The sequence below is a fragment of the Lycium barbarum genome, chromosome 7 (assembly GCF_019175385.1).
Source record: "Lycium barbarum isolate Lr01 chromosome 7, ASM1917538v2, whole genome shotgun sequence".
NCBI classification, from domain to species: domain Eukaryota; kingdom Viridiplantae; phylum Streptophyta; class Magnoliopsida; order Solanales; family Solanaceae; genus Lycium; species Lycium barbarum.
In genome coordinates this window covers 86755425-86899603 of record NC_083343.1, presented here as the reverse complement: position 1 = coordinate 86899603, position 144179 = coordinate 86755425, and the positions used below count along the sequence as shown (strand labels likewise).

General features: G+C 38.8%; 2 protein-coding genes and 1 pseudogene across 2 annotated transcripts; all 3 read right to left on the bottom strand.

Moving 5' to 3' along the window:
* Positions 1 to 35692: 35692 nt before the first annotated feature.
* LOC132602314 (protein BOLA4, chloroplastic/mitochondrial-like) lies at positions 35693 to 36554 on the bottom strand (annotated as a pseudogene).
* A 1814-nt stretch (positions 36555 to 38368) lies between these two features.
* On the bottom strand, positions 38369 to 39145 carry LOC132601573 (uncharacterized). Its single transcript, XM_060314655.1, has one exon. It carries the CDS (start codon positions 39143 to 39145, stop codon positions 38369 to 38371), a length of 777 nt encoding a protein of 258 aa, XP_060170638.1.
* Positions 39146 to 43922: 4777 nt separating this feature from the next.
* LOC132603523 (MADS-box protein J2-like) lies at positions 43923 to 74378 on the bottom strand. Its single transcript, XM_060316627.1, has 8 exons — positions 74007 to 74378; positions 68163 to 68241; positions 56178 to 56239; positions 55880 to 55979; positions 45638 to 45679; positions 45517 to 45558; positions 45285 to 45424; positions 43923 to 44280 (listed from the first exon to the last, which is right to left on the bottom strand). The coding sequence occupies exons 1-8, from the start codon at positions 74189 to 74191 to the stop codon at positions 44190 to 44192; spliced, it is 741 nt and encodes a 246-aa protein (XP_060172610.1). The 5' UTR covers positions 74192 to 74378; the 3' UTR covers positions 43923 to 44189.
* Between the last annotated feature and the right edge of the window lie 69801 nt (positions 74379 to 144179).

Sequence of the window (144179 nt, the reverse complement as noted above, 5' to 3'; positions counted from 1 at the left end):
ATAGCCCATTATTATTTGAACATTCGAGGACGAATGTTCCTAAGGGGGGAAGAATGTTACGCCTCTCATTCTCGTCATATTAGAACCTATGGTTTCATAGTCGGGTATACCTTTTGAATTGAGACCTGTGCCCGAGTTTTGGAGATAGAAAGTGTCTTACCCCATGTACAAAGGTACCAGCTGGTATCCCTGATAATTTGTAGGATTAGGATTTTAATCGAATCGACGCGATCTGAGCTGAATCTGAGAAATCTGTAGACACCAGTCATTATCAACGGGTAGTCGACATGGTCGACGGACCGTCATTGTGTGGTGTCGAAAGGGTTCCGCAGCCTTGAAATCTGCAGGCGTAGGTCGACGGGCAAGTCGACGGGTCGTCGAACTGTACCACTGGGACTTTTTAATTCCAAGTACAAATATGTTGTCAACGACCCTATTTCTTATTTTTATCTCTTCCAAATTAGAGAAAACCCTAGTATATTTGCTCCTAATATGTTTCCATCATATTAGTGGAGATTTGGCAAGTTCTGAACCCCGTAAACCCGAGCTTGTGAAGAAGAAGGTTGTTCCTAGGGTTTCTTCAAAGTTGTGAAGCTTAGGGAGTAGGAGTTGAAGTGATCTTTGGAATCTTAGACCTCTCAAGGTATGTAAATGATTTCTACCCTTGTATTTGATTCAATTATCAAGAGTTTTAGTGATTTTAAGTAAAGAGAGGATACTTATGGAAGTGGTAAGTTGAGGAAGGGTAAGATAGTGATTTGAGGTTATTTTAAGAGATGATTGGAAATGGATTTAAGTATATTTATATATATATATATATATATATGTCAAAATATGTGTGTGTGTGTGTGTTGTCATTGTTGTTGTAGGTATTGTGGTTGATGTTAGATTGAATGGGAAGTCAAAAGGTTGTTGAGCTTACAAGGGAAATGTTGTCCATAACTCTTTAAGCCCTATATGTATTTAAAGATGGTTAGTAAGCGAGGTAAATAGTCTAATTAAGGCCTATGTTATCTTAGTTTTATATTTACAAGCTCAAGAGGTAGAAGTTGGATGATTGGATATACTTCAAGGTATGTTAAGGCTATCCTTTCTTTCTTTAGGCATGATCCTATGATATGAGCCAACAAGCGAGTAAGAGAGCTTCCATATTACTCTACTCTTAGAAGTATTAGGAGTACTTCAGTCTTTGATGTTCACGTACAACGTTTATGAGTGTTCCTTCTGTTCATGGGTCCAGTTCTATGTATACAGTTTATTCATGCATTACATTCATTATATATCTATGTACATTGACCCGTGATCAGAAGGCGTTATATATGTGAATATTAGATATATCTGGGGTATAAGAAGAGAGATAGGCGTTATACACATATTACCACCTAATCAGCTGGTGCACCATGACGATAATATAAGGATCGGGCTGCACGTACCGCAGCAATGTATATGATGATATCCGCAGAGAAGCCGATATGATATGATGGGATGCCATAGAGGCTTCACAGACGTTATACACGCATATACGTATATATATGTATGACCTACATTGATAGGCATAAGCATGCATATTATGCACCCACAGAGGCATTGTCAGTTACACAGATTTATGCAGATACATACAGATACTAGTTCATACAAGTACATGCAGATAGTCATTTCAGCTTATGAGTTTAGATCTTATTCGTGATTCTTGTATATACATGTGCTTCTTATGCTTTTCATAGTCAGTACATTATCCGTACTGACTCCCCGTTGCTCAGGGGGTTGTGTTCATGCCTGCAGGTTCAGGTAGACCGACAGGTGGTCCAGCTTAGTAGGACTTCTATCCAGTAGTAGCTAGTGCGCTCCATTGATCCGGAGCTGCAGTATATTTTGGTATGCTAGTCTTTTGAGATGTATATGCATATGGGTATGACGGGGCCCTGTCCCGTCCTTTCTATAGTTTTTATTCCAGTAGAGGTCTGTAGACAGTTGTAAGTATTAGTCAGATGATGTAGCCTTGTCGGCTTCTATTCTCTTGAATATTGTATATGTAGCAGCCTAGCTGGCTTGCACTGTTCTTTCAGCATGTTTATGCATATACAGGTTGTACTGAGTTCATTATGTCACCTATTTACGAGATCAGTTTAAGTCGCTTGTGGGCCGTTGATGTTCAGTAAGATTCAGATACGAGTATAGGGGTGTTTGGTCGCTAGAGGTCAGACACTCGTCACGCCTCATCGGTTTGGATCGTGACATAATTATCCAAAAGGGGTTTTTTACCCTTTGATTAATTTCAATAAAAATATTCCTTGACTATCATCAATTTCCACAAAAAATTAAAGTTACCGTAGAGATTTCTTTATCAATTTAAAAGGGCGAAATATTATCCCAAATAAGTTCATAAAAATTACCTAGACCCTTTAGGGTGCGCAACTGATTTTATCTATTGTCCAAAGACTCCGAGCACTTAAAATAAATACGGGAGGTCTAGGTGTCAACAATACGTATGTTATATGTTTTACAGAATAAGTATATTTTTATTTTTTAGGCTATGGAGCCACAATTATGTGGATGATAGCTCAGATTTAAAACCGTACGGGATAACATGTTATGAAGTTAGCCACAGCGGGCATAAACTTCTCGTGATAGTTTTGAACGGAAAAGAGCCTAAGGGCAAAAGACCTAGGAGTCCGAAACGTTTTTACAAAAGATGTGTTTTTATACGACTCATGTACATGACTAAGTAGATATTGTGTACGGAATGAGAACTAAGAGGAGACGATATTGAATAAGTTTAATTTGTTCAAGTTTATTCAAATTAGAACTAGAAAGTACTACCTTAGTAAGCTACTACATGAAGCAAATATTACTATGAGATAAAAGATACGACAGTTCCCTCTTAAGTTATGTGATTAAGTGTTTGCCCTGGATATGTATAGTCTGATATGATTTTGAAGTGTATAGAAAGTTTGGGCTGAGTTGTTCCAATTTTTCGATTCAGACAGATGAAATTTCCCTAAGTGTGATCCATAACTATAGTCCAGAAAAGATAGTACACGACCGTAGAATAGCGTCGGATGATGAGGGAGTTAGAAACAATCTTATGCTTCACTTTAGCATTCAAAGTAGAATAAGGGAACATGCTGCTAGCAGGTGATTAACAAAAGAATAGTAAGTAAGGTTTTAGTAGATGCAATGCGTTAGCAATTTCAACAGAGTTAGTGAAGGTAAGATTTAATTTCCTTAGTCAGATGAACACTACTAAGTGGATGAAAGTTTGAATACATCCGAATGTGTGTTAGAACCCAAGGGTCTAAGTTAAATTCGAGGTAGTAATAAGTGGTATAAGAAACCAGCTAAGGTGTAAGAGAGCAATCTACAGAAGAATAGCCTTAAAGAGTTATCATAAAGGGGTTTTCCTAAGACTGACAAGGTGAACAAAATTAAGTCGTTAAGACAGAATATGCTCGTTATGAACACATTAACGACCTGTTCATGTAAGCAATCTAGGTTTTCCAAATAAGGAAGACTTGCTTGAAGAAAGCCAAAGAAATGAGTAGTAAGCATTTTAGAGTACAAACAAAATCATAAAAGATAAGGAAAGTTAATTGGATCCCCAAGAATTCGCAAGTATATGATGTTGGCCTTTGGTCTAAAGGGGAGATGCGTAAATAGTTAATAAGTCCACTGAGATATTTGAAAACTCGAAGGGTTAGTATGAGATATGAAGAACCTCAGTTCAGTTAGGATGGCATCACGAGATAGTCTCCATAAGCAACATGCTTCGTATGTAGGATAAACCTGAAGTGAGTAGAAGTATCGTCGATCGTTTTTCATTCAGATCAGTTACTGACTATAAGATCATGCCTAGTTATGTGTCATAAGGATAGTACCATTTCACGAGACTCTAATCTTCTGGGTGTGGGTGAAAGACTTAGCACAAAACAATACTATAAGTGTTTTTAGGAAGTACCTCAAAAAGAAATCAAGTATGGGCAGTTAGCTTATGTTAAGGCAGACAAGAGATTCATGATAAGAGTAAGTTCACCGCTTTACCAAGCTAGGATTTCAACTTTCACTCCGAAGATTGTAGAGTTGTTGTCCAGAGCAGGGCTTATTCCTCCTTAGTAGCCTAAGTGAAGGAGAAACAGTTTCATGAGTCCTACTTATGAAGCTGAAAGATCGAATTCACGAGTATAAGATGATGGCTTTTTAAGAAGGGGGAGATAATGGTACTTTAAGGTACCAAGAAAAATTATGTGTTCCAGACGTAGATGGACATAGAGAGTGAGGATCGTGTTAGAATCCCATTATTCAAGATATTCTATCCTCCCAGGTTCCACAAAGATGTATGATGATCTTAAGGAGATTTATTGGTAGAACGACATGAAAAAGAACGTCGCAGACTTTGTGGCCGTGTGTCTGAATTGTCAGCAAGTGAAAGCCAAGCAACAAAGTCCTGGTGGATCAGCTCAGATCATAGACATTACCGAGATACAAGGCCTTAGAAAAAAAGACACCCTTTGTAATTATATGTGATGAAGTACTCAGGTATCGAGGTAGATTATATGTTCTTAACATTACAAGACTCCGTCGGCAGGTTATGGGGGAGGTATATTACTCTCGCTATTCTATTCATCCAGGCTCAACAAAGATGTACCATGATCTCAAGGAAGTTTATTGGTGGGATGGTATAAAAAGAGATATAGCAGAATTTGTTGCTCAGTGTCCAAATTATCAGCAGGTCAAAATAGAACACCAGAAGCCCGAAGGTCTATTGCAGGCTATGGAGATTTTGACATGGAAATGGGAGGTAATTGACATGGATTTTGTTGCAGGTTTACCCCGTACTCAGCGGAAGTATGATTCGATATGAGTCATAGTTGATAGGCTTACAAAGTCAGCCCATTTCCTGCCTGTCAGAACTACTTATACAGCCGAAGATTATGCAAAGCTTTATCTTAAAGAGATTGTACGACTTCACGATGTTCCTACAACCATTATCTCAGATAGGGAACACAGTTCACAGCTAATTTCTGGAAGGCTTTTCAAAATGGATTGGGGACTCAGGTGAGTCTTAGTACCGCATTTCATCCATAGACAAATGGACAAGCGGAGCGTACTATACAGACACTTGAAGATATGTTTAGAGCTTGTGTACTTGATTTTCACGGCAGTTGAGATGATTATTTTCCTCTTATCGAGTTTGCATATAACAACAGTTACCATTCAAGTATTCAGATGGCTCCGTATGAGGCCTTATATGGGCGGAGATGTAGATTGCCCATAGGATGGTTTGATGTTCGGGAAAAATCAGTTGTTAAGCCCATACTTAATTTAGCAAGCAGTTGATAAGGTGAAAATGATTCAAGAAAGATTGCTAACAGCTCAGAGTCGATAAAAATCCTATGCAGATAATCGGCGATGCAAGTTAGAGTTTGTGATAGGCGATTGGGTTTTTCTTAAAGTTATGCCTATGAAGGGGGTGATGAGGTTTGGCAAGAAGGGTAAGTTGAGCCCTCGATATATTGGGCCATAAAAGATCATTCGTACTGTGGGCAAGGCGGCATCTGAACTAGAATTTCCTTCTGAGTTAGAGTCGGTACATCCGGTATTTCATTTGTCTATGCTTCGTAAATGCATCAGAGATCCTTCAAGAGTTGTACCAGTAGATGATATCCAGGTGACCGAGCAGTTATCATACGAAAAGATCCAAGTGGCTATATTGGACGGATAGGTGCATCGGCTGCGAACCAAGGAAATAGCTTCCGTTAAAGTTTTGTAGAGGAAAAAGAATGTTGAGGAAGTGACCTGGGAAGCAGAAGAAGCAATCAAGATTAAGCACCCGCATTTTTTTCTAGCAGTATAAGAGGTTCAGCCTGAAGCATCATCTCCCTCAAGTATTATTTCATTTTCAGTTATCGTGAATTGTCGTGTGAGGCAATGGTATTGTACGTTGTATGTGGCCTTGTGTGGCATCGTTTGGATTGATGTGAGCAGGTTGGATGGGTATATGTACAGGGGAAACTCTGCCGAAAATTTTATAGCCCATTATTATTTGAACATTCGAGGACGAATGTTCCTAAGGGGGGAAGAATGTTACGCCTCTCATTCTCGTCATATTAGAACCTATGGTTTCATAGTCGGGTATAGCTTTCGAATTGAGACCCGTGCCCGAGTTTTGGAGATAGAAAGTGTCTTACCCCATGTACAAAGGTACCAGCTGGTATCCCTGATAATTTGTAGGATTAGGAGTTTAATCGAATCGACGCGATCTGAGCTGAATCTTAGAAATCTGTAGACACCAGTCATTATCAACGGGTCGTCGACATGGTCGACGGACCGTCATTGTGTGGTGTCGAAAGGGTTCCGCAGCCTTGAAATCTGCAGGCGTAGGTCGACGGGTCGTCGAACCGTACCACTGGGACTTTTTAATTCCAAGTACAAATATGTTGTCAACGACCCTATTTCTTATTTTTCTCTCTTCCAAATCAGAGAAAACCCTAGTATATTTGCTCCTAATATGTTTCCATCAAATTAGTGGAGATTTGGCAAGTTCTGAACCCCGTAAACCCGAGCTTGTGAAGAAGAAGGTTGTTCCTAGGGTTTCTTCACAGTTGTGAAGCTTAGGGAGTAGGAGTTAAAGTGATCTTTGGAATCTTAGACCTCTCAAGGTATGTAAATGATTTCTACCCTTGTATTTGATTCAATTATCAAGAGTTTTAGTGATTTTAAGTAAAGAGAGGATACTTATGGAAGTGATAAGTTGAGGAAGGGTAAGATAGTGATTTGGTGTTATTTTAAGAGATGATTGGAAATGGATTTAAGTATATTTTGATATATACATACATACATATATATATATATATATATGTATATATATATATATCTGTGTGTGTGTGTGTGTGTGTGTGTGTGTGTGTGTGTGTGTTGTCATTGTTGTAGTGGGTATTGTGGTTGATGTTAGATTGAATGGGAAGTCAAAAGGTTGTTGAGCTTACAAGGGAAATTTTGTCCATAACTCGTTAAGCCCTATATGTATTTAAAGATAGTTAGTAAGCGAGGTAAATAGTCTAATTAAGGCCTATGTTATCTTAATTGTATATTTACAAGCTCAAGAGGTAGAAGTTGGACGATTGGATATACTTCAAGGTATGTTAAGGCTATCCTTTCTTTCTTTAGGTATGATCCTATGATATGAGCCAACAAGCGAGTAAGAGAGCTTCCATATTACTCTACTCTTAGAAGTATTAGGAGTACCTCAGTCTTTGATGTTCACGTACAACGTTTATGAGTGTTCCTTCTGTTCATGGGTCCAGTTCTATGTATACAGTTTATTCATGCATTACATTCATTATATATCTATGTACATTGACCCGTGATCAAAAGGCTTTATATATGTGAATATTAGATATATCTGGGGTATAAGAAGAGAGATAGGTGTTATACACATATTACCACCTAATCAGCTGGTGCACCATGATGAGTTTAGATCTTATTCGTGATTCTTGTATATACATGTGCTTCTTATGCTTTTCATACTTAGTACATTATCCGTACTGACTCCCCGTTGCTCAGGGGGTTGTGTTCATGCCTGCAGGTTCAGGTAGACCGACAGGTGGTCCAGCTTAGTAGGACTTCTATCCAGTAGTAGCTAGTGCGCTCCATTGATCCGGGGTTGCAGTATATTTTGGTATGCTAGTCTTTTGAGATGTACATGCATATGGGTATGACGGGGCCCTGTCCCGTCCTTTCTATAGTTTTTATTCCAGTAGAGATCTGTAGACAGTTGGAAGTAATAGTCAGATGATGTAGCCTTGTCGGCTTCTATTCTCTTGAATATTGTATATGTAGCAGCCTAGCTGGCTTGCACTGTTCTTTCAGCATGTTTATGCATATACAGGTTGTACTGTGTTCATGATGTCACCTATTTACGAGATCAGTTTAAGTCGCTTATGGGCCGTTGATGTTCAGTAAGATTCAGATACGAGTATAGGGGTGTTTGGTCGCTAGAGGTCAGACACTCGTCACGACTCATCGGTTTGGATCGTGATATAATTATCCAAAAGGGGTTTTTTACCCTTTGATTAATTTCAATAAAAATATTCCTTGACTATCATCAATTTCCACAAAAAATTAAAGTTACCGTAGAGATTTCTTTATCAATTTAAAAGGGCGAAATATTATCCCAAATAAGTTCATAAAAATTACCTAGACCCTTTAGGGTGCGCAACTGATTTTATCTATTGTCCAAAGACTCCGAGCACTTAAAATAAATACGGGAGGTCTAGGTGTCAACAATACGTATGTTATATGTTTTTTACAGAATAAGTATATTTTTATTTTTTAGGCTATGGAGCCACAATTATGTGGATGATAGCTCAGATTTAAAACCGTACGGGATAACATGTTATGAAGTTAGCCACAGCGGGCATAAACTTCTCGTGATAGTTTTGAACGGAAAAGAGCCTAAGGGCAAAAGACCTAGGAGTCCGAAACGTTTTTACAAAAGATGTGTTTTTATACGACTCATGTACATGAATAAGTAGATATTGTGTACGGAATGAGAACCAAGAGGAGACGATATTGAATAAGTTTAATTTGTTCAAGTTTATTCAAATTAGAACTAGAAAGTACTACCTTAGTAAGCTACTACATGAAGCAAATATTACTATGAGATAAAAGATACGACAGTTCCCTCTTAAGTTATGTGATTAAGTGTTTGCCCTGGATATGTATAGTCTGATATGATTTTGAAGTGTATAGAAAGTTTGGGCTGAGTTGTTCCAATTTTTCGATTCAGACAGATGAAATTTCCCTAAGTGTGATCCATAACTATAGTCCAGAAAAGATAGTACACGACCGTAGAATAGCGTCGGATGATGAGGGAGTTAGAAACAATCTTATGCTTCACTTTAGTATTCAAAGTAGAATAAGGGAACATGCTGCTAGCAGGTGATTAACAAAAGAATAGTAAGTAAGGTTTTAGTAGATGCAATGCGTTAGCAATTTCAACAGAGTTAGTGAAGGTAAGATTTAATTTCCTTAGTCAGATGAACACTACTAAGTGGATGAAAGTTTGAATACATCCGAATGTGTGTTAGAACCCAAGGGTCTAAGTTAAATTTGAGGTAGTAATAAGTGGTATAAGAAACCAGCTAAGGTGTAAGAGAGCAATCTACAGAAGAATAGCTTTAAAGAGTTATCAGAAAGGGGGTTTCCTAAGACTGACAGGGTGAACCAAATTAAGTCGTTAAGACAGAATATGCTCGTTATGAACACATTAACGACCTGTTCATGTAAGCAATCTAGGTTTTCCCAATAAGGAATACTTGCTTGAAGAAAGCCAGAGAAATGAGTAGTAAGCATTTTAGAGTACAAACAAAATCATAAAAGACAAGGAAAGTTAATTGGATCCCCAAGAATTCGCAAGTATATGATGTTAGCCTTTGGTCTAAAGGGGAGATGCGTAAATAGTTAATAAGTCCACTGAGATATTTGAAAACTCGAAGGGTTAGTATGAGATATGAAGAACCTCAGTTCAGTTAGGATGGCATCACGAGATAGTCTCCATAAGCAACATGCTTCGTATGTAGGATAAACCTGAAGTGAGTAGAAGTATCGTCGATCGTTTTTCATTCAAATCAGTTACTGACTATAAGATCATGCCCAGTTATGTGTCATAAGGATAGTACCATTTCACGAGACTCTAATCTTCTGGGTGTTGGTGAAAGACTTAGCACACAACAATACTATAAGTGTTTTTAGGAAGTACCTCAAAAAGAAATCAAGTATGGGCAGTTAGCTTATGTTAAGGCAGACAAGAGATTCATGATAAGATTAAGTTCACCGCTTTACCAAGCTAGGAGTTCAACTTTCACTCCGAAGATTGTAGAGTTGTTGTCCAGAGCAGGGCTTATTCCTCCTTAGTAGCCTAAGTGAATGAGAAACAGTTTCATGAGTCCTACTTATGCAGCTGAAAGATCGAATTCACGATTATAAGATGATGGCTTTTTAAGAAGGGGGAGATAATGGTACTTTAAGGTACCAAGAAAAATTATGTGTTCCAGACGTAGATGGACATAGAGACGGAGGATCGTGTTAGAATCCCATAATTCAAGATATTCTATCCTCCCAGGTTCCACAAAGATGTATGTTGATCTTAAGGAGATTTATTGGTAGAACGACATGAAAAAGAACGTCGCAGACTTTGTGGCCGTGTGTCTGAATTGTCAGCAAGTGAAAGCCAAGCAACAAAGGCCTGGTGGATCAGCTCAGATCATAGACCTTACCGAGATACAAGGCCTTAGAAAAAAAGACACCCTTTGTAATTATATGTGATGAAGTACTCAGGTATCGAGGTAGATTATATGTTCTTAACATTACAAGACTCCGTCGGCAGGTTATGGGGGAGGTATATTACTCTCGCTATTCTATTCATCCAGGCTCAACAAAGATGTACCATGATCTCAAGGAAGTTTATTGGTGGGATGGTATGAAAAGAGATATAGCAGAATTTGTTGCTCAGTGTCCAAATTATCTGCAGGTCAAAATAAAACACCAGAAGCCCGAAGGTCTATTGCAGGATATGGAGATTCTGACATGGAAATGGGAGGTAATTAACATGGATTTTGTTGCAGGTTTACCCCGTACTCAGCGGAAGTATGATTCGATATGAGTCATAGTTGATAGGCTTACAAAGTCAGCCCATTTCCTGCCTGTCAGAACTACTTATACAGCCGAAGATTATGCAAAGCTTTATCTTAAAGAGATTGTACGACTTCACGATGTTCCTACAACCATTATCTCAGATAGGGAACACAGTTCACAGCTAATTTCTGGAAGGCTTTTCAAAATGGATTGGGGACTCAGGTGAGTCTTAGTACCGCATTTCATCCATAGACAAATGGACAAGCGGAGCGTACTATACAGACACTTGAAGATATGTTGAGAGCTTGTGTACTTGATTTTCACGGCAGTTGAGATGATTATTTTCCTCTTATCGAGTTTGCATATAACAGCAGTTACCATTCAAGTATTCAGATGGCTCCGTATGAGGCCTTATATGGGCGGAGATGTAGATTGCCCATAGGATGGTTTGATGTTCGGGAAAAATCAGTTGTTAGGCCCATACTTAATTTAGCAAGCAGTTGATAAGGTGAAAATGATTCAAGAAAGATTGCTAACAGCTCAGAGTCGATAAAAGTCCTATGCAGATAATCGGCGATGCAAGTTAGAGTTTGTGATAGGCGATTGGGTTTTTCTTAAAGTTACGCCTATGAAGGGGGTGATGAGGTTTGGCAAGAAGGGTAAGTTGAGCCCTCGATATATTGGGCCATATAAGATCATTCGTACTGTGGGCAAGGCGGCATCTGAACTATAATTTCCTTCTGAGTTAGATTCGGTACATCCGGTATTTCATTTGTCTATGCTTCGTAAATGCATCAGAGATCCTTCAAGAGTTGTACCAGTAGATGATATCCAGGTGACCGAGCAGTTATCATACGAAAAGATCCAAGTGGCTATATTGGACAGATAGGTTCATCGGCTGCGAACCAAGGACAAAGCTTCCGTTAAAGTTTTGTAGAGGAAAAAGAATGTTGAGGAAGTGACCTGGGAAGCGGAAGAAGCAATCAAGAAGAATAGCCTTAAAGAGTTATCAGAAAGGGGTTTTCCTAAGACTGACAGGGTGAACCAAATTAAGTCGTTAAGACAGAATATGCTCGTTATGAACACATTAACGACCTGTTCATGTAAGCAATCTAGGTTTTCCCAATAAGGAATACTTGCTTGAAGAAAGCCAAAGAAATGAGTAGTAAGCATTTTAGAGTACAAACAAAATCATAAAAGACAAGGAAAGTTAATTGGATCCCCAAGAATTCGCAAGTATATGATGTTAGCCTTTGGTCTAAAGGGGAGATGCGTAAATAGTTAATAAGTCCATTGAGATATTTGAAAACTCGAAGGGTTAGTATGAGATATGAAGAACCTCAGTTCAGTTAGGATGGCATCACGAGATAGTCTCCATAAGCAACATGCTTCGTATGTAGGATAAACCTGAAGTGAGTAGAAGTATCGTCGATCGTTTTTCATTCAGATCAGTTACTGACTATAAGATCATGCCCAGTTATGTGTCATAAGGATAGTACCATTTCACGAGACTCTAATCTTCTAGGTGTTGGTGAAAGACTTAGCACACAACAATACTATAAGTGTTTTTAGGAAGTACCTCAAAAAGAAATCAAGTATGGGCAGTTAGCTTATGTTAAGGCAGACAAGAGATTCATGATAAGAGTAAGTTCACCGCTTTACCAAGCTAGGAGTTCAACTTTCACTCCGAAGATTGTAGAGTTGTTGTCCAGAGCAGGGCTTATTCCTCCTTAGTAGCCTAAGTGAAGGAGAAACAGTTTCATGAGTCCTACTTATGCAGCTGAAAGATCGAATTCACGAGTATAAGATGATGGCTTTTTAAGAAGGGGGAGATAATGGTACTTTAAGGTACCAAGAAAAATTATGTGTTCCAGACGTAGATGGACATAGAGAGGGAGGATCGTGTTAGAATCCCATTATTCAAGATATTCTATCCTCCCAGGTTCCACAAAGATGTATGATGATCTTAAGGAGATTTATTGGTAGAACGACACGAAAAAGAACGTCGCAGACTTTGTGGCCGTGTGTCTGAATTGTCAGCAAGTGAAAGCCAAGCAACAAAGGCCTGGTGGATCGGCTCAGATCATAGACATACCCGTTTGGAAATGGGAGATGATAAATTTGAATTTCATAACAGTGAAAACTACAGATTCAAATGAAGATTAAGCCAAGTTACATATCCAGAACATTGTCAAATTACATGGGACTCCAGTGCCCATCATCTCAGACCATGGTGCCCAGTTCACAACGAATCTCTAGAAACCTTTTCGAACAGGACTGGCACAAGGCTAAACCTCAGAACAGTTCTTCATCCTTAGACAGAAGGTCAGGTCAGATAGAACACATTATTCAGATCTCATATCACGATATTTATGTCTCCAGTATTCAGACCTCATGTTATAATATTCATGTCCGTTTAGTACTCATATATTCATACCAGTCCAGTATTTAGTCAGTCCAGTATTCAGTCAGCTCAGTATTCAGTCAGTTAAGTAGACATTCAGTTTAGTATCTCAGCAGTTCAGTAATCATGTACTTATTCAATTCATTTAGCATGTGTTCTTGTTAGTTCAGCGATCACGTGTCTCAGCTAATCAGTTTCAGGTGTCTAAGTGATAGAGTAAACTCTGCTGAAGTTTTCGTAGTCTCAGAATTAGTCGCGATTATAGCCAAGACAATCATTTGAGGATGAATGACCCTAAGGGGGAGATAATGTCACACCTTATATCTTAGAACTAAGGTTAGACTCGCATCGTTAGAGTTTTAGAGGAAAATTTGAAGGTTTGAACGTTGTACGAAAGTGGCTGAGGGGCCTACTTCGGCCAATCGTAATCCCTTGATTAGTTGGGAAATTGGAAAAGGCACCTTAATAAATGTTGTATTCTGTGGAAATACCTTTTCATCCATATAAATATTAGGCAAAATGGAGATCGGAGTAAGAAGTTATGAGCGTCACAAAAATGCTCAGAGCAGCAGGCCATACGCATTGGCCATGCGTTAATGTAATACTCCATAAATTCAGAATAGGTGTGGATGTGTTAGATAAGTATTAATGTGACATTTTAGACATGTGAAGTACTACCTGAATTAGTTTGGGCGGAAATTGTTGTTTCGGAATAAAGACAAATAGTGAGGTGCTTAAGATTCGATAGAATCGGCTAAGTTTACGACGGGTCTGGCTTCTATCCCGATTTCGTGAATATCTGTTGCGAATTTTAGAAAACTTTCAACATGAAAGTTGTACTCCTTTGAAATGCCTTTCCAATGGTCCCAATTTCATGAATATCCGTTGAGAATTTGAGAAAACTTTCAACATGAAAGTTGTACTCCTTTGAAAAACTTTTCTAACGGTATATTGCAGATCCTTAACAGAGCTCTGTGCTAGGAGTTATGCATATTTTACTAAATTCTATCGGCGAGCAGAAAAACGTGAAATTTTGACTAACTGTAAAATGGTTAGGGGGCGAGCTCAGTAAGGCAAGGGCTTGCCTTAGGTCGCACTCAACGAAGTAGGGTTCTCAAAAGTGAAAAAAATGAGAAAAATCATCTAAGTCCAAAATGCTAGGGGAACTCGCTAAGCTCGCCCCAAAGCGAGGCAAGGGCTCACCTTAGACCGCGCTTGGAGAGCCTGGGGTCCAAAATGCCTGTGCTATAAATTTGACACTTAACTCAAAATTCCATTTATCATACATTCCAACTTTGTTCTAAAGCCCTAAGCAGCCATTTTTCTCCTCTCCTCTCCTCATCCTCCCACGTCAAGGTAAGACCGCTCTAATGATTCCTAAGTAATTCAAACATTAATTCATGATAAGTGACATGATTCTTCAGCCAAAACATAAGCTTTCCAAGGTAAATCATTATCCAGCGATTCAAAGCTAGGGTTTTGGTATTCTTCGTCAGAGAAGCAGTTTAGTTTGTTAGATTGAAGCGATTACAGGTATGAGAGGATACTCTCTACGTTGGGAATAGTAATGATTCTCCCTACACTACATTTCTTTTACAATGTTAAGAATTGCCTCAGAAATATAGCTCAGCTTAGTCTCCTTGAATAGTTGAAGAACTTTTATTCTCTAGATTCGTAGTTCTTTCATGACTTTCATTCTGAACGTTGTGAACCCAGAATGTAATTTAATTAGACTCGCGTTTTATATCCATGAGTCTCAGTCTAGAAACTCAGCATGTTTATAAACTTGTTAAAGTTTCAGTTCTCATAATCTGTTAGTAAATTAATGTCTCAGTTAGTATAGTAATAGGCAGTATTGCATATCAGCACCTCGGTATGCTTTCATGTCTCAATATGAATACATGTTCAGTATCTCATATTAGTATTTCAGTATGACTCTCAAAGCCATGTTAGTATCATTTCATGCCTCAGGATAGTAATGCTAAGATTGCTTACAATCATTTAATGGTTTAAACTCCATAATCAGTTCATGAATACATGTCTGAGTCTAGTTCTATTCAGTATTCTAGTATTATGTAGTCCAGCATGATTCAGTATTTTAGTAATATGCATTACAGTATGACTTTCAGCACCTTGATATTCCATGAGTCTTAGTCATGAAAACTCAGTATGTTACACTTCATAATCAGTTCAGAAATACATGTCTCAGTTCAGTGCTGACCAGTAGTTTAGCATCATGTATTACAGTATGATTCTCAGTTTTTTATTTTAAATTCCTGAATGTTGAACACCTGTATTTGGGCCTGAGGCCGCAGTTTATGTTTTATGCATCTTTGGGCTTGTGGTCGCAGTTATGTATACGTATACTTGGGCCAGAGGCCGTACCTTGTGCACATATATATTGGACCTGAGGCAGTAGATTATTTACTCAGATAAATAGGTGGTTTCTCATTCAGAAGAGCGAGTACATATGTTCAGTTTCAGTTTCAGCACTTATTACAGGTTTATTGATTTAGGCTGCCCTTCCCCCGAGCACCCCACTTACAATTCTTTCTTTCAGTTGCTTTACATACCAGTGCAATTCAAATGTACTGGCGTCCTTTTTCCCGGGGCTTGCATCTCGCGATGAAGGTAACGGTTCATAGGACGACGCATCTACTCGTTAGGATCTCCAGTATCAGCTGATTGGTGAGCCCCAGTTCTTTCGGGGCCTTACATTACTTTAACGTTTTTCAGTATTTACCGACAATCCGTGTTTTTAGTACTTCATTAGAGGCTTCATAGACTAGAGTAACAACTAGACAGACTTGCAGGCTTTTCTTGTTAAGTTATTCTGGCTATAGTTATATTCACGTTTTTGCACTTTGATTATGTATCATTCAAAATTTCAGTATATCAACATGTGTTAGTTTATTTTCTGCATTCAGTATGTTATGTTACTACATGTTGATTCAGTCAGTCAGTTGGTTTTCTCGGTCACATTTTGTCAGGCAGCGGGTGTCGTGTTACATCCAGGCCCAGGTTCGGGGTGTGAAAAAACGTCGTATCAGAGCCCTAGGTTCAAGTGTGCTAGGGAGTCTATGAAGCCGTGTCTAGTAAAGTCCTACTTATGGGTATGAAGTGCGCCACACTTATAATTTGGGGGCTACGGGATATGTAGAAAAAGTTACCATTCTTTCTACTCTAGATCGTGCCATGAAGCTTAGAGCAATAAGTAATCTTCTATTCTTATCGAATTCCGAACAAATTGAACGCGCAAAATATAAGTAGGAAATTCAAGGTCGAAGTGAGGATAATTACCTATCAGGGTATAAATATGAAGCGCATGTTGTTAACAGATGAGACTTAAGATGATGTCAAATGTGGGATCCAGTGAATAATTACTACAAACTTAGGAATAAACCTTATATGAAAGTATAAGAGCAGGTATCATTCACGACTATCAGTTTACCTCAGTTACCAGTTATGCAGTCTTTCAGTTAGCAGGGCTATGTTTATTCAGTACGCCAGTATTCAGTTATTTAGTTATATGATTTCCAATTTTCAGTGTATCCGGGTTCTTGTGACTTGTGAGTATACAGTGATGCCTATGGGTGCTAAAAGAAAGTGTAAATAATGATGACTAAGGAAAAATCTTTGCATGTATTAAGTCCGGGTTAAAGACCCAAGACTCGCCAAATGGCACATGAAGTAATTTATCAGGTGATAGTACCCTTTGAAGGAGAAGTTTTGGTATAGTAGTATATACGTATGTTATATACATTACAAAATAAGTATATTTTGAATTTTTGGGCTATGGAGCCACAATTATGAGGATGATTCCTAAGACTGTACAGGATAACATGTTATGAAGTTAGCCACAGCAGGCATAAACTTCTCGTGACAGTTTTGAATGGAAAAGAGTCTAAGGGCAAAAGACCTAAGAGTCTGAAACATTTTTACAAAAGATATGTTTTTATACGACTCATTTACATGACTAAGGAGATATGGTGTACGGAATAAGAACCAAAAGGAGTCGATATTGAATAAGTTTAATTTGTTCAAGTTTATTCAAATTAGAACTAGAAAGTACTACTTTAGTAAGCTATACAAGAAGCAGATATTACTATAAGATAAAAGATATGACAGTTCCCTCTTAAGTTATGTGATTAAGTGTTTACCCACGATATGTATTGTCTGATATGATTTTGAAATGTATAAAAAGTTTGGGGTTAGTTGTTCTAATTTTTAAATTCAGACAGATGAAATTTCCCTAAGTGTGATCCATGTCTATAGTTCAGAAAAGATAGTATACGACCGTAGAATAGCGTTGGATGATGAGGGAGCTAGAAACAACCTCATGCTTCACTTTAGTATTCAGAGCAGAATAATGGAACATGATGCTAGCAGGTGATTAACCAAAGAATAGTAAGTAAGGCTTTAGTAGATACAATGCATTAGCAATTTCCGCTGAGTTAGTGGAGGTAAGATTTAATTTCCTTAGTCAGATGAACACTAGTAAGTGGATGAAATTTTGAATACATCCGAATTTGTGCTAGAACCCAAGGATCTAAGTTAAATTCGAGGCAGTGATAAGTGGTAGAAGAAATCAGCTAAGGTGTAAGAGAGCAATCTACAGAATAATAGCCTTAAAGAGTTATCAGAAAGGGGTTTCCCTAAGACTGACAGGGTGAACAAAGTTAAGTCGTTAAGACAGAATATGCTGGTTATGAACACATTAGCAACCTGTTCATGTAAGTAATCCAGTTTTTCCTAGTAAAGAAGACTTTCTTGAAGTAAGTCGAAGAAATGAGAAGTTAGTATTTTAGAGTACAAAAAAAATCATAAAAGATAAGAAAAGTTAATTAGATCTTGAATAATTTGCAAGTGTAAGACGTTACTCTGGTCTAAATGGGAGATACGTAAATAGTCATTAAGTCCAATGAGATGTTTAAAAACCTGAAGGGTTAGTATGAGATATGAAGAACCTCAGTTCAGTTAGGATGGCATAATGAGATAGTCTCCATAAGGAACATGCGTCGTATGTAGGAGAAACCTGAAGTGAGTAGAAGGATCATCGATCGTTTTTTTTTCACATCAGTTACTGACTATAAGATTATGCCCAGTTATGTGTCATAAGGATTGTACCATTACACAAGACTCTAATCTTCAGGGTGCTGGTCAAAGTGTAGCACACAACAATACTATAAGTGTTTTTAAGGTGTACCTCAAAAAGAAATCATGTATGGGTAGTTAGCTCATGTTGAGGCAGATAAGAGAATCATGATGAGAGTAACTTCACCGCTTAGCCAAGCTAGGAGCTCGACTTTCAGACTCCGAAGATGGTTTAGTTGTTGTCCAGAACAAGGCTTATTCGTCCTTAGTAGCCAAATTGAAGGGAAAATAGTTTGATGAGTCCTACTCGTTGCAGGTGAAAGAGGGAATTCACAAGCATATAGTGATGATGATGACTCCATAATGACACATCGTTGGTTACTTACCTTATGTCACTCCGATAAGAGTTATAGCTTTCTTTTGGGCTCTCATGCATGCTTTATATATATGTATGTATTTTATCACACCGTGTCATGCTATAGTCGGCCAGGCAGGCATGTAGATGTGCACACCACTGCAGTGGGTAGGTTCTGATGTTACCCCGGACGCGGGATGATATGATTTGTGGATCGGGTTGCACGTTCCGCAACACTAACACTTACATTATATATGTATGTATGAAAATGTTTTTGAAAAAGACAAGGCTAAGCATGCATGATATCCGCCTTAAGAGGCTGTCAGATGTACAGGTTATCTCTCTTATATCATGTTTCTTCATATCTTTATTTTGTTATTATTCATGCATTACATACTCAGTACTGACGTCCATTTATTTTTGGACACTGCGTTCATGCCTGCAGGTAGACAGGGAGATGGACCAGACCTCTAGGCTTCTTCATCGGCAATTGTACATGAGCGCTCCATTTATTCCGGAGCTATAGTTCAGCTAGTACTATTCTTTTGTGTATATATGGGCATGCCAGGGTCCTGTCCCGTCCTTATGATTCTATGTACCCCATGTAGAGGCTCGTAGACAAATGTATATAGTTAGATGTTCTGTAGCCTCATCGGTTCATATTTTTGTATATCATTTTTGGCAGCCTTGTCGGCTTCCACATATGGGCATAGTTGATGATGATTATATAGATGTACATTTGACTTGTGGACACATGCCCTTACAGATTATTATATTCATGAGTTATCTTTCGTGGTCCGCCTAGATATGATTATGAGAAGTCTGCTAAGAGGTGCTCGGTAGGTTAGCTCCGGGTACCCGTCATGGCCCTCCGATTAGGTCGTGACAAAAGTGGAATCAGAGCAGTTTGTCCTAAGGTGTGTCTACAAGCCGAGTCTACTAGAGTCCTGTTTATGAGTGTGAAGCACGCCACACTGATAAACAAGAGGCTGCGGGGCATTTAGGAAATTATTGACCCTTCTTTCTCATCTTATATCGTGCGATAGAGCCATGTTGTAAGGACTCTCCTTTTTCCTGACTGTGTGTTATGATTTCAGCGATGCCTATGAAAAGAAAAGCTACAGTGGATCAGCGGCAGGTAGGAGGACTGAGCGGGTACCTTCTACAGATGTGGAGGAGGGCAAGTCTCAAAATGAGATTCCATCTCGGTCCTCCCACACTTAGCCCGCTCCAGAGGAGCAAAGAAGAGCTCCAGCTCTAGCTCCAGCACCCACAGTTCCTCCACTGGATACCTCAGCCTAGGAGATGAGGGAGGCCATTCAGTGGCTGACCCCGTTAGTAGCAACTCAGGCCCAGCGGCAAGGTATGGGTCATGGTGATAGGGCTGTCAGCGCTAGAGTTCGTGATTTCATCAATTTAGACCATCCCGATCTTTTTAGGTCAAAGACAGATGAGGACCCACAAAACTTTATAGATGAGATATTGAGGACATTGCGGGTAATGCATGCTTTAGATGTTGAGTCGATAGAGTTGCCTCTTATAGATTGAGAGATGTGGATGTTCATTGGTATAGTACCCGGGTGTCTTCTAGAGGGGCGAATACACCTCCACCCGTGTGACAGGAGTTTGTAGATGCTTTTCTCCAACATTATTTGCCCCCAGAGGTTCTACAGGCCAACCTGATATGTTCCTGAACCTTATACAGGGGAATATGAGTGCTCAGGAGTATAGCCTTCATTTTAATTCTCTGGCTAGGTATGGTAGCTGATATAGGCGATCGTGTCCACCAGTTTGTGAGTGGTTTGGGGCCACATTGATTGATGATTGCTTGATGGCCTCACTTCAGGAAGGTATGGATATTTCTTGTATTCAGGCCCATGCCCAGAATCTGGAAGAACGACAGCAACAGCAGCGGAGTGAGCGTGAATATGATAAGGGCTATAGTAAAAGGGTCAGATCTTCAGGTGCTGTTAGTAAGTTCAGAGAGGGTCAGAGGCAGTAGTACTTTAGAAATTCTATCTATTCAGCAGCTAGTGCACCTCCACGATTTGCAGGCAAGAGATTTGATCGACATATTTATTCTGGATCGGATCAGGGTTCCAGAGCCTCGGGTTCTCAGTATAGGGGTGATTCAGGTCAGGTGAGGCTACCTTTACCATGATGTAATCAATGTGGTAAGCTACATTTGGGGCAGTGTCGCTTGGGTTCAGATGCTTGTTATGCCTGCGGCCAACAAGGCCGTATGATACGCGACTGTCCATCGAGAGATGGTAGAGGTATGGTTCATCCCACAAGATCAGTAGCTGGTTCTTCATCATTTGTACACCCTCTGGGTCAAGGCTCACAGACACCGGCAATTCAGGGGAGCTTCCAGTTCCAGCGGTCCTCAGAACCATATTTATGCACTGGCTGGACGATAGGATCTTGAGTCTTCCCCCGACGTTGTCACAAGTATATTATCAGCATCTTCTCAAGACGTATATGCATTGATTGATCCAGGTTCTACATTTTCATATATTACTCCTTATATTTCTGGTCGGATTGGGGTGACACCTGATTCGATTAAACCTTTTGAAATATCTACACCTGTTGGTGACCAAGTGATAGCTAGTCGGGTATATAGAAATTGTGTGGTTATATCCTGTGATCATCGTACCATGGGAGATTTGATTGAGTTGAATATGGTAGATTTTAATGTCATCATGGGTATTGATTGGTTGGCTTCCTGCTATGCCAATGTTGATTGTAGGATAAAAATGGTTAATTTCCAGTTTCCACGAGAGCCAGTTCTAGAGTGGAAGGGTAATACAGCGTCTCCGGGAGGTATGTTTATTTCCTATCTCAAGGCAAGGAAGATGATTTCTAAAGGTTGTCTTTATCATTTAGTATGTGTTCAGGATATAGAAGCAAAGCCGCCGACTCTTCAGCCTATTCCAGTAGTTAGCGAGTTTTCATATGTATTCCCAGACGAGCTTCCATGTCTTCCACCAGAACGAGAGATTGATATTTCCATTGATGTGCTAACGGATACTAAGCCAATATCTATTCCTCCTTATAGAATGGCTCTTGCAGAATTGAAGGAGTTAAAAGAGCAGTTGAATGATTTGCTTGAGAAAGGCTTTATTAGGCCTAGTTCGTTGCCGTGCGGAGCACCTGTGTTGTTTGTAAGAAAGAAGGATGGCTCGTTGCGGATGATTATTGACTATAGGCAGTTGAATAAAGTGACGATAAAGAACAAGTATCCACTTCCAAGGATTCATGATTTATTCGATCAGTTGCAGGGTGCCAAATGGTTCTCAAAGATAGATTTGAGATCAAGGTACCACCAGGTGTGAGTTTAAGCGAAGGACATTCTGAAGATAGCCTTCAGAACCAGATATGGTCATTTTGAGTTTCAAGTAATGTCGTTCGGGTTGACTAATGCACTAGCTGTATTCATGGACATGATGAATAGTGTATTCAGGTCTTTCCTAGATTCTTTTGTGATTGTATTTATCGATGATATCCTGGTATATTCTTGATCTGAGGCAGAGCATACAGATCATTTACGTGCTATCCTTAGAGTTTTTCAAGCTCGAAACTTATATGCGAAGTTCTCCAAATGTGAGTTATGGTTCAATTTTGTGACTTTTCTGGGGCACATTATTTCAACTGATGGTATTTGGGTGGATACCCAGAAGATTAAAGCTGTGAAGACTTGGCCGAGACCTATAACACCTACTGAAGTTCGTAGTTTTCTGGTTTGGCAGGTTATTACAGAAGATTTGTAGAAGGTTTTTCTTCTATCTCTGCACCCCTGACGAAACTAACTCAGAAATTAGCTAAATTTCAGTGGACGAATGCTTGTGAGCGTAGTTTCAGGAGCTGAAGAACATATTGACTTCGGCCCCAACCCTGACACCTCCAGAAGGATTGGAAGGCTATGTTATCTATTGTGATGCTTCAGGTGTTGGGCTAGGTAATGTATTGATGCAGTACAGTAAGGTTATTGCCTATGCTTCAAGGAAGTTATGGAAACACGAGCAGAACTACCCGACCCATGTTCTACAGTTGGCTTCGGTGATCCATGCATTGAAGTTGTGGAGACACTATTTGTATGGCGTTCATGTCGATATTTATACATACCATAAGAGTCTCCAATATATTTTCAAGCAGAAGGAGTAGAATTTAAGGCAAAGGCGATGGCTGGAACTATTGAAAGATTACGATATTAACATCTTGTATCATCCGGGGAAGGCGAACGTCGTAGCTGTTGCTCTTAGCCGTAGATCCATGGGTAGCTTATGTGATATTCAGCCAGAGAAAAGGGAGTTAGCTCGTGAGCTTCAACACTTAGCTAGTTTGGGAGTTCGATTATTGGACTCGGGCAATACAGGAGTTACCATTCAGAATTCAGCTGTTTTGTCTTTAGTAGTTAAGGTGAAGGAGCGCCAATATGAGGATCCCATGTTATTCCATTATAGAAATACATTCCCTCATAAGAAAAATTCATCATATGAGACTTATGCAAATGGAGTTTTCAGGTACCGAGGCAGACTATGTGTTCCCAATGTCGCAGGGTTACCTCACTAGATTTTGGAAGAAGCCCATTATTCCCGTTATTCTGTTCATTCGAGAGCGACAAAGATGTATCATGATGTTAAGTCAATTTATTAGTGGGACGGAATGAAGAAAGACAAAGCAAAGTTCGTAGCTCAATGTCCTAACTGTCAGCAGGAAAAGATTGAGCATCAGAAGCCCGGGGGATTATTGCAAGCTATTGAGATTTCGACTTGGAAATGGGAAGTAATTAATATGGATTTTATTACAGGTTTTCCTCATTCTCAGCATAAGGATGATTCCATATGGGAAATTGTGGATAGACTTACAAAATCAGCTCATTTTCTGTCTGTCGGGACTATGTACTCTGCTGGAGATAATGCAAAGCTCTATATGAAGGAGATAGTACGACTCCATGGTGTTCTAGTATCCATTATCTCTGATAGAAGAGCTCAGTTTACAGCTAATCGTTGGATGTCTTTCAAAAATAGTTTGGGAAATCAAGTGAGTCTTAGCACAGCATTTCATCCCCAGACTAATGGAGAAGTTGAACGTACCTTTCAGACTCTCGAGGATATGCTACGGGTATGTGTGTTAGACTTTAGAGGTAGCTGGGATGATCATTTTCCGCTCATTGAGTTTGCTTATAACAATAGTTATCATTCCAGTATCCAGATAGCCCCGTATGAGGCTTTATATGGGCGAAAGTGTAGATCGCCAATTGGATGGTTCGAAGTAGGAGAGACTAAATTAGTAGGGCCATATTTGATCCAATAAGTAGTGGAGAAGGTCAAGCTTATTCAGGATCGATTCTTGGCAGCTTAGAGTAGCCAAAAGTCTTATGCCGATAATCGCTGATGAGAGTTAGAATTCCAAGTTGGTGACTGGGTATTCTTGAAGGTGTCATAAGATTTGGTATAAAGGGGAAGTCTAGTCCCTGGTATATTGGGTCTTACAAGATTGTACGCAAAGCAGGCTAGGTGACCTATGAGTTAGATCTATCTTAAGACTTAAAATCAGTCCATCCGGTTTTCCATCTATCAATGCTTCGCAAGTGCAATGGAGATCCTTCCAGAGTTGTACCTGTAGATGATGTTTAGGTTACCGAGCAATCATCATATAAAGAGGTTCCCATTTCTATCCTAGATAGACAAGTTAAGAGATTAAGAACTAAAGATGTAGCTTTAGTTAAAGTTTTATGGAGAAACAATAATAAGGAAGAAATGACTTGGGAAGCTGAAGAAGACATGAGGTCCAGGTATCCGCACTTGTTTCCACTCCTAGAGGAGGTTCAGACAGAGACACCATTGTCTTCAGGTGTGTAATGCTTTTTTTATGATTTCTTGGTCGTGTGGGGCCATTATTGTTGTTATTGTTGTTGTATCCTTGTGAGGCATTGTATATTTTTGGTTGTTGTGATAGGTTGTTAGTGGTATAGTTATAGGGGAAACTCTGCCGAAATTCTTGTAGAATCCCTAAGAATCTAACATTCGAGGACGAATGTTCTGAAGGGGGGAAGGATGTTAACCTTGGAAATTTTGTGTTGTTTGCATCATAAGTAAACTGATGTAAGCTCAAGTGGACATAAAGCCCTTATGAGGTTAAGGATGATATCTAATAATTCTAAGTATGTACATTAAGGTTTGAGAGTTAAATGAATCGGCGAAAGTAAGTTCGTTGAAGATTAGGATTTATGTCATGTTTTTGGGAGGATTTCGTGCCATTTGAGCTATACATTGCTTATAATTACCTTTAGGGGGAGTTATAGGGCCCCTTGGATGGTTAATGAAGTTTTATATAAGTTCCAAGAAGTTCCCATAAGGGTTGGAGGTCAAACGAATCGAAAAGAACGCATTTCCGCGAAAATTGGAATTCTGGAGCAATATGCGGCCACATATCAAGTATGTTGTGCAGCATACTGGCAATAAACTCCTAAAATTTGGGTTCCCCACTGCCTAACATTTCCCCAAGGAAGAGGAGGGGGGATGCGGCCACATACTGAGTCGGTGGTGCCGCATCTCCAACGCAAGTTGAGGCGGGGGAGCGATTTTAAAACCTTTTTAAGTTCCAAAAGACCCCATTTTTCACACCCACTTTCTACACTCTTCTCCCCACATTATTAGAGAGTTATTGAAGGTTCTCCAACATTCCAAAACCCTCCACACAATTAAAAGAGAAGATCAAACATCAAAACCCCAAGATAATCCATGGAAGATGATTATCCTTGCTTCTACTCAATGTTGTGATGAAATTGATCTTGAGAGAAGTTAAGGGAGGTGAAGCTCTTCTATTATAAGGTATTTTCTTCATCTTATCTATATGATTAAATTTTTTTAAAGGTTTATCAACTCTTAGGAAGGAAAAGAATCATGGTGGAGAAGTCACAAAGTATGGAATTGAAGTTGATGGCTATGAGTTGAACTTGAAAGGGGAATTTTGATTAATTTAATATTAAATTGAATATAATTCCTTGATTATGGTATTGTGGATGTTGTTATTGTTGATTGGGAGTTGTTTTGGAATTTGGTGGAAGTAGACAAAATAGGGGAAGGGCTGCGCAAATTCCGCTAGCTTACTAATTACTCTAGTTTGAATTTGTGAGTGTTTACAAGACTTAACTCTAGTACGAATCCTCTTGAATGTAGGTTTGCGAGCTTGGGAGGAGACATTAAGTATTTAAGGAGACGTAAAGGTATGTTAAGGCTAACCCTTTCTTTCTTAAGGCATGATTCCTTTGTTATGAACCTATACATGATATCCATAATGCCCCTATTCCTATAAAAAAAATGCTAGAAGCTTATGACTCGCAAGGTTCTTATGATATTATTGATAAATGTCCTCCATCATGATGATTCCATTTCTAGAGATACCAAAGCTTATAGTTCTTGATGTTCTCATGATATTATTAAGCTTGTTGCATAATTATTGGTCTTGTCCATTGTTGTTGATCTCATCTTATGATAGTTATAGCGATGATGATGACTCCATAATGACACATCGTTGAATACTTACCTTACGTCACTCCGATAAGAGTTATAGCTTTCTTTTAGGCTCTCATGCATGCTTTATATATATGTATGTATTTTCTTACACCGTGTCGTGCTATAGTCAGCCAGGCAGGCACGTAGATGTGCACACCACTGCAGTGGGAAGGTTATGATGTTACCCCGGACGCGGGATGATATGATTTGTGGATCGGGTTGCACGTTCCGCAACACTAACACTTATATTATATATGTATGTATGAAAATGTTTTTTTCTAAAAAAGGCTAAGCATGCATGACATCCGCCTTAAGAGGCAGTCAGATATACAGGTTATCTCTCTTATCTCATGCTTCTTCATATCTTTATTATGTTATTATTCATGCCTTACATACTCATTACTGACGTCCTTTTGTTTGTGAACATTTCGTTCATGCCCGTATGTATACCGAGAGATGGATCAGACCCCTAGGCTGTTTTATCAGGGATTGTACATGAGCGCTCCATTTGTTCTGGAGCTACAGTTCAGCTGGTACTATTCTTCTGTGCATATATGGGCATAGCGGGGTCCTGTCCCTTCCTTATGATTCTATGTACTCCATGTAGATGCTCGTAGACAGATGTATATAGTTAGATGTTCTGTAACCTTATCGGTTCATATTTTTGTATATCATTTTTGGCAGCCTTGTCGGCTTGCACATTTAGGCATAGTTGATGATGATTATATGGATGTGCATTTGTCTTGTGGACTCATGCCCTTACAGATTATGATATTCATGAGTTATCTTTCGTGGTCCACCGAGATATGATTATGAGAAGTATGCTAAGCGTGCTCGGTAGGTTAGCTCCGAGTACCCGTCATGGCCCTCTGGTTGGGTCGTGACAGTAACCTCGGGCTCTGATACCAACTTATCATGACCCGATTAGTGAATCGTGAGGGCACCAACGCCATCCCCTCTGGTGAGCGAACCCTTCCCTTGCTTAATTTATCCAACAGAAAACATGCAGAAGTTAAAATGATTACTAAGCAGTCTCGATATAGATAAATGCTTAAATAAAGTGCGGAATACAACAAACACCCCAATGATTTGGTCTGAGCATAGTACAAGAGCCACTAATCATTAAAAGTAAGTCTAAAAATTACTCAATCTCAAAATACATAAATAAAATCTGTCTATGGAATCAAATAGATAGATAAGCAAGGGAGAGATTCCGGGCTACGAATCTAGCAAATCTCACCCTGGAATCTCCTAGCATTAGACCTCGGTGTCACCCACGAGGCTGAGATGCGGATCTTGTAACAAACTCTGCACTCAAGAAAGAGACAGCAAGAGTCGTATCAGTACAACACTAGTATTGGTAAGCATCATAGGCCGACTAAGATTAGTTCACGCATATGAAAACACAGAATCAACAAGTCAACGGATAGGCAAACAATAATCATCAAGAGTTAAAGCATATCACACAACCAAGTCATAGCCTAAGGTTAACCTCTTACACCACAAGTCTGTCAAGTCTTCAATAATTCTTCAAAGTAACCATAACACGAATACAACCATCAATCCAGTCAATCAACGTATGATGTGATAATGAGACATGAAATACGAATGAGAAGGATACCGTGCAATGCAATGGCCAATAACTCAAACCTGTACACATAGGCTAAGGACGAAAATATCGACGTCTCAATAATCATGACACATGAGGGACCCGCGAAGTTCATGTACCGTCACCGTACCGCCTGACTTTACCGTCAGACTGTGACCCTGCCACTATACGTTCGCACATACCTCGGATGGATAGCAAACAATATAAATTTCATCTTTCTCTTTCTTTTTTTTCTTTCTTTTCAAAACGTTTCCATAACATTTTTCCATCAACTGTCCCATAATTCTTTCATCAACTGTTTTTTACAACATTTCCATCATGTATCAATGTATGAATGCAAGAATGAGAAATCAATGCAATCAATACCAATGACTATGCTATGGAGATCACAAAGCACCATAAGCCAATCAATTCTTGCATGAATCATCTATCGTCATGGAAACGTATCAAATAGTGATTTCCAATTACTAAAAATGAGTCTATCACATCCCACAACTCCAAATAGGTGACATCGAATACACTACATGTCAATCAATGCATAAATAACGGCGACAATCCCAAATAATCAGAAATCATACCAACCTAATTGGATCACAACTCCACACCATGTCCGAAGACCTATCATGCTTTCCCCGTCAATACTACATAACACATGTGAATCGCTAATCAAAGTCAGGCTAAAATAAGCCATAATCTACCTCAATGCCGAGCGGATGCCACGAACCTTCACTCCAAAGCTTTACCATTCCGAAGTGATTTCAAACGGTCAAAGTTTATTCAACAATGTAATCTATATTAGAAACCAGAACTAAAGATACCCATACAACCATAGACTTATTCGAATCAAAAATCAAACTATAAAAGAGAAATCCGGGCCCACAAGGGCAAAATAGGAATTTCAAGTAAAAACCGGATACCCAACACTTAGGAAGTCATATACCATTCCCCCAATCTCTAATTAACCTCAAATCATCACCAATTGCCTCATTAATAGAAAATCCCCAATTTATTTAAATGCCACGTAGACACTTGATGTGGGATTTGACCCATTATGCACTTACATCACATTATTTGTAATTTGTAACAATAATAGTAATGTAATATATATTTTCAAATGTCACATTTGCTTGCATGCTAATGTGTTAGGTTCTTAAATCAAAATCAAGCAACATTAAGTCAGATTTAATAATTGAATTTCCAGTTCTTGCTCAAATATAAGCCATTATCCGCTAATTTAACTCCTCTCCAAATGAGACCTTGTACATATTATCAAGTACCAATTATGTCCTCTCCCTCATGTAATTCCATATCCATTTCAGTATCGAGTAATTATATTATCAAGGTCGTTGTTACCGAATTATAAGTCTAGAAACTTTCAGGGCTTTAAAAGTATTTCATTGAACAAGGATTTTAATGAAGAAAGAAGACTTGTTCTTTTGCACATATCATAAGGGTTGGGAAAATGAGATTTAACATATTCCTCTCCGCAGTTTCAAAAAGTGCCCTCAAGCTCGTTTTGTCACTGAACCTTTATTTAAACTCCTTAGAACTTGTGGTCCTAAAAAATTCAAGACATTTCTATAACTACAACAGCATGTCCAAATGTACAAAGATGTTCGGACGACGGAGTCGCTCGATTCTAAGGGTGGGTTGTTCCCGATTCACTCGCCGGGCCACACGGACACTACACTGATGTATTCAACGAGTTTTAGGAAAAAATTCCCAACACATGGAATAACCTTGAAATACATAATGGAGTAACATACTAACAAGAAAATTGCATATAAAACGAAGCTATAAAGATCTTTAATTTGTATCTACATTTCGAATGTCACACCTTTTTCTTGGATACGCCAACCTTGCATTCTCTTCTTCCTCTTCCTCTTCCTCCTCCTCCTCATATTTCTCTTCTTCATCCTCATCATCATCTTCCTCTTCCACGTGTATGTGTTTTGAACATATAGCCCTTTAAGTCTCATCTTCCTCTTCCTCCTTAGTTTCTTCCACGTTTTCTTGTTCATGTTCCCCCTTCTCGTCATCATCATCTTCTTTTTCTTCCACGCGTCTACCTTTTGAAAGTGGTTCGTCTTTCTTGCACGTTATTATTTCCATTTCATTTTCCTCTTCCTCCTCAATTCCTTCGTCTTCTTCTTTTAAACCTCCTGCTTCTTCAATTTCAAAACAAGTGTGTCCAAGTAATTTGAAGTCAAATACTTCATTTCCATCATATTCAAAAATCAAAACATCTCCAAACTTTGTTTTATTCTCCTCAAAGAATTTCTCCCATCCATACTAGAAATACAAATCTTTTCCTGTTTTCGCCACTCCTATAGGCCACATATTACCAAACCAATCCCTAAGAGAAACCTAGTACCACAGTCTCACTACTAAAAAACTGTCAAAAATCGACGGACAATAAACCGACGGACTGCATCGCTTTTAAAAATCGACGGAAAACAATAATTAAAACCGACATTTTTGGCAGAATTTTGAAATTATATTTCCGCCAAATATTCTTTTACAAAAACCGACGTCGGACGCCGGTATTATTTTAAAAAAATAATAATTAATAAAAAACCGACGGACAACGTCAGTTTTAGTTTTAAAAATATATTAAATAATTTACAGTTCATTTTTTAAAAAAAATATTAATAAACGAATTTTTTTTAACGAAACGTCGGTTTTTTAATTATTTTTTTTGGGTCAAACGCTGGTCAACAAATTAAAAAACCGACAGATAGGATCACCAAACGGGATTGGGAAAACATTTCCCATTTTCCCAAAAAAAAAAAACACCCCCCCCCCTCTAAAACCTAACCCGCCCCCACCGCCCGCCGCCCATCCTCGCCACCCACTCCCCTCCGCCCACCCGCCGCCATCTGCGCAGTCCGTCCCCACCTACCCCAGCCTTGTTTTTAACTTATTAAATTGAGGTTAGTTTCTTTTAAATTAGGGCTTTTAAAATTATTTCAATTTTTGTTTTATTTGTAGATTTTAGGCCTAATGTTAGTCTACTTAGCTTTGTTAAACATCATTTGTAATGTTATTAATGTTGAATTTGTGAAAAAATGTAAACTTTATTTGACTAGTTTACTTTTCTTTTCTTTTTTTTTCCCCTTTTTTTTGGCTTGAGATTGGGCTATATTTCATGTTCATTATCAATTTATTTGTGTTAGCTTAGTTATCATTGTTTATAATATTATTGATGTTGACTATGTGCAAAAATGTATACTTTATTTGACTATTTTTTTTGTTGGATTGTGTTTTTTGTTAGAATCCATAAGTTGTTAGAATTGTTATTGAGTATTCAAAATTAGAATTGGTTGAAATTGTGCTTTTCAAAGTTAAAATTGTTAAGTTATAGTATTTCTATAACCTCAAAACTAAAATGTAGACTTTATTTGACTAGATTTACTTTTCAATTGGTTGGGATTGTGTTTTTCAAAGTTATATTAAAGTTAGAATTCATAAGTTATTAAAGTTAGAATTGTTATTGAGAATTCAAATTTAGAACTGATTGGGATTGTGCTTTTCAAGGTTAGAATTGTTAAATTATAATATTTCTATAACCTCAAAACTAAAATGTAGACTTTATTTGACTACATTTACTTTTCAAATTTTAGAATTAAAGTTAGAATCCGTAAGTTATTAAAGTTAGAATTGTTATTGAGAATTCGAAGTTAGAAATGGTTGGGATTGTGCTTTTCAAGGTTAGAATTGTTAAGTTATAATATTTCGATAACCTCAAAACTAAAGTGTAGTTTTTACTTGACTAGATTTACTTTTCAATTTTTAGAATTAAAGTTAGAATCCATAAGTTATTAAAGTTAGAATTGCTATTGAGAATTCAAAGTTAGAATTGGTTGGGATTGTACTTTTCAAAGTTATATTAAATTTAGAATCCATAAGTTATTAAAGTTAGAATTGTTATTGAGAATTCAAAGTTAGAATTGGTTGGTATTGTGCTTTCTTAAATTATTGATGTTGAATTTGTGAAAAAATGTAAACTTTATTTGACTAGTTTACTTTATATATATATATATATATATATATATATATATATATATATATATATATATTTGCTTGCTATTGGGCTATTTTTTATGTTCATTGTCAATATATTTGTGTTAGCTTAGTTAGAATTGGTTGGGATTGTGTTTTTCCAAGTTATATTAAAGTTAGAATCCATAAGTTATTAAAGTTAGAATTTTATTGAAAATTCAAAGTTAGAATTGGTTGGGATTGTGCTTTTCAAAGTTAGAATTGTTAAGTTATAATATTTCTGTAACTTCTAAACTAAAATGTAGACTTTATTTGACTAGATTTACTTTTCAATTTTTAGAATTAAAGTTAAAATCCATAAGTTATTAAAGTTAGAATTGTTATTGAGAATTCAAAGTTAGAATTGATTGGGATTGTGCTTTAAAAAATTATATTAAAGTTAGAATCCATAAGTTATTAAAGTTAGAATTGTTATTGAGAATTCAAAGTTAGAATTGGTTGGGATTGTGTTTTTTTTAGTTATAATATATTTATATAACCTCAATAATTTATGGGTATATTTTTTGTAGATGGATCGTATGTGGATGTATAATATGAATAATAGTGATCGTATGGGTGTACATGATGAATTTATTGAAGGTGTTGACGGGTTTATCACACATGCAATGTCACTTCACTCTTTTCAAAATGAAAGGGTAATTAGGTGTCCTTGTTCTCGTTGCCGGTGTTTGAAGTATTTGAAACAGGAAGCGGTTAGGGTTCATTTATATAGTCGCGTGTTTGAAGAGAAATATTTTATTTGGACTGATCATGGAGAGACTGATGGGTTCAATGGTATATTTTATAATTTGGTTGTTGGTGAAAGTAGTGTGTCGCAGGAATATAATCATGTCCAATATAATAGAGTTAATGATATGGTTAATGATGTTTTTGGCGTACAGTCTGGGTTTGAACCTGAGCAAAATTTTGAGCAACCTCCTAATGAAGAAGCAGTGCGCTTCTATCAAGAATTAGAAGAGGCTAGTCGTCCACTTTGGGTAGGGAGTCGGCATTCTAAGTTGTCTGTTGCAGTTAGAATGGTTAATATCAAATCAGATTGGACTATTGCTGAAGTTGCTATGGACTCAATGATTAATCTTGTGGGGGAACTAGTTAGTCCGGAATTCGACATACCTCAGAGTTACTATCAAGCAAAGAGATTGGTTTCCAAATTGGATTGTTGTATGATAGAATTCATTGTTGTCCAAACGGTTGTATGTTGTTCTATAAGCAAGATGCTGATTTAAATGAATGTAAATTATGTGGACACGCATATTATAAGTGGACACCTAGTGGGAAGATGGTTCAAATTAAGGCGATGCATTATTTACCTATTATACCTATGTTAAAGAGGTTGTTTGCATTGCCAAATTTTGCTCCTCACATGAGATGGCACAGCGAAAATAGAAGGATACTTGGTGTTATATGCCATCCATTGTATAGAGAAGCGTGGAAACATTTTGATAGAACTTATCCTGATTTTGCTAGTGAACCAAGAAACATTCGTTTGGGTTTGTGTGGATGGTTTCACACCCTCTCCAGGTGGTACACCTCCCAGTGTATCTAATTTTCACCTTAGAGATAGCAGCTCTGAGCCTGAGTCACTATCATCCAGTACTACACCAGCTCTTATCCAGTCTTAGACCCATTCTCCTCCTCCTGCACCTGCACCTGCACAGGCATCGGGATATCATGGGCTACGGCTGAGAGATACAGATTTGATCGGTCAGGTTTTCATCGTGCCTGAGGGAGCTGGGTAAGATTGTCTTTTATTAAGTTTTCCTAAAGTTTTTTTCATCTTAATCTTATATGCATTAAAATTTTTAACTACAGGTACTATCCAGATCACGAAACTACAAAAGTCATACTGGATGTTGTTCGGAGGCTTTATGGCGATCGGTTTAATACTTCATGGGTGAAATCCCATCTGATACTCGACAAGCTATGTTTAGAGAGTTTAACGTATGCATCTTATTATACATTTCTTAACTTGAATATAATTTTATATAAATCATCTAACATTAGGCATTTGATTTGCAGATGTTTTGTATATGGGATCCAATGGACAAAGATAGGGTTACTGCGAACCTTGAGAGGAAGTGGAGTGCAAGGTTGTCTGATTGGTTTTTGAGGGCTAGAAAGTATATGAGGAAGCCCTAATGGCTAACCAACGAACAGTGGGAGAAACGTAAGGCATATTGGCGAAATCCTGAGTTTATCGCCAAGTCTGAGAAGGCAAAGGCTGCTCGTGCATCCCAGAAAGATGGCTCTTTGCACACTGCGGGTGCAAGAAGTCAGGGGCTTGTGGCTAGGACAATGGTAAGTAGTTTTATACTTTTAAAGTTACATACGATCAATATGTCATTATTGAGTTATTAATTCTATCTGTAACCCCTTTTATTTTTTGCAGAAAAAGGCAACGGGACAGATGCCGACTCAGGATCAGCTATTCCTAAAGACCCACACAAAAAAGAAGAAGCAGTAGTCGGAACCGATCGTATGGGTTGAGGACAGGGCTCGTGATTCCTATGTAAGTAATAATTTTATTATTTAAGTAATTATATATAAGTCTAATTATGATATATTCGTTATATACTAAGTTTCATTGTTTAATATACATACGCAATTTATGCAAGATGTGGACCAGTACAGCCAAACTCAGCCTGACCACCCGAGCCGTCCTCCACCGGAATTAGAGGTATATTTTTAGTGTAGAGCAGTTGGGGGAGTACAAAAGGGTAGAGCGTACGGTCTAGACCCAAGGAACAACTTAAGTCGCCTTCGGTCAGGATTGCGAGTTGAAGGGTCTTCTCGACAAGCCAAGGGAGTTGATGGTGTTCAGGTCGCAGCTATGGCGCAGGAAATCAGAGAACTTAATCGGAAATTAGCTGAGACTGAGGCAAAAAGAGTTGAGGAAAGTAATTTCATGAAAGCGAACCTTGAATCGCTCAAGGCACAAGATAAAAGCCACATTGCATGTGTACCATTTGGTGTGCCCCCTTCTCCCCTCTCCGACCCATAAGCATATGATGATGACAATGATTACCTAGCCCGGACACCGGATGATCAGTTGTAGTAGTTTGGATTTAATGGACTTATGTTAAAACTATGTAGAACTAGTTAATGGTACTTTTGGTTGGACATTTAAATATTTTTGAACTTTGAAGGTCTATTTAGATCGTATTTGATGTGTTAGATAGTGTTTGATGTGTTTTATTGTTACTTAGGGTGATTTTATGTGTTGTAGCTCTTTTAGAATTGATTTGGAGCATTTTAGTGCTGGTTTTGAGCAGCTTTTGGTGCTGGTATTTGTACAGGTGTGGCTGCAGAAAATGCAGCAATTGCGTGCAGGAAATTTTTCAGAAAATCGACAAAAAACCGACGCACTGCATCGGTTTTTAATAAAATTTATATTGTTTCTATTTAAATTAAAAAATTAGAACTGCGTCGGTTTTTTATTTTTATTTTTTTTATATTGGATAAAAAACCGATGGACCGCGTAAGCGACGCAGTCCGTCAGTTTTCAGAAAGCAACGCTATGAAAACCGACGGACCGTAATGGATCGGTTACCCGTTGGTTTCATTGGAAAAAACCGACGTGGGCCGTCGGTTTTAGTAGTGTCTGTAGATGTAAAAGAGATAAATCAAAACAATGTATATCTAAAGGAAATTTCTCACAGACTAAGAATCAAAATGTTCAGGTGGAAATTGGCTACTCCGTGGCACTCGCCCTGTTACATTAACCCCCCGCACCACCACAATTAAATTTACGATAGTAAAGCGTCTCCAAAGCAAACTCACTGTTCCATGGCATCTATCCCTCAGGGCGGACCAAAACCTCAAATTACAATTTACAAAAAAAGGTCCTCGAGTATTCCTTCCAAGACCTACCGAGGAAATTCTTGTACACATTAGGATAACTATGGTACAAATTCATGTACGCTTTAGCTCCATTGATTGAACAATTTTGGAAGACGAAGTAGAGACTTTCAGGACTTGGGAAGCATCTTGAAAGGAGCAGCTACAATTAGGTAGAATTGTACGGAAAGGTAGTACTAAGTTGTTTGTTCCTTGATTTATTGAGTTGTAACCTTACTACTGCTTGTGAAATTTGAGGCAAATCCTAATGAGATAGATCATGGTTTTTTTTTTTTTTTTCATCAACCAGTAGTAGGGAAGAACTAAATTCCAAAAATGAACCAACTGCTCTTAGAAAATGGCAGGAATTCAATGCCCCGTCTCTAACTAACAATGTAAAGCAATACTACTTTAAAGTTGACATCATTCGAAGTTTTCTTTTTTCATAGTAACTGTATATGATATCAATGAAAAGTTTCGTGACTTGAGCATAAAGTAGTTGACCAGGTGGTGTTTTGATACTCTTAGGTTGACGATCACTTCCCTGCAGCTGCTTCAGTTGGTGTTTTGGTAGTCATCTGGTCAACTGCATGCACAGTGTTCTGAAGTTCTTCCCATATGGCTTTGTAGACCATCCTCTGCCTATTCACAGCAGATTGTCCCTCAAAAGCTGAAGAGATTACATCAATGCTGACATGCCGACCATCACCATAAGCATCTTTCACTACGACTGTGTCCGCATTCAACTGTTCCTTGATCTTTTTTTTTTTCCATAGACTGCATAAGAGGAGAATCAAATGAGCTATTATTTCCAGTATCGCTACTTGCTCGAATACTGAAACTCCGATGACAAGCAAATGCATCAAGCTTCGACCCTATAAGGGGAAGGACCTTAATCGACCTGTTTGAACGTGAAGAAACAGAATAGCATTTCACAATGGCAGGTACACGTGGCGGAACGGAGGTGCTCAATCGACAGATACACAGCGCCGCCACGTTTGGCCTTACAACAAACAGAGCCTTCGTCATCTCTACTTTTTTTATGGTCACAAGCGAATTAGATCATGATTTTTACTCCCTTAACCACGGACTTTTCCATGGTAAAATTTCTTGAGATTTACATTCCTCACTTTACTTCATTTTTAGGCTGAAGAACCAGGTTCTTCAGTGCATTAGGGGCAGCATAATATAACAAAAATATAGTAACTTTTACATGATATCAATGGGCCATAGCGTCTTATGTCCATCTTCATATTCTCCAATGGCCTTGCCTTTCATTACTACTCTCTTTTCCACAATAACGGCTAACCTAATCCCAATTTGTTTGTTGTCAATGTATATCCGAGTTTAATTAAACTTGATTGAAATAACTACATTATTTGATCTCCTCTCTTTACTTCCCCTTCTCATATCCACTGCCCACATCTCCAAAAAGAAAAAAACCAAGAAAAAAGGTAGCAAGAAATCAAATACCAAGAGAACTTAAAAAAAGAAAGAATAATGAGGATGAGAGGGAAAGTACACTTAGGGATCGTTTGGCAGAATGTACAAGAATAATGCTGCATAAGGTATATTAGTAATATTGGTATTAGTAATGCTGGCATTAGTTATGATGGCATTATTTCTTATTCACTGTTTGGTTTGGTGTATTAAAAAAGAAATGCATTGCATAATTTTAAAAAAAAAAATTGATTGTTAACATAAATATCCTCCACAATCTTTAGCTTTGTAAGGGGGTTTGATTGAACCACATACAACGGATGCATACATGAGGAAACAGGACCTTCAAATTTCATTACTGCCACAGTTTTAAAGAAAGTTCAGATTTTAATTTGTTGTTCATCTTTCTTTTAAATTTCAATTTTCTGTTTCAACTTATTTGGGGAGCCAATGTAGATGCCTCATTGTGAAGACAACAGTATCATCCCATATTGTTGTCAACGTGGCATTGAGTGAAAAAAGTATATAGTAGGAGTATATGTTTTGTCAAGATTCTGAAAAAAAAAAATCTCATGTTTGGATAAATTAAAGTAGGTCCAATTTAATAATTTGGAAAAGGTTTTGAGGGACTTCAGGGGCAATTGAAAAAAAAAAAAAAAAAAACTCATGTTGTCTCATGTTTCTAATATATGCTTAAGCAACAACATACCCAGTTGAATCCCACAATGTGGGTTTAGGAAGACTAAAGTGTATGCAGACCTTACCCCCACCTTGGAAGGTAGGGAGGCTATTTTTGAAAGATCCCTGGCTCAAAAGAAAAGATGGGAAAAGAGTCGGATACGGATAAACAAATCAAAGCAATGCAAAAATGAGAAATAACAAGAGCAAAGAAGTTATGATAAAACAGCAAAGATAGACAAGACCCAACACATAGAAGCAGGATAAAAATACTCCTAATATGAGAAAGAAATCCTCGTGGCCCCCCACTAGCCCCCTACCCTGATACTCAACCTCCACCACCTCCTATCACCAGTCATGTCCTCGGTAAGCCAAAGCAGCGCCATATCCTGCTGAATCACCTCTCCCTAGGCCTTTTTTGGCCTACCCCTCCCTTTCTTCAGGCCCACCACTGCCATCCTTTTATACCTCCTTACTGGCACATCAACGCATCTCTGCTGCACATGGCCGAACCATCTCAACCTCCCTTCTCGCATCTTATCCACCAAAGGAGGCCACACCCACCTTGTTCCGAATCACTTCATTCTGAATCCTATCTCTCCTGGTATGCTCGCACATCCATCTCAGCATCCGCATCTCTGCTACCTTCATCTTTTAGACATGAGCTTTCTTAACTGGCCAACATTCCGTCCCATACAACACAGTCGGTCTAACTATCGCTTTGTAGAGCTTTCCCTTTAGTATAGGTGGCACCTTCTTATCGCACAACACCCTGATGTGAGCTTCCATTTCATCCATCTTGCTCCAATACGATGTGTGACATCGTCGTCAATCTCGCCAGTCCCTTGGATGATCGACCCAAGGTACTTGAAGCTTTCTTTCTTCGGGATGAACTGAGTATGCAGCTGCACATCCTCGTCCTTTACCTGACTCACATCACTGAAATTGCACTCTAAGTACTCTATCTTAGTCCTGCTCAACTTGAAACCCTTCGACTCCAGAGTCTGTCGCCAAACATCCAGTCTCGCTTTAACACCGCTCCACGACTCGTCAATACGAATAATGTCATCTGCAAACAACATGCCCCACGGCACCTCTCCTTGAATGTGTCTTGTCAGTGCGTCCATTGCCAAAGCAAACAAAAACGGACTAAGTGCAGAACCCCGATGCAGGCCCATCATGCTTGGGAAGTGCTCAGAGTCACCTCCAACCGTCCTCACCCGGATCTTGGCTCCATCATACATGTCCTTAATCGCTCTAATGTATACTACAGGAACACCTCTAGCTTCCACACATCTCCACAACACCTCTCTAGGGACTTTGTCGTAAGCCTTCTCAAGGTCAACAAACACCAAGTCCAAGTCAGTCTTCTTATCCCTATACTGCTCCACCAACCTCCTCACAAGGTGAATGTCTTCTGTAGTTGAATGCCCCGGCATGAGTCCGAACTGGTTCTCTGAAATAGATACTGTCTTCTTCATCCTCGCTTCTACCACTCTCTCCCAAACTTTCATCGTATGTAACACCCCGTAAACTTGAACTAGGTTAAATGTGTAAAAATCTAGTTTTAAGATGATATTTTATCTATATGAATCCATTCTTGATGAATTCGAGTGAAAGGTAGTCGTTTTGAAGTCAAACCAACTAGTGAAGTCCTTAAGGGCTCTTAAATTCGCCTAAGTTTTGGCAGGTCTGTATTCTGGGAGATTTTCATGAAAATTTGTTGAGCATTTGGCAAAACGTCCTTGATAAAAGTTGTAGATATTTGAAATATCTTTCCAACGGTAGGTCTCCCAGCCCAAGAAAAGTTACGTACAAAAGGTTATGCCCATTTTACTGAAGCCTGTCTTCGCCAAAAATTTAGCCTGTGTTACGATGAGACGTTACGGACCGTAACACGTGTTACGGGCCGTAACATGGAATCGTAATGCCTCAAAAATCACCAGAACTCTCTGGAAATATCCACTAAAGGACGGTCCAAAGGACGGTCCGTAACACGAAGGACGGTCCATTTTTCGGGGGTGTCCTTTGGCCCGTTTTCACCAAAAAAATATAAATAAGATACTTGTTTTGTTTATTCCTCCACTTTCTGAACAACCCTAAGGATGAAAATCATTCCTCCAAGTCTTCAAATCAAAGGTAAGAACATCCTTAACATTTCTAATCCATTCTAACATCAAACCCATGATTCTTAACATGATTCTTGTGACCAAAACCTAGGGTCTGCAACATAATTCTTCCCAAAGTGCTTCAAGCTAGGGTTTGGGTGTTCTTCATTAGAAAAGTGAATTGTTAAACTTTGTTTAACATATTAAGGCATGTCTCTTTTAAAATCATTTTTTTAACTATAAAGGTGATTTGTATGTCTCTCTTTTGAAAACTTATTTTGAATGAAAATCACTTTTGAAACTATTATTGGAAATATACATTTTATTCAAGATTCTTTAATGAATGAAAGGAAAAGTAATCTTTTCATGTTTCTTGAACCCCAATTCATGTCTAAATGGTGGTTAATGTGTGTGAGGGGACAAGCCCACATTAAACCTAGATTGTAATGAACCCTATATACGTATGTGATATTATGAATGTTTTCCTCTATAAGAGATGCTTAATAATGATGGTTAAGGGTTGGTAATGATATTCTCATTGATGAATTAGGACATGGAATCTTTCGTAAAGCAGTTATACATTTTCAAAACATTCTATGAAATGATTTATCTTTACGATATGGCATAATGAACCTTAATGGTAAATGGTGATATGACTACCTTGAGATGAATTGTAATTCGACTTTTATGCCATGAACTCTGTTGATGTGATTTTGCCTAGCCACTCGGGAGGATGAGTGGTCACCGAGGATTTCATATTCCGGTGTGTTTATGGCCTTGCTATTCGGGAGAAAGAGTAGCCACTATGGATCCTAGTGTATTAATTGCCTTGCCATTCGGGGGGAAGAGTGGCCACTTCCGGGTTCGCTACCTGGGGTGTATTAATGGCCTTGCTATTCGGGAGGAAGAGTAGCCACCGTGAATCCATATTCTGGTGTATTGCGCAGTGTTGTTGATATTGAGTTGGGCCTATATGGGCGATTGTGATATCCATCTTTATTATGGAACTGGTATTCATGCCTGATTGATTTAAAGCATAATTGAAACTGAGATTTTGAAATGGCTTTGTAAACTATTTAACAAATCATATTAAGAAGCACAAAGTGGAATAACTGTTTTATACTATCTTTTCAGAACTGATTTCTTTATATATTATTATATTTTATTTTCGTATTACCTATTGTCCCCGAGGCACTCACTGAGTGCTCAGGCATACCATTGTTGTTTTTTATGGTATGTTAGGTAACGGAGAAGAGCAAGTTCTTAACACTTCAGGCGCTTAGGAAGGACTTGCTGTTGCTGCTGATTTGGTGAGCCCACACGTTCATTCGTGGGACACCCTATTTATTTGTTTATTCATTATTAGTTTTTTTTCGGGTTGCGTCCCGATGAGTCAAACTATTATTCCTTTATCTTAGAAGCTCCATAGTATACGTTCTTGTCGGTAGTTGTTGAGTTATTGATTAACTCTCGGGCATGTTATTACGTTTGACTGAGTATTGGATGATTAAAGACTTCCGCTGATTTAATTCATACATTCATGATTTGTTACATTTATTTTATAAACTGTTAGAGGCGAATATTGAATCTGGCGGGTTCAAGTATTATTATTGCATTGTTTAGGTTCTTCCGATGTTGTTCATGATGTCGGATGCCGGTCACGTCTAGGGTGGGTTTTGGGGCGTGACATCGTATGGCTTAACAGCTTGATACCCCTACAGTTGTTATAGTTCTGGATATCCCCCTTGTTTTTATACAACGGGATCATGGGGCTCCATCTCCACTCTTCAGGCATCTTCGCCGTCCTAAAAATAACATTCAACAACCGCGTAAGCCACTCCAAGCTTCCCCTACCCGCATCCTTCCAAAATTCTACCGGTATTTCATCTGGCTCGGTTGCTCTCCCCCTGCTCATCTTCCGCATAACCCCCTTGACCTCTTCAACCCTGACCCGTCTGCAATACCCAAAATCGCGGCGGCTCTCTGAGAGCTCCAATTCACCTAATACGATGTTTCGGTCCCCCTCTTTGTTCAAGAGTTTATGAAAGTAGGTCTGCCATCTTCGTTTAATAAGGGCATCCTCCACAAAAATTTCCCCTTCCTCGTCTTTGATACACTTTACTTGATCCAGGTCCCTTGCCTTCCTCTCCCTCGCTTTGGCTAGCTTGTACAACTTCTTGTCCTCGCCTTTTTCCCCCAATTCTTCATACAAGCATCCAAAAGCAGCAGTGTTAGCCGCCGTAACAGCTAACTTCACCTCCTTCTTCGCCTTCTTATACTGATCCCTATTAGTCCTCTTCTCCCCCTGGTCTGTGCTCTGTACTAGCTTTAGATTCGCTGCTTTCTTAGCTTCCACTTTACCTTGTACCTCTCTGTTCCACCACCAGTCCCCTTTGAGTCTGCCAGAGTAGCCCTTCGAGACCCCTAGCACCTCTCTTGCCACTTCCTTGATGTTAGCAGCCATCGTAGTCCACATAATACTCTCATCCCCGCTACTCCTCCAAGCTCCCACCTCAACCGCTCCCCCAGCTCCTAGGCATTGTCCTTGTTCAAACCGGCCCACATAATCTTCGACTGACCCGATACAACCCTCTTTCTCCTCTTCCTTTTTATCTCCAGATCCATAACCAAGAGCCTATGTTGGGTCGTGAGGTTCTCGCTCGGGATAACCTTACAATCCATGCATAAACGTCTATCGCACTTTCGGGAGAGTAGGTAATCCATTTGCGTCTTGGCCCTCATACTCCGAAAGGTGACCTAGTGCGCTTCCCTCTTCTGAAAACTAGAGTTCTCTATCACCAAATCGAAAGCTCTCATGAAATCCAACAGCGTCGTACCTCCCTCATTCCTATCCCTAACCCGAAGCCTCCATGCACATCATCGTATCCCCTAGCCGACGTCCCGATGTGGCCATTGAAATCACCACCAAGAATAGAAATCCTTGTATTGCTAATATCATGGTTTGCTATGTATTACTTATACAAAGAATAATACCAAATGGGGTGTATAATTAATACTTGCATTAGTTATACATAGGTTTGAGAAAGTGTACCAAACAAGGGATTAGTAATACCAAAAGCTACTGCATGCATTATTTTTTCTAATGCATCCTGCCAAACGACCCCTTAAAAAGAACGTATTTAAAGGTGATCTAAGTTTGTAATATCTCTTGCCTTGCCTGTAAACACAAAAATGCACATTTTTGCAACACTGCATCTCCAAAAAGGAAAATAAATTCAAGAAATCAAATACCATGAGACAAACAATTAGAGAACTGAGCAACAACTTCGGTAGGAAAATGTTAACAACTATTTGCTATGAATAAATCTGAATCTGCGCGAATAGTGTCAAGAACAATTAGCATCAATGTGGTGCTTTATATAGGAGTGGTGGTAGACCGAATTGAATACGTGCTCCCAATCCAAAATCCCATAGAAATTTGATTAAGGAATCCAATTAGAATTGGAATTCATTTCCTTAATTGTTTCGAACTCCACGTGTTTTTTCTCCTATATCCAACACACTTTTCATATATGCAAGTGTAGTCATATTTCCTAGTTTGAGCACGTTATTCTGATTACACCTTTAAACCATAAACTAATTCCTCGAGGAATTCTGATGGAAACTGCTTCGTACCACTGATCACCAGTCACATTCAGTTGTCTATGAAGGACCTGGTTCTTGCAATGTCTGCATGACATTACTTCAACCTTGTACATAGCTTATTCAATTTCTTTAATAGACATGATCAGGACCTGATTCTTGTGTATTATTTGTTGGTCATCAAAACATGAATTCAGCCTAGCTCAACAATATTCAAGAAGGTTTCAATTGATGTGACGGACTTGAGGAACCATCCTCTTTATACACGTTCATGTAGAGAGTCACAATAGATACAAATTCTTAAAGAACAAGCTAGATTATCAACTCAAACGAAGTTATAAGATACACTGGATAGTTTGAAGTTATAAGATACACTGGATAGTTTGAAGTTGTTACACCGACATCATTTACTCCTTCGATATAAAGTCTTTCAATCATCAAAACATATATAGGTGAAGACAACTCATCTGAATCCTTCAATCATCAAAACATACATAGGTGAAGACGACTCATCTGAATCCTGCCACTTAGACAATCAGGTATTTAAAGTTGGACAAAATGATAACAAAAATATCGCCTATAATCATCAATTCCAAGATACCACCAGTGCAATAATTCCGTTAAATTACATAGGATATAGATGTTTTTGCATAGTTCAGATGGGACTATCAGCAGTTGTTATTTTTATAACAAGTTCTGAGTGTATTAGTGTCCTCTCTGCTTCAACAATAATTACAAGTTGCTAAATACAGAATGTGGCCACAGTAAAAACGAGAATACAGAAATTAATATCATCTTCGCATTAGTCATGCAAGGAGAAAAAGAGATAACATATTTTAGTAATCCATTACAGCATCCATCCTGGAATAAATCCATTAATATTGTGAGCAGTTGCTGCTGCATTAGCCTCATGATTTGCACCCATATTGGGATTGTATCTGCATAAGGAAGATTAAATCCAAAAAAAAATAAAAAATTAAGTGTATTATAGTACTTCAAAAATTTCGAACGAAGCTAATGAATGCAAGGCAGGGCAGATGCACAATTATCATACCAGTTTCATCTGAACCTAGTACTTTTGATGCGAAACATAAACTTATTTGTAAAAATCTACTAAAATTATAAGGTATAGTAAGTATGAACCCATAATTTTAAAAATAAATTGGGTTCAATCCTAAAATCTTTTAAGGTTGAGCCCATAAAATTCAAATCCTGAATGAATTTGTCTCTAATTGCAAGGCATAGATAATTCCAGCATATTAGCAGTCGGTAGAGATGGAATTAGGAATATAATCATATAAGGAAATTACTAATAATTCTAAAATGTCACTCTTAAGATTTGAATATGTGACCTTAAGTAATTTTTGAGTCTCCGTTTTTATATACTCCCTACATTCCAATTTATGTGGCACCTTTCAGATTTCAAGATTCAAACAAGTTTTTTTTTTTTTTACCATAATTTTTCAATATATCTTTTAAAATATTTTGAATTATCTATTATTGTGGCTTATTATACTTTTTACGTAGTTTTCAAATAGTATGTATTTTTTTTTAAAAAAAAAACTTACAATTCCATGGGCGAATTCGCAGTCAAAATTATACTGTTTGACTCTCGACATCCCAAAGGTGCAACATGAATTAGGACGGACAAAGTAGTAATTAAAAAACTGTCTTGTTTCCGCAGTATGACATTTTGATGAAAGTGATTCAGATAAACCCTTTGCCCCAATCAAAGCATTAAATTATGGATCGGACTCTGCCAGCTCGCTCACATTGCCGGTCCCAAGCCCGGATAAAGGAGGAGGGTTGCCGAGGGTCAATCGGAAACAGCCTCCCTACCCGGGTAGGGGTAAGGCTGCGTACATCTTACCCTCCCCAGACCCCACTATTGTGGGATTACACTGGGTAGTGACCAAGACTCTGCCAAGTTTAAAAGTAATACCCAAATTGAGGAGATGAAGAATTCAATCCCAGAGGTTGAAAGAATCCTTGATCAGTTTGTCGATTTGGTTGCATTGTTTGTCCTCCATTATTATTTCCCCAGGACAATCCAAGTGGAATTCGAGCTGCATTTTCTTCCAGCTGATAAACATAACAAAGAATGATTTGAATACAAAGTTGACAAGCAAATTAAATGCTCAAGTTAAGTTTCTATGTTAGATGATTTTTCATACCTTGCTTCTAAGTTGTTTATTTGTTTCCGCCAGCATTTGCTCCTAATAAATTTATACCCATATTAGAATTTTATAATTTCCTTTTGATAGGATAAGTGAATTTTGTAATGTGAAGGTGTACCTTTTGCTGAAGGTCTGCGAGCTGGTCCAGCATGGATTGAGTCTGCAAAAGTGCTTACAGATAAAATTGGTGTTGCAAAATGAAATTTATTCATTTTTCATCAGTTTCCTCATGTTTACAACATTAGTTTAACTTCTATGAATGAATTGTACACCATTAGGTCACCACAAGCATAAGTGTTACACCTCGTAGTCTTGTACGTGAAATCTATTAGGCGTTAGTTGTTTAAGCCTAGACGTGGAGCATTTATCTCATGGTTACGAGGGTTTGAGTTCATATATTAAGCTATGGAAGACTCTGGGACCAAACAAATCAAGGAAAAATAAGTTTGTCGAAAATTTGAAATAGGATTTTAAGTCAACTTTGGAGGGGTATATCTCTATGTATATTAGGAGTTTTAAGGTGTTTCAAAATCCTAAAATGAAGCTCGTCGAGTCTAGTTTCTAATGCAACAAACCGCTCGTCGATAGGACCTCGGAGTAGAGAATTATGTACGCTACAAACTGAGTTGACAAAGCAGAAACAGAGCTGCTACAGTACCGCTACAGTACTGCCGACCCAACCCACTATAAAAGGGTTAAAAACCCCCCTTTTTCACCATCATAATTCTCCACAATATTCTAGAAAATTCAGCAAAGAAGAGGGCTCTTATGTCACATAGAAGTGAGGATTTTGAGTAAAATTCAAGCTACGGAATATTAATCGAGGACCGGACAACGCGTAGTCTCGATTATAATTTCATTTTTGTGTTGGAGTTAGCTTGGGAACAAGTAAATATTGAAGATCTTGCTACTTTAGTAAATATGAGGTATGGATCCTTGAATCTTTTTCTTTATCAACATTGATTAAGGAATATTTTCAAGAATAAAAGTTATAGTTTGTTGTGTTGATGTTGTTGGCTTATGGATTGATGTTTGAAGAGAATTTGGATGAAAATATATATATATATTTATCTTGTGGAATATTGAAGATGTTGTTGTTGGTATAGTTTGGGAATTGTTTTGGTATTTGGAGGAAGTCGATGATATAGGGGAGATGCTGCCCAAATTTTCGTAACCCAAATTAGACTTCCATAAATTAGTGCTTATAAGTTGATGGAAATATGAGGAAAGTGTGATTAAGGATGTGTTTCTCGGTATATAGGTTCGGGTGAAGGGCAAGCTTCAATGTAAGGAACTCTTTAAATGGTGGCTTGACGGATAAGGTATGTAAGGTGTTCGTTTCCCTCTTTCTTTGGCACGAATCCAATTAGAATATAAACACAAGCATTCAATGACAAATCGACTCTATTCCCATGCTTCGTATTTCAAATCTTAATATCTTGTTATTTTAATGATTCCTAAAGTATTATTTTATTTATCATCATCGATTACTTCTTTGGACTCGATACGCATTCCATAAGTTATTCAGAGGCTACCGACCTTACGTCACTCCGATATAGTTGTGGCTTTTGATTGGGCTTTCATGCATGCTTTATATATATGTATGTATTTTCTCACACCGCGTCGCGCTATAGTCGGTCGGGAATGACATGTAGATGTGCACGCCACTGCAGTGGGCATGTTATGATATTGCCCCGAACGCGAGCTAATGATGATAACACCGGGCATGATACTATATATATGACACCGAGCCTTAATGCCCGGGCATGATTTTACACATATAACACCGAGCCTTATGGCCGGGCATGGATACTATCTATTATGTATATATATATATATATATATATATATATATATATATATATATAAAAAGCATACCAATGATTTTATCATGCATAGTCTCTTGTGCTACTTCTAGATGTTCGGTTTTCTTTTGCATTTATTAATGTTACATTATATCTGAATTATTTTGTTACCCTCCTGCCTTACATACTCAGTACTTTTATCCGTACTGACGTCCCATTGCACGGGACGCTGCATTTCGTGCTGCAGGTTCGGACAGAGTTATTGAGGAGCAACCGCAGTAGGATTTTCCAGCTTCAGCGGTGTTAGCAAGTACCACTACTCCGGGCTTGCTATCTTTTGGTACTTTTCTGTTAGTATAATATATGTTCATATGTATACTCTTAGAGGCTCATGGACATTGTGGGATATGTAAATATTATGTATGGCCTTGTCGGCCTTGTTTTGGTTTCTTGATACTTTTCTGATAGCCTTGTCGGCTTTATGAAATACTTTATGTTGTAGCAACCTTGCCGGTCCGCATATGTACATATGTGTTGAATTATCGAATATTCCTATGTTGGCCCTTTTCCACGAGTAGATGTTCTTGAGTTATGGTAGGTGATGTCCAAGTAACGATTAAGTCAGGTGACTCTCGGCCTACGGGTCGGAGCCTGTCATACTCCTCGTTGGGGGTGTGACAAATTGGTATCAGAGCAGTTCAGTCCTAGGGATGTCCATGAGCCGTGTCCAGTAGAGTCCTGGTTATCGATATGTCGTGCACCATATCTATAGCTAGGAGGCTACAGGACATTTAGGAAGATGTTTTTCTTCATGATCTAGATCCTGCGATAGAGCCAAGTTAAGAATACAGCTATCTAATCCTTCCGTGTTTAATTTTCAGCGATGCCTCCGAGGAAGAAGAAAGTCAGTAGTATACTGGGCACTGCTGGGGAAGGCCCGAGCCGAGTACCGCCACCTGAGTTAGGGCATAGCGAGGCTCAGAGCGCTACCCCCTCGTATGCTACCTCTACTCCATCAGGTGCAGAAGAGCAAGATAGGGCTCCAGACCTTCCGGCTCCTCAGCCTCCAGCTCCTCACCCCGCTGCTACAGAACAGGACTTACGAGACGCAGTCCAGTTATTGACTAGATTGGTGGCTGCTCAAACTCAGAGGCAGGCTGGCCTTCCGGATAGGGCTGTTAGTTCTCGTGTACGTGATTTTTATACCTTGGACCCTCCAGTGTTCATGGGGATAAACCCGAAGGACAACCCTCAGAATTTTATAGATCGAATGGGCCGCGCTTTGAGGGTAATGCATGCTTCTGACACAGAATCAGTGTAGTTAGCTTCTCATAAACTGTGGGATATGGCCGCAGTATGGTATGAGTCTTGCTAGCAATCGAGAGGGCCGAACGCACCTCCAGTGGTATTGTCGGAATTCACCAGGGCCTTTCTGGATCATTATCTGCCCGCTGAGGTTCGCAGAGCTAGAGCTGATGAATTTCTATTGCTTCGCCAGAATAATATGAGCGTTTGGGAATATAGTTTGAACTTTAACTCCTTGGCTAGATACGCCCCGGCGATGGTAGCTGAAGTGGAAGATAGGGTACATCGTTTTGTGATGGGACTTGGCCTCACTTGATTAAGGATTGTATGACGGCTTCATTACAGAGTGGTATGGACATTGCTCGTATTCAGGAGTATGCTCAAAATTTGGAGGACCTTGAACGCCGACAGCGGACTGAGCAAGACCGAGTAGGGGCAGTTATAAGCGGGCCAGGTCCGCAGGTTATTCAGGTGCTTATCGGGAAGATTATAGGCCCCATTCTTATAGAAGATCAGATCTTTCAGCGGTTAGTGCACCTTCCCGGTTCCAGAGGCAGCGTTATGATAGACCCACATATTCTGGACCGAGTCGAAGCTCGAGAGCGTCAGTTCCTTCTTACAGAGGAGAATCTAGCCAGGCAAGGCCTCCCTTGCCCCGTTGTGACCAGTGCGGTAAAGGCCACTCTGGCCAGTGCCGCCAAGGTATGGGGGTGTGTTATCACTGTGGATAGCCTGGTCATGTTATAGGAAATTGTCCATCCCGTAGTAGAGGGGGCCCGGCTCAGCCAACAAATTCGATTGCAGGTTCTTCATCTTCTGTTCGCCCTCCTGACAAGGATCTTCTCCAGCCCCAACAGGTAGAGGTAAGGGAAGAGGTCAGGTGTCTGCTTCCGGCAGCAACCAAAATCGTATTTATGCACTTGCAGGACGGCAGGATCTTGAGTCGTCTCCAGATGTTGTGACAGGTATCTTATCCATTTGTTCTTATAATGTATATGCATTGATCGATCCGGGTTCCACGTTATCTTATATCACACCTTATATTGCTGATGAGTTCGGTATAAAGCCCGAATCTTTGTCCAAGCCTTTCTTGGTTTCTACTCCGGTTGGGGAACCTTTTATTGCAAGACGAAGATCTAGTGGAGTTAGAAATGGTGGACTTTGACTCTATCATGGGAATGGATTGGCTAGCCTCTTGCTATGCCAATGTGGAATGTTGGTCCAAAACTGTGAAATTTCAGTTTCCGGGTGAACCAGTTCTTAAATGGATGGGCAATACCCCAGCACCAAAGGGTAGGTTTATTTCCTACCTTAAGGCGCAAAAAATGATTTCCAAAGGGTATATTTATCATTTGGCTCGAGTTAGGAGCACTGAAGTTGAACCGCCAACTTTGCAATCCGTTCTTGTAGTTAATGAATTTCAGGATGTATTCCCCGCTGAATTACCAGGCCTCCCTCTCGAAAGGGAAATTGAATTTGCGATTGATGTGTATCCGGACACTCAACCCATCTCTATTCCCCCCTTATCGTATGTCTCCCGCCGAGTTGCGCGAATTGAAAGTGCAATTGCAGGACTTGTTAGACAAGGGCTTCATTAGGCCCAGTACTTCTCCGTGGGGAGCACCGGTATTATTTGTGCGCAAGAAGGATAGCTCACTAAGAATGTGTATTGACTACCGGCAGTTGAATTAGGTGACTATCAAGAACAAATATCAGTTGCCTAGAATTGATGATTTGTTTGACCAGCTACAGGGTGCTAAATGCTTCTCGAAGATTGATTTAAGGTCAGGGTATCATCAGCTACGAGTAAAAGGAGAAGATATTCCGAAGACAGCTTTCCGAACAAGACATGGGCATTTTGAATTCTTAGTTATGTCTTTTGGATTGACAAATGCTCATGCGGCGTTTATGGCGCTAATGAATACCATATTCCGACCCTTCTTGGATATTTTTGTTATTGTATTCGTTGACGATATCTTGGTATATTCTCGTTCGGAGAGGGAACATGTTGATCACCTCCGAAAGGTGTTGCAAACATTGCGAGATCAAAAGCTGTACGCCAAATTTTCCAAATGTGAATTTTGGCTAACTTCAGTGGCTTTTCTAGGCCATATTGTGTCCGATAAAGGTATTAAAGTTGATGATCGGAAGATTGAAGCCGTTAAGAGTTGGCCTCGACCAACAACCGGTTCGAAAGTCCGAAGTTTCTTGGGTCTTGCTGGATACTATCAAAGATTTGTAGAGGGAGTTTCTTCTATAGCAGCTCCCCTTTCAAAATTAACTCAGAAGGGGGCCAAGTTTCAATGGTCAGAAGCTTGCGAGAGGAGTTTCCAGAAATTGAAAGATAAGTTGACATCTGCCCCTGTCCTCACCCTTCCAGAAGGCACCGAGGGTTACGCTATATATTGTGATGCGTCACGCACCAGCTGGGTTGTATGTTGATGCAAAATGGTAAGGTGATTGCTTATGTCTCCAGACAACTACGGAAACATGAGCAAAATTATCCAACCCATGATCTAGAGCTGGCGGCAGTGATTCATGCTCTAAAGATATGGCGGCATTATTTATACGGAGTTCATGTCGATATCTATACGGACCATAAAATCCTTCAATATATATTTAGGCAAAAGGAATTGAATTTGAGGCAACGAAGATGGCTCGAATTGCTAAAGGATTATGATGTTGAGATTTTATATCATCCCGGCAAAGCTAATGTTGTAACTGATGCCCTAAGTCGCAAATCAATGGGAAGTCTATTGTATGTGCCAGCAGAAAAATTGGAAATGACCAGAGAACTTCATTGCTTAGCAAATTTGGGAGTTCGCTTACTGGATTTGGAAGACACTGGAATTGCTTTACAGAATATATCCCAATCGACTCTTGCCTCAGATGTAAAGACTCAACCGTATGAAGATCCAGTTTTAATTAACATTAAGGAAGGAGCGCAACAAAATAGGATCTCAGCCTTCGAACTGGATTCAAATGGGTTCCTCAAGCATCGAGGTCGTTTGTGCGTTCCAAATGTAATTGAGCTTCGGGACAGGATCATGTCAGAATTTCATTACTCCCGGTATTCAATTCATCCCGGGTCCACCAAGATATATCATGACCTCAAAGGCTTTTACTGGTGGAATGATATGAAGAAAGATATTGCTAACTTTGTAGCTCAATGCCCCACTTGCCAACAGGTGAAGATCGAGCATCAGAAACCCAGTGGCTTACTCCAAGAAATGGAGATCCCAGCATGGAAGTGGGAAGTGATTAATATGGATTTTGTCACGGGATTGCCCCGTTCTCGCCGCAGATTCGATTCTATTTGGGTGATTGTTGATAGGTTAACTAAATCCACTCATTTCTTGCCAGTAAAAACTACCTATACTGCTGAAGACTATGCTAAGCTATATCTTAAGGAGATTGTGCGCCTTCATGGCATTCCGCTGTCAATTATTTCAGATAGAGGCGTACAGTTTACATCAAAGTTCTTGAAATCTTTTCAGGAAAGTCTTGGTACTCGAGCAAATCTTAGTACGGCTTTTTGCATCCGCAGTCAGACGGGCAAGCTGAGCGGACTATTCAGACCTTAGAAGACATGTTACGAGCTTGTGTACTGGATTTCCAAGGAAGTTGGGATGATCATTTGCCTTTGATAGAGTTTGCTTATAACAATAGCTATCATGCCAGTATCAAAATGGCTCTGTATGAAGCTCTTTATGGTAGGAAGTGTAGGTCTCCTGCCGGTTAGTTTGAAGTCGGAGAAGCAAACTTATTTGGGCCAGACCTTGTTCATCAGGCTATTGAAAAGGTAAAGCTTATTCAAGAACGATTGCGTACAGCTCAGAGTCGTCAGAAATCTTATGCAGATATACGACGTACGACAACAAGAATTAGAATTTCAGGTGGGTGATTGGGTGTTTCTGAAGATATCACCTATGAAGGGTGTGATGCGGTTCGGTAAGAAAGGAAAACTTAATCCCCGATATATCGGACCTTATAAGATCATCTGAAGGGGTAGGCTAGGTGGCTTATGAATTGGAGCTGCCATCAGAGCTATAAGCGGTTCATCCAGTTTTTCATGTGTCCATGCTTAGGAAGTGTATTAGAGATCCATCTAGAATCGTACCTGTTGACGATATAGAAGTTACAGAAAATCTGACATATGAGAAAGAACCAATCGCTATTCTTGATAGACAAGTTCGCAGACTCTGAAACAAAGACGTGGCTTCAGTGAAGGTTCTATGGAGGAGTAAAGACAGGGAAGAGATGACATGGGAAGCCGAAGCAGAAATGAAGTCCAAGTATCCCCATTTATTCCCCGTCATAGATGATACTACTCCGAAAGAATTCTTTCAAGGTTCTGCTACATCCGCAAATCACTTACAAGGTAAGAGTTATATTTAAACCCCCCTTGAGACTCAATAAGATGAGAAATATTATTCTAAACATCGTATGACTGCGTGTCATTGATTACGGTATCGTGTAGGACTTGTGAGTAAGACTTGTGACATGTAGGAGATTAGAGGTGCTCCAATCACGAGAGATACTTTACTAACGTTCCGTGGAAATTTTATTGACCCTCGGGTATCCGACATTCGAGGACGAATGTTTTTGAAGGGGGGGGGGAGAATGTTACACCTCTTAGTCTTGTACGTGAAATCTATTAGGCGTTAGTTGTTTAAGCCTAGACGTGGAGCATTTATCTCATGGTTACGAGGGTTTGAGTTCATATAATAAGCTATGGAAGACTCCGAGACCAAACAAATCAAGAAAAAATAAGTTTGTCGAAAATTTGAAATAGGATTTTGAGTCAACTTTGGAGGGGTATATCTCCATGTATATTAGGAGTTTTAAGGTGTTTCAAAATCCTAAAATGAAGCTCGTCGAGTCTAGTTTCTAATGCAACAAACCGCTCATCGATAGGACCTCGGAGTAGAGAATTATGGACGCTACAAACTGAGTTGACAAAGCAAAAACAAAGCTGCTACAGTACCGCTACAGTACTGCCGACCTAACCCACTATAAAAGGGTTAAAAACCCCCTTTTTCACCATCATAATTCACCACAATATTCCAGAAAATTCAGCAAAGAAGAGGGCTCTTATGTCACATAGAAGTGAGGATTTTGAGTAAACTTCAAGCTACGTAATATTAATCGAGGACCGGACAACGCGTAGTCTCGATTATAATTTCATTTTTGTGTTGGAGTTAGCTTGGGAACAAGTAAATATTGAAGATCTTGCTACTTTAGTAAATATGAGGTATGAATCCTTGAATATTTTTCTTTATCAACATTGATTAAGGAATATTTGCAAGAATAAAAGTTATAGTTTGTTGTGTTGATGTTGTTGGCTTATGGATTGAGGTTTGAAGAGAATTTGGATGAAAATATATATATTTATCTTGTGGAATATTGAAGATGTTGTTGTTGATGTTGTTGGTATTGTTTGGGAATTGTTTTGGTATTTGGAGGAAGTCGATGATATAGGGGAAATGCTGCCCAAATTTTCGTAACCCAAATTAGACTTCCATAAATTAGTGCTTATAAGTTGATGGAAATATGATGAAAGTGTGATTAAGGATGTGTTTCTCGATATATAGGTTCGGGTGAAGGGCAAGCTTCGATGTAAGGAACTCTTTAAGTGGTGGCTTGACGGATTAGGTATGTAAGGTGTTTGTTTCCCTCTTTCTTTGGCACGAATCCAATTAGAATATAAACACAAGCGTTCAATGACAAATCGACTCTATTCCCATGCTTCGTATTTCAAATCTTAATATCTTGTTATTTTAATGATTCCTAAAGTATTATTTATTTATCATCATCGATTACTTCTTTGGACTCGATACGAATTCCATAAGTTATTCGGAGGCTACCGACCTTACGTCACTTCGATATAGTTGTGGCTTTTGATTGGGCTCTCATGCATGCTTTATATATATGTATGTATTTTCCCACACTGCGCCGCACTATAGTCGGTCGGGAATGACACGTAGATGTGCACACCACTGCAGTGGGCATGTTATGATATTGCCCCGGACGCGAGCTAATGATGATAACACCGAGCCTTAATGGTCGGGCATGATTTTACACATATAACACCGAGCCTTACGGCCGGGAATGGATACTATATATATATATATATATATATATATATATATATATATATATATATATGTAAGCATACCAATGATTTTATCATGCATAGTCTCTTTTTCTACTTCCAGATGTTCGGTTTTCTTTTGCATTTATTAATGTTTCATTATATCTGAATTATGTTGTTACCCTCCTACCTTACATACTCAGTACTTTTATCCGTACTGAAGTCCCATTGCATGGGACGCTGCATTTCGTGCTGCAGGCTCTCACAGAGTTATTGAGGAGCAACCGCAGTAGGATTTTCCAGCTTCAGCGGTGTTAGCAAGTACCACTACTCCAGGCTTGCTATCTTATGGTACTTTTCTGTTAGTATAATATATGTTCATATGTATACTCTTAGAGGCTCATGGACATTGTGGGATATGTAAATATGATGTATGGCCTTGTCGGCCTTGTTTTGGTTTCTTAATACTTTTCTAATAGCCTTGTCGGCTTTATGAAATACTTTATGTTGTAGCGACCTTGCCGGTCCGCATATGTACATATGTGTTGAATTATCGAATATTCCTATGTTGGCCCTTTTCCGCGAGTAGATGTTCTTGAGTTATGGTGGGTGATGTCCAAGTAACGATTAAGTCAGGTGACTCTCGGCCTGCGGGTCGGAGCCTGTCATACTCGTCGTTGGGGGTGTGACAATAAGTCAGGTACGTACTATCGATAATAAGTGGAACTAGTAATATAATCTAGGCAAGCAGTCTAATATAACTGATTAAATTAGATTGTTAGTACAAAAGAAATTACATTATTAGTATACTCCCTTCGCCCCAAATTACCTTTCACTTTTTTTTTTCGAGAGTCAAGTTATACAAACTTTGAACAATATTCTTTTCATTATGATGATATGAAAAAAATTGCAACTTATTATACTTTTCGTGTAGTTTTCAAATATCTAAATTTTAATTTCAAAATTTTAAATTAATATAATCCGTTTTAGTTCCAAAGAAGATAAGTCAAATTGACTCTCGAAAAATAAAACATGTCAATTATTTTGGGAGACGCAGGGAGTATAGGTCAAATCCTCACAACATTTAGGTATTAAGCTAAGGGAGGTACACACCTAGTCTAAAATTAGCAGTTCGAATTGAATTATTTGGAGTTACCTTCTTTGACCTGATTTGCTTCAAGGAAGCATCCAATTGGTACTCAAGCTGCTCAAGTTCCTTCGAATTTAGTGAGCCCAAATCCTCTCCAAGAAGATTTCTATTAAATTTATACAAACAAATATTAATGCCAGATTATTTTTTTACAAATAAAAGAAGCAGGTGTATAGGGAATACATGAGAAAACTTAGCTAACTAAAATTATTTTCATTGAAGTGATAGTGTCAAATATCTACCAAAAAAAAAAAATTCAAGTATACTCGTTCAGGGTGATTTAATTAGATCACTAATTCCTTACCTCTGAGATTTTTGAAGGAGCTCAACTCTAGCTTTTAGCCTCACATACTCATGGTAGTTGTTCTGTAAAAACAAACCAAAAACATTTAAAATTTATCATAAGAATTTACTGTGAATATGAACGGAGCAATTCATATATTATCTAAAGAAAATTTATTGGAAGAGACATGTGCAAAGTTTAATTTAAGAGAGAAAGACAGACTTTTAAACTTGTGATCTTAAACATGTGATGAGATCTGAGGCTATTAAAGTTGTCATTAAGAGTAAATTGACAAGTTTAAAATTCAATTGATTGCAAATATGAAAATGTGTCATGCTTTTTGAAACATATTAATAAGGAAATAATGTCACATAAATTGTGAAACTGTTGGATTCTGGAAGATGAAAGCCGTTTAATCAATTGATGATTCCGATTCTAGAAAGAAGAACCCTAATTGATAAAGGTGTACTCCTAATTAACATGCAAATGTCTGGCTACAACAAGGAATGCATTAATGCTCATTGTGGTTGAGAATATGGTTGATTTAGAGGCAAATCTAGGATTTACAATTATCATACTCTAACTTGCACTTTCACAATATCAGGGAAATTGCTCTTTTGGTTCCACTATATGTGTAGGAGAAAATCTCACGTGACTATGGTAGTGGATCAGCCATGTTGTATTTGAATTACATTCCCGCATGTTTATCTTTACGTTATATCTTTATATTTCCATCTACATGTTAGTTAGACATTAGGATAAACTCAAATACTATCTCTTAAGAGAGTTTGTACTCAACTATACGTGTATAGGGTCCTGTATATATTGGGGTGTTTTCCTCATGAATAAAACACCCATCTCCTCAAAGCTTACAATGTGCAACCAGTGTTAGAAAGGTATTTAGTATTTACCTAACATAATCAAAATCACTCTATAAAGTGGAACCAAATATAATGTCAAATTTCGATGATTTCAAGACATTCTTTATGAAGGTACTATTAGAAACTTTAAATCACTAACTACAACTTTATTTTATTTTTAACTACAGCTTAAATATGCTTGGAAGAAACGTAGAATACAATATTAAATGAGTTCCATGTTAGAGTAATAACGGACACAAGATTATTTCAATAAGATCATAATTATAGTTTTTATAGACGGTATACAATAAGGGTTAACTTTTATATGTTGGCATCATAAAGTTCTCACACTATACGAAACCAATTACACAACTAGCACTTGATTTTATTTGCGCCGTCATAATATATTAGGAGATGTACCATAAGCATAAATAGGCGGTGCAATATTTTAGGAAGCTGTATATATTTAGCCATTTAGGAGATTAATACCTAATTTACGAAAGGTTTTCTTGGTTAGCAAGATTTAGGATTTGTATAAATATTTGGCTTCAACCTATTCAATGGAATACAACGTTAATTCCTTCAAATTTTTTCATGGTACCAGAGCCATAACCCAGAAGGAATTGGGAGATGGTTGGCGACGATAAGAAGAAGAATGGAGACGGAGGCAGTGGATCAGGAAGTAGCAAAACTCCCATGAATGATCCGATTACACAACCCAAGGAAGAAGGATTTGAACTCAATGACTAGTATGTCGTCAATTCGATGTTAGTTGCTTGGGTCTTTAACACAATAGATCTGCCGCTTCGTTCGACGATCTCTTACACGAAAACTGTTAAAGAACTATGGGAAGACTTGCGAGAACAGTTTTCAATTGGTAATGACATGAGAATGCACCAATTGAAAAGCGAACTTGCATCCTGTAAACAAGGAGGACAAACTGCTGTTGCATACTACGGTAAACTGAAAAGCATGGGGGAAGAACTTGTTGGCTATACAAAAAGTCCAATATGCGTATGTGTTGGGTGTACTTGTGGGGCAGCGAAGGAACTGGTGCAATAACGTGAAAAGGAGAAAGTTCATCAATTCTTGATGGGACTTGATAATGAGGTGTTCGGGACTACGCGTTCCAACATATTGAGCACGGAACCTCGGCCCACGTTAAATAGAGTCTATGCCATGATTATACAGGAGGAGCGACATCGGAATGTTGCTCGAGCTAAGGAGGAGCGTGCAGATGTTGTAGCCTTTGTTGTGCAGTCCTTATCTCATACTCGCAGCAACTACAGTGGCAGACCATCTAATAACTCGAAAAAACTGAGATGTGCTTATTGTGGAAAACTGAATCATGAGGAAAAAGACTGTTTTCAGTTGATCGGGGTATCTTGAATGGTAAGGTACAGGACAAGAAGGAGGAAGGACTAATGAATCATGGCGGACGATCTGGAAGCTTTGGTAATTCTGGACATGGTGGCAACAGATATGGTGGCACCGGATGTGGTGGCACTGGTCGTGGAATTGCAGCAGTTGCCAATGTTACGCAAGCAACCGAATCGAATAGTAAGACAGAGGCAGATGTGAATGCTTGGACGGGGTTATCTAATGATCAGTGGACTGCGCTGGTTTCTAGGTAATGTTTTTGGAATTCGCTGGATTGTCGACACAGGGGCGTCTCACCATATGAGTAGTGATGCTAAGTTATTAAGTGAATTATGTGATGTGCCACCATATTTGGTCAGCCTTCCAAATGGTTCCACGACTATCGCTTCGAAGATCGGAACTATTATACTCGCAAATAATATGAAATTGCATAATGTTCTTTATGTACCTTAGTCAAAATGCAATTTAATCTCTGTTCTAAGCTTACTATTGAAAATCATTGTTTAGTCATATTTGATGACAAACTTTGTGTGATACAGGACCGGACTTTGAGGAAAATGACTGGTTTGGGTGAACAACACGATGGGGTGTATTATCTCAAGGCAGCGGCACGAGCTCAAGCACAAGCAAACAACACACATAAAGTGGACAATTTTGATTTATGACATCGTCAGCTTGGTCATCCCTCCGATAAGATAGTTTCTTTTCTTCCTGAAATTAGTAGTCGTAATAAAGTAGATGAGTTGTGTAGTATTTGCTTAAGAGCAAAACAGACACGAGAAGTTTTTCCTAATAGTATGAATAAAAGTGTTGATTTATTTGAATTAATTCATTGTGATGTGTGGGGCCATTATCGTGTTCCTTCTTCTCGTGGTGCAATGTATTTTCTTACTATTATGGATGATTTTTCTCGTGGTGTGTGGGTCTACTTAATGGCCGAGAAAAGTGAGGCGAAGCATACGATAAAACAATTTTGTTCCATGGTAATTACTCAGTTTGGTAAAGAGTTCGTCGTTGAAACCTAATTTTTTACCTCCCATAATTTGTTTTAATTACCCAGAGTCCTTGAATATTAAACAGAGTGAAATATGTATTTTCAGAAGTCAAAATAATTTTATAAATTTATTTAGATAATATTTAATTAATTTTTCTTGATAAAATAATTTCTATAATATTATAAATTAATTTAAGTATTTTTACAATTATAATACTTTTGCTAAAATTAACCAAGAGAGAAAATAATTTACCACAATTATTCACTTAATTGTCTAAATTGTTAAAATGTCAATTTTGCAAAGTATTTTGCTCTGTTTAATACAAGGAATCCGGCTAATTAAATAAATTAATCATTGTACCCCTCAATCCTTGTTTAATCAATTTATTAGAATTTATCATAATTAATTGAGTGTTTGATTGTTGTTTGTTCTGTAAATTACACATTAAATGACTATAATTGAAATAATCAATTAATAGCCCAGTTATGACCCAATTGAAAATCAATTTTCTTATTTGAAATCATTATTGCAAAATTAGCCTTTTAATTGTTATTTAGTTTAATTGTAACCTTATATGAAAGGGCCAAAATCATTGGTTAAAGTAATTAAGGTCATTTTTGCAAATCTTACCTTAAGATGGCTAATTGGACCAAATAAGGCCATAAGTAAAATAGCATGGTCTTTAAATTAAGCCAATTAAGGCTATGTTTGCAATTAAAAGTCCTTTTATGCAATTGGTCGTGTCTCTAATTAATTAATTAATTAAATACTGACAAATTTTTGTCATAATTGAAAGGTTTAATCAATAGGCATTTTCAATATGTTTTTGTTTGCTATCTTTTAAAGAATCATTTTTTGTACCCTTCCATGTATACGCGTGTATACACGAGTATATATATATATATATATATATATATATATATATATATATATATATATATATATATATATATATGTATACATGCGTGTATATCGCGTATACGATGGGCTACCCCTCCATTTTATTTCTATTTGGCCGAGTCCAGCCCAATATAGGGCCAGACCCGGCCCATTACAACATAAGTATATAGGGGGTAAGTGGACGACCAAACAAACACCTTTAGGGGTTGTTTGTTTTCAACCTAAGGTTTCATTTGAAACCTTAGGCGCCGCCATGTTACCCCTCTCTCTCTCCTCGTCACACCAACTTAAAATGGTAAGGAGCAGGTTGCTTTTGCTTTTCTCAGTATTCGTCCGGCCATTTGAGGTAAATAATTTATTATCTTTACCCATTTTCACCAAACTCAACCCCAAACACGGTATATCTTCTCACTTTTTCTCTATTATTTGACTTTTCGTGTAGCAACGGTCAAATACACTGAGAAGTTTTAATGGTTTTTATTGTTTTGCAAGTTTGAATCGATGAATCTCATTGGTTCGCAAAGAAATGAGATGATCGGCTCATTTTTGGGTTAAATCTAACTCTTTATCTATTCGTTTGCTTTTTCTCAGCCGTTGATGTTTGTTGTGATAACATGAAATTGAGAAATTTCAAAAGTCCCACATTGATTGGAACTTAGGGTTTTATGATTTAGGGGTTCTATAAATAGAACCCTAACTTTGCAAAGAGAGAGGATCGGATTTTTTTTTTACTTGCACACAGAAAACTCGAAAAACCTAGGGTTTCAATATTTTGAGACCTTTAACTTTTCTGAGTTAGTAAGTTTAAAAATTTGTGTCTTCTTTTTTCTCTTTGGGTTCGTGGTTGAGTTAATTTGGGAGGAGAAGATCTCCAAGTCCAAAATCTCGACTTAAGGCTGCTCCAAAAATAGGTAACTTTTTTTTTTTTTTTTTTGCATTCTTTCCTGTTCTGTAGTTGCTCTGTGTTAGCTTATTGCTTTTCTGTATGGCTTGCAAATTGTTGTTTTGATCTGTGTAGTTAACATGTTGGTATATTAGTCTAGTTTGTTCAAGTATATAAATTACATGTTGCTTTATCTTAATAGGAAGATTAGGTATTAGCTTAGTTGTTTGTTAAGTAGATGTTAGTTGTAACCAGCTGAATACAACAACAACAACAACAACAAGCCCAGTATAATCCCACCATGCGGGGTCTGGGAGGGTAAAGTGTACGCAGACCTAACCCCGACCTTGAAAGGTAGGGCGGCTGTTTCCGAAAGACCCTCGGCTCAAGAGAGGAGAGGAGAACAAGAGAGGAAAAACAAGACAAAAGGTTAGATAGGACCAAGCATATCGAAAACAATATGAAAGCAAGGAATAACAAAAGCGAGAAAGTCCTGGTAGAACAGTCCGGAAAGAAAGGAGCATTAACTACTATAGATAACTAAGATAACCAAAGTACAACCGCCCAACAAATATAAGCAGCAATCAAATGCAGAAATCAAATAGCAATAAACAAATGAGCAAAACTACAACTACTATGGTGAAAGGATTAGCCACCTAGCCTTCTATCCTAATCTGAGTCCTCCACAACCTCCTATCTAAGGTCATGTCCTCGGTGAGCTGAAACTGTGCCATATCCTGACTAATCACCTCTCCCCAATACTTCTGTGTGATTAGTTGTGGGTGTTATATGGGTTGAGACCCTGTTGATCATGTTTTTATGCCTAATTAATCTATAACATGCCTGCCTTAGTTTAGGTCACCTAGTTTCCTGTTAACAATATGAAACATGAAGTCTAAAAGGGTCTATGTATGCTATAGCTAAGTTCATTTGAGGCTTCGCATACTAATCTTAGTGAACTTGAGATTCTGAGCCTATGTTGTTACTCTATGTGCTTGGTTCTGGACTTAATTAGTTGGGTATGTGGCCTCTCTGTGTTTAAATGCTGAAACTAAGTTTTCTATATGGGTATACTACTACTATGGTCATGTTTTTTGTCCATTTGGTTGTCAAAGCCTATCCGTGCTTGTCTTATCCTATTTTGAAAGCTAGTTGTGACTAGGAGGCATGCTAGTTGAAAATAGTTAGTTGTAGCATTTTGTTTGATTGAGTCTGATACATGCTGGTGTTTAGAATGGTTTTTCTGCGAGTCAAGTTTTGTATTACAAATTTCTTTAAGTTCAGAGCATATGTGAATAAAGCTTTCTGTGTTTGATTGGAATCTTGCTTAAGTCCTTCAAGGTTTTCTTTGTAAGCTCTTTTAAAGTGTCAAATGTAATCTGTTGAGACCTGCGTTCCTGTTTATGCTTTCCTACTATTTCCCGTAAGTGTCTTAATGCATACCTTGTTAAACTGTTGTCTACATGTGGAGTAATGCTTACTGAATGTAGTGTTTCCTTTAGGGAATGCCCTTTTACATATTTAAGATAGCATCTTAAGCATGCACTATCTCTAGCCAGATGTGAATTTGTTTATTGAATGCATATAAGGTATATCAATGTGTATCTGAGATTTTCTGTGAGTTTTTATAAAGTGGATTGTGTGAATACATGTTGTACATGAGGGATATACCCCAGTATACTAGGCATACATGATTGTCATATATGTAGTATATGAGAATTTGTATACTTGGTATATGGTGGGTATACCACCCATATGAGTCCATAAATGTTGGCTTTGCTGTTAAGTTGTGTCTTGGTTTGGACCTACTCCTCTATGTCTTATTGTTGAACCTTAACTTTATTGATTGTTATGAAACCTTTAGGCCTCAGTTCTGGGCCATAATTGCCTTGATCTAAATCTATTAACCTCATATGACTTTTTCCTTAAGTATACGATTAGAGTTTGGGCTATCTACTTTCTTCATTTCTTTTAAAGTTTGGTTCAATTGGGCCATCTATGTTTGGGCCAGACCTTTATGCCATATTAACTTAATTAATTATGTGATTGTATACTATGTGTGTGGATAAGTATAGCTAAGTTTCTTATTGTAAGTTTAGTATACCAATCTTGAACACTCCCTCTCCTATATACTATGAGCTTAACATATAAATGGAGATGCCAAATGGCACTTAAGGATTAAGCTTAAGCCTTCCCTGGTGTCTGTCATGCCTGGGGTTCCTGGAAACCCCTTAGATCTTGTGCGGCAGCAGGAACAAGAGGGTGAAAGCTTTCCTTTTTGGGCTATTTTAGTATCTCCATGGGTGTGTATATCCATGGTATATTGGCTTACGGTTGTGGATATTTATTTGTGTGGCATTGCCTGTTTTCTTCACGAAGATGATCTTGTGGGCCTGTTTTTTTATTTTTGATGTTGGACCTGCTTCTGTGCTGTTTTAATTTATAAGGGCTTTAAAGTTATAAGTCTATAGTTATTTGCAATTTTGGGCCTATTTCTTTGTTATTTCCAGTCTATATAGGTACGAATGTCTAGTCGAGTTACTATTTCATTGAATGATGTATATTTTAGAATTACATGCCTTATATGCATCTATTACACAAGTTTTCTTTTATTTAAGTCTCAGTTTAAACATGTCCTAATCCACATCTCCTTTCCTTTTTGCTGGCATGAAACATCATTGTTTGGGTGATTTCTATTACATAAACCCATTGGGCCAAGGGTCCAATAACCTTTCTTGATCGAGTCCGTGGGAAAAATGGAAAGGGAAGCTAACATTTGCATTTGAAGGCCCCCACCTATGAGTGAAAATAGGCAACTGGTGGGATTAGGTAGGCCGACCAGCCTAAACTCTCCTCCTTTTATTTATTTCACATGATGTAAATGTATTTGTGAAAACATATGTATAATATTGAAACCCCTATGAATGTTAGAATTTAGGGAAAACACTAGTATTAGTAGGAATGTCGCCTAAAGATTTTCAAACTCGACTAATCCTAATTTTGCATGAAATCGGTATTTAATTTGTTAAATTTGAACTGGTCTAATAACTTGATTGAAATTGAATGATTTTTGGGCTTTTTCCCCTTGTGTGATTCGGATATAAATGGATCAAACGGAAACGGTTTTTGGGCCTTAAGCCCACAAAAGAATTTCTTTGAAAAAGGAAAACAAGGCTGTACGATTTTGGTTATAATTTGGACTGCACCAGAGGTATTTTAACAACTGTTGGGGATTATAACTTAGACTGAATTTTGAGAAAAAATAGATGTAAAAGACCAAGTTTTCAGAATCAAGACAATGACTCGTTTTGCCTTTAACTTGGACAAACTTTTTTTTCAGAATAGGATAAAGGGTATTTTGGGGCCAAAAGCCCAAACTTAAGGGACCAAATTAAGGAGAAATATATTTGGACCAAGTTTGAAGTAAGATGGAATTTGGACTAGACTATGAGTTGGCCCATATGAGCTTCAAATAAATAAAATTTGGATTCAATAAAAACTTGCATTTCCTATGTATATACGTATAAAATAGGAGATACAGTCCATATATTCTTATATATATGTATAAACCCTATAAGAATAAAACTCATATCATTAGGACCAAAATAGTAGTGACTTTACCCGGGAGGAATCCCGAGTGTGTCTTGGCCCGGCAATGAAGTGAATTGAACATCTATATGGATTTTTGAAACCCAAAACCCCCTTTTCTAAGGGGACTTTTTGCCAAATTTTTCCTGGAGTTTATGATACAAATGAATGATGGTTTTTTGAGGAAAACTAACATTTTTAAAACAAATAAATACAGTTAAATCACATATTGAAGCTCATAGGTCAACCGTATTCTACGGATCTTTAATACTAGGGTGCGTAAAACCTTCCCTAGGGGATCACCAGAACCCTCATCTCGAACTTTGGTATCAAAAGATTTATCTCTTGCTTGAAAAATCTTTAAATCTGATTTTCCTAGTTTCCCACAATAAATTAATTAGGTGGCGACTCTAAAAATACTAAAATCCAATTTGAGCACCAACAACCTCGTAGTAATTTTTATGCCTTAACCAGCGTAAAAGCGAACCGTAACACACGTGTCTTCATGTTTTCTATGCGGAGCAGGGAATAGTGCATCAAACAACTTGTGTTCATACCCCACAGCAAAATGGACGAGTGGAACAGAAGCACCGACATATTTTGAATGTTGCTCGTGCACTCCGTTTCCAAGCTAATATGCCGATCTCATTTTGGGGAGAATGTGTCTTGACCGCAGTTTATCTTATTAATCGAACTAACTACTATATTGAATGGAAAGACTCCTTATGAGTTAATCTTTGGAAAAGAACCTTCATATAAGCCCCTAAAAGTATTTGGATGTCTATGTTTTGCTAAGTCCCGTGACAAAGATAAGTTTGGGTCCAGGAGTCGTTGATGTATTTTTATTGGATATCCTTTCCAGAAGAAAGGATGGCATGTTTATTATTTGGAGACTGGAGATATTTTTGTGTCTCGTGATGTCACTTTTGATCAAAAAATCTTCCCTTGTGCTAGTATAGTAACTGCCCCCCAGACTATCACTTCGCTGAATTCTCCTACTATGCAACATGCCCACTCACCCTCTATTGACTCAAGGGGGAGCATCGATATTGAGCCTAACGCCAATGAAGATAGTAGGGTAGAGATTGCTTCTCCTAGTCCCACTCAGGAGGAAAATACGAACACAAGTTTGCCTATTATGGATACACAACCTACTACTACTATTGTGGATGATGCTCTTGGTCGGGGACATCGGGAACACAAAGTTTCCAGTAGACTGAAAGATTATGTTTGTTATATAACTCAATGTCATGTTACTCATTGCACAAATACCCCAGCGCAAAGCTCGTCACCCACTAGTTCACAGTCCTCATGTATGCCGTATCCTATAGTTAACTTTGTGACTTGCAATAATTATTCTTCTAGGCACAAGTATTTTTTGACAACCGTAAACTACAGGAACTGAACCCACAAGGTTTTTTGATGCTGTGCACGACCCTCTTTGGTGACATGCTATGAAAGAAGAAATTGATACACTGGAAAAGAACGTACATGGACATTGGAGTCTCTTCCTCCGGGGAAGAAGGCAATCGGATGCAAATGGGTTTATAAGATAAAATATAATTCCAATGGTACATTTGAGCGGTTCAAAGCTCGACTTGTGATTTTTGGCAACAACCAGGTGGCCGACATTGATTATAATGAAACTTTCACTTCGGTGGCGAAAATGGTACCTATACGAGTTTTCCTTAGCATTGTTGTAGCTAAAAAATGGGTGTTGTATCAAATGGATGTTCATAATGCATTCTTGCATGGTGATTTAGATGAAGAAGTTTATATGCAACATCCACATGGATTTGAGACCTCGACTCAAGGGAAGGTGTGTCGTCTCCCAAATCATTATATGGATTGCGACAAGCTCCAAGAAATTGGTTTGCCAAACTCGCTACTGCCTAAAGACATTTGGTTTTGTTCAATCATAAGAAGATTACTCTTTATTTCCTTATATAAAGAATGGTTTGACACTACATGTTCTTGTTTATGTCGATGATCTGGTCATCGTAGGAGATGATTCTGGTGCTATTACTAACTTCAAATAATATTTGCATCGGTGTTTTCACATGAAAGATCTTGGGCTTTTAAAATATTTTTTGGGGATAGAAGTGGCCAGAAGTACAAGTGGTCTGTTTCTTTGTCAAATAAAATATGCACTCGATATTTTGAGTGAAACTGGTCTTCTTGGTGCCAAACCAACGAGTTTTCCTATTGATTAAATCGCAAACTCACGTTGGACAACGGTAATGATTTTGCTGAACCTGAAAAATATAGGCGCTTGGTTGGTCGGTTGATTTAATTGACCATCACTCATCCTGAGCTGTGCTACTCAGTTCATATGTTGGCTCAGTTCATGCATCGTCCGAAGGAGAGACATTGGGAGGAGGAAGCACTTCACGTAGTGTGATATTTTAAAGGCAATCCAGGTCAAGGAATTTTTTTATGAGTTGATAGCAATTTGCTCTTAAATGCAAATTGTGATTCAGATTATGCAAGTTGTCCGGTAACATGACGCTCTATAACTAGTTATTTTATTCCATTGGGAAATTCACCAGTTTCTTGGAAAACCAAGAAGCAACATACTATCTCTCGCTCCTCAGCCGAAGCGGAATATCATTCTATGGCAGCAACGGTGTGTGAGTTGAAATGGCTCGAGGCTTTGTTATGATCCTTCAGTGTCTTTCACAAGGATCCTGTTCGGTTGTATTGTGACAGTCAAGGTGATCTCCATATATCTGCAAATCCAGTTTTCCATGAGTGCACGAAGCATATTGAGGTTGATTGCCATGTCGTACGTGATGAAATAGCAGCTAGTCATATTGTTGCATCTCATGTGCACACTTCTCAACAACTAGCTGACATATTTACTAAGGCGCTCGGGAAGCAACAATTTTTGTATCTACTTCCCAAGTTGGGCATTCGTGACCTTCATGATCCAACTTGAGGGGGAGTATTAAGGAGATGTACCATAAGTGTAAATAGGCAGTGGAATATTTTAGGAAGTTGTATATATTTAGGAGACTATTACGTTATTTACGATAGGTTTTCTTGGTTAGCAAGGTTTAGGATTTGTGTATATATTTGGCTTTAGCCTTTTCAATTACAACATTAATTCCTTCAAACTTTTTCATAATATAACTTAAAGTCATATTATACTATTCAGGGAAACGATTGCACATTTGTGACCTCCTCCTTTTTTCACTTAGCAACTATTAGTTAGTACTAATTAAGGACTGTAACATCTCAACAAGTACTAGATATCCTCTGCACTCTACACAACAATTGCAAATGTTTAAAGAGACTAGTAATGCAAGTATACACCAAGTAATGGTAGTAATATCCTTGATAGCTTATCAAATCATACAATCATAGCTAAAATATACAAGATAAAGTAGACAAATAATACCTGAGTATCATTAGTTGATTGCATCGGATCCAAAGACGCATAACTGCACTGTTGATACTTTTCAAGTGTTGCCATCATGCTTCAACAATTATATGGAAAAAAAAAACACAATTAGTCATTTTCCTGGACCATGTTAAAGCTGCTATTGTTGGATTATATATAGTCTCACATCAAGTATAGACACGCATCCGGAGGGGTCTAGAAGGTTTTGCACCACTCCACGTATAGCATTAAAATTCAGGTTGGACGTTCAATGTTCAAATTATTTCACAAATGCTGGGGATGCATGGTAAAATAGATAAAGCATCATCACCTAAAGCAAAAAGGAAAACACTATCTGTTTAAGGGTGTGTTTGGTAGGGCTTTTTCATGTTTGTTTGGTCAAAAGTTGTTTTTGAAAACATTTTCTCAAGGAAAATTAGTTTCTTAAAAATGAGAAAAATGATTTTCCTCGTAAAAGTAGCGAAAACAAGCTCTATCAGTGGCATATTACACTAAGGGGTCATTTGGTTGCTGGTTAGAGTATGCAGGTATTAATAATGTAGGGATGAATTATGCAGAATTTAGTTATTCATGTATTAGTTATTCGATTTTTTACCCAGCTTAAAATGATACTCCTCCCATCCCAAATTTATGTGACACTTTCCTTTTTAGTCAGTCCCAAAATAAATAACATCTTTCAAAATTTAGTAACAATTTAACTTCATACTTCTCACTTTACACTTGCTGAAATGATTTATAGCCATAGAAATTTATATTACTTGTTTTAGACCACAAATTTTAAAAGTCATCATTTTTCTCTTAATCTCTGTGCGCAGTCAAATACCTGCACATAAATTGGGACGGAGGGAGTACATAAAGTTGACTCACAACTTATACATGTTTTAGTTATACGAGATTGTAAACTGGAATCAAACATTATACATGGTGTGCTGAATTTTATACGTAGCTACTAAAATGCTGTGAAGGATGATATTAATTAGTTATGCGGGCTTTAATACATGAACAATTCACTTTTTAATTAATTAGCAACCAAGCGACTCTTGAATGTCTCATCCCCACCCTCCAACATACCTTACCCTCACCCCCACCCCTACTCTCCCATAATATTTGCCTAGATTACATATAAATATTTTTGAGATAATATTTTGTCTACAAAAACATTTCACATGTGGACAATATTTTCTTTCATACCAAATGCACCCTTAAGAAAAAACTGCCTCTAAAAGTTATAAAATGTCGAATACTTAAGCAATCGAGTTTTTTAGATGAGAAAGCATAACTTTGAACACATTAATTAGTAATTACTCCTCCCATCTCATATGTGTTGCACTTTGAATGGCACAGAGGTTAAGATATATGAAAAGAATTTTAAAATCTGTAATTTAGTATAAAACATATATATTTGTGTGAATATAAATCATTATAATAACCAAACTCCTAAATTTGTTAAAATGTAATCAGATTTGTATTTTAAATTTTGGGATGAGTTTGTATGTATGTTTGGGACTTGTCGAGATGGTCAAGGTGGAAACTCGAGGGCTCAACAGTATTTTGGCACATGTTGAACTTAATTAAAATTTCATATTTTTTGTCAATGTCTGGTGCATCGTGATTGCAATGCCAGACCCCATGATCGCGAAAGTTTACCCGGCGGTTTGACTGGTATATGGCATTTTGTGTTTTACGTTCGCGAGGAGAAGGTGTGAAGTTGACCAACTAGTCAACTGTTCTCCTTGAGCGCGAGGTCCCAACCGTAACCGCGAAGAGTCTGGAAAAGTTTCACTTCATGACCATCATGGACTCTTTAACAATCGCGAAGATAGGTTAGATCTGGTATAATTAATTAAATTCCTAAAATTGGGAGATTTTGACCTGTTTATTAATTGGGTAAGTTTGAGATTTGACGTAGTAATTGAAATCAACATCAATACACAATTGTAGAATTGAAATCCGTGAGTGTATGGGTAACCTGTCGATGTAATTTATTCCGAGTCTTGATTGGGTTGACCGAGGGTTCACTTCAGGGGTTAATTTTGACTTTGACTTTAACTTTCCAAAAAGATTTATGAAATAGACCATCTAACCTAATTGACGCATTGTTCAATATTTTTGCGTAGATTGAGGCTATTGGAGGTTGTTCAGGAGGAAAATTGGATAGTGCTAGGTTCGGGAATTTCACCGACTTCGATGTGAGTGAGATTTAACTTCTGGATTACTTGTTTTCAAAAAGCATGACTAGAAATGTGCATTATTGATTGTCTGCTTTCTAAATACTTGGTACATTATTGGGAGAGCGCGTACAAGGTCATTTCTAGTATTTTGAGCTACGTTTCATATGTTATACTGATCTTTTATAACTATGTCATGACTTTACAGAGATATAAAGCATGACTAGAACTGTTTTCAACAAACTGAGCATCGCATACAAGAGAATTCATTGTTAAATAATGCTATGGTATTTGGCATCATTACATGCATTGTTTTAGCTTGTATGACAATGTCTAATGTGTTTCTTGTACTTTATTGTGCATTTTAGTTATTTGAATTGATATTGATATCAATTTTATCAGTTTATCGAATTCCTACTATACGCGAGGACCTATGAATTCAGATCTAATAGATCTCGAGTATCCATAAGGAGCTATATGATTTTGGTCCAGTGGATTACAGGCTATCCACAAGGCCCACAAATTAGATTGACTGGTCTAATGATTCTAACCCACGAGAGCTCATGGTTGGCTTACGATGTGGCTTGACTTGTACATGCTTCTACATGTTATATATACACACACACACAGTCTATTGTTGTTGCATTCATGCATTATTCAGAAAGACTTTCTGTGAGGGTAAGATGGAGAAGCGCGTCAATATCTCACTGGGCTTAGGCTCACCAAATTTCACTCACTGCTTTGTGCAGATCTGTTTATTAGTGTTATTAGGCTTCACTGATCTTGTTCGAGGTGTAAAGAGTTTCCAACATGTGTGAGCTTGCCACAGTTTAATCGTGGAGCAGCTTCTATTCTAGTTCTTTTATTTTCGAACTATGTATTTCCAAACGTATGTATTTACTCCATGTTAGATGCTCATTGACAGTTGTATTATCAGGTTTTGGGCATGTCGGTCATTGTATTCCTACTTAAAGCTTTCATTGTTATGAGATATTATTTTATCTATGTACGTTATGAGAATATTTCTGAGACAATAATAATGTCTCCTTTGGGCTTATTATTGATGGTAGTGGCTTTTTTAGTTCAATGCCATGGCTTTGATTTGGATTGTGACACACTTGATAACTGAGCTCTAGGTTCAATGTCTTTGAGTCAAGGGTATCCTAGTCTAGTCTTGTTTATAGATATGTTGTCGACCATGTCTATAAACAGGAGGTTATAACAGCATTTTAGGAAAGTTTTCCGTCGTTCTTTCATTTTAGAGTTTGAACTAAGGTCTATTCCTTGAATGTTTTCATCACAGATGGTGAAAACAAGATCATCCCCTAGAGGACCAAATGAGGCACTACCAGTGCACGCATGGTTAGGGTATGTGGTAAGACTAGAGCACAGGCCGGTTCTTAGATTACTCAGCTTAGGGTCACGACTGCTAAGGCTACTAGAGGTGGGTCCTCGACTACTAGGCGAGCTAAAGTAGCAGTTAGTGGCACCTGAGATGCAGTATGCTCTCGTACAAACTACCGTTTTTAGTCCTACCATTACTCTTGTAGGGATGTGGCGGTAAGACTATTGAGCGTGTTGGAGTCCTATTCTCCTCAACCAGTTGAGGTGCCAGTGCAGCCAGTTACTATATACTAAGGCCTAGACTACCATTGGTGCTCAAATTCCTACTGTTATTCCTATCTCAGCAGCCAATTCCAGCCACTTAGACTTTGGTCCAAGTTCAAATTGATGCTTCCTAACATGTGGTACCATTGGGTGGAGCAGGACCTTCTTGTACTGCCGGTGATGATAGTGTGAGAAAGATCCGAGTCTTTTATGAATTTTTTTTCCTCCAGAGTTTGACTGTACTCCAACCACTACAATAGCTTAGAGGTTCATAGAGAAGCGCGAGAAGATCCTTGTTACCATGGGTGTGGTTATAAACTTTTGACTTGACTTGCGATCTTAATTATATTATAACGTTTATGTGGCTATAAAAGTTATGATCGATTTTGGTAAAGCTAAAATTAGAAGAACTCCAGAAATTTTGACTGAATGATGAAACAAATTATAAAGAAGAAAAAGATTGAACAATCACTCTATGATGAAGATAAAGTTTCATCAAAAAAATATAAAAATATATTATTCTTTTTAGAACAAGTTATTAAGAAAATGGAGCCAAAGAAAGTGAAGCGTAGTGGATGCCTATATAGAATGCTACGGTTGTTTTCCACATATGAATGTTGCATGTGTTATTGTGATATTATAGAGATAGTTTTTTTTTTTTTTTTTTTTAAATATCCCAAAAACAAATCAGACAGAATGAGAGATGTTCTGAAGTTCTTCCACAACTAGTTTTACATGCCATTTTTTACTATTTTAATCTGAAAAATAATTGTTTTAAAACTTGTTTATTCCTTTATTAAATAATCAAATAAATCAAACCTTGATTAGCAAACTTCACTCCGTTTTACTTATTAAAATATGAAGCATGCTCTTCAAACAAAGTGTTCAATTTATACGTACCATAGACATACAACAATTATCGTTTGTTTGAAATATGATTATGCTGAAAAAAAAGGATATCAGATCTTGTCAAATAATTACATTTTGGAACTATTTTCTTTTTTTTTTAAAGACAAATTATGTTTATTTGAATTTTCTTAAAAACCATTGCAGAAAATAAATCATATATTTCTCATGTGATGATTCTTAGAAGTATACAGTACGGCGTGACAGAAGATTATCTGCTGGATAATTACCTTCGAATTTAGTTAATATTATGTTATCTTCACGATATTTAAAGCTATTTATCTTTATCACCCTGCATAAAAGCAGCCTTTTCTCCCTTCTTGGAAATCAATAAAAATCAGAAGAGAGTACTAGCAGTTTTGCACCGTTAAAAAATGACACATCTGCAAATCAAATCTTAACAGTGAATTGGTTACCATGGAAAATTCTTAATTAGGTTTTCAGACTTTTGTTAATTCCTTATTAGCAAGGCCTTAATCACTCGCTAATTTTCATCCAAAAATCCATTAGATGAGCAAAGTAATTAGTAATCTAACACAAACGTCTACCGTCAAAAGATTTTTTTTTTTTGAAAAAAGATAAAAATAAAAAAGGAAATATGAATCCACATGAAATCTACAGCGCAAGAATCAAATTGATGAGAAAAAATTAATTAAATTCTTAAGAAGATTATTTTATACCTCAACATGTACTAAACAAGTAGAAAAAATAAAGATAAACCAAATCGATCTTCTTATATAGAGAAAAGAAGTAGATCTTCAAAGGTATGAAGGAAACTTAGTAAAAAAAAAAATTGACTCAAAGTATTTGCTATCCCTTATAACTAAATCTTGGGAATAAAGATAGAGGATTTATCTAACAAATATAGTTGTACGTAAACAAATATAAGGGATAGTACTAGACCTAAATGGAGAAAACATTTAGATCTTGAACAAAATTGAGGAGAAAGAGAAGTTCTTAACCTGGAGTTAATTAATGAAATATAAAAAACGAAACAAAGTTTTTAAAGACAGCAAATTAATTTGCTACTTTAATACAGAACTTTCACAGATAAGGGTTTAGTAAAAGCACTACGTTTATAGACATAAAACACACACCAAAAAGGTATAAACAAAATAGACACAAAAACATTTAGACACACACACATATATGGATATACCTGGAAGTGCTGCAAAATTCATAGAGTTTACCACGGCTAGAGAAGATGATAAGAGCAACTTCAGCATCACATAAAACAGAAAGTTCATAAGCTTTCTTGAGAAGTCCATTTCTTCTTTTAGCAAAAGTGACTTGCCTGTTTATTTTGTTCTCTATTCTCTTCAGTTCTACTCTTCCCCTTCCCATTCTCTCTCTCACAGAAGAAAGAAGAAATAAGTGTAGTTGCTATAAGTATTATTATTCCCCTCTAGGGTTAACAACTGAACCCACTTTTGCTAGTATGTGGATATTAAAGAGTACCCAAATTTAGTGGAAATGAGTGACATGAACAGTGTGATATGAAAGGGAGAGAGAGAGAAAATGGAAGCCCTGATATGCCCTATCTTTGGTCACTTTACTATAACCAGCTACTCTTTCTTATCGAGCATGGTTGGTCAATTTTCCCAAGTCTTGCTTATCTTGAAAAGTGTATTTTTTGTAGGTTAAAAGTATTTTCCGAAAAAGTATTTTTGGAGAGTAATAGTGTGTTTGACTAAATCAGCACTTTATGCTTGGCCTGCTTTTTTTAGCTTTTAAAAAATAATTTCCACTATCGTTCAAAAACACTCTATTAAACCTGTTAAGAGTCCTACATCAGCCTTTAAGAGATATGTGGTCTCTTTAATATGGTGTGGGCAATCCTCCTCTCAAGATCTAGCTTTTGAGATTTAGTTAGGCCTAAGATATATCATACTAACTCAATCGATTTATTAAGTTTAAAATTTATTTGTTATACTTAATTTTATGATTAGTTTACTCCATAGAATAAATTCAAGTTGAAGCTAGTGGATTTTGATGAATTCATAAGTCATCGTACATCCGCTCCAGCCACTATACCAGCTTCTGTTTAGTAAAAACTTATTCACATGATCTTTATATTAAATGAAATATTTTAAATCTTAATATTTATAAATTAAACTGAGAATACACATATTATATACTATGTTAAGCGTTAAATGCATATAGTAATAAAGATACATTTTTTGGACTCATTGACCGATATAAACACCAAGTGCTTGTAACTTTTTCTCTCAAATCTCTGCCCTGCTAAAAAAGCCCAATCAACTTGGTATGTATTATCAAACAGACAACTACTAATAAACATACAATAGATATACACTAGTAATAGATTTCACCTGAGAACTGAACACTAAAATTCTACCGTTTAAGTTATACATTTTTATACCCTAAAAAGTGTATATCTATATATGTAAGAAATATGTCCATGCGAATATGTATTTATGTATAGTTATAAGTATAGCCACTTGAAGCAAAAGGGGCACATGGAGTTACTCTATATAAGTAGCTACAGTTTAGGCCTAAAGAAAGAGGTATGTTTGTATATTACTACTTTTCTGATGTTTTCACTTTTGTGGTTTTGGGTAAATTAATGTTTCACATCGCGATACATCGTATTACCTATTGGACATGAATAACAACGTCAAAGTACAAACTTAAAGGTTACATTCTGTACCTTCAGTATACCAAACGTGTCGATTGCCTCCCTTACGAGTTTTTTTTTTTTTTTCTTTTTAAATTTTTTATAACGTTAGAGGGATTATGAAAAAATATTACATTAGAATGATATGGAAAATTAAACCTAAATCTCCCATTGGCACGGCTGTACGTTTTGGCCCTTGCCAGCTATATATATATATATATATATATATATTTTGGCCAAACTCGGGTTTTCTTTTTTATTTTTTCTTTCCAATTAACTGTGGCAAAATATTCTTTTTTACTCTAAAAAAGAGAATGGAAAATAAAATGTCACTGCTCAATGTTATGGAAAAATATTTTTGTTGTGTTAGGATTGAGAAACCGAAAGAGATAGCAATTCAGGTTTTGTGTAGCTTTAGTGCAAATGTCAGCTGCTATGTATTGTAGTCCTAACGAGCTAGTAATTGAGATAGGATCATAGATATAGCTCCACCAAGAGTCTTAGGTCTCATTTCAATACACTTAATGAAGCTCTAAATTTTAATGAAAGTTTATTATAAAAACCAAACACAGAACAACAATACATAAAAGATAGCATCAAAACTAGTGAAGAAAGTAGAGAAATCACCCCCAAAAATGAGCTATTATTCGTACTCGAAAACTGAAGCTACAGACCACAAAATTCGATCTCCATCATTGAAATCCAAGAACCAGATGTTGAGAACCCCCAGTTCAAATTTCAGCACAATCCAACAGTTAACAAATTGGAAAAAACAATTTTAAGTGGACTGATGTGGCTGATTTTTACTGGTCCGAAAATCACCTCTTCTCTCTCAATTTTTCTCTCTCTATGGCTGCTATGAATTCACTCCTGTGTTATAAAAATAAGGCCTAAGTTGATCCTATATATAGAGGATTTAAGAGCAAAAGTGGCCTGGTCCAAATTGGATTGGGTTTTATTAATCCAATTCCATATAGGAAGGGAAAACCCAAAAACCCAATAGTTCTCCCCCTCCCGACTATGTGGAGGAGACCTCCATCCCGTTGATCATGCAATACCCTAAATCTAGACTTGCAGCCAAGCCCAGAACGACCCAAATGGATGATATCTTCACAATTGGAGAACAAATTTCATCAAAATCAACTCCCTTCTTCTGATTAAAGCTCTTGACAACCAATCTAGCATTGTACCGTGGAGCTGGGTTACCATCTTCACGTTTCACCTTGAAAACCCACCTGTTTTTCAAAGCATTTCTATCTCTAGGAATCATAACCAGATCAAATATATGATTATCATGCAAGGATTTAATCTCATCTTGCATAGCATCAAACCACCTTTCATTTTCTTCACTATCCATGGCTTCATCAAAACTTTCAGGTTCTCCCCCGTCAGTCAAGAGTACAAACTCATTGGGAGAATAACGAGATAAAAGTACTTGCTCTCTAACAGATCTTCTGAGAGAACTCTCTGGAGCATCAATAACAACTGGTTGCTGGCCAACCACTTCATCTTCCACTGGAGCATCAACAACATCATGCTGGTCATTCTGAACATGATCATTATCTTCATTATCAACTTGAGCTTCATCATTTTGAATATTTTCTTCAGGTGCTATAGTCACAGGAACTGGATCAACATCAACTAAGCTCTCACTACTCTGAGAATCAACCTTCTCAGCTTGGTCAAAATCTTCAATTTTCCGGTCTTCGAAGAACACAACATCACGGCTTCTAACAAGTTTCTTCTTAACTGGATCATAGAAACGATAGCCAAATTCGTCTTGACCATAACCAATGAAGAAAAATTGCATAGTTTTAACTTCCAGCTTTGATCTCTCATCCTTAGGAACATGCGCAAAGGCCTTACTCCCAAAGACTCTCAGATGAGAATAAGAGACATCCTTACCAAACCAAACTCTGTCAAGGACATCACCATCCAAAGTAACAGTAGGAGATAAGTTGATAACATAAGCAGCAGTATTAAGTGCTTCTGCCCAAAATGAATCTGGCAACTTAGCATCTGAAAGCAAACATCTAACCCTCTCAACTAGAGTTCTGTTTATCCTCTCCGCTAAACCATTTAACTGAGGAGTCTTTGGAGGAGTTTTCTGATGCCGAATATCCTGCTGTCTATAATAATTATCAAAAGGACCAATGTATTCACCACCATTGTCTGAGCGGATGCATTTTAGTTTCTTCCCTGTTTGTCTCTCAACCAAGGCCTGAAAAGTCTTGAACACATCAAGTACTTGATCCTTGGACTTCAAAGGAAATACCCAGAGTTTGCGAGAATGATCATCAATAAAAGTCACAAAGTAAAGTGCACCACCACGAGAGCTTACTTTAAAAAGACCACACAAATCAGAAAGTATCAATTCCAGCAAATCAAGCTTTCTTGAAGGCGAATGACTCTGAAAGGAAACTCTTTTATGTTTCCCGGCTAAGCAATGAACACATCTCGCTAAGCAATGAACACATCTCTTTAACTTTGCTTGTTTTACTCCAGAAAGAAAATTCTTCTTAGCCAAGTTATCAATCCCTCTCTCGCTTATATGATTCAGCCTTCTATGCCATAACTCTGATAAAGTATTATTCTCCACCAAATTTACTGAGTCACCACAAATGGAGCCCTGAAATAAGTGTATGTCAGATATCTTGTTATCTCGAGCCACAATCATTGAACCTCTAAGAAGTTTCCACTGGCCACCACCAATGGTTTGATCATAACCCTCATCATCAAGCTTTCCTACAAAAATTAAATTCAGACGAACATCTGGAGCATGCTAACCAACCTCGAACTGTTCTTACTTTTCAAGCAAACTGTGCTAATGCCAAATACCTCAACCTCACTATTATTTCCCATTCGTAACATTCCAAAATTACCAGGGGTATAAGAAGAAAATAATCCTTATTTGGCGTGACATGAGAAGTGGCACCTGAATCCACAAACCATGTAGACTTATCACAAACAAGATTGATATCATTTTTACCACAAGCAACAAGAAGATCATTTTCAGCAACAACAGCAACACGATTTTCATTATCGCCTTCTTTCTTTTGCTTTTTCTGATCTCTCTTAAAATTGTAGCAATGTTTTTTGATGTGCCCTTTCAAGTGACAATTGTCACATGTAAGATTCTTGTATCTGGAGGATCTTGACTTGCTTCTACTTTTGCCTCTGTCATTCTGACCTCTGAAGTTACTTCTCCCGCTGTCCCTAGTAACCAAAACATCGGAGTGTGAAGTTGAAGAAGACGAAGCTTGAGATCTTCTTCTCATCTCTTCATTCAAAACACCACTTTTATCATGTTCCATAGTTACGCGATCACTGGGAGCAAAATTAGTCAAAGAAACTCGAAGAGTTTCCCAAGAGTTTGGCAGAGTATTAAGAAGCCAAAGTCCTTGTATTTTTTCATCAAACTTCACACCCATTCCAGATAGCTGATCAAGGACAACCTAAAAATCATTGATATGATCAAAAATAGGGCGGCCCTTTTTGTATCTAATATTCATCAATTGTTTCAGTAGGAACAACTTATTATTGCCAGTTTTCGAAGCATAAAGTGTCTCGATCTTTTCCCACAAGCTTTTAGCATTTGTCTCATTCATAATATGATTTCGAACATTATCTTCAACCCATTGCCTAATTTAGCCACAAACTTTTAAGTGCTCAAATTTTCAATCCTCATCTTCAATAGACTCGGGTTTCTTAGAAGCAAACACAGGTAAATGCAATTTCTAATTACTGCCATTTAAGCAAACCATCTTGCTCATATTTACCTCTATCATTCAAATAGACGATCAACACAACCAAATACAACCACAAGCTCTGATACCACTTTGTTGGGCTAAAACGGTCCAAAGATACTCTTAACATGATGTAATATTGTCTGCTTTGGGCCAAACCCGCACGGTTTTCCCCAAAAGGCCTCACATCATTAAGAGTATCCAACACCTTATAAGTAGCTCCTTTTTCTTTTCAGCTACCAATGTGGTACTTTGTTCGCATACCCAACACCAACCACCGTCATTATCCACCATCACTATTTGCTATCACTATCATCCACTATAATTATCAGCCGCCACCACCATCAACAACCTGCACCTTTAAGCACTAGTGTCAACCAACATCACCACTAGTTATTACCTAAAAACAAACCACCATCAGCCAACACCATTATGGATCGGTACCCACAACATCTATCGCTAGGCATGATCACCACCAACAACCGCAATATGTTTTGTTGATATAATATTAGACTAATTTAGTATGTTATTCTAGTTTTATGTTTGTTAAGTCTTAAATAAAAACAAGTTTTATGCATTGAGATGTTGAGACAACAAATAATCTTAATTATTTAGTATTTAGATCTTAACATAACTTCTTAATGTTCGGATGTGCATTCAGGTCCACACATTTATATTTTAATGCATATCTTAATATTTGTAATGTGCTTCAGATTCAGACGTCTTAATTCTAACAAAAACAAATTATTCCTAGTTGGACTCAATATCATAAGACTAAAATCTATATTTATAGAGGTTTGATCCCCTGAATGTAATCATCTCCGATCCGAATATATTTATTGACTTCTGCATGAACCCTAATGACCAAATACCCGTCGTATTTTTAATAAAATAATATTGTGGCTATACCTTTTATACCATGCACGAATGCTTAAGGTGAGAATGTAGGTTGAATTTTAGAAGATATGATTTAATGCTACATATAGTCAATTATGTTTACGTAAGAAGAACTTCATTTCAGGTTGTTGTAGTTTTAAAAAGATAAACTATGGAAAATAAATTATTATGCCTATTTACTAGTACTTCATCAATTATGATGACATTATTCAAAAAGAGAAAAAGAAAAGCATCCAATACGCCTTTCCTAAAGACGTATCTAGCTAGAGGCAAAGATAATAAATGCGGGGATGTAAGCTCTCTATTTAATCCTGTTAAAAAATTTCACGTCGGTGGCTTAACGGATGAGTGAACTCCTTATATGTACTTGGACAATCCTCCCCTCATAAGCTAGCTTTTGGGGTTGAGTGAGACCTAAGATTCATTTCTTTACATGGTATTAGAGCAGGACTCATCCCAATTATTATTTCTCGATAGTGGGCCCCATATTAAATTGCCCACGCATCAGATGTCTAGTCCTGGGCGTGAGGTGGGGTGTTAAAATATTCCATATCGGTGGTTTAAGGGATGAGTGGACTCCTTATATGGACTTGGACAATCTTCCCCTCATAAGCTAGCTTTTGGGGTTGTGTTAGACCCAAGATTTATTTCTTTACAAGTCTTTTCCCCTAATTTACCTACCATAGCCCATGCTTATGTTACATAGGAAAACAAATTATATTGTAACACTTCGTGCCTTCGGGCTAAGCGTTGACTTAGGAAACGGAGATATAATGGAACCACCATGAGGAATGTAAGATGTGTTTTGAAGTACCATTTCATCCACATAAGGATTGCCAATTGGACCTAAGTACAAGGAGTTATGATTGGGCAACGAAAAGGTCGGAAGCAGTCCGCTGCAAGGATATGCACCGCATATCGACGTGCAAACCTTCGCTCGGATTTCCCAACTTTCTGTTTTCAATAACCGTCCACATATCGGGCTATACATTCACATATGCGTCCGCATATTGGGTTATGCGACGCATATGGGGTTATGCGACACATTTTGGAACAAAAATGTTCGTCACGAATGTGCTAGTTCACTGGTTCGAGATGCGTTCGCATCTGCAACTGCATAATGGGATATGTGTCGCATTCAGTCCTTTTTCTTTAAAACACATTTTTCGAGAATTTAATTCCATTTTCAGTTTTCCAAGCCCTAAGCACGACTTTTCTCTCCTCCCAGCCTCCCATACCAAGGTAAGAACATTCTCTGCAATTTCTAATCAATCCTAACACTAAGGACATGATTCCTATATATATATATATATATATATATATATATATATATATAGGATTTCCAAGGTAATCCATCTCAAGTGATCTAAGCTAGGGTTTTGGGTGGTCTTCGTTAGCAAAGCAAACTACTTCGTTAGATTGGAGCATTTACAGGTATGTAGGGTTTCTATCCGTGTGTGGGAATATCCTTGTTTTTTCCCACGCCACGTTCATCCATGAAAATACGGAATTTCAAAGACTTAGGGTTTCTGTTCTAACTCATGATGACCCTAAGCTACATGTATCATGATACACCATGCTTGTACTGCTAATTCATTATTGTATTCTTGATATTCCATTTTGGTTATTGGGAATCCGTCCAAAATCCATGAGCACTCATGCTTTGCGTTCCATGGGTTCTTAAATACAAGTTATGAATCATTATACTCAATTCCATGAAATCCGGCTTGTTTCCATGTTTCACACAAGTTATAACATGTATCTATATTCATGTTAAATTATACATACAAACCATGTTTACAAATCATGTTTTGATAACCATGGGCTTTTAAGCCAACTATACCATGTTCATGTCACTACTAAAAAACTGCCAAAAATTGACGGACAAAAAACCGACTCACTGCGTCGGTTTTTTGCATTTTTAGTTTTTTTTTATTTATTTTTTTAATTAGAAAACCGACGGACGACGTCGATTTTTTCGGCAGAATTTTGAAAATATATTTCCGCCAAACAAAACATATATGGGAGGTCGGTTTTATTAAAAAAAAAAAATTAATATAAAATCGACGGACAACGTCGATTTTATTTTTAAAAATATTTTAAATAATTTGCAATTCATTTTGTTTTTAAAAAAATTAATAAACAATTTTTTTAAGAAACTGATGGACACGGTTGGTTTTTTGTTTTGGTCAAATACTGGTCAACATTTTAAAAAACCCGATGGACAGGGTCGGTTTTGTCCGTCGGTTTTTTTTAACAAAATGGCCAGACGGGTTTATTTCTCATTTCTCCTCTTCTTCCCAAACAAAACTCCCCATTCCCCTAAAACCCTACTCGCCGCCCCCCCTCTGCCCAGCCTCGCCGCCTGCGCAGCCCACCTCCACCTACCCCAGACCCGTTTTTAACATAATAAATTGGGGTTAGTTTCTTTTAAATTAGGGCTTTTAACATTCTTTCAATTTTATTTTTATTTGTAGATTTTAAGCCTAATGTTAGTCTATTTAGCTTTGTTAAACATCATTTGCAATGTTATTAATGTTGAATTTGTGAAAAAACATAAACTTTATTTGACTAGTTTACTTTTCATTTTTTTTCCTTGAGATTGTGCTATATTTTATTTTCATTGTCAATGTATTTGTGTTAGCTTAGCTATCATTGTTTGTAATATTATTGATGTTGAATATGTGCAAATATGTATACTTTAATTATTTGACTATTTTTTTTTGTTGGATTGTGCTTTTTGTTAGAATCCATAAGTTATTAAAATTGTTATATCATTCAAAATTAGAATTGGTTCAAAGTTAGAATTGTTAAGTTATAGTATTTGTATAATCTCAAAACTAAAATGTAGACTTTATTTCACTAGATTTACTTTTCAATTTTTAGAATTGGTTGGCATTGTGCTTTTCAAGGTTAAAATTATTAAGTTATGTTAGAATTATTAAGTTATAATATTTCTATAACCTCAAAACTAAAATATAGACTTTATTTGACTAGATTTACCTTTCAATTTTTAGAATTAAATTAGAATCCATAAGTTATTAAAGTTAGAATTGTTATTGAGAATTTAAAGTTAGAATTGGTTGAGATTGTGCTTTTCAAAGTTATATTAAAGTTAGAATCCATAAGTTATTAAAGTTAGAATTGTCATTGAGAATTCAAAGTTAGAATTGGTAGGTATTATGCTTTCTTAAATTATTGATGTTGAATTTGTGAAAAAATGTAAACTTTATTTGACTAGTTTACTTTTCATATATATATATATTTGCTGGCGGTTGTGTTATTTTTTATGTTCATTGTCAATGTATTTGTGTTAGCTTAGTTAGAATTGGTTGGGATTGTGCTTTTCCAAGTTATATTAAAGTTAGAATCCATAAATTGTTAAAGTTAGAATTGTTATTGAGAATTCAAAGTTAGAAGTGGTTGGGATTGTGCTTTTCAAGACTAGAATTATTAAGTTATAATATTTCTATAACTTCTAAACTAAAATGTAGACTTTATTTGATTAGATTTACTTTTCAATTTTTAGAATTAAAGTTAGAATTCATAAGTTATTAAAGTTAGAATTGGTTGAGATTGTGTTTTTAAAAGTTATATTAAAGTTAGAATCGATAAGTTATTAAAGTTTGAATTGTTATTTAGAATTCAAAGTTAGAATTGGTTGGGATTGTGTTTTCTTAAGTTATATTTTAAGTTAGAATTCTTAAGTTATAATATATTTCTATAACCTCAATAATTTGTGGGTATATTTTTGTAGATGGATCGTATGTGGATGTATAATATGAATAATAGTAATCATGTGGGTGTAAATGATGAATTTGTTGAAGGTGTTGATGGGTTTATCACACATGCAATGTCACTTCACCCTTTTTAAAATGAAGGGGTAATTAGGTGTCCTTGTTCTCGTTGCCGGTGTATGAAGTATTTGAAACCGAAAGCGGTTAGGGTTCATTTATATTGTCACGACCCGACCAAGGGCCGCGACGGGTACCCGGGGCTAGCCACTGAGTACCCCTCATTCTACTGCTTATCCTACTCATTGAACGTCCTTTTATCAAAATCATACTCAAGTTATAAGAAAATCATCTTTCATTTGAAGATATAAATACTTTTATATGCACAAGCCTTTTGGTCATTGAAGTAGTATATACATATATATATGCATGGTAGCAACCTCGTGAGACCATTTTACCCACACTGCGTATCTACGAGCCTCTACTGGAGTACTAGACATATGGACGGGACAGGACCCCGTCGTGCCCAAAACATACATCTACACAAAAAGGATAACCATAAGAACCTCCGGAACAATGGAGTGCTCTCAAGCAGCTAACAGCTCCTACGAGTCTGGAGCAAGATCACCTCCCTGTCTACCTGTGGGCATGAACACAGCGTCCAAAGAAACGGATGTCAGTACGAACATTGTACTGAGTATGAGAGGCATAAACAATAATATCACATCAATGAAGTAAAGGAAGCATCAATAAGGAACATCTGTATCTGACTGTCAAATGGAAAAGGGGTGATGCATGCTGGCTTACTCATAGTCATCATCATATCATATATGCATAAATATATAAACTGCCCGTCCATATCGGATCGGTGTGATAATCATTAGCCTGAGTCCAGGCCTCCCGCGTCCGGGGTATTATCTCATGCCGCCCACTAGTGGTGTTAGCCCATGCCATCTGGCCATGGTGTATAGCTGCCCACCTTAGCGGTGACTGCCCGGCCAATTAGGCGCGGTGTTATATCATCATCATAATATACTCATCATAGTGCATGCATAAAGACTCAAAGACAACTATGCTTTATCGGGGTGACGTATGGTCGTGATCCCCCGATTTTCTTATGGAGCACTCATTAACATCCTGCCTCGCCTTGAAGGGAATAGTATATGAGGTGAGTGTAAGCAATAACGGCATCATGGGCGTTTTAGGAACATCATATCATGAACATCTAGAACTTCTATACTTTAAGTCATTACCTTGTGTAGCTAATTAGGGATATCGGCTCATATCTTTTCGGAACTTAAGAGATTCATGGAGAAGAAAGAAAGTCATACTATAGGATTCATGCCATAGATGGAAAGGACTAGCCTCACATACCTTTTGCGCTTGACTAATCTATCGTTCACTTGGTTTCCTTTGGTGCCCACGTTTCTAGCTTCAAGAGGAATCACATTGACATTAGTTACTCGGCTATAGGGACATTTCACTATTTCTGGGGAAAATTGGGCAGCACTTCCTTTGTTTATACTACTTTTCCCACATTCTACATCAACTCCCAAACGTTAATATCAACATTCACAATATAGCAATAACAATCATCATTTACCTGCACTTCCCACAATTCACCATTTCTCTTTGATTTCTCCACAACTATGGTCATAATTCATTATTGCACTTTTTCACAAATAATACTTATTCCATATTCTAGATGTTGTACATAACACATTTACAATCATAACATACCAATATTCATCATCCACCCCAAACTGCTACTCAATAATGACACTATTCACATATTCATGACCCAATTTCTATGTCTTTCCACAATCCAAGAGTTACAACTTTCAACCACTCACACCATATAAAAAGGGTCATAAAACTCACCTTAGATGATGGATGAACAATACTCAAGTGGAGCTTCTCTTCTTGCACCAAAACCCTAACTCACTTCTCTTGAGTTTTCTTGGCTTAGATGAACTTTTAATGGGTTTCATACACTTGATTTCCTGGATTTGGTGTAGTTGACTAAGGTTTTCCTTTGATTTCTTGTGGATGAATGGTGGAGAAGGTTCTAGAGAGTTCTTGGAGAGAAGAGAGTGGAAGATGAAATGAAATAAAATGAGGGAGGGGTCTTATATTAATTCATGAAATCAGTCCCGACCGAGATGTACGGTGCGATCGACGGAGCGTCAATCTAGGCGTCAAAGTCGTTAAATTTCCAGTGAGCAATCTGTCATTTCCTTTCATTCGACGGTGAGAAGGACGGTTCGTCGAACTAATCGACGGAGCGCAGACCTGTTCGTTGAAGGGTCTTCGCTCCAGCTAAAATTTACGACACAATCGACGGGGCGTCGACTTGTTCGACGGTACAAATAATGACCGTCGAACCCCCGTTTCGCAAAACTGCGGTGAAGTTTCATTTAACGAGCACTTCCCCCTTGCCTTTAACTTCTTTGGAATCTTAATTAGAATTATTAGTATCCCTTCTTACTTGTAGGGACATCATGCTCACCTTAACTTACGTTAGTCCCTTCTCCGCTCAGCAACCCAAAGTTCCGAGGTGTAACATATATAGTCGTGGGTTTAAGCACAAATATTATGTTTGGACTGATCATGGAGAGACTGATGGGGTCAATGATATATTTTATAATATGGTTGTTGGTGAAAGTAGTGTGTCGCAGGAATATAGTCATGTCCAATATGATAGAGTTAATGATATGGTTAATGATGCTTTTAGCGTACAGTCTGGGTTTGAACCTGAGATTTTTTTTGAGGAACTTCCCAATGAAGAAGCAATGCACTTCTATCAAGAATTAGAAGAGGCTAGTCGTCCACTTTGGGTAGGGAGTCAGCATTCTAAGTTGTCTGTTGCAGTTAGAATGATTAACATCAAATCAGAGTGGACTGTTGCTGAAGCTGCTATGGACTCAATGATTAAGCTTGTGGGGGAACTAGTTAGTCCGGAATTCGACATACCTAAGAGTTACTATGAAGCAAAGAGATTGGTTCCAAATTAGGATTGTCGTATGATAGAATTTATTGTTGTCCAAACGGTTGTATGTTGTTCTATAAGTAAGATGTTGATTTAAATGAATGTAAATTATGTGGACATGCGCGTTATAAGCGGACACCTAGTGGGAAGATGGTTCCAATTAAGGAGATGTATTATTTACCTATTATACCTAGGTTAAAGAGGTTGTTTGCATCGCCGAGTTCTGCTCCTCACATGAGATGGCGCAGCGAAAATAGGAGGACACCTGGTGTTATGTGTCATCCATCGGATGGAGAAGCGTGGAAACATTTTGACAGAACTTATCCTGATTTTCCTAGTGAACCAAGAAACATTCGTTTGGGTTTGTGTGCGGATGGTTTCACACCATACTCTGTTTCGGCTGCACCCTATTCTTGTTGGCCCGTATTTCTTACTCTATATAATCTACCGCCTGAGATGTGTATGACAAGTACCTACATATTCCTAAATTGTGTTATCCCTGGTCCTCGTAATCCAAAAGTTTTGATTGATGTCTATCTACAACCTTTGATTGATGAGTTAAAACAATTGTGGTGTGAAGGTGTAGTGACATATGATGTATCAACTAAGAGCAATTTCAATATAGGTGCTTCATTGATGTGGACTATTAACGATTTTCCTGCGTATGGGATGTTGTCTGGTTGGATGACTGTTGGAAAGCTTGCTTGTCCTCATTGCATGGAAAATAGTAAAACTTTCACTTTAAAACATGGCCACAAAAACTAATGGTTTGATTGTCATCGTCAGCTCTTGCCTATGGATCACCAATTCAGGAAAATGAAACAAGCATTTAGAAAGAATAAAACTGAAAATGATCCCTCACCTCGAACATTGTCAGGAAAAGAAATTTAGGGGAGGGTTTGTCACTTGCCTAAGGTCACAGAAGTTGCCCTTTATAGACTACCTGGTTATGGTGTTGAATATAACTAAACAGAGCATATTCTGGGAGTTACCGTATTGGAAGGATAATCTTCTACAGCATAATCTTGATGAGATGCATATTGAAAAACATTACTTTGATAATTTGTTCAACACTGTTATGGATGTTAAAGGCAAGACAAAAGATAACCCAAAAGCTAGATTGGACCTAAAGGAATATTGTAGGCGCCCTGAATTGAACTTGCAAGAGTTAGCGAATAATAAAGTGTTCAAGCCCAAGGCTAGTTTTTCATTCACTTTGGAGGAGAAACGAGAGATTTGTCAATTGGTTAAGAATTTGCGGATGCCAGAGGGGTATGCGTCTAATTTTGAGAAGCGTGCTAATATGAATGAAGGAAAACTGATTGGTATGAAAAGCCATGATTGCCATGTTTTCATGGAAACTTTGATTCCTATTGCATTTAGCCGCCTACCGGAAAGAATATGGAAACCAATCACTGAGATAAGTTTGTTCTTCAAGGATTTATGTTCTAACACTTTGACGGTAGAAAGCCTTCAAAGAATGGAACAGAATATGCCAGTCATTACAACTAAGCTCGAGAACTTCTTTCCATGTGGGTTTTTTTGATGTGATGGAACATCTTCCCATTTATCTTGTACAAGAGGCACGCCTTGGAGGCCCGGTTCAAACTTGGTGGATGTATCTTTTCGAGAGGTGAGGAACCAAACTTACTACCTCTTTCTTTAATGTATTTTGTTAACTAATTACTGTTCCTATTGATATTAAACATGTGTAGGAGCTTTGGCAAATGCAAAAAATTGGCTAAGAAGAGATATAAGATTGAAGGATCTATTTGCAAAGCGTATCTTGCAAAGGAAACAATGCATTTCTGTTCATATTATTTCGGAGAGCAAGTGTCGTGTATGAGAAATAGGCCCAACCATAATGATGAGGGTGGGGTTGATCCTAACTACCCACCAATGTCCATCTTTAATCAACCAGGACGAGGTTCTAAAAAGCCTCCAAAACAAACCCTGAGTAGTATGGAGAGACAATCAGCTATGACACATGTTTTGCTCAATTGCCCTGAAATTCAAGGATATATTCGGCGAGTGTGGAATTATGTTATTGAATTAAATGGGTAACTGATAAGGGTGAAACTAATGAAAATCTTGCATATGTCGAACAGCTACTTCGTAGAACTTGAGGGCGATGAAGCCATATATTCTAAGTTTTCCCATTGGTTGTAAGATTTTGTAAGTGTGGAAATTCATTGCATAATTTCAATTAAATGTAGGCTACATATAAGTTATTAAATTTTAATTTTCCTCCTTATTATATAGGTTTATCATACAGGAGAACATTCCCAATTTGTGAAAGATATAGCTCTTGGACCAGGCAACGAAGTTAAGACAATGAAAAAGTACATTGTTAATGGTTACAAGTTTCAAACCGAAGAAGTTTCTCAATATAAGAAGATGAATAATAGTGGAGTGTGCATTAAAGGCGATGCTGATAGTAGCGATGTAACTGTTAATTATTACGGTGTGCTACATGAGATCATACAACTTACGTATCCAGGTTACTCTAAGAAGAAGATAACATTATTTTGGTGCAAATGGTTTGATCCAAGCCAAAGAGGTACAAGGGTGAATCATCAACATAACGTAATTGAAGTCAAACACACAAGACAATACAATCGCTATGATCCCTTTATAATTGCACAAAATGCTAAGCAAGTGTATTATGCTCTATATCCTTTGCGTAGGGATAAAGGTGATTGGTAGCTGGTTATAAAGACTAAGCCTGTGGGGAGGATTGAGGTCAATAATGCATTAGATGTGGCATATCAAAATGATGTACCAGTTGTTCATCAAATGGTGGACACAGAGTTAGAAAATAGTCTGAAACATCCTCAACACATATTAGAAGAAGTTGATGAAGATGATGTAACTATCATAGAAAATGTTGAGGAAGAATCGACCGATGGACCTGAAACAAGCGATGGGGAAGAATCATATGATGAAAATGAAACAAGCGAGGATGAGTGGGAGGATGATCAGTTTCATGTTAGTTTATTTTATACTTGATAATAACACAATTCTATACTTGCTAAATTTATATTCTAACGATATTAACTTTCTGTATGCAAATGTCATCAGGTGGTAGTGATCAAGGTAGAGGTAGAGGTGGAGGTACTAGTTGTTACACCCCGAAAAATTTCACGCTACCAAGAATTGTAGGCAGCTTAGTACGAGCTCAGAGAAGAGTAAAGTCATACAAGGATTAGGGATGAAGATTATATGATCTGAGTATAAGAATATATATATGCATGATATTTGGAGATCACATGGGGTGAATCAGTTCAGACGATACTTGATAAAAAGCCCTCGTTACTGTAAGCTAAGTGTGGCCCACACGCCGGTGTTTTAAAAAGGACATATGAAAAATTATATGAGTAGTACATGGGAAGTGGAGCAAGTCCTAAGAAGGACCCTTAAGCAAAAAATGGGCATAATCCCTCCAAAGGGGTGATTTAAGGAAATGTTTTTAGACGATCTGAATTGAAGGGGCCAAAACGTCATTATCAGTTTGGAATTTGGAAAACACCAAGAATGAAAGTGTTAGATAATCGAATTAGCTTTCCAAAGATAGGTCGTTGGCCCTCATACAATATCGGGATCATACGTTACACGCGTTTTACGATTTACTATCTTGGCAGGAAATTAACCCTGTGCGAACGCGCCAGAAGTTGGCGCACACGTGCAGGGCAAGACCCTGCAACTCAGTGCGAACGCGCCATGTGGTAGCGTGAACGCGCTGAGTAAATTTTAAGTCGGTCCAGGTTCTACCTGGACCGTTATAAAAAGGGGAGACCCCCCTCATTTTTCAGACCAAACACACCCAAATCCTTTCCAATCCTTTGGAAATTTCCCCAACATTCCAATATCCACCTTTTAGCCCAAATCAAGTATAATTCCCAAATTCTGGTCCAGGCGACATATAGTTGCAACTACAAAATTGTGTGGTGACGCGTTGTGGCTTAAGCTCAAGGTGGAGGAGTGAAGATGTAGCGATATTATCGAGGGAAAGGTATGAATCTCCTGCTATTAATGTTAATCTTGGTTTATTTACGGAAAAGGAGCTGTTAAATAGTTATAAAATGATTCTGTGGTGAAAATATGGGAAAAATACCATATGGGATATTTATGAAGTATTTTGGTATTGGAAATATTATGGTTAATGTTGGTATTGCTGTTGTTGTTGTTGGTTGCTGAGTTGGAATTCTGGGCTAGGCATATAAACAGAGGAGATGCTGCCGAAATTTCAGCAGATTTTAGAAAGACTTATTTAAAGTCTTAGGATAAGTATATAACAACGGGCTTAATCATAGTATGAATGGTCTTATATGTAGACTTGCGGGATCAGACGGATAAACGTAGATAGTTGAAGGCTGAACAGGTACGTTAAGGCTTGTCCCTTTCTTTCAAAGGCATGATTCCTATGGTACGATTTCATAAATGTTTCCATAACTTCTTTGTTTTCAAAAGTTAGATGTTTATGACTCCAAGGCATGATTCATTGATAGTCTCACCTCATAATTCTATTTCCTTCAAGGTGAGACACGACGACCATGATTATTCCATAATACAATCGGAGGTTACCAACCTTACGTCACTCCGATAAAGACATAACTTTCTTTGGGCTCTCATGCATGCTGCTTATATGATATATGTATATGTATATGTGGGATATAGGAAAAGGGGAGAGGTGCTATAGACGCATGGCCACCTGATCAGTTGGTATAATATGATATCGTCCCGGACGTGGGATATATGGTTAAATGGATCGGAGCTGACATTACTCGGCACTACCATATGTTCTATTTTCTGTATACACGTATAAGAAATGTTTTTCAAACAAAGCTAAGCATGCATGGTATCCGCCCTAAGAGGCATCCTTATGTACAAGTTATTCCCCTATCTCATGCTATGTTCCATATATCTTATTATAGTACTGTTCATGCCTTACATACTCGTTACATTACTCGTACTGATGTCCCTTCTTGTGGACACTGCGTTCATACCCGCAGGATCAAGTTACCAGCCGGACGATCCACAGCAGTAGGACCTCCCCTCAGCGGCAGTTAGTACGCTCTATTGATCCGGAGCTGCAGCCCTTTTGGTATACTGTTATGTACATATATGGGTATGGTAGGGCCTTGTACTGTCCTTTCTACAGTTTGTACTCCATAGAGGTATGTAGACAATGATATGTAGTCGAGATATTATGCAGCCTCGTCGGCGCTTGTTTTGTTGTATAGCATATGTAGCGGCCTAATCGGTTTGCACTGTCACTCTCAGTATTTATGCTTATGTGTATGTGTTGTCCGTGAGTTCTCAATAGGGTGTCTCTTGTGTTGGTTGTTCGGGAGACAGTATAGCTCAGTTACAGATTGTGTATGGGCGCGGGATAGTCAATAAAAAGTAAATACAAGCATAGGAGTGCTTGGCCAGCAGTGGTCGGGTACTCGTCATGGCCCATCAGTTTGGGTCGTGATACTAGTAAGAAAAAAGATAAGAGACCTATAGATCCTACTGCTACTAATAGCCAGTCCATTCCCTCCGTTCCACATATGCAGTCTACTCCGCCTTGTTTTTTTATGCCTGGCTCTTCTATGCAGGCCCAGTCTGGTCAGTGGGTCTTTCAGCTGGCACCACCTCAGCCAGCATCATTTACCCATCCTACTTTTATACCTACACGTATGTGTTTCCCACCACGTGGCAGATTTCCTAGCACATCGGCCACTTTGTCTCCTTTTCCTTTTCCAAGTGGTATACCTCTCAGTGTATCTGATTTGCGCCTTAGAGATAGTAGCTCTGAGCCTGAGTTACTGCCATCCAGCCAGTCTCAGACCCATCTTCGTCCTTCTGCTCCTGCACCGGTTCCTGTACAGGCACCGGTATATCATGGTTTACAGCCGGGAGATAGATATTCAATCGGTCGGGTTTTCATCGTGCCTGAGGGAGCTGGGTAAGATTGTCTTTTATTAAGTTTTCCTAAAGTTTTTTTCATCTTAATCTTATATGCATTAAATTTTTTAACTGCAGGTACTATCCAGATCATGAAACTACAAAAGCCTTGTTGGATGCTACTCGGAGGCTTTATGGCGATCGGTTTTATACTTCATGGGGTGAATCCCATATGATACTCGATAAGCTATGTTTAGAGAGTTTAACGTATGAATCTTATTATACATTTCATAACTTGAATTTACTTTTATATAAATCATCTAACATTAGCCATTTGATTTGCCAATGTATTGGACATGGGATCCAATGGACAATGATAGGGTTGCTGTGAACTTTGAGAGGAAGGGGAGTGCAAGTTTGTCTGATTGGTTTTCGAGGGCTAGAAGGTATATGAGGAAGCCCCAATGCCTAAACTCTAAATAGTGGGAGAAACTTAAGGCATATTGGCGAACTCCTGAGTTTATCGCCAAGTCTGAGCAGGCAAAGGCTGCCCGTGCATCCCAGAAAGGTAGCTCTTTGCACACTGCGGGTGCAAGAAGTCAGGGGCACGTGGCTAGGACAATGGTAAGTAGTTTTATACTTTTAAAGTTACCTACGATCAATATATCATTATTGAGTTATTAATTTTATCTTTAACCTTTTTTTCTTTTTGCAGAAAAAGGCTACGGGACAGATGTTGACTCAGGATCAGCTATTCCTAAAGACCCACACAAAAAAGAAGAAGCAGGAGTCGGATTCGATCGTATGGGTTGAGGACATGGCTCATGATTCCTATGTAAGTGATAATTTTATTATTTAGTTAATTATATTTAAGTTTAATTATGATATATTCGTTATTTACTAAGTTTCATTTTTTAATATACAGATGCAATTTATGGATGATGTGAACCAGTACAACCAAACTCAGCCTAAGCAGCCAAGCTGTCCTCCACCGGAATTAGAGATAGATTTTTGGTGTAGAGCAGTTGAGGGAGTACAAAAGGGTAGAGCGTACGGTCTAGGCCAAGGAACAACTTAAGTCGCCTTCGGTCAGGATTGCGAGGTGAAGGGTCTTCTCGACAAGCCGAGGGAGTTGATGGTGTTCAGGTCGCAGCTATGGCGTAGCAAATCGGTGAACTTAATACGAAATTAGCTGAGACTGAGGCAAAAAGAGTTGAGGAAAGTAACTCCATGAAAGCGAATCTTGGACAATTTGGTGTGCCCCCTTCTCCCCCCCCCCCCCCTCCCCCTCCGACCCAGAAGATGATGATGACGATGATTACGTAACCCGGATACCGGATGATCAGTTGTAGTAGTTTGGATTTAATAATGGACTTATGTTTTATGGACTTATGTTAAAACTAGTTAATGGTACTTTTGGTTGGACATTTAAATATTTTTGAACTTTGAAGGTATTTAGATCATCTTTGATGTGTTTAGATAGTGTTTAATGTGTTTTATTATTACTTAGGGTGATTTTATGTGTTGTAGCTCTTTTAGAATTGATTTGGAGCATTTTAATGCTAGTTTTGAGCAGCTTTTGGTACTGGTTTTTATGCAGGTGTGACTGCAGAAAATGCTGCATTTGCATGCAGGAAATTTTTCGGAAAACCGACGCAGTCCGTCGGTTTTCTGGAAATTAATTCTGGAAATTTTCTAAAAAACCGACTCAGTCCGTCGGTTTTTTGGAAATCTTAAAACTTTCAAGAAAACCGACGCACTATGTCGATTTTTTATTTAAAAAAAAAAACTGATGCAGTCCGTCAGTTTTTTTAATTTTTTTTAATTATTGGAAAACAATCGACGGACAACATAAGCGATGCAGTCCGTCGCAAAAAATCGACGCGGTCCGTCTGTTTTCAAAAAGTGACGCTATGTAAACTGACGGACCGTAAAGGGTCGGTTACCCATCGGTTTCATTGAAAAAACTGACGCGGTCCGTCGGTTTTTGGCAGTTTTTTAGTAATGTGTTGATGTTTTTGTGATTAGCTTATAATTGTCGAGAAGGCTCAGATAGCCTGAATCTACGTATGCTAGCGTAGGGTAAGGGTCGATCCGCCCAGTTAAGATGATACCTTCAAACAATTGCTTGGATCCTTTCATGTTCTGCTCATGTCTCATATCCTGGTAAGGTATGGGATTGCTCTGCTGGTCGGGCCAGGTACCAAAATCCACACCTCGCTTGGTGATTTCATGTTGTCAGTTATACTAATGCTTTCCCACCGATATATACGTATTCAAAACTGTTTTACTCATATTATAGAATACTCATGTCAGATGATGCTTATGTTTATTGTTAGGTTACAGTTTCAGTTTCAACTCTATTATTTCATATGCCATGTTTTTATTCACTTATTTTCTTTACATACCAGTACAATTCAACTATACTGACGTCCCTTTTCCCGAGGCTTGCATTTCACGATGCAGGTATTGATTTACCGGACGGCGTATCTGCTCGTTAGGACATTGCCCGTATCAGCTATTGGTGAGCCCCACTTCATTCGGGGTGCTATCCTTATTTTACTTTCATGTTATGTCATGCAATAGGGGCATGTCGGGGGCCTTGTCCCGGCAAACAATTTAGCATTTAGACTCATCTTAGAGGTTTCATAGACTAGTCTAGCATGTCACGTCAGATACTCAGTTGTGTTTAGCTTTGTCGGTTACATTATCATGATTTCTGTACTTATGATTAAAACGTTATTTTCAGATTTACGATTACAAAATCTCATTCTTATTCATACTTTCATGATTTAACTTATATTCCACATCAGTATATGTCCCATGTTGATTCAGCAAGCCATGCGGTTCGCTTGATCACATGTAGCAAGGGACCGAGTGTCGTGTTATGCCCAGGCCATGGTTTGGGGCGTGACATATATATACGAAATTAGACCCACATTTACCAAACATAGCAGTATTTGGTAGTTTACCAAACATAGCAAGAGTTTTATTACAAAATGTTTACAAAACAAATGAGACAGCTCTCGTCCTTAGCAAATGCATTATTCTCCGTCAATGGAGTGTTGCAATGGCTCCCATTTTCTCTGAATGCTCTCTGTACAACAGTATCAAACGCCGCTCTTATTCTCTAGTCGTCCTCTTCAACCTCACTCTTATTGTCAAGACCCAAATTACGAGCTATGCGAGCACCTACCATATTACTAACTAGTAGGCGAACCCTTACCAATCAACATAATATTCAGCCAGTTTTATTAATAACAAATACTTAACGATCATAAATTTAAAAGTAAGTGCTTATACCGACTTTGTTATTGATACAAGCAAAATTGAAAAACTTCTCGGGATCTAGTCTAGATAGGTACAAGAGCTCCTATTACACAAGGATAAACAAAATAAATGACACAGCCTCTGCGTGGAATGAGATGAGTGAGACTGTAGCAAGATGTCTAGTGATCCACACGAGGAAACTTCAACTTAAACCGGCAACATACCTACACCCAAAAAGGATGTAGCAAGAGTAGTATTAGTACACTACACGTACTGGTAAGCATCGCAGGTCGACTAAGATTAGTTCATGCAACACAATAAAAAGTCAATAAGATAAGCCGATAAGTCAGCGGGCATCCTCAAGACGCCCAATATAGATTATTACACCGGTACAAATTTACCTCTCTACTCCCTGTTATTCGTTCCTGTTATACCCATTGTAATACCGGTTATCTGACTAGTCAATGAAGTCATGTGCTCCATTTTCCCTCAGGCCAATTAATTAAGTCTTATTTCCCCATTTACACTAACATCTAATTCCTGACTTTTAGCCTTAGGGCTTTCTATCCAGTTCACTTACTAAGATATGATGCATCTAAGGAACATACTTACCACACATCCACCAATGATTGGACTCTCTAAGTCCATCGGACTCACTACAGAAGTCTACCCTTAGTAATTCACTCTTACACTTACCTTCATATTAGTCAATACCTCACACAACGCAACACAAATATAGGAGGTGCACCATACAATACAATAGACTGACAGCACAAATCATAAGGACAGAGAAGTATGAAATGTAATGCAATGCAAATGCGATGCAGAGGCCAACTCACGCTGTATACACATTCTAAGTGATGTCATTGCTCAGTAGTCATGCCCTGCAGGGGACCTATGGTGTCCATGTACCACTTGTTCCGGATCACTCCTCGGGCCCGAGTCACAATCAAGGCCACATCCTCACCCCCAGTCAAATGTGCCTTCTAATATATGTAAATATATTTAACCTTACGTTACCGCCAATGCTCGATTATCACGCGATACCACATATTTGTTCCAACTTGGCTTTAATGCCGAAAAGCGCAACGGATGCTTACTTAGACTTCCTGCTCCATGCATTACCTCGTAACCATATGCAATATATGCAATGATGCCAATGAATGAAAATAATGTCATGAATTATGCCCTTAATAGGCGTAGCACTATTATGCCTTCCTTCAATCCACCCAATGCAATCCTCTTTATTAACAAGAATGACAATCATATGAGTATTTCAATAAATGTGACACTAAATACGAAAATCAAATATACCTAGGTATAATTACTCTAAACGACGAAGTACCCCTTTTTACCCACCACAAATAATCACTTCCAGTCCCGTAACACATAACATCAACAATAGTAGCATGCAGTACTAAAATAAATACTCGTTGTTGATCTAATTACTATTTGTACATAACTTCAGTCAAATCGTGAATATATCCATACAAACTCCGTGTCCGAAGACCTGACCATGCAATATCCCGTCAACTCTAAATGTGTCTACGATTCACTAATCAACGTCTAACTCAAGTAAACCATAACCTACCTCGATGACGAACAACTATTTGAATTTTCATGAAATACTTGCCCTCCAAGCCTTTATTCGAATCCATGAGAGATAATAGTTGTAGGGAAAGATGAGGAGAATGCTGAAAAAAGCCTCTTCTTCTTGGTGTCAAGGGTTTTTCTTCTTGTGAAACTTAATAGCATCCTTAGAGGGTCTTTTATTAAAAAGGAGGGTGAAATATAAAACTTAGTATAGAAAAACGCGTTCACCGCAGCGGACGTTGCTTCACTATAGCAGGACTGCTGTGGTGGTACCTTGGCCGCTATAGCGGACCGTCTTCTGCCTCTGGCCCACAATTTTTAACTCTTTTTGAAACTGATTTTTCCCACTATTAATCATTTAATCACCCCGTGGGACTTACTATTTAAGATCGTAGGTATAGCTTAGGCATGGGTTTTGCAAAGTAATAAATAACGACCAGGCGGGGCGTTACACCAAATACCAATTAAATCAGCGTTCATCCTCGAACAGCGTGGGTTGGGGTAATGGTCATGCTCCTAGAATTTAAACCATAGGCTACAGGATTTCGAGTTACCGTCACGAAAAGGAAAAATTACAACACAACAAAAAAAATTATAACACAGTGCAACCCGTTACAGTTGTTAGTTGACCACTATAGCGGTACCACTGCAGCGGTAAATCCACCGCCGCAGCGGTACTCGGGAAGTTTTTTGAAAATAATGGGGTGAATTCAGTTCAACCCCCCACGTCATATTCATTCCCCATAACCGAAAATCTACTCGCCTCCCACGAATTGTCTCCCCCTATTCAACTACTTAGACCCCTAATCTCCCTCCTCACACCCCTTTTAACCACTTTATCCCCGCATTTCATAATACTCTACTCACATTCTAAGGAAAAGAGAAGAATCTCTCTGTAGCCCAAGGCTTATTTTTGTGGCAAGGCTTGCAGATCTCTCACTATTTCAGGTATGTTCTCTCTTTCATTGTTCTAGAACTTGGTTATGGCCTTCTATTTTGAAATTTCCATGCCTAAGTTGCTAGATTAGAGAAAAATTTGGGTTCTGTGAACAAGGGTTTTTTTTTTCCTTTTTGATTTCTTGGGGTGGGAAGTTCTTGGATCATGGAAGGTTATTTCGTTGTTCGTACTGCTCTAGCATTACTTTATACTAAAGATCTTCTTAAAATGGGGTAGTTTATGTTGGGATGGGATGTTTGGTAGTGGTGCAATTTTTGATATTCTTGCTCAAAATTTTGGTGCTTATTGTAGTTGGAATAGGGTGTTATAGATTGTAACAGTCATGCATGCTATCATGGTACTTGATCCTTGCCAAGAATGTGGATACTATGGTGAAAAGTTGGGTTTTCCAAAAGTTGGGTTTTGAGGGTTTCGTAGTGGGGAAGATGGGTCCGCTGCGGTGGACCACCCATCGCTACAGTGGTACCGCAGCGGTGATGGTGTGTTGTTAGGAGCGGACATCATATTTTGGAGGTACCCGCTACACGCTATAGCGAGCTCGCTACAACTATGGGGAAATGCCATGGCGGAGCCTTGTCTGCTGTAGCGACCCTTTGGTCGCTATGGCGGCTTTGCCGCAGCGGTACTCTCACTGCCGCAGCGAAGTTGCCTGAGGCAGAATTCATAAACCGGGTTTTTCAACTAATTCATGCATGACCTATCAATGTCAAATCTATATGCCACATTATTCTAACTTGGTCTTCCCTTTTTTAGGCTAACTCTCTTATTTTGCTATGGCGAATCCACAACAACAATAACAACAACAAAAAGAAGAACAACAACGACAACAACAAGCACCAGCTGCCCCCACATATGTTAAGTTCGCCTCCCATTCTTGCAAGAGGAGTTACATGGAGCAGCAGACTAAGGGCCTACTCCATGAGCGGGCCTTTTTTATGGATCGGGTGGAGGAGCTGGCCCCGGAGTTCTATCAACTCCTATATCACATGGGTTGGGGTCTGCTAGTCGAAGAGCCAGGGAATATTAACTGCAACTGGATCAAGGCATTCTATGCCATGCTCCCTACTGTTGATTGGACTGCCCTAAAGCCGGAGATCACTATAAGAGGGGTCAACATAAAGGTTGGTGTTGAGGTGTTACACCTCGGAAAATCTTCCGTTGGTACGCAAGTGAATGAACTAGTGAAATACGAGTATCGGGTTAATGATGACTTAAGGGCATTTTGGGAAAGAGTTATAACGTCCCTTAGATTGGTATTGAAGTGTTGAACAAGTGTTAAGAAGGTTCCGCCAGGATCGGAGATCAAACGAAGTTATGAGAATAAGTTCAGTGAACTGATGAGTTTTACGGCTCATTATACGGACCGTAGAATGTTTTACGGACCGTATAATGGACCATAAAACCATCACAGTGGAGGTTGGTTGCTGGTGGAATTTTTACGATCAGTTATACGGACCGTATAACGAACCGTCAAATGGTCACAGTGAAGGGGGTGTAGGCAGACCCATTTCACGGTCTATTATACGGACCGTATAATGGAACCCGACAGATCAGTGGAATGTTATTAAATAAAGGACCAAGTTCATGAAATCATTTCAACATTTCATCCCTCTCTCTAAAATATCTCTCTACATTTATTATACAAGTTTTCAAGGATTATAAGCCATCAACAACATTAAATAAGTGAATCAAGAGTAAGAACCCATCAAGGATCATCTAAAGTCAAGAAATCCAAATGGAGAAAAACTAGGGTTTTGCTCAAAGTGGAATATTATCAACTAAAGCTTGTTCCTACAGCATCTAAGGTAAGATTCATGATATTATATGTTGTTTAAGGTATTTGAGAGTTAAAATGCTTGGTCATTAGAAGAGAATAGCAAAATGGGTTATGAATGATGAATAGTGACGTTTTTGAGACATAGTTTGAATTGAATCATGATTGTTGTTGTGTTGTGATATGAATGTGTTATAAATGACGTTAATATCATGAAATAGACATTGTATATGAATGGACGAAGTTGGGTGTTGTGACCATAAATAGGGATAAATGGAAGTGAATTAAGAATGTGGATGATGTAGATGACTAAAGGCTATTATTATGATGTTGTGAATGTATTGTTGATGTTTGGAAGTTAAATTACGATATGGAGGAGTGTCGTATAAATAAAGGAAATGCTGTCCGATTTTCTCTAGTTTTATCCATGTGTGCTAATTGTCGATTCTAATGATGGTACGACTTTAATAAAGGTAGAAACGTGAGCATCCAAGGAGTACGTGCAAGTGTAGAATAGTTCGACGAAAAGGTATGTAAGGCTAACCCTTCTTTCATAAGGCATGGTTCTTTGGCCAAAAGTCTAAATCCTCTATAAGTCTACGATTCCTTCAAATGATTGACCTTCTGAGCTAGTAAGCCTATGACCTAGATGTAACGATAACGATGAGGATGGAAATGATGCTAGAGATGCTTATGAGCTATTATATGTTCGTATGCCTATGAATGGCTATAATATGACCCCGAGCTTATGATGCCGGGTAAGAATATATGTATATGAATATGTATAAAGTATGTTTATGATTACGTAATGCACGTACACTTCTGCAGATGGTACGGATAACCCTGATGCCTTGGTAGGGCCAGGTATGTATGACCTTGAGCCTTGGTTGGCCAAGTATGTATGAAACACCGAACCTTCATGGTCGGGCAAGCTATGTATATACATGTATATATGTGAATATGTTATGTATATGAGATGTAAATGATTATGAGAGTAATTAAGTACGGATGTGGATGTATGTATACGGATACGCAATAGAAACGGAATGCCCTTATGGAAAGCAAGTAAGTGCCATGATGATGATATTGTTGTCTCCCCTCCTATGTTACTGCCTAAGTTGTCTATTATGATTCTATATTGATGTTGATCATGCTTTACATACTCAGTACATTCTTCGTACTGACGTCCTTTTGTTTGTGGACGTTGTGTCATGCCCGCAGGTGCACAGGGAGACAGACTGGACTCATAGTTGCTTATTCAGAGAGTGCATAGCAGAGCTCCATCTCATTCGGAGCCATAGCTTTTGGGTACTTATTCTTTTGTGTACATAATTATGGGCATAGCGGGGTCCTGTCCCGCTCATGTGATATGCTATACTCTTAGAGGCTCGTAGTCACGTGTATGTGGTTAGTTATGTCTGGCCTTGTCGGCCTATATTTTGTATATCATTTTGTTGGCCTCGTCGGCCCATGTACATTGTTGTGGCATAGCTGCCTATGATGATTAAAGATTTTATCGTCCAATGGGACTAGTATGATTGATGCTTAGAAATGTATGATTGATGATGTGGCTCATCTAGATGCGAGTAGGAGTGTAAGCTAAGGGGTGCCCGGGTGGGCTAGCACCGGGTGGTCGTTGCGGCCCCCTAGTCGGGTCGTGACATAAGGCCATCAATGCTGTTCATTTATTGAACAACCCTTCACAGGCTGATCTTAGGGCCAAAGAACACGAGGGGAACGGGTTGTGGTTGGTGAGGATGCTGGTGAAGGTGTCCAAGAGGAAGAAGACTACCTGGGGTGTTTCCCGTTCTGCCATTAAGAGCCATCACTTTAATCTAGAGGGTCGGAGGTACCTGAACCTCGTTGCCTGACGGGTTCACCCTTCGAGCATTACTACTAATGTCACTTAACCCTTGGCCCTTGTGGGTGCTTGCATTTTGGATGGCGTGCCTGTGAATGTGGGGATGCAGGTGATTGAGGAGTGGCAAGGTTTTACAGCCAAGGCTGGGCCGAGCTTGATGTTTCACTCCCTGATTACCCACCTATGTCGTAATACGGGGGTGCCCTTGGAGCCTAGCGACAGCTATGTTGACTACGATGTCCCTTTTAACCCATTAAAGTGGAAAGGAGCACCAGGCAGGGACAAGAGAAGGAGGGTTGACTCGGACGACGATGAGGATAGCGATGGCCAACTGGACAGCGATGGGAGTGGTCATTCACAGGCCCCGGGTACCTTGGAGCGCATGAAGACGGATATGGCTATGGTGAAGGCAGCCATGATGGGGTTTGCGCGGTCTTTCATGGAGGCCGGGTCGTCTAGTGGTACCACTGGTGCGGGCTATTTCACTCCTGATCAGATGAAGGGTTATATGGATGCCTAGACCAAGATGGGAGAGGCTGTGGATGCCTTGCAGGGTGCTTATGCATCTTTGGCCCAGGCTTATGTGGATCTTCGGAAGGACTTGAACTGGGAGAAAAAAAAGAGCCGAGCTAGGGACAACCTGTTCGTGAGAATGTGGAAAGGCGTCAAAAGCCTTTTGAAGACCCTAGTCCTAAAGGTGAAGCACCCCAAGGTGACCGACCACCAATGATGTCCCCCAGTTCCCCTTCCTAAGCGTGTGCGAGCTTGATAGTAAGGACTCTAGCGACTCGGAGGACAGTGGTGATGAGGCGACCATCAAGGGAGTGGCTTAGAGCCTCTTCCCCCCTTATTTACATCAGCTTGGTTATCCCTTGCCCTTGAGGGCTTGTTGTTCAGACAATTTCTTGTTTTTGGTTTATTTTGGAATGTTTGGATATTTTCCTTTTTGTTGTTTTTGGTACGGGTGCCTCGGTTTAAGGGCACTCGTAAGACAATTGCCCTAGTCGGGCGAATGTTTTTATGTAGGTATTTACTTTGAAAAAGGCTTCTTCTTGACTTTTGTTGATGCATGAACGGGTTGGGAAAACAGGGAGCAGAGGGGAAAGTCACTGGTCTGAGGCACCGTTGCGGCGGTCACTTGACCGCGGTAGTGGTATCTCTATGGTGAGAAAAGTCTCGCTGTAGCGATACTAGAGAAACATTGGGTCCGCTGTAGCGGGTGAGTACCCGCTATAGCGAGCTTGCTGTAGCGGTCTCCATACTGCTGCAGCGGAGCTACAGTGTCAGCGGCGGGTAATGTTTCCACCTAATGAGGTCTCGCAGGGGCTCATTCGTTTGTTTAGCGCACACCAACATGGTTTTCACCTAACGAGTACGAATGCACTTTCGACTTGCTAATCATCCTAAAATAACGCACAATTTATAACACTTTACTAGCACGGAGATCCCATTTTGTCCACACAATTAACACGTATCCTATTCATAAAAGGTCTTCCTTGAGTCAATAAGAATAGATACCAATTGGAATCGACAGATACCAATTTGCCCATCAAGATACCAATTGGAATCACCCAGATACCAATTGGATTCAACTAGGAGACGACGTATTGGGAGTAGCACGATAGAATGAACGAAGGGAAACTTCTAGATGTCCTATAGCCTCTTGTGGATGGGTACAGACGTCATCGTACCATTCCACAAGACTCTACTTGACATTTCCTCTTGTACTTGTGAGACCAGTAACCTTCGCTCTGACACTATCTATCACTACCAAAATTACGGGCCGTGCGGGAACCTACCATATTACTAACTAGTAGGCAAACCCTTACTAATCAACCCAATATTCAGCCAGTTTTATTAATAACAAATACTTAACGATAACAAATTTAAAAGTAAGGGCTTATACTGACTTTGTTATTGATACAAGAAAACTGAAAAACATCCCGGGTTCTAGTCTAGATAGGTACAAGAGCTCCTGTTACATAAGGATAAACAAAATAAATGAAACAGCCACTACCTGGAATGAGATGAGCGAGACTGTAGGAAGATATCTGGTGATCCACACGAGGAAACTTCAACTTAAACCTGCAACATACCTACACCCAAAAAAGATTTAGCAAGAGTAGTATCAGTACACCACACATACTGGAAAGCATCAAAGGTAGACTAAGATTAGTTCACGAAACACAATATAATGTCAATATGATAAGCAGATAAGTCAGCGGGCGTCCTCAAGACTCCCAATATAGATTATTACACCGATTCAAAATTACCTCTCTACTCCCTGTTATTCGTTCCTCTTATTCCCATTGTAATACCCGTTATCCTAGTCAACAAAGTCCTGTTCCATATTCCCTTAGGACAATTAATTAAGTCTTATCTCCCAATTTACACTAACATCTAATTCCTGACTTTTAGCCTTAGGGCTTTCTATCCAGTTCACTTACTAAGATATGATGCATCCACGGAACATAATTACCACACATCAACCAATAATTGGACTCTCTAAGTCTATCAGACTCACCGCAGAAGTCTACCCTTAGTAATTCACTCTTACACTTACCTTCATATTGGTCACCACCTAACACAACGCAACACAATTATAGGAGATGCACCATGTAATGTAATAGACTGACAGCACAAATCATAAGGACAGATAAGTATGAAATGAAATACAATGCAAATGCGATGCAAAGGCTAACTCATGCTGTACACACATGCTAACTGATGTCATTACTCAGCAGTCATGACCTGCAGGGGACCCATGGTGTCCATGTACCACTCGTTCCGAATTTACTCCTCAGACCCGATTCACAATCAAGGCCACATCCTCACCCTCGGTCAAATGTGCCTTCTTATATATGTAAATATATTTAACCTTACGTCATCGCCAATGCTTGATTATCGCGCTGTACCACATATTCGTTCCAACTTGGATTTAATGCCGCAAAGTGCAACTGATGCTTACTTAGATTTCCTGTTCCATGCATTACGTCGTAACCACATGCAATATATGCAATGATGCCAACGAATGAGAACAATGTCATGAATTATGCCCTTAATGGGTGTAGAACTATTATGCCTTCCTTCAATCCACCCAATGTAATCCTCTTTATTAACGAGAATGACAATCATGTGAGTATTTCAATATACTTGACACTAAATACGAAAATCAAATATACCTAGGTATAATTACTCTAAATGACGAAGTACCCTCTTTTACCCACCACAAATAATCACTTCCTGTCCCGCAACACATAACATCAACAATAGTAGCACACAGTACTAAAATAAATACTCGTTATTGCCCTAATTACTATTTGTACATAACTTCAGTCAAATCATGAATATATCCATCCAAACTCCGTGATCGAATGCAATCTCCTGTCAACTTTAAATGTGTCTACGATTCACTAATCAAAGTCTAATTCAAGTAAATCGTAACCTACCTCGATGATGAATAGCTATTTGAATATCCATGAAATACTTGCCCTCCTAGCCTTTATTCAAATCCATGAGAGATGATAGTTGTAGGGAAAGATGTGGAGAATGTTGGAAAAAGCCTCTTCTTCTTGGTGTCAAGGGTTTTTCTTCTTGTGAAACCTAATAACATCCTTGGAGGGTCTTTTATTAAAAAGGACGGTGGAATATAAAATTAATTATAGAAAAACGCATTCACTGCTCCGTGACGTCCACTCTTCGCTATAGCGGGACCTCTGTGGTGGAACCTTGGCCGCTATAACAGACCGTCTTCTACCCCGAGCCCATGATTTTTAACTCTTTTCGAAGCTTATTTTTCCCACTATTAATCATTTAAACACTCTGTGGGACTTATTATTTAAGATCGTAGGTCTGCCTTGGGCATGGGTTTTGCGAAGTAATAAATAGCGACTGGGCGGGTCGTTACACTTATATTGACCATCCACTTAGATCCAATGATGATATTTTGTTCTCTACATAACACGCATAAGCATTAGGGATGAAAGGATTTGAGAGAACATATCGCGTTGTTATTATTCATTCGTATGGTACAATGGTGTTTAAATACAACTTAAATACAAGAGACCCAAAAGAAGAGGACTTAATAAAATTTATCGGCTAAGTAGTTGAACCTAAACCTAAAACTATACAGTCCTTATCTCTTAGTATTAGATATCCTAACATCCCCGTTCAAGTGCAGTTGTGAGTTAATGACAACAAGCTTTTTACGATGAAATAGAAAGCGTCGAACCGATAAACTGTTTTTCAATATCATCTACCTAATCTAGAGATCTAATATAACTAGCCTCAAGGTCCTTTAAAATAGTCTTCTCTCTGACGAAGTGAAAGTCCAACTCTTTGTGCTTCGTATGAGCATGATGTACATAGTTAATAGTGGTAATTGTAGCTGATAAACTATCACACCATAGCTTCAAAGCAGCGGGCAGAGGTATATGCAATTCTTGAAAAAGATGTTGGATACAAGTAATTTCGGCAGTAGCATTAGCTAAGCCTCGGTATTCAGATTTAATTGCTAGAGAAAACAACTACTCTCTGTTTTTTTTAGCACCAGGAAATCAAGTTGGGACCCAAAAAGATGCAATATCCATGCATAGACCTCTGATCATCTGGGCAACCAGCCCAGTTCGTAGCAGTAAAACCATTAAGACGAAGCATAGAGGAACACTGGAGATGCAATCCGTAAGTCATTGTTCCATTCAAATAACATAAGACAATCTTTAAGGCCTAAAAATGGCATAGAGTAGGGAATGCATAAATTGTCATAACTTTTTAGCACAAAAGGACACATCTGGACGGGCGATTGATATGTATGGTAGCTGACCATCGAGACTCTAATACAAGGCTGGAGCACTGAATGGTTCATTACTGTCTTAGAGAGCTGCAAGCCACTAACCATAGGTTTCGATATAGGCTTTGCGCCTTTCATATTTGCATATTGCAGGACGTCACGAACATACCTTGACTGAGAGAGTACCAAATCTGAGTCGGTATAATGCACTTCAACTCCCATAAAATAGTGTAGCTTTCCCAAGTCCTTCAAGGCAAAGGTAGATGAGAGTTGATGAATTAGATCACTAATAAAAGTATCAGAGTTACCTATGATGATCAAGTTAACAACATACACCAAGATCAAAGTGAAAACTCCATTAGAATTTTGAATAAACGGAGAGGTATCTGGCTTTGATGAGGCAACCAACTTACAATAAGGTAGCTTGTAATTTGTCGAACTAAACTCTGGGTGCTTGTTTAAGACCATAAAGGGCTTTGTGAAGACGACAAACATAAGGAGGATTCTTAGGATCAAAAAACCAAAAGGTTGAGTCATGTACACTTCTTCTTGAAATTCACCATAAAGAAAGGAATTTTTAATGTCAACTTGTCCCAAAGACCAACCTCTATACAAGGCTAGAGACAACACCATATGTATAGTCATAGGTTTAACCGCCGGGCTAAAGGTTTTTTGGTAATCAATTCCAGCCTCTTGATTGAATCCCTTTGCAAATAAAGGAGCTTTATATCTCTCAATGGAACCATCTAGATTGAGCTTAAGCTTTAAAACTCATTTACTACCAACAATGTTTGTTGCATTGGACACGGGCATGAGGGTCCATGTACCATTGTGAATGAGAGCATTGTACTAGTCTTGCATAGCTTTCCTAATGAACATCTTTATTAGCTTGAGTTAAACAAAGTTGGTTTAGGTGGTAGAGAGGAATTAGGAAGTGGATATTTGGTCGACAAATTCGCACAATGTTGAGAAGACTTAGCTTTGCGAGGAGTGACCATATGGTGAAGATTGAGCGTGGAAGATGGATTCCGAATTGAATTTGGTACAGATGTTGGCGAAGGAGGAGTTCACTTATAAGAGATAAAGATGGTAGCAAGGTAGGAGACACTGGATGTGATTGTGGTGAAAGGAACCTCGATTAGTAGAGAGCAACAACACTAGGTTACGTCACAACCCATTTCACGGATCATGATGGCACTTACATTATTCCCCTCGATAGTAGAGCCATACCCAACTCGTCAATCATTTTAGCGGAAGTTAAACACAATAAGTACTACTCCATCCGTCCTAATTTGTTTGAAGGTTGGCCAGTTTGGGGAGTCGAATAACTTTTTCTTTGACGTAATTTTAAATATAGATTCTTCGAGTATTTTATAATAAAATTTACATATTTAAAAACTATATAAAAAGTACTATAAGTCTACATAATTAATAATTCACAATATATAAAAAGAGTTGGAGAAAATCATAGTCAAAGAAAGGGTTGTTTGACTTCCCAAACTGGTCAACCTTTAAGAAAACTGGGAAGGAGGGATTACTTAACGATCTTAATAATATAAATAAGCGCGGAAGGTACTTAAGTAATTTCAATCCCTAAACCTAGTATAAACTTGTACAACAACATCTAAATATTTATTATTACAAGTCTTGAATACTGAATAGTAACAAATGTCTGGAAGGAAAACCAAAGACAAGACATAAGATAGAGGGAGATCCAGGGTTGCTGATAGGACTGATGGCTCACTCTGAAACCTGCAACGGACCACCTCGAGAATACACCACGAGGCCTGGAACTGGAACACGAAGCTGTATATGGACCCGTATAAAGTGCAGCAAGTGTAGTATAAGTACAAACCACTAGTACTTTGTAGGTATCACAGGCCGACAATGAAGGGAACACACATATAGAATATAAAGATTGAACTTGAGCATTGATCATATCAATTCAACTTAGCTTCTCCAACTATGCCCATTAGTTCATATTTCACACTAATACAGGTAAGCGTGTATCACATAAAGAAGATGGAGAATGATGATGTATAAATTTGTGAATGAAATGCATTGGCCAATATCAAACCTTGTACCCACATGCCAGTGGTCATTCCGTCTGGTCATGACCATGGGGGATTCGCGAGGTGCATATACCTGTTACGACGTGCAACCGATCTCATGTTGCAATGTGCAAACCGATCCATAAATTATATATGTTGCGTTGTGCGACCCGATTCCATACACCATCTCAAATATGTAACCTCGAGCTTACCTTTTCCACAACTTATTCATCAAGTATGTATGAATGTGTGCATGTATACAAGTATCATTTACCGATATTATAGTAGTATAGCATGGTTAGTGTACATCATGGAATCACATAAATTCAGCTAGTGTATTCAACATGGATCATTCTCTCATAATTTACACGAGTCATGGAGTGATGAGGTGAATGAAGTCATATAATTGCACGTATTCATCAAACATACCTATCGTAGCCCACATAAACAACAACCATACCAACCTAGTGGATTTATCACCACAACCATGCCCGTAGGCCTAACATAAATTCCCCATCTCAATACACTACTTTACAATAACTACCCGGATAATTACACCGGTACCCACCAAAGTGCTCATCATAGTCACTACAGTGGGACACCTTTTTCACACACAACAACCCTTTAATATTTATAAAATATATAGGCCCTCCAATTAGAGTCTAGAGAAATAAACTGTAACCTACCTCAAAGCCGGAAAACAGCTATGAACCTTCACGCCGGAGCCTTTCCTTTCTGAAGTGCCTCCGATCGATCAAAGTCTATCCAAGTACATTTGTATTTTGATGATTGTCGGACTGTATCAGGACCATATAGAGACCTGGTCTATAATCTGCTCTCTGTGTACCTAGCACCATCACTAGAGAACACCTATAAAGCCGAGACACTTACTGCACAAAAGTACAGGTGTGAGTTGGCCCATGCTTTAGGTCAAAATGAATGAGTGGTCTCTAGCCATCCCATATGCTCCTACTATATATACAACATGATGGCAACATATTGAGTAGAGATGAAAAACCTAATCCACAATATGAAGAATCTGCCGACACACGTTTCTCAAGTGCTCTTAATAAGAAAGTCATCTACAAGTCGAAGAACCTAATCCTGACACAAGCTATTGTCTATGTTCTTTAGGTTGTTGTGAGTCTTTTATTTGCTTGTGCTTAAACTGTAAACCTACTCTTCCCAAAAAGGAAGCTGTTTGTAGGTGCTCTAAATTCTCAAGGTTGCTTCCACAAGCTCTTGAGTGGTACACTAGGCTAGAGTTAGCTTAGTTGTATTAGTGTTTAGCTAAAGTTAGTCATGGTAAAATCTCAAAGGGTGCCATTTAGTGGTACAGTAGGCCGGACTGGGTCTAGGTGTATTAGTGGTCCTTGGCTAGAGTTAGTCAATTGGAGTTGCTTACAATTGGAGCATTGCAAGTATGGAGGGACTACGGAGGTTAGTTTCTAGGTTGCAAAAGCATTATTATAAGGGCGAGGGATTTTGGGAGTTAGTTCCTATTTTATGATAGAGTTGTAACCTGAAGTTTCTCAGTGTAGTGGAGTTAAAATCCTACTGGGGTAGGTCGTGATTTTTAATCCCTTGAGCAAGGATTTTTCCAAAAAAAATCATGCCTTCTTTACTTACTGCACTGTATAAGGGAACTGGTACCCAACCAGGTCCCTCATACATTATTTGTTGGACGCACAGCCTTTAACAATTGGTATCAGAGCAGGTGCTTTCTAAAAGGTTAACACCTAGAAAGGATTTTTGAAATGGCAGCTCCACCAAATATGGAAGAAGGACAGTCATTCACCAGACCTCCCAGATTTAATGAAAAGTACTGTGGGTGGTGGAAGACTAGGATGAACGATTTCATCATGGCTGAAGACTTAGAGCTATGGGATCTCATCTGTGATGGTAGTTGAAACCAATCTATCAGGCTGTTCCTGCCATCATCATGTGGCAGTTATGGAGAAGGTGGACTACTATTGTTCATGGAGGGATCACGTCAAGAAATAGGGTGATTTATGAAATTAATATGAACTTATGGCAGTTGAATAAGACTAACTTCCCATGGTTGGATACTCCAAATAGTTGGCCTCTGCTGGTGCAGTTTTTGGAGAATTATAAACCTAAATTGTTAGTAAAGCAATAGCATGGAGTTGTCCTCCTGATGGTTGATTCAAGTGTAACATAGATGGTGCTTGCAAGAGTAGTTCAGGTCAAAGTTCTTTAGCATTTTATGTCAAAAATAGTGAAGGGATTTGGTGCATGCATGGGCCAATATTATTTTAGATACATCTTGCATTGTTGCTGAGGCAAAGGCAATACTAGAAGGAGTTGCATATTGTGTTAAAAACCATTTGCTTCCTCTAATAGTGAAAAGAGACTTACTTTTGCTGAAAAAAGTTCTGAATGAAGAGTGGGAGATCCCTTGGAGAATTTGTATGGAGGTGAACATAATACAAGAATGGAGAAAGAAGGGAAATATACAGATTGTCCATGTGTACAGAGAAGGCAGCAAGCTAGCGGATTTTTTAACTAACATGGCTGTTCATTTTGCAGATATAGTTCATATTTCAAACTTTTAGGAACTTCCAGCAGAGGCTAAAGGGATACTAAATACAGATAAATTACTAATACCAAGTTTCAGATTCAAAATTTTGAAAGCAAGAGAACAGACTGAACAACAAATGGCATGATATAAAAACCATGTTGAGAAATTGTTTGTACTTAGCTTCATTTCTGTAACTCAGTTGCTAGGGAATTTCTATCCAATGTGTGGCATTAACTTATAGTTTATCCTATTGAAAGAACTTCATTAGCAGCTTAGTATATGGTCTAATTGCTAAGTTGATCAAAATCACTTGGTTTGTCAATGAATTATATAGAGACTGGATTTGAAATTAAACATGACACCTTCTGCCTAATCCCTATTTGAAGGATTCTTTTGTTTGGCTTGTTGATTCCATAAGCACCTGGTGAGAGCTTTGAGGTGATTTGAAAGTGCATCAACCCAAGACTGGAGTGGCAGCAGCAGTTTTGTCAGTTTTAAGTTTTTAGATTAAAGTTTCTAGTCTTTTGAGAGGCATATTTGGCCATGGTTTCACTACTTTCTTTCTTTCCTTGTTTTCTTTGATTTTCTGTACAAAACTATTTGGTTTAACAAAACACAACCAGTTCCATCCTAGTTGTTTTAATTAAAAAAAAAAATGAGAATCTGTGATCTGAGGTTGTTACCGCAGCGAAGTGTGATATACTCGTTGCCTGAGGTTTCTTGTCATGAAAAGGGAGTATATGGACTTCGCAGGTCCCTCATAGGTCATGACTATCGAAACGTGAAGGTTTTCATCTATGGCATGTGTGTAAAGGTTTTGAGGTATTTGGCAAGTGCATTACATATGCATTTCACTCTTATATCCCTTATTTATTGATGAGTTGTACTTCGTATTGATTTTGAGATGATTTCATTGTTGATTTATTCATTAACGTACATGTTTGCCAACATGTCTTCTTGTTGATTCTTTTTTCATGTATGTGAACTAATTATTGTCGGCCTATGATACCTATCAGTACATAGTGTTTCCACAGATGCTACCTTGTTGTACTCGTTTCTAAGTGCAGAGTTTGCTACAGGTTCCACTTCAGCACCTCGTGAGTGATCTTCCCGAGACTTTTAGTATGAGTTTCTAGGGTGAGCCATGTTCCTGTTCAGCAGCCTGGAAAACTCGTCTTTATGATATCTGTCCATTATTTTGAGATAGTATTTAAGACTTGCTATTTGACATTTCTAGACTTATGCATATTTACTGCCTATTGTACTGTACCTAGACTAGATTTTGGGGCATTTGTAGTATTATTCCGCACTTAGTAGTTATTTATATATATTGAGACTGCTTCTTTATTTCTATTTCTTATTGATATGCTTAAAATGAATGTTGAATAAGGGAAGGGTTCGCCCACCAGGCGGGTTAGCGAGGGACGCTCGACTTACGAGTTGGATCGCAACAAATTGTTATCAATCCTTAGGTTACCCGATCTTATATGTATAAGAGCGTCTCTAGTACAGTCTCGCGGATCGGTACGATGAGTTCCATACTTATCTGCGAGAGGCTATTGGGCATTTAGAAAACTTCAAATTCTTTCATCTTTCGTGCTACTTTATTCAAATTGGTATCTAGGATGTTGTAATTAGTATCTGACTTCACTTCTACTCTCTAACAGATGGTGAAAACCTGTACTACTATCACGAGGGATGAGGTGCCTGAGCCCACCGCTTGGGCTGGAGCATGAGGATGAGACTGAGAAAGAGTCAGTAGCCATGGCAGAGGCCATGGTGCAGCACCAGCCAGGGGCAGGGCCCCTGTGGTTGGTCAGAGATGTGCAGATCCTTATCACCAGAGCCAGAGCATCAGCCTAAGTATGAGCCCGCAAATGAGAGAGAGCTATGACCAGCCAAGACTCAGCTCGAGGTGATTTCTACTGCGGTGCTTCAGGACACCATGGTCCGTATTCTGCACTATCTTGATGGGATGTATGCGGTGGTGACCATTCATCCACTCAGAAGGATCACAGACTAGAGCGGGAGCGCAAACTCCCGAGCAGGGCCAGACTCTGCTGCTGCTATGGCTCTACTTATCGACAAGATCCCGGCACCTGCATGTTCTCCTAGGCCTATTGTCGGCCCAGCTATGACCATTGTAGATTAGGAGATATTTTCCATTTTTATAAAGATTGAGCCGCCGAAGTTCTTTTGTACTCCCTCTAAGGATTCCTATGAATTTATAGCTAACAGTCATGAGAGGTTGTACAAGATGGGTATTGTTGATTCACATGGGGTGGATTATTTATCTTATCAGTTTTGAGGTGATACTTAGGTGTGGTGGAGGTCTTTTGTCGAGTATCGTCCGATTGGGTCGCCTCCGTTGTCTTGGGTTCAGTTTCATTAGGCGTTCTTGGAGAAGGATGTCCCCCTCACTCTTAGGGATATAATGAGAGACGATTTTAATGACCTAGAGTAAAGGGGTTTGTCTATTGCTGAGTTCGAGGCCTGATTCCTTTCCCTGGCTCGCTATGCTGTTCAGTTGATTCCTACTGAGACTGGGAGGGTTAGGAGGTTTGTCAGGGAATTAGTACTCCTGTTGCAGTTGGCTTGTCTTCAGCTTGGTGCCATAAGGTCTTCATTCTAGTTCATGGTGGATTTTGCGATAAGGGTGGAGTCTGCTAGGCTCTGAGCATACGGTGGGGGTAGCGACAAGAGGGTCGTCAGGTTGGCAGTTTCAGTGGTTATACTTCTAGAGGTGAGGGCCAGTCAGGCCAGACTCACCAGCATTATCCTGGCCACCCTATCCAGTCAGTGCTCCAGGCTTCTACTAGTGGTCATTTGAGATAGAGTAGTTACAGTGCTGGGCAGACTTCTAGGGATTCTATTTCTCGACCTGCATACTCTAGTGGGTATACCCATTCTTTGGCTTCTGTGTCACCGCCCCGGGAGGTTAGATGCTATGAGTGTGGCGAATTGGGCCACTTTTCCAAGGAGTTTCCCAGTCCTAGACAGTGTGGGGCCCATCAGGGTTCCAGATTTCAGACTCCCAAGACTCCAGCATCTTCAGCCAACAGGGGTGGACATTCTAGTAGGGACGGTGCTCCTACAGGCCGTGGTGGTTCTCAGTCTACTCGAGGTGGTTATCAGTCTAGTAGGGGTGGTTCTCAGGGTTCTAGGGGAGGAGCTCAGTCAGGCCAGAGTAGACGAGGTGATACGCATTCTGATGGCGAATGGGTCCACGGTTATGCTTTTCTTTGTAGACCAGAGGCGGAGGCTACTGATGCAGTCATGACAGGTACCATTTCTATTTGTCATCGGGAAGCTTCGATTTTATTCTATCCGAGTTCTACCTTCTCATATGTGTCTACCTACTTTTCTACTGGATTGGATATGACCTGTGATATTCTTGATGTGCCCATACGTGTGTCTACTCCAATTGGAGATTCTGTGATAGTAAATCGAGTCTACCGGGCTTGTGTGGTTACTTTTATGTGCTATGTTACGTAGGTAGACTTGGTGATCCTCAGTATGGTAGACTTTAATATTATCTTGGGCCTGAATTGGTTTTCTCTGTACTATGCGATCTTGGATTGTCACGCCAAGACAGTCACGTTAGCTATGCCCAGTATTTCGCGTTTAGAGTGGAAGGTTACTCCCATCCCTGCTCCTGAGAAGATCATCCTCTACCTCTGAGTGAAGAAGTTAGTGGATAGAGGATGTTTAGCCTACTTGGCTCTTATTCGGGATATGAGTGTGGATACTCCTTTCTTAGAGTCTGTGCCAATCGTTAGCGAGTTTGCGGAGGTCTTTCCCGCAGACTTGCCTGGTATGCTACCTAACCATGACATCGATTTCTATATTTATTTGGAGCCAGGCACTCGGCCTATTTCTATTCCACCTTACTGTATGGGTCCAACCGAGTTGAGATTGCTAAAGGAACAATTGCAGGATCTATTGAGCTAGGGGATCATCCGTACTATTATGTCCCCTTGGGGTGCTCCCCTGCTATTTGTGAAGAAGAAAGATGGTTCTATGGGGATGTGTATCGATTATCGTCAATTGAACAAGGTTACTATTCGGAACAAGTATCTGCTACCCGTATAGATGACTTATACGATCAGCTTCAAGGTGCATCACTCTTCTCTAAGATCGACTTGAGATCAAAGTATCATTAGTTGATGATCCGAGCGAAGGATATTCCAAAGATAGCCTTCAGGACTCGTTATGGTCATTATGAGTTTCTGGTTATGTCGTTCGGGCTTCCCAATGCCCTGACAACATTTGCGGATTTGATGAATGGGATCTTCAAGCCGTATTTTGACTCGTTCGTGATTGTGTTCATCGATGACATCTTGGTTTATTCTCGAAGTAAGGAAGAGCATGAGAAGCACTTGACGATTGTGCTTGGTGTATTGAAGCAAAAATAGTTATATGCCAAGTTTTCTGAGAGTGAGTTTTGGATCAGTTCTGTGGCATTTCTGGGCCATGTTGTGTCTAAGGACGGAATTATGGTTGATCCCAAGAAGATCGAGGCTGTTAGGGATTGGGCGAGGCCTCCCTGAGTTACGAAGATTTGTAGTTTTGTGGACGTTACGAGCTATTATCACCGGTTTGTGAAAGGATTTCTTCGATTGCTTCGCATTTGACTCGGTTGACTCAGAAGAATGTCCCTTTCTATTGGTCCGACGAGTGTGAAGAGAGCTTCCAAAAACTCAAGGCTTTGTTGACTTCAGCCCTGATTTTAGCATTACCCGTGGAAGGTAAGGACTTCACCGTATATTGTGATGCATCTCGTGTCGGTTTGGGTTGTGTGGTAATGCAAGAGGGCACGATAATCGTGCATGCTTTGAGGCAATTGAAGGTTTATGAGAAGAACTACCCCACTCATGACTTGGAGTTGGCGGCGGTAGTCTTCGCATTGAAGATTTGGAGGCATTATTTGTATGGGGTCCATTGTGAGGTGTTTACCAATCACCGTAGTCTTCAACATGTGTTCAATCAGAGGGATCTCAATTCGAGCCAGTGCAGATGGATGGAGTTGCTTAAGGATTATGATATCACCATTCTTTACCATCAGGGCAAGGCAAATGTGATAGCTGATGCGTTGAGCCGAAAGGTGGTGAGCATAGGTACCTTAGCTCATTTGGTTGTAGAGGAGCGTCCCTTAGCCATAGAGGTTTAGAATTTTCCTAATAGCTTTGTGAGATTGGATATTTCAAAATATGGCAAGGTTCTAGATTGTGTCGAGGCGAGGTCGTCTCTCTTGAAGCAGATTAAGGCCCAACAGTTCAATGATGTGAATTTGTGTAGATTTGGGATAAGATATTGAGTGGCAAGGCCAAGGAGGCCATGCTTGATAGCGAGGGAGTCTTGAGGATTAAGGGGCGCATTTGCGTTCCTCATGTGGGAGGTTTGATTCGTTTGATATTGGGAGAGGCTCACAGTTTTAGATATTCTATTCATCTAGATGCAACAAAGATGTATCGTGATTTGAGGCAGCACTATTGGAGGAGTAGGGTGAAGAGGGACATCGCAGATTTCGTCTCTCAGTGTTTGAATTGCCAGCAAGTTAAGTATGAGAACCAGAGACCCGGTGGTGTGCTTCAGAATATGCCCATTTCTGAGTGCAAGTAGGAAAGGATTGCTATGGATTTGTGGACGGTCTTCCAAAGACGTTGGGCAAGTTCGATTCTATTTGGGTTATTGCGACTGTAATGACTAAATGGATCGTTATTGCGGTTTTGACCTATTTACCCTTGTTGACCCTTCCTCGAGCCTTGTTAGTATGTTTTTGACCTTTGGGGATGGGTGTTACGATTCTCGAGATGATCGACCGAGATTTATGATGACTTTTTGTGAGATAGAGCCTTAACGTAAAAAAACGTTTGAGTAATAGTTTACTTTTGGGTAAACGAACCTTTTATTGAAATTCGTCGATTTCGAGAGGTCTGGATGGTTGATTATGACTTTCTAGTATGTTCGGTTTGGTTCCTAAGGTACTTGGGAGCATTTTGAGTTATTGGTTGGAAAGTTGGTTTTGGCCATTGGTTGCTGACCCGATCAAATAGACCTCCGTTGGAAATTCCGAGACTGCGAGTGAGTCTGTAGCGTGTTTTTATGTATGGTTACATGTCTATTTTATATCTGCGAGGTCTCGGGTGATCGTCTGATTTCGAGATTGATATAGTGAAAAACCAGGATTATTCTTGTGTCTAATGTCTGATGTAACGACACCATATCTGCCATAGTGAACCCGCTACAGTGAGGTCTTAGTCCGGTATAACAAGGTGGTGACGTTTGAGAGGGATCACCACAACGGACGGTGGTCCGCTGTGGCGGATGTACAATAGCGAGGGTGGGCCGCTGTGGCGGGCCCGATGCAGAGGATGTCCTGCCACTGAAAGCTAAGTGAAACCCTTTTATATCCCATTCTTTCACTTCTTGTTCCCAAGCACTTTTGAGGCGAATTGAGGAGATTCTTGGCTGATTCCTCTTGAGGGTAAGTTCCCTAAGCTTGAATTCTTTCTTTTACATTCCTTAAGCATGAATCCATGATAGAAAATTCATAGAACTTCAGAAGGAATATGGGTTATGATGCCTGTTTTATAAAATGAGTTTTAGTCTTTCTAAATGGGAATTGCTGGTGGATTTGTCTAATCTAATCATGGAATTTGAAGATTTAGTAAATAATGGGGTTGAATCTTCCTTTTGTGTTAATAAAATTGAAGGTTTGAAATTTAGGGTTTATACCCAAATTCGGGCTTTTTACTTGATTAACGAAATTGACCCATTCTTGAGTTATTTTAGAAATTGTTTAGTAAGATTGAACACCTAGAACGTTGAATTGCATATTTCACTTTTGAAATACCCGTTTTACCTTTTTGGGCATGTTTCCCCCTTTCTCCATAGTTGAATTTGATTCGAAGAATAAGTATAGCAATATGGGTGTTGTTCTTTCTTGTTTCTAATGTAGAACTCGATTATGCATAGATTTTCAGTATTTAGAGGCGCTACGAAAGGGCCAGGTAAAGGTTTAATTGTTCGTGGCTCCTGCTAGGCTAACAGGTAGATTATGGCTTACCTTATGGTTAGACTTCGGTCAGTAAAGCATATGTAAAGTGTCACGACCCAACCGGAGGGCCGCGACGGGCACCCGGTGCTATCCCACCTGGGCACCCCTTATCATACACTTACACTTACACTTACATCTAGGTGAGCCACATATTAAATCATACATTCCCATCCATAAATCCTACTAGTCCCATTGGACAACAAATACCTTTATATCATCATTGGCATTTATGCCATATCCATGTATATAAGCCGACAAGGCTAACAAAATGATATACAAAATATAGGCCGACAAGGCCAAACACATCTAACCATATACACATGTCTACGAGCCTCTAAGGAGAGTATGTCATAACATATAGGCGGGACAGGACCCCGCTATGCCTATAATTATGTACACAAAAGAATCAATACTAAAAGCTATAGCTCCGAATGAAATGGAGCTCCGCTATGTAGTCCCTGAAAATGTAGCTATGGGTCAAGTTTGTCTCCCTGTGCACCTGCGGGCATGACGCAGCGTCCACAAACAAAAGGACGTCAGTACGAAGAATGTACTGAGTATGTAAAGCATGATCAATATCAACATAGAAGCATAATATACAACATAATAAATAGCATAGGGTGGGAGATAGTAATATCATCGTCATAAGCACTTACTTGCCTTTCATAGGAACTTTCCATTTCTAATGCGTATTTGTGTACATACATCCATCTCCGTGTCCATATTCATATCCGTACCCATTTACGTTGTGTTCATAGCCATATTCATATACATAGTCTCATTCATATTCGTATCATATTCGTATTCATACCCATATATATATCATATATATAATCACATCATATACATAGCATTTGCATAGCATACCCGACCATGAAGGATCTGTGTTTCATACATACTTGGCCAACCAAGGCTCAAGGTTACACATACTTGGCCCTACCAAGGCTTCAGGGTTATATCTACCTGGCCCTACCAAGGCTTCAGGGTTATCCGTACCATCTGCAGAGGTGTGCGCGCGTTACGTAAATAGATACATATTCTACCCGGCCTCATAAGCTCGGGGTTCCATAATAGTCATACATAGATACACATACATAATAGTTCATAGGCATCTTATTACTATCATCATTATCATTATCGTCATCGTTATCATCGTCGCTACCATCATCGTTATCATTATCGTTATCACTATCATTGTCGTTCATTACATCTATCCTTATAGGATTACTTGTCGTACGAGAAACTTAGTACAATCGTAACATATGACGAGAGTTATAAGCTTAGTAGCCTTTGAAGATAGAATCGTTGGAATACGTCATAGACTTATAGAAGATTTAGATGATTGGACAAAGAACCATGCCTTATGAAAGAAAGGGTTAGCCTTACATACCTTTCCGTTCGACTATTCTATCACTTGCACGTGCTTCTTCAATGCTCACGTTTCTACCTTCATTAGAGTGCATACTAACATTAGAGAATTGATAGCTTAGCATTCATGACTAAAGCTAGGGAAAATTGGACAGTATCTCCTTTATTTATACGACTTCCTCTAGATCATATATCAACTCCCAAACATCAATAATAATATTCACAATATCATCACAATAGCCTTTATTTACCTACATTATCCTTACTTCTCATTTCACCCCAATTCATCCATATTTATGGTCATATCACACAATTTCGTTCATTCATATACAAAGTTTATTCCAGATTCTCAATGTCATTTATAACATGATTATCGTCATAATGTACCAAGAGTCATAACTCAATCCAAACATTTACTCAAAAGTGACACTAATCCCACTTTCATGACCCATTTCCTATTTCCTCATATAATCCAAGTGTTTCAACTTTCAAGTACCTTAAACAACAAGGAAATGTCATAAAACTTACCTTAGATGGTCTAGGAATGAACCTTGGGTGCAAACACTTCACTTGAGAAAAACCCTAGTTTCACCTTCACTTGGATTTCTTGCTTTGGATGAACTTTAATGGGTTTCTTACACTTGATTCACTTAGCTTGATGTAGATGATCACTAATATCTCTTGAATTTGTGTGGGAGAGATGTTCTAGAGAGTTCTAGAGAGAAGGAGTGAAATGTGGAAATGAAATAATGAACTTGGTCCCCTTTTTAATAACCCAAAAATCTGATCTGTCGGGACATTATACGGACACTTATACGGTCCGTATAAACTTATGCGGTCCGTATAAGTGACCGTGAAATGGACCTTTCATTCACTCGTCTCTGTGACCATTATACGGTCCATTATACGGGCCGTATAAATTTATACGGTCCGTATAACTGACCATATAATCCCACCAGTGAGCGATCTTCGCTGTGATGGTTCTGCGGTCCATTATACGGTCCGTATAATGAGCCGTATAACCCATCAGTCCACTGAACTTGTTCTCGCTACTTCGTTTGATCTCCAATCCTTATGGGATCTTCTCAACACTTGTTTAACACTTCATTAACAATCCAAGGGACATTATAAATCTTCTCCAAACATCATCAAGCCGTCATAAACTTGTTACTCAAAATTCTCGTCCGATACCTATCGTATGCCTTGCCTTCTCTTGGCAACTTTCTTGTCTAACATCGGATGTCTTTGAAATCTTACTTAGGGTCATCTAATGCCATTATTTACTTATTTAAATACCATACACTTCGTGCTCTTCGTTAGCCCATTCACTGTGCATCAACGTGAAATTTTCCGAGGTGTAACATTCTTCCCCCCTTAAGAACATTCGTCCTCGAATGTTAAGCACTCGGGGATTCTACAAAAATTTCGCCAGAGCTTCCCCTATAATATGGCACTACCATCCTATCACAACAACCCACAATAACAATGCCTCACAGGGCCACAACATAATAGCAATGGAATTTGGCCACACACGACCCAAATGCATAAAAAGGAAAACATACATACCTTATGATCTTAATGTCTCATCTTGGCCCTCTTCCGGGGGCTGAAATAAGTGTGGGTACTTGGATTTCATGATTTCTTCTGCTTCCCATGTCATCTCTTCTTGGTTATTATTTCTCCACAAAACTTTAATTGAGGCCACTTCTTTGTTTCTAAGCCTCCGTACTTGCCTATCTAGTATGGCAATGGGTTTTTCTTCATACATTAACCTTTTTGTCACTTGAACATCATTTACTGGGACGATCCTAGTGGGATCTCCAACACATTTACGAAGCATCGAGACATGGAAAACTGGATGAACTGACTCCAAATCAGGAGGTAGATCTAATTCGTAAGCCACTTTGCCTACCTTGCGCGCAATTTCATAAGGCCCAATGTATCAGGGACTAAGCTTCCCCTTTTTGCCAAATCTCATATCGCCCTTGATTGGCGACACTTTCAAGAGTACCCAATCTTTAACTAGGAACTCTAAGTCCCTTCGACGATTATCCGCATAGGACTTTTGACGACTTTGGGCTGCTAACAACCGATCTTGTATGAGCTTAACCTTCTCTATGGCTTGCTGGACCAAGTCTGGCCCTATCACTTTAGCCTCTCCTGTTTCAAACCACCCAATTGGGGATATACACTTTCGCCCATATAACGCTTCATACGGTGCCATTTGGATGCTAGAATGATAACTATTGTTATAAGCAAACTCAATGAGTGGTAAGTGATCATCCCAGTTACCTCCAAAATCTAACATACATGCCCGTAACATATCCTCAAGAGTCTGAATGGTACGTTCGGCTTGTCCATCAGTCTGCGGGTGAAATTCCATGCTAAGGCTCACCTGAGTCCCCAAACCCTCTTGGAAGGACTTCTAGAAATTAGCTGTAAACTGGGTTCCTCTGTCTGAGATAATAGATACTGGAACACCATGAAGTCGCACTATCTCCTTAACATAGAGCTTTGCATAGTCTTCTGCCACATACGTCGTTCTGACTGGTAAGAAATGAGCTGACTTAGTGAGTCTATCCACAATCACCCATATGGAATCATACTTACGTCGAGAACGGGGTAAGCCTGTAATGAAGTCCATGTTAATCACTTCCCACTTCCAAGTTGGGATTTCTATAGCTTGCAACAATCTGCCCGGCTTTTGGTGCTCGATTTTTACTTGTTGACAGTTGGGACATTGAGCTACAAATTCTGCTATATCCTTCTTCATCCTATTCCACCAGTATATAGACTTAAGATCATGATACATTTTCGTTGCTCCGAGGTGGATAGAATAACGGGAACAATGAGCTTCTCTCAATATTTGGTGGCGTAGACCTACCATATCGGGGACACATAATCTGCCCTAGCATCGAAGAACTCCGTCTTCTGAAAGCTCAATGATGACTCCTCCTTCTGAGGGAGTGTATCTCTGTAATGCATTAGCATGGAATCTTCGTATTGCCGCTCTCTCACTTCCGCTACTAGCGACGAGACTGCTGAATTCTGAATAGTAGTTCCCCTGTTACCTGAGTCCACTATTCGAACACCTAGGCTAGCTAACTATTCGAGCTCACGAGCCATTTCTCTTTTCTCTGGTCGAACATCACACAAACTTCCCATAGATCTACGGCTAAGAGCATCAGCCACGACATTCGCTTTTCTGGGGTGATACAATATATCAACATCATAATCCTTTAGCAGTTCCAACCATCGTTGTTGCTGCAAATTCAACTCTATCTGCTTGAAGATATACTGAAGACTCTTATGATCTGTATAAATATCCACATGGCCCCATAGGGCATACAGATGCTGAAGACCCAGCTACCGACCCTGATGGTTGGGTCCTACCTCTACCATGAACTGAGGGGCAATCACGTATAATATGGCCTGGTCGACCACATGAATAGCAAACATCTAAACTCGATCGACATGGACCCCAATGTAACTTCCCACACTGGGAACATCGTGGCATGTGTGATCTCGCCTGACCCGAATCACCTCTAAACTGAGATCCCGAAAAGCTCTGACTCGGCCCGGAATGAATGGATCTATCAAATCTCTGGCCTGAAAATCGAGGAGGCACACTAATCATAAAATGGCCCGAATGTCTAGAAAACTGCTGTCTGTGCCCGCCTCTAAAATCACTCGTCGGACCAGAAGATCTAGCCCTCTTGCTATGTCCCCTATCATGCTCACGTTCACTTCTTTCCTATTGCAGACTTTCTTCTAAGTTCTGAGCATGAGACTGAATGCGTGCAATATCCTTATTGTCCTGAAGGGACGCAGTCAAGCACCTATCCATCAAATGTGGCCCTAGGCCCTTCACAAATCGGTGCACTCGGTCACCCATATCCGCTACCATGGCCGAAGCATACCTAGCCAAAGAATTGAAGCGGATACTATACTCTAAAGCACTCCTGCTACCTTTGTTATATCCCGTATTTTGTACGTTGGATTATTCGTAAGTTAATCGACATAAGTCCAAGGACAAGATTATTTTTAGGAAAAGAGACAAGGAATTTTTAATCCCAATTTTAATAGTGCACGGTTTTCTTACTAATTACAATTAGTGTAGAAACATTAGTGAAGTGGGAAATTAATTAACCATGATTAGACCACTAAGTGGGCCCCACAAAAAAAACGTGGCTGATTAGGATTGGTGACATGCCCAAGTGGGGCACGTGTCCTATGGGCTGGCTGCCTATATATTTTAGTTGATGACTCATTAGAATACACTTTCACCTTCACATTTCAATTGAAAGAAAGCATTACAAACAGCCATGGCTGCTCTTGAGCTCACGGCCAGCCTCAAGAATTTAAGAGGAAGAAAATTATGATTCCATGAAGGTGTTCTAAACGTCCCAAAGGAGGCAGCAACGTTAGAATTTAATTGAAGGAGAAGAAGTGGTGCAATTGGTGCAAGTGATTGTAGCATCTGTTCTAACTAATTTAAGGTAAGATTTCTTCTTCTTATAGTGTGATTGGAGTTAAATGATGTTATAGTTGAGAGGATTAATTCGTATTAAGCGGAATTGGATGCAAAGAATTGTATATGCTAACGTTAAGGTTTTGTTTAGCCGTATTGGAGTTGTCTTAATTTAATAATGGTGGATTAGGTTTGCTTGTTGCTGTTATTGTCGTTATGGATTATGTGTTAAAAATGGAGGAATCTTGATAATTAAAGTTGTACTCGTCTATATGACATTGTTGGGACATGAATTGGATTAGATGTTCATGAGGTTGCTGGGCATTGTTATATTGTAATTAGGGGCTGTTCTTGTTGAGTTGAAGGACTAAGTGTAGTTATGATTAGGTATTGTGTTGTTGCAGTGATGGGGTGTTTGGAGCATGTTATTGTAAGGTCATTTTGATGATGTGTAGTGGCTATAGATCATTAGGAATAACTTGAGTATGTCGTGGTCGTTATGTTGATTATTGTTGAATGTGCAACGTGTGGACTGATTTGGAGTGTTGTGCGTGCGATGCGGACTGTTGTTCTTGGACTTTGTTTTGGCTAATTCTTGATGTGGTAACTTGGACGTGTCGTTGTTGATCTATTCTGGTCGTTTTCATAGTTGGTTTGAAGGTGAGGGAAGTGAACAATATAGGGGAAATGCCGCCCAATTTTCTAGAAATAAGATACTAACGTTGAAATACGTTTTAAGCCTTTCCATAGCTTAACCATAGTTCTTAACGTCTTAATATAGGTTGAGATACTTCGGGCAGCGTATACATATCGAGTCATGGATTAAGAGTCAAAGGTATGTAAAGCTATCCCTTCTTTCTTTTTGGCATGATCTATATGAAACAAACAGACGACGAGCATATAAACTCCAAAGAAGCTCCTATTCTTAGAGACACTAGGATAGCTAATGTTCTTGATTTCCAGAAGCTATTTCATTATGTACTGATACGTGTCTAAGGTTCCTAAAGTCCTATTTGATATAATCCATAGTGACATTCGAGGGGTACTTGACATGACTGTTGTGTTTGATCCTCAAGTGTTAGTTCATTCTAATTATTCTATTGACTCTCAGATGATGATTTAGTTTGCATATGGTTGCTCATTATTCTGCTTGTGCATGTCGTTAATATATCATTCACCGAGTCCCGGGCAGGGTATGTATTCGTCCACAGTTTCAATGCATTGTTCACCGAGTCCCTCACTAGAGGGCCGGGTACAGTATATATATATATGATGTGATTATGGCACCGAGTCCCATAATGGCCGGGTATGGTATATGATATAGCTATGCATGATTCTCATTTCGTAAGGCACAGGTGCATTGGTATCTTTGGTTATCATACTTGCCTCCTGTAATATTTTATTCAATCATGATCTTCTTTATTGTATTTCATGATTTATATACTCAGTACATATCTCGTACTGACCCCCTTTCTTTGGGGGGCTTCGTTTCATGCCCGCAGGTACAGACACTCGGTTTGGTGACCCTCCAGCCTAGGACTTCTGCTCAGCGGTCTGGAGAGCTCCATTGTTCCGGAGCCTAGATTATTTTGGTACAGATCTTTTGATGTAGACTTATACATATCCAGGGGTATGGCGGGGCCCTGTCCCGTCATATTTCACTTTTATACTCTTAGAGGTCTGTAGACATGTGTGGGTTGTATGTAGGTTTTGGTTAGCTATGTCGATATGGTTCATTTTGGGTATTTTCGTATATAGTGGCAGCCTTGTCGGCTTGCATATTATGTTTTGTGTTGTTTAGGTGGGACTCCTCAGGAGACAGGTTTATGATGATGTATGGCGTTATGAATCTTTAGTTGCTTTTACAAGTTTCCACACTATCCTTAGTTTCAGTCTGACTATATCTAACAGGTTCGTATACGAGTGTCCAGCTCGGGCGCTAGTCATGGCTCATGGGGTTGGGTCGTGACAACCTTGCCTCAAATTTAAGAACTTATCAGCTCTAGCTCGCCGAACTTCTGGAGGCATATAGTGTCGGAGGAAAGCATCAACAAACTCTTGCCATACCGGGAGAGGTGCATTGGCTCCCCGTGAATCCATCCAAATTGTTACACCCCGTACCTCGGAGAAGCACTGGTTAAATTTGAATGTAAGTATGTCGAGTTATGGCTAGGTAAAACAACTTTGGAGTATGAGGAACGAGGTATTATTAAGTATATTGTTTAAGTAAAGGATGATTATGATCTCATAAGTCGTAATCGGGAAAGACTATTTTGAAACACAAGAACATGGCCATTATCATGTATAATAAATGATAAATATCATGTATGGAGAGTTTCGGAAGATTTCGAGATCAAGCAAATTGAAGAAAATGAGTTTGACGAAAATTTGAGGAATGTTGGGCAGATTTTTAGTCAACTTTGGAGGGGCATATATCCTTTTATATTAGGAGTTTTAAGGTGAAACGAAAGCCTAAAATGAAGTTCATCGAGTCTCATTTCAAACGCAACAAACCGCTCGTCGATAGGACATCGGAGTAGAGAATTATAGACGTTACAAACTGAGCTGGCAAAGCAGAAACAGGGCTGCTACAGTACTGCCGACTTAGCCACTATAAAAGGGGTTGAAATCCCATTTTTCTTCATAAAAAATGCTCCAAAATGTTCCAGAAAATTCAGCAACAAAAGGGCCCTTAAATCTCACATAGAAGTGAGGATCTTGAGCAAAATTCAAGCTACGGAGTACTAATCGAAGTCCGGACAATGTGTTGACGCGATTATAATTTCATTTTTGTGTTGGAGTAGCTTGGGAACAAGTAGATATGGAAGATCTTGCTACCTTAGTAAAAATAAGGTATGAATCATTGAATCTTTTCTTTATCAACATTGATTAAGGAATAATTGCAAGAATAAAAGTTATAGTTGTTGTGTTGGTGTTGTTGGCTTATGGATTGAGGGTTAAATAGAATTTTGGATGAAAATACATATATTTATCTTGTATGATGTTGGTATTGTTGTTGTTGATTGGTTTTTGATATTATGATTTTGGTCTAGGCATATAAACAGGGGAGATGCTGCCCGAATTTCGACAGAATCTAAAAGGGATTTTAATTAAGGGCTTAAGAAGAGCGTATGATGATGATTCTAATAATAGTATGAATGGTTGTATATGTAGATTACAAGGCTACGGATGATCTTAAGTGAATTGCAAGACAGGAAGTAAGTTGGAAGTCGAGAAGTTGTCCTCCAGGTATGTTAAGGCTAGTCCCTTTCTTCTAAAGGCATGATTCCTTTCTTATGAATCCAATAGGTGTTTTCCAAATGTCCCATGATCCCTTCTGTGAATCCATAAATGTTTTCCAAGAATATTCTTATTCTCAAAAGCTAGAGATTCATGATTTATAGAGTTCTTATGATGCTAAAGATAAACATGTTTTATGATGACGATGATCCTATTTCTAGAAACTCCTATGTTATAATTCCCTACATATGTTTCAACCTCCTTACTTCCAAAAGTTAGAGTTCATGATTCAAAGGCATGACTTCTTTCTTGATAAACCATAAATGTTTTTCCAAAATGTTATTTTCCGAGTCAAAGATTTATGATTCTATAAGCTTTTATGACAACAATGGACATGTTTTTACAATGTTAATGACGATGCTAAATATGAGAATGTTTCTATGATGATTACGACGACGATGATGATTTCATGTTTCAAAGTCCCAAGCTTATGATTTCAATGTGAAAATGAGAATGTTGAGTTATTTTCGTGATTTTGTTGATTTTTATTCATTGTTGTTGATCTCGCCTTATAATAATTGTTCCTTCAAGGTGAGATAGAGCGATGATGATTATTCAATAATATAATCGGAGGTTACCAACCTTACGTCACTTCGATATAATTGTGGCTTTTGATTGGGCTCTCATGCATGCTTTTATATATATGTATGTATTTTCTCACACCGCGCCGCACTATAGTTGGCCGGGCATGGCATGTAGATGTGCACACCACTGCAGGGGGCATGTTATGATATTGCCCCGGACGCGGGAGGCCCGGACGCGGGCTAATGATGATAACACCGAACCTTAATGGACGGGCATGATACTATATATATGACACCGAGCCTTAATGGCAGGGCATGATACTATATATAGGACACCGAGCCTTAATGGTCGGGCATGGTACTATGTATATGTATAGAAATGTTCTTTTAAAAGGCTGAGCATGCATGACATCCGTCTTATGAGGCATTTAGATGTACAGGTTATCTCTCTTATTCCTTGTTACTTTTCATATCTATGTTATGTTGTTACTCATGCCTTACATACTCAGTACATTATTCGTACTAACGTCCCTTCTTGTGGACGCTGCGTTTCATGCCACGCAGGTGTATACAGATGAGTAGAGGATATTGCTACAAGATGTTCCAGCTGGATTGGCGAGCTCCATTTCTTTCCGGAATGTTGCCGAGTCAGAGTATCTATGTTATGGTATATTGATTTATGTTAGAGACTTTGCAGACAGAGTCACGTATATAGCATGTCAGTCTTGCAAGCGGCTCTGCAAGCCGATGTATCATTATGCATTATGTTACAAATTTCATATGATTACAGATTTTTCTTGATTTGAGAAAGACGAAAAGAATGTTTTTGAAAAGCTTTCATTATGCATTTCAGTTCGTGATTTAAAAGCCTAGTGAAATTATGAATATAACGAGAACCAGCGGGTTCGCTCAGCTCTAAGTAAAGGGTCGGGTGCCCATCATGCCCTATCAGGACTGGGGTGTGACACAAACTGTGTACCAATGGATCGAGACATCCCTCAATCTATATGACGCTAGATCGACCGATTCGGTGTCCAAAGCATCCTCGACATCCCATCAATAAAGTTTTGAGAGTCATCATCCGGCTTTGATCCAAAGAATTCCGGAGGGTTCAAGTTAATGAAGTCACGGGCCCTTGCACTAACAGCCCTTTCACCTTGCCCTGTACTTTGCCGCTGAGTCTGGGCAGCAACCAATTGAGTAAGCAAATGACTAGCCTCTTTTACATGTTGGCCTGAAGCATCCGGTGGAGGAGCCGGAGGTGCTGGAGCTGGGGCTGAGGCTCCCTCACGCTCCTCTAATATAGGTACTGAATGGGAGGACTGAGATTGAGCCGCACTCTGGGACTCACTTTCCTCTACTACCGGTGGCGGTGCTCTTTCAGCCCGCTTTTCTACCATCGTCTTGCCTTTTTGGGCTGCTGTAGTGTTACACCTCGGAAATTTCCCCGTGAACGTACAACGAACAGACTAACGAAGAATGCGAGTACATGGTGTTTTAATAAGAAGGGGACAACGTTTGACGACTATGAGTGAGATTTCAAAGGTAATTGCAATAAGAGATAGGTTATGCTCCACAATGACTAACCATAGGTCTTAAAAAATGTGAAAAGTTGCAGATTTGCATTTTGGCCAGTCAGTCGTAAAATGAAATACGGACGTAAAGTGGTATACGGCCCGTAAACCACCATGTCGTATTTCAAATTACAAAACTTCAACTTTCTGCCAAATGATCAAATGGTTAAATATGACTTGGAATACGGACCGTAAATTGAAATACGGCCCGTAAACTGCGATCGTAAATCACCATGATCCCAGCATACCTTTCCAGTTTTGTTATGCTTAAATACGACCACGAAATACGGCCCGTAAACTGGGTTTACGACCACTGTACACTTCAGCTACTGTTCATTCCGGATCAGATTTTAATTCATTAAAAGGAGACCCAAGCTCATTAAATTCATTTCATTTCCGCGATATTTCTCTCTAGAAACCTCTAGAGTACTCTCTGCTCTTCATTACAAGAAAATCAAGGAAATCTATGATCAATAACACCAAATCCATGAGACAAAGTGTATGAAACCTAGCTAAGGTTCATCTCTCTCAAGAAAACCCAAAGAAAGTGAAGTAGGGTTTTGGTGCTAGAGGAGTAATTCCATTCAAGGCTTGTTCAACCATTATCTAAGGTAAGTTTCATGACTAGACTATGCTGTTTAAGGTATTGCAAGGTTAAGATACTTGAATTGTAGAAAGGCATAGGAAATGGGTCATTAATGAGTGAATAGTGTCATGGTTGGATGGTAGTTGGGTTGAATCATGAATGTTGGTGTGTTGTGATTATGAATATGTTATAAATGACATTTAGACCATGAAATAAGTATTATATATGAGGAAACATGATAGTAAGCTATAATACAAATGTGAAGAAATTGAACAGAAATGGTGGATTGTGGTCAATGTATATAAATGATGATTGTTGATTGCAATATTGTGAATGTTGATATAAACATTTGGGAGTTGATATAAACGTTTGGGAGTTGATATAGAATATGGGAAAAATAGTATAAACGAAGGGAATGCTACCCAAATTTTCCCTAGAAATAGTAACGTGTTCTCATAGTTGAATTAACTAACGTTAGTGCGAATTCTCTCTTGAAGGTAGGAACGTGATATCAAAGGAGAACAAGCAAGCGATAGCTTAGTAAAACGTCAAAGGTATGTGAGGCTAGTCCTTTCCTTCTAATGGCATGAATCTTCTAGCATGATTTTCCTTCCTCTTCGTGAGCTCCTATATCTCGGAAAGCTAAAAGCCTATGTATGTGACTAACTATATAACATAAGAGATACGTCATCAGTCCTATAATGATAATGATGATATCTATTGCTTACACTCACCTTATATGCTACTTCCTTCAAGGTGAGGAAGAATGTCAATAATAGCTCCATAATGAAATCGGGGGATCACGACCTTACGTCACCCCGATAAAGTAAAGCTGTTTTTAAGCCTTATGCATGTATTATGATAAGTATGTTACGATAAGCATATTATGATGAGCACGTATGATGATGATATAACACCGCGCCTAGTTGGCCGGGCAGTCACCGCCAATGCGGGCAGCTATACGATACACCATGGCCAAATGGCATGGGCAGACACCACTAGTGGACGGCATGAGATGATATCCCGGACGCAGGCTAATGTTATAATTATCACACCGATCCGATATGGACGGGAAGCTTATATATATATATTACTACACCGCACCTATATGGGCGGGAAGCTTATACATTATGCATATATGATATGATGACGAGTATGAGTAAGACAGCATGACTTAATTCTTTTACACTTGACAGTCAGATATAGATGTTCCATATTGATATTTACTTTATTTCATTGTTCTATTTCATTGTTTATGCCTCTCATACTCAGTACAATGTTCGTACTAACGTCCGTTTTCTTTGGACGCTGTGTTCATGCCCACAGGTAGACAGGGAGGAGAGCTCGACCCAGATTCGTAGTAGCTGTCAGTTGATTGAAAGCACCCCTTTGTCCCGGAGGTGCTTGATTATTCTTTTGTGTACATTTGTATATGTGGGCACGACGGGGTCCCGTCTACATGTCTAGTACTCCAGTAGAGGCTCGTAGATGCGCAGTGTGGATGAGATGGTCTCACGAGATTGTTACTATGTATGTGTATATATATATATATATATATATATATATATATATATATATATATATATATATATATATATATATTATTTTTATGGCCGAGAGGCTTGTGCATATAAACATATTTTTATGTTCTCAAAGGAAAAGATGATTTTCTCATGTCTTGAGTATAAATTGATAACAAGCATTAAATAAGTAAGATGAGTAGCAGAACGAGTGGTGCTCGGTGGCCAGCCCCGGGTACCCGTCACGGCCCCTAGCTGGGTCGTGACAAAAGTGGTATCAGAGCAGTTCAGTCCTAGGAAGTGTCTATGAGCCGTGTCTAATAGAGTCTTTTTTATGGTGTATTGGGCGCCACATTAATAAACAAGAGGATACAGGGCATTTAGGAAAATGACCATCTTTCTTCTTATGAGATCGTGCGTTAGAGCCGTGCATAAGACTACGGCAAAGAGGCGGGTAGAGAGAGAGACTCCGATGAATATAGAAGAAGGCGAATCACATAATGAGGCCCTATCTAATACTTCCTCTACCCCGCCTAATGTGGAAGAACAAGGAGGAGCTCCAGCTCCAATCCCTCCACCAGTTTCTTCAGGTCAACAAATGACCGAGGCCATCCATTTATTGACACAATTGGTCGCCACACAGGCACAACGACAAATGCGAGTTCAAGTGATCGGGAAGCAAGTACCACAACCTATGATTTTATGAGTCTAAATCCTCCGGAGTTCTTCGGGTCAAAGCCGGATGAGGACCCGCAAGGTTTCATAGATGAGATGTTGAGGACATTGAGAATTGTCCATGCCTCTGAAACTGAATCCATGGAGTTGGCATCTTATAGACTCCGGGATGTGGCAGTTTTATGGTATAATAACTGGGTATTATCAAGAGGAGAGAATGCGCCTCCTCCGGTTTGGCAAGAATTCATGGATGCTTTTATTCGACACTATTTGCCACCCGAGGTCCGCCGAGCTAGAGCGGATAGATTTCTAAATTTGAGGCAAGGAAATATGAGTGCCCGGGAGTATAGCATGAAATTTAATTCTTTGGCTAGATATGCCCCGGCTATGGTGGCCGACATGGGAGATCAGGTACATAGATTTGTATGTGGCCTAGGGCCACATTTATTCAGAGATTTTTTGACGGCATCCTTGCAAGACGGGATGGATATTTACCGAATACAGGCCCATGCTCAGAATTTAGAGGGATGACAGCAACAACAAAGAGGTGACCGTGATATCAATAGATGGCAAAGCAAGAGGGCCAGATCTACGGGAGAAGGCAGTGATTATAGAGGGGGATCAAGACAGACATATTCTAAGTACTCCGGCCAGTCGAGGGCTAGGAGATTTGATCGCTCCTTTCGTCCAGGACAGGGCCAGAGTTCGAGGGCCTCAGATTCCCAGTTCAGGGAAGATTATAGTTAGAGGAGATCCCCAGTACCGCGATGTAGCCAGTGTGGTAGATTACATTCCGGACAATATCGCCAGGGTTCGGATGCTTGTTATACTTATGGCCAGGTGGGGCACATGATGAGAGATTGCACGTCGATAAGTGGTAGAGTTGGGGTTCAGCCTACAGGTTCAGCGGCTGGTTCTTTCTCAGTGCACTCGGTAGGGCAGACTCCCCAGATGTCAGTAGGCCGAGGTAGAGGCAGAAGGGCAGCATCTACTTTAGGTGCCACTCAGCCCCGTGTATATGCTTTAGCCGGATGGCAAGATCTTGAGTCCTCCCTAAATGTAGTTACAGGTACATTGTCTATATTTTCCCGAGATGTGTATGCATTGATAGATCCGGGTTCTACTCTTTCTTATATTACTCCATATGTTGCTGGTTGCATTGGGGTGAAACCTGAGCTAATCAAACCTTTTGAGGTGTCTACTCCGGTTGGTGATCCTGTGATAGCAAGACAAGTGTATAAAAATTGTGCAGTTGTGATATGTGATCGCCAGACCACAGCTGATTTGATTGAGTTGGAAATGTTGGATTTCGATGTAATTATGGGCATGGATTGGTTGGCCTCGTGCTATGCTAATGTTTATTGCCGATTGAAAGTGGTTCGATTCCAATTTCCGGGAGAGCCCGTGCTTGAATGGAAGGGTAATGCAGCATCTCCGAAGGGTAGGTTTATTTCCTACCTTAAGGCAAGGAATATGATAGCCAAGGGATATATTTATCACTTAGTTCGGGTTCATGACACCGAGTCAAAGCCGCCAACTTTCCAATCAGTTCCGGTAGTGAATGAATTCCCAGATGTGTTTCCAGACGAGCTTCCAGGTCTTCCTCCAGAAAGAGAGGTTGACTTCGCCATTGATGTGTTGCCGGACACCCAGCCTATTTCTATTCCTCCGTACCGAATGGCTCCGGCAGAATTGAAAGAGCTAAAGGCGCAGTTGAAAGACTTGCTCGAGAAGGGATTTATTAGGCCCAGTTCATCACCGTGGGGAGCACCAGTCTTATTTGTGAGAAAGAAAGACGATTCTCTACGAATGTGTATCGATTATAGGCAATTGAACAAAGTGACGATAAAGAACAAATATCCTCTTCCAAGGATTGATGACTTATTCGATCAATTGCAAGGTGCCAAGTGGTTTTCCAAAATAGACTTGAGGTCAGGTTATCATCAAGTAAGAGTTAGAGAAGCATATATTCCCAAAACAGCTTTCAGAACGAGATATGGCCACTATGAATTCCGAGTGATGTCGTTTGGGTTGACTAATGCTCCGGCCGTGTTTATGAATTTGATGAACAATGTATTCAGGACTCTCTTAGACTTATTTGTGATAGTATTTATTGATGATATTCTGGTGTATTCTCGCACGGAATCAGAACATGCGGATCATTTGCGAATTGTTCTTGGCATTCTTCGAGCCTGGGAATTATATGCAAAATTTTCAAAGTGCGAGTTTTGGCTAAATTCTGTGACATTTTTGGGCCATGTTATCTCAGATGATGGCATTCGAGTTGACACTCAGAAGATTGAAGCTGTGAAGACTTGGCCAAGGCCTACGACGCCTACAGAAGTCCGTAGTTTTTTTAGTTTGGCAGGTTATTATAGAAGATTCGTAGAGGGCTTTTCATCTATTTCAGCCCCATTGACGAAGCTAACCCAGAAGTTCGCCATATTTCAGTGGAATGATGCTTGTGAGCGTAGTTTCCAAGAATTGAAAGGCAGATTGACCTCAGCTCCGGTCTTAACACTCCCAGAAGGATCAGATGGCTATGTTGTGTCTGTGATGCTTCCGGTGTCGGACTAGGATGTGTACTGATGCAGCATGGTAGAGTTATTGCATATGCTTCGAGACAATTACGGAAACATGCAAAGAATTATCCAACTCATGATCTCGAATTGGCTGCGATTATTCATACCTTAAAAATATGGAGGCATTATCTGTATGGTGTGCATGTTGATATTTATACAGGTCATAAAAGTCTTTAGTACATTTTCAAGCAAAAAGAGTTGAACCTGCGGCAGAGGCGGTGGTTAGAATTGTTAAAAGATTATGATGTGGACATTTTGTACCACCCTGGAAAAGCGAATGTAGTAGCCGATGCGCTTAGCCGCCGATCAATGGGCATTTTATGTGAATTCCCTCCGGAAAAGAAAGAGATGGTTCATGAGCTCCGCCAACTAGCTAATCTTGGAATACGTGTGATCGATTCGGGTAATGTGGGGATTAGCATCAATGACCCCACAATTTCGTCCTTGGATATGGAAGTGAAAGAACAGCAATATGAAGATCCTCAATTATGTCATTACAGAGACATATCTCATGGGAAAGAGAAGTCTTCATTTGAAGTTTCTATGGATACAGTTCTTAGATACCGAGGCAGGCTATGTGTGCCGAATGTAGCAGAATTGCGCCGACAAATTCTAGAAGAAGCACATTGTTCACGGTATTCTATTCACCTAGGTACCACCAAAATGTATCATGATCTTAAGTTAATATATTAGTTGGATTTCATGAAGAGAGACATAGCGGAATTTGTAGCGCAGTGTCTAAATTGCCAACAAGTAAAAGTTGAGCATCAAAAGCCAGGAGGCTTATTGCAAGCAATAGAAATCCCTAATTGGAAATGGGAGGTGATTAATATGGATTTTATCATGGGGTTACCTCGTTCCCGCGGCAGGTATGATTCTATATGGGTGATCGTGGATAGATTGACGAAAGCAGCCCATTTTCTTCCAGTTAAGACTACATACTCAGCCGAAGATTATGCGAGGTTATATCTCAAGGAAATAGTGCGACTTCATGGTATTCCATTATCTAGTATTACAGATAGGGGAGCACAGTTTACAGCCAAGTTTTGGAAGTCCTTCCAAGAAGGTCTAGGCACTCAAGTGAAGCTTAGCACGGTCTTTCATCCACAGACCGATGGACAAGCCGAGTGTACTATTCAGACCTTGGAATATATGCTACGAGCATGTGTACTGGATTTCGGGGGTAGTTGGGATGATCACGTACCCCTTATTGAATTTACATACAACAATAGCTATCATTCCAGTATTCAAATGGCTCCATATGAAGCTTTATATGGGAGGAAATGTAGATCTCCAATCGGATGGTTCGAAATAGAAGAAGCACAACTAGTAGGCCCCGAATTGATCCAGCAAGCGGTGGAAAAAGTTAAGGTGATCCGAGATCGATTGTTAACAGCCCAAAGTCGCCAAAAGTCTTATGCAGACAATCGCCGACGAGACTTCGAATTTCAGGTTGATGATTGGGTATTTTTGAAAGTATCACCAATGAAAGGGGTGATGAGATTTTTCAAGAGAGGGAAGCTAAGTCCTAGATACATTGGACCCTATAAAATTATCCGCAAGGGGTCATGTAGCCTATGAATTGGACTTACCCTCAGAGCTTGAATCAGTCCACCCAGTCTTTCATGTTTCGATGCTCCGCAAGTGTGTTGGAGATCGCACGAAGATTGTCCCGATAGATAATGTCCAAGTGACGGAAAAGCTAACCTATGAAGAAGTGCCTATTGCTATTCTAGACAGGCAAGTGCGAAGACTTCGAAATAAAGAGGTAGCTTCAGTCAAAACCTTATGGCTTGGGAGGCAGAAGAGAAGATGAAGTCTAAGTACTCGCATTTATTTGACCCCCAAAAGAGACTCAAGATGGAACGCCAGCAATATAAGGTAAGTATGCAATAAATGAAGTGTAATAATTAGAGTATCTGAACACCCCTATTTCCATCATTACTCAGATATTATATCCCCTACTTTCGGGAGCTTTCGTAAGTCTTTCTTAGAGCTTTATTGTGTTATGGCCCTGTGAGGCAATCGTAGTGCCGTATTACAGGGGAAGCTCTGGCGAAATTTTTCTAGAATCCCCGATGACTTAACATTCGAGGACGAATGTTCCAAAAAGGGGGGAGAATGTTACACCTCGGAAATTTTCCCGTGAACGTACAATGAACAGACTAACGAAAAATGCGAGTATATGGTGTTTTCATAAGAAGGGGACGACGTTTGACGACCCTGAATGAGATTTCAAAGGTAATTGAAATAAGAGATAGGTTATGCTCCACAATGACTAACCATAGGTTTTGAAAAATGTGAAAAGTTGCAGATTTGCATTTTGGCCAGTCGGTCGTAAAATGAAATACGGACGTAAAGTGGTATACGGCCCGTAAACCACCATGTCTTATTTCAACTTACAAAACTTCAACTTTCTATCAAATGATCAAATGGTTAAATACGACTTGGAATACGGACCGTAAATTGAAATACGGCTCGTAAACTCCGATAGTAAATCACCATGATCCCAGCATACCTTTCTGGTTTTGTTATGCTTAAATACGACCACGAAATACGGCCCGTAAACTGGGTTTACGACACTGTACACTTCAGCTACTGTTCATTCCGGATCAGATTTTAAGTCATTAAAAGGAGACCCAAGCTCATTAAATTCATTTCATTTCCGCGATATTTCTCTCTAGAAACCTCTAGAGTACTCTCTCCTCATCATTACAAGAAAATCAAGGAAATCCATGATCAATAACACCAAATCCATGAGACAAAGTGTATGAAACCTAGCTAAGGTTCATCTCTCTCAAGAAAACCCAAAGAAAGTGAAGTAGGGTTTTGGTGCTAGAGGAGTAACTATATAAGATAAGTGATACGTCATGAGTCCTATAATGATAATGATGATATCTATTGCTTACACTCACCTTATATGCTACTTCCTTCAAGGTGAGGAAGAATGTCAATAATTGCTCCATAATGAAATTGGGGGTGTTACACCTCAAAAATTTCTCCGTGAATGTACAATGAATAGACCAACGAAGAGTATGAGTGTACGATGTTTTACTAAGAAGGGGATGACTACTTATGAGTTTTGAAAATGCGAAAGTTGCAGATTTGCACTTTGGCCCAATTGGTCGTAAAATAGAATACGGCCCGTAAAGTGGTTTACGGACCGTAAACTGCTATCGTCTTTCAACATTCCAAAACTTCAACTTTATGCCAAATGTCTAAATGGTTAAATACGACTCAGAATACAGACCATAAATCGAAATACGGCCCGTAAACTGTGACCGTAAACCACCATGACCTCCAGCAAATCTTTCTGGTTCTGTTATGCTTAAATACGGTCGTGAAGGACGTACCGTCAACCAGAATACGGCCCGTAAACTGGGTTTACGGCCACTGTGCATTTCGACTACTGTTCATAAAAATCAGATTTTAAGTTAAGTATAAGGGACCCTTTTTCATTCCATTCATTTCATTTTCACTCCACACTTCAAGAAACATCTAGAATACTCTCTGATATTCATCCACAAGAGAATCAAAGGAAAATCAAGATCAACAACACTAAATCCATGAAATCAAGAGTGTGAAACTCATCAAAGTTCATCTACACCAAGAAATTGCAAAGGAAGTGAAGTAGGGTTTTTGGTATAGAAGAGTATTGCTACTCAAGGATCGTTCCTACCACATCTAAGGTAAGTTTTATGACTTTCTCATGATGATTGAAGTATTTATACGTTGAAACACTTGGATTATAGAAGAGTGTAGTAAATGGGTCATAAAATGTGAATAGTGCCATAGTGGAATGATAGTTGGATTGAATTATGAATGTTGATGAGTTGGGAGTATAAATATGTTATAAATGACGTGTAGACCATGAAATAGGTGTGATGTATGAGAAAATGTGATGATGAGCTAAAACCCATAAATATGGAGAAATTGGGGAAATGGTGGAATGTGGTAAATGTAGATAAATGACGATTGTTGATACGGTATTGTGAGTGTTGTTGTGAATGTTTGGTAGTTGAAATGAAACATGGGAAAAGTAGTAGAAACAAAGGTAATGCTGCCCAATTTTCCATAGAAATAGTAGCGCGTTCTTCTCATTGATTAACTAACGATGGTATGAATTCTCTCTTGAAGGTAGAGACGTGACATCAAAGGAAACCAAGCAAACGATAGCATAGTTAAATGACAAAGGTATGTGAGGCTTATATTTTCTTTCAAAAGACATGAATCCTTCAAGTCTTATATAATCCTTCTACAAAACGAAGCCTATGAGTCCTTCTATATATATTGAATTACATATGAATATGATGGTGATGATAATGAGCTAGAGTATAGCGATTCAAGAAATTGTGGCATGATGTTCCTACAAGGCTAATGATGTTATCTTTGTTAACACTCGCCTTATGCTCTATTTCCTTCAAGGCGAGGCACGATACTCATAAACGTTCATAATATAATCGGGGGTTCACGACCTTGCGTCACCCCGACCTAGTATGGTTGCCCTTAAAGCTTAACGTATGCTCTTAATGCTAATATAAGATATGTCTATAAGATGAGTAACAATTCTAGTTTGTAATACGATGATGATATGTATAAGATACCAAGAAATGATAAGATGATGCTATGTTATGAGATGTTTAATAGTGATGCGTTATGATTGATTTTGTGATGCTAAGATTCCACCGTGCCTATTTGGCCGGGCATGTCACCGCGGATGCAGGCTGCGTATGATTCCACCGCGCCTATATGGCTGGGCATGTCACCGAGCCTAAAGGGCCGGTCATGACACCACTAGTGGGCGGCATATGAGGATTACCCGGACGCGGGTAATGATGTGGAGTACGATGTGACGATGTACGTGATGAAGTATGTGATGATGTATGTGATGATGAATGTGATGATATATGGGATATGACAAAACATATACTATGATGATGTAAAATATGATATATGTAAAAAGTATGTTGCTTATAACACTCAAGCAGGTTATATCATTTCTTATGATTCATGATGCTTTTATGACATTGTTCATTTCATTCCTGCCTCACATACTCAGTACAATGTTCGTACTGACGTCCGTTTTCTTTGGACGCTGTGTTCATGCTCACAGGCAGACAGGGAGGAGATCTTGCTCCGGACTCTTAAAAGTTGTTAGCTGACTGAAAGCACTCCTTTGTTTCGGAGGTGCTCATGATGAATCTTTTGTGTACAGTTGTATGTGTAATCCAATAGAGGCTCGTAGATACTCAATGTGGGTTATGTGGTTTCACGACGTGGATATTGTGTAATTATATTGATATATGTTATTGTATAAAAGCATTATGTTATGTAATGAAAAGCAGTTTCTTTTGTAAAATGAGCATGACATCGATAAATGATTGTTGAATGAGTCTAAGAAGTAATGGTACGAGCGGTGCTCGATGGTTAGCCCCGGGTACCCGTCGCGGCCCCTAGCTGGGTCGTGACAGGGGGATCACGACCTTACGTCACCCCGATAAAGTAAAGTTGTTTTAAGCCTTATGCATGTATTATGATAAGTATGTTACGATAAGCATATTATGATGAGCATGTATGATGATGATATAACACCGCGCCTAGTTGGCTGGGCAGTCACCGCCAAGGTGGGCAGCTATACGATACACCATGGCCAAATGGCATGGGCAGACACCAGTAGTGGGCGGCATGAGATGATACCCCGGATGCAGGCTAATGTTATAATTATCACACCGATCCGATATGGATGGGAAGTTTATATATATATATTACTACACCGCACCTATATGGGCGGGCAGCTTATACATTATGCATATATGATATGATGACGAGTATGAGTAAGACAGCATGACTTAATTCTTTTACACTTGACAGTCAGATATAGATGTTCCATACTGATATTTCCTTTATGTCATTGTTCTATTTCATTGTTTATGCCTCTCATACTCAGTACAATGTTCGTACTGACGTCTGTTTTCTTTGTACGCTGTGTTCATACCCACAGGTAGACAGGGAGGAGAGCTCGACCCAGATTCGTAGTAGCTGTCAGTTGATTGAAAGCACCCCTTTGTCCCGGAGGTGCTTGATTATTCTTTTGTGTACATTTGTATATGTGGGCACGACGGGGTCCTGTCCCGACTACATGTCTCAGTGTTGGTTAGATGGTCTCACGAGATTATTACTATGTATATATATATATATATATATATATATATATATATTATTTTGATGGCTGAGAGGCTTGTGCATATAAACGTATTTTTATGTTCTCAAAGGAAAAGATGATTTTCTCATGGCTTGAGTATAAATTGATAACAAGCATTAAATAATTAAAATGAGTAGCAGAACGAGTGGTGCTCGGTGGCCAGCCCCGAGTACCCGTCACGGCCCCTAGCTGGGTCGTGACATGTAGCCTTTCTCTTTACAGGCATTTCTGAAATACACAACACACGGTTAAGGAACAAGAAGTTCTTACATCATAGCTCTATCGCACGATTCTTATGAAGCAAGAAGGTCATTTATTCCTAAAATGCCCGCATCTTCTTTCTTATAAGTGTGGCGCGTAACACACTCATAACCAAGACTCTACTAGACACAGCTCGTAGACACACCCTAGGACTGAACTGCTCTGCTACCACTTTTGTCACGACCCAACCGGAGGGCCGCGACGGGCACCCGGTGCTATCCCACCCGGGCACCCCTTATCATACACTTACACTTACATCTAGGTGAGCCACATATTAAATCATACATTCCCATCCATCAATCATACTAGTCCCATTGGACAACAAATACCTTTATATCATCATTGGCATTTATTCCATATCCATATGTATAAGCCGACAAGGCTAACAAAATGATATACAAAATATAGGCCGATAAGGCCAAACACATCTAACCACATACACATGTCTACGAGCCTCTAAAGAGAGTATGTCATAACATATAGGCAGGATAAGACCCCGCTATGCGCATAATTATGTACACAAAAGAATCAATACCAAAAGCTATAGCTCCGAATGAAATGGAGCTCTGCTATATAGTCCCTGAGAATGTAGCTATGGGTCAAGTCTGTCTCCCTGTGCACCTGCGGGCATGACGCAGCGCCCACAAACAAAAGGACGTCAGTACGAAGAATGTAATGAGTATGTAAAGCATCATCAATATCAACATAGAAGTATAATATACAACATAAGAAATAACATAGGGTGGGAGATAGTAATATCATCGTCATCAGCACTGACTTGCCTTTCATAGGAACTTTCCATTTCTAATGCGTATTTGTGTACATACATCCATATCCGTGTCCGTATTCATATCCGTACCCTTTTACGATGTGTTCATCACCGTATTCATATACATAGTCTCATTCGTATTCGTATCATATTCGTATTCATACTCATATCTATATCATATACATAATCACATCATATACATAGCATACCCGACCATGAAGGATCGGTGTTTCATACATACTTGGCCAACCAAGGTTCAAGGTTACACATACCTGGCCCTTCCAAGGCTTCAGGGTTACATCTACCTGGCCCTACCAAGGCTTCAGGGTTATCTGTACCATCTGCAGAGGTGTGCACGCGTTACGTAAATAGATACATATTCTACCCGGCCTCATAAGCTCGGGGTTCCATAATAGTCATACATAGATACACATACATAATAGTTCATAGGCATCTTATTACTATCATCATTATCATTATCGTCATCTTTATCGCCGTCGCTACCATCATCGTTATCATTATCGTTATCACTATCATTGTCGTTCATTACATCTATCCTTATAGGATTACTTGTCGTACGAGGAACTTAGTACAATCGTAACACATGAAGAGAGTCATAAGCTTAGTATCCTTTGAAGATAGAATCGTTGGAATAAGTCATAGACTTATAGAAGATTTAGATGACTGACCAAAGAACCATGCCTTATGAAAGAAAGGGTTAGCCTTACATACTTTTCTGTTCGACTATTCTATCACTTGCACGTGCTTCTTCAATGCTCACGTTTCTACCTTCGTTAGAGTGCATACTAACATTAGAGAATTGATAGCTTAGCATTCATGACTAAAGCTAGGGAAAATTGGACATCATCTCCTTTATTTATACGACTTCCTCCATATCATATATCTAGTCCCAAACATCAATAATAATATTCACAATATCATCACAATAGCCTTTATTCACCTACATTATCCTTACTTCTCATTTCACCCCAATTCATCCATATTCATGGTAATATCACACAATTCCGTTCATTCATATACAAAGTTTATACCATATTCTCAATGTCATTTATAACATGATAATAGTCATAATGTATCAAGAGTCATAACTCAATCCAAACATTTACTCATAAGTACCACTATTCCCACATTCATGACCCATTTCCTATTTCCTCATATAATCCAAGTGTTTCAACTTTCAAGTACCTTAAACAATAAGGAAATGTCATAAAACTTACCTTAGATGGTCTAGGAATGAACCTTGGGTGCAAACACTTCACTTGAGAAAAACCCTAGTTTCACCTTCACTTGGATTTCTTGCTTTGGATGAACTTTAATGGGTTTCTTACACTTGATTCACTTAGCTTGATGTAGATGATCACTAATATCTCTTGAATTTGTGTGGGAGAGATGTTTTAGAGAGTTCTAGAGAGAAAGAGTGAAATGTGGAAATAAAATAATGAACTTGGTCCCCTTTTTAATAACCCAAAAATCTGATCTGTCAGGACATTATACGGACACTTATACAGTTCGTACAAATTATACGGACCGTATAAGTGACCGTGAAATGGACCTTTCATTCACTCGTCTCTGTGACCATTATACGGTCCATTATACGGGCCGTATAAATTTATACGGTCCATATAACTGACCGTATAATCCCACCAGTTTGTGATCTTCGCTGTGATGGTTCTGCGGTCTATTAT

Excerpts from the sequence above, each read along its gene's own strand:
- LOC132601573 (XM_060314655.1), bottom strand. The coding sequence starts at position 39,145 with ATGAAAGTTTGGGAGAGAGTGGTAGAAGCGAGGATGAAGAAGACAGTA.
- LOC132603523 (XM_060316627.1), bottom strand. The coding sequence starts at position 74,191 with ATGGGAAGGGGAAGAGTAGAACTGAAGAGAATAGAGAACAAAATAAAC. Across the intron at positions 45,680-55,879 it reads AGCAAATCAGGTCAAAGAAG|ACTCAATCCATGCTGGACCA; the intron begins GTAACTCCAAAT and ends GCACTTTTGCAG. Across the intron at positions 45,425-45,516 it reads ATAAACAACTTAGAAGCAAG|CTGGAAGAAAATGCAGCTCG; the intron begins GTATGAAAAATC and ends TATGTTTATCAG.